Here is a 144,179-nt window from a genome sequence, read left to right on the forward strand (position 1 = left end):
ATGTCCCCTTCCTGGGGACCAGGAGCTCTGGGAAGCGGACGACAGCTCAGCCCTGCACTTGGAGGAGAAGCGTGCTGGCACAGGAGTTGCTGCGGACGCCTGGGCAAGGCGAGGAGGGCCCTGGGGCCCACTCCCTGGGAGATGCCGGGGAAGGCCCCAGGTGACCCAGCCTTGGCTGTGATCCTGCCTGCCCAGTGTTGAGTGCTGGAGACCCAGGAGGGGAGGAGAGAAGCACGGGCCTGCCGAGTGGCCTCGTGGATGCCGACAGGACAATGGGGTGGCCTCCAACCACGTGGTGTGACAAGGTCCCTGGACACAGGACACAGACTGTCCCGTCCCACACCTGCTGAGCACAGACCTCAGTGATGCCCAGAGAGTGAGAGACAGAGTGTGTCCTGCGTTCTTGGCTGGAGGGATAGCAAGGAATACCGGAGCAGGAACGGTACCCGGGGGGCGGCCTTGTCGTGTCTGTACAAACCCGAGCCTTTTGGGCTCCAGGAGCCAGGTCCTGAACAGTGAGGACCGTGGAGGAAGGAGGGCGCCGGGCAGCCTGTCCGTGGCCACCAGCCTCCCGGGGACCAGCTCCTTGTCCCATGTGCCAAAAACCTGGTCGTTCCTTCCACGCGGCAAACGCTCAACACCACCTTGGACAACCGCAGAGGCGAGCGTGACCTTGACGCCTGCCGAGCTGAGTCGGTAGTGACCCGGGGACTGACCTGTAAGCTCCCCGAACTCTGAGCTCACCCAAAGGTGCTGTCACTGCACAGGGAGGAGGCTTCCAGGAGCTCGGAGACTCTTCTCCACAGCTTATCCACCTGTGTCTCGACTAGTTTGCTGGGGCTGCGGTAACCAGGTACCGCAGGCAGGGCTTACGCAGCAGACGTTTCACCTCTAGGTCCCGGAGGCTGGGAGTCCAAGATCCAGGGGTCGGCAGGTCGGTTTCTCCCGAGGCCTCTCTCACTGGAGTGTGGATGCGGTTTTCTCCCTCTATGGGTCGCTAGGTCCTGATCTTATGAGGACACAGTCATACTGGGTCAGGGCCCACCCTCCTGACCTCATTTCACCTTAATCACCTCTTTAAAGGCCTTCTCCCCAAATGCAGTCACATTCTGGGGTCCTGGGCCTTAGGGCTCCAAAGTATGAATTCAGGGGAGACCCAGTTGGCCCATAATGATACACACAAATATTTTAGACAATAATTGCTCGTACACATGAATCTTTGTCCATTCATCCCACAGATACCTGGTTCTACTGTGGGTTAGATTTGGGGGTGTCAGCACATAGACGGGAGCTGAGGCCATGGGATTTGATAAAGTCACTGTTCCAAACACCTGGGGGGCATGGGCCCCTTAGAGCAGGGTCTGTCTGTGAGTCCTGCAGTCCTGAGGCCACACCCGGCAGAGAGGGGAGGGCAGGGGCCTGCCAGGTAACAGCGACAAGGAAGAAAACGGGTTGAGAAGAAAGGGGAAAGAGCAGGATCTTTGTATGAGGAGCTCAGGAGCACCAGAGGAAGAGGAGCCACTAGTGGGGGGGGGGCTCCCGTACATGCATGTGTGCCCTTGCATGTCAGTGTTTTCACCAACAGCAAAAAAATGTACCAGTGTCATCAGTGACCAAGGTAAATGTCAGTCTTCGTAATTTCAAGGGTTAATGCAAAAACAGACCAAGAAGTGAAAACAAAGACCGAATTGTGGTGTGAACTGTCCTAGTGTGAGCAGTCATGGTGGAATCCATCACAGTGTGAGCTGCCCTGGAGTAAAATATCCTAGTGTGACTCTCCTAGGGTGTTCTAGCAGAGTATTAACTGCTGTATGTGGTCCATCCTACTGTGGTCTGTCCTGGAGTGGTCTATCCTGGTGTGATCCCTCCTGGTGTGGTCTGTCCTGGTGTGATCTGTCCTGGTGTGGTCTGTCCTGGTGCAAACTATCTGGTGTGGTCTGTCTTGGTGTGATCTGTCCTGGTATGATCTGTACTGATGTGGTCTTTCCTGGTGTGGTCCATCCTACTGTGGTCTGTCCTGGTGTGCTCTGTCTTGGTGTGAACCATCTGGCGTGGTTTACCATAGGGTGAGCTATCGTGGTGTGAACTATTATAGCGCTATCTATTCTACTGTGATTTATCCTGATGTGATCCATCATCGTGAGAATAATCACAGGTGATGTGTCTTAGTGTAACTTACTGTTGTGTGAACTACTACTTCTATTCGAAAGTCTACAGAACCCTAAAACTCGACATGTTTGGAACTGCAGATTACGTTCTCTCGTCCCCTCTTCCACTGTGTCTCTAATCTCCTTTTCTATCCACTGTCTTTATCCCAGTTAATGACACCAACACTTTCTACCCAGTCTCCAAAGCCAAGACCACACAGTCATCCTGTGTTTTCCTTTCCCCATCACACGCCTTCTCCCAGCAACCTCGAGTCTCCGTGGCTCAATGTGTTCTGTCATACTGTTTTGAGATACAGCCTCCCAGGCCCAAAGTCATTATCACTGCCTCCTGTCCTTACTTCTTTGGGGACAAGCACAGCGGTCCTACAGCTCTTTCCCTCTTTCCAGCTGCAGCTGGAATGTCCTTCATGTCCCAAAGCCACGCGCACACCCAGCTGCCCAGGTCTCATCCATCACGTGTACAACTTCCCTGAACACCCAACTGGCACCTGCGTTATAACCACGCACTTAGGAGCTCCTGGACACACTTCAAGTCTCAAGCACGTGCCATTTTGGTCCAGAGCCGTCCTCTTCACCACCCCCCACCTCTATTTTCAGGCTAAGCTGCATTTTCCCTCCTCTGCAAGCTTTCTAAGCCCCCTTTGGCCCAGAGGAGGCAGGTGTTGAATGAATGGAACAATAGATAAATGGCTAATTGAGCGCTTCCTTTTGTTTTGCAATATACCTTCTGGGTGAGGAAATGCCAGTCCCCAGGGAGCATTTTGAGGGCTCTGGTAACATTCTCTGAACAAAACAGATTAGAAGCCGCTTCTCATAGTCATAACACTACCCAATAACATCATTTCATCATAAACATGCTTCCTATTTGATGTTCAAACAGAAAACAATTTCCCCAAATACAAAGACGTGCATCAGTTGATATACAGTTTTCAACGGAATTTAATTATGAGATGCTATGGAAAAAATACCAGAGACCATCCTGATGCTAAAATACGATGCAAAGCTTACAGGTCAAAAACAGAAGGCTAAAATAAAATATAAATTATGAAAAACTGACTATTGTTACACACCTGCTCTTTGTACGGTCTGTACTTACTATTGTAAATAAAAGATTGTAGGATATAAGAAGTTACTTAAAAACAATTTTTAAGATATGATTTTATCTATTGTGACGTTGGTAAAATGTATTATTGACTGTGTCTGTTCTTTATCTGAAGTTCTGTTACTTGAGTTTCCTTTTTTCTTAGGATTTGTCTGGAAGTCGTTACGAATTTTATCAAGTGCTGTGACATAATCTTCACTTGCTATCTACTTTCTTTTAATATGACTTTGATTTTCTGGATCTGGTCTGAAAGTGTTGCATCTTTCTCCTGGCTCATAAAACAGGTCCCTATATAAACAATTATCTAGGAAAAGGAAAGAAAAAAATAGTATTTCATAACATTAGGAAAAGTTTATCAAATAAAATGGGCAAACATTTCACTTTTCTTAATCTTCTTTGCTCACAGTTTCCGGCCACTCTGCTAACAGATGTTTATTAAATATTACTGTGCATCAAGCACCAGAATGCAGGAGTGAACGAGCAGATATACCAGGCGAAACATACCCTTCCTGGACGCAAATCTTAGTACCTAGAACTGAGTCCAAGCATCACAGTGTTTTTCTTATTCTTAATTTAAAGAATCCTTATTAAAGTTTGGATTTGAATTTGCTCTGCACATCACTGTAACGGTTGATCCCACTCTCACTTCCCCGTTTCTGTATTATGTTTTGAGGCTGTCATACCCCCCAGAACACCCATGATTTACAAGACGAAGTTGCCAGCTGGTCACCCCATGTTCTCAGCCCCCCTCGCTGGTGGTCTAGATGTGGAGAGCAAGCGAAGGCTTCACTCGGGTCCCTAAAACCCCCCTGTGACCCTCTAATGGCTTTCCCATGGGCTGGCCTCAGCCACAACGATCGGGGAATGGGTCCCTCCTCCACCCAGAAGATCATCAGACTTGAGATGAGGTAACATGGGCTGGTCTGTCCCGTGGTTGCCCAGCTGGATGGATAAAAAGGCACAGCCAGCAAGATCATCCAACATGAAGTTGAAAATGACTAAAAGTGAGATGAACTCACTATGGATGTACAGTCACTGGTAGTACTTTTGACTTACAGATGTGAACAAGTATAATTTCATGCTGAAAGGAAAAACTACCCTGCTGAGTTCAGAGGGAACTTGGCTTGAAAAAGACTCACTGGCAAGGCAATTGCCTGGGTTAAATTTTTCATCCAAAGTAAATTCAGAGAGCTATGATATGAAATTTTTTTTTGAGCAGGAAACAAAATGTTTGCAAACAAAGAGATTTCAGACCAAAAGTGGTGAGAAACTTGGTTCTCGGACTTTACGGCTCAGTTTATAAAGCACGAATGAGAGGTACATGGATTTTAATCCCAATTGGCTGCCAGAAACGTACATTCTTTTTAGGGTGGTAGCACTGGATAAGCTTATTTGCTTATAGTTGATTGGCTACGAGTCTGTAAGTTTACACCGACATGAAGAAAGCTGCAGTTTTGTTTGAAGTCAGAGTCAGCATTTCGAGGAAGTCAGAGTCAGCATTTCGAGGAAGTCAGGACAGGTTTAAGCTTTGGTTACATGACTATGGGTGTCTGGTCCAGGGTGTAGCCAAGCTGTGGCCTCCGTGTGAGTTTCTCTTTAGTGGTTTCCATTTCGCCCAACTATAAACTTCTTAGTCTTTCCCTCTCTCTCTCTCTCTCTCTGTCTCTCTGTCTCTGTCCCTGTTTCTCCATCTCTCTGTCTCTGTCTTTCCCACCTCTCTCCACTCTACCTCATGAGCCTGTGGACTCTGGTTCCTCTTGTCTCACGGCTTCTGCTTGCATCTTCCTGCATCACGTGGATGCTTTTCCTCTCGTGTGTTTCATGATCTCGCCCAACAGGCCAACAGGCTGGCTCTGATGAGGTTGGAGATCACTGACCACTACAGGGACCTCTGCTGGACGGTCTCTGTCATTGGCTCGAATAGGAACTGTGGTCTTGACTCAGGATCTGAGCTCTACTTTAATCATTGATGATTACGGTGACAAGTCCCCTGGTGAGAAACATGGGTCATAAGTAACCATATAGTACGGATGAACTTCGGGGTTTTTTTAAGCCATGACTCCTTGGCTTCTTGATAGTGTGTTTTTTTTTTCTTTTTAGTTTTAGTTGTTTGTTTTGTTGCTTGGTTGTTTTTCACTTTTGTTTGGTTTGATTTCGTTTGTGTTTGGGTTTCTTTTTTTAGTTATCCAAACACAAGATGCAAAAGTAATCATCTTTTGGTGTGCCCTAATTGAAGGTAAATTTCATTCGGAAAAAAAATGTCATTTAGAGAGAAGACAAGGACGCCATCTCCAGCTCTGGGTGGTGGCCTTAGATACTGAGCAGAGACCAAGGTTTCAGGCACTCAGATGCTTACATGCTTCATTTCCCCGTCTAAAGGGCTCCTGGATCCGTTGTCTGAACGCTCTCTGAATCAGCTGACAGCGCAAAGAGGGTAGTGATTGTTGTAGAGATCTATCCTATGAGGAGAGCACGTCTTCGTCCTCCGTGTCCCAGGGATTTTCAGGAAAATCTACTCACCGTGGGAGGGGTGGGGGGACAGCCTCGTCTCTGCAGCACTGGGCAGTGGGCGGCCGGAGCCCTGGACCATCGGGGTGAACTCTCACAGCAGCCGGACGGACGGAGACGCTGTCAAGTCCTCTCCTCCTACATCAGGACACGACGGTAGGGCTTGGCCAGGGGGGCCTCAGCCCAACAGTGGACACCCCTGACCACGGAATACGTGACACATGAAACCAATCTGGGTGGGTAACGCTTTAACGTTAGGTCGGTAGATGCAGAGCCGGGGTGCAGAACCAAGCAGCGGAGCTCGGGGGAATGTGCCAGGACCCCTCCCCCGCCTGCCCCCCCACCCACACCCTTCCCTAGCCCGCGGGGGGAGGCGGACAGAGGGACGAGACGGGCCACGTCCCCCAGGGTGGGCGGCGCACGCCCCTCCCTGCTTCTGGAGGGAGCTGCTGACCAGACCCCCGTCCGTCCCCCGCGGAGGACGCTGCCAGCTCCTCAGGACAAACCTCCGCCCCGACTCTCGGACTCTGGTCTTATTTATCTCCTCGAATCCCAGATCCCAGCAGGAAACCATGGCCCTTTCCCAGCCGCTGCCTCAGGGGCAGCGACCCCGGGGGCGTGGGTCCGCAGGGTGGTCCCGTTCCCCTCCCGTATCCGGTGCAGCTGTCCTCAGGGAGCCCCTGCAGGACGCCCTCCACCCCCTTCAGCGCTGAGACCGGTCCACGTCTGGGGGATGGACGAGCAGCCCCTCGGCTCTGGGCCGTGGGACACGCGCCGCTGCCCCTGGGGGCCCGACTCCCCTTCCGGCCTGTGGCTCTCCTGAGGCAGGTACCCTCCCCCCTCCTCATCGAGGGCCTCCGACCAAGACCTTGTCGCCCTTTCCCCAGCCTTGTCCTCAGGTGGCCAGCAGGTCAGGGAGACTGCAGACCCGCCGTGCTCTCTCGAGAAGGTGCAGCCGGATGGCACGGGGCCCTGAGGGTTCCAGCCGCCGCCCGGCTGTGAAGATGTCTCCAGGCCCCAGACCAGCACTGCGCTTCCTGACGACTGGCCTCTCCCGGGGACAACGAGCCTGCATTCGAGTTTCCCTCATCTAAGCAAGTCAAGCGATCAGGGTGTCATCCCACCCGGGCAGGGTTTGCACGAGTCTGACCCCTCGGCCCTGCCCCCCAACTCCTCCACACGCTCAAGGCCAGTGGGGCTGGAAATGCACCCTGGACTCAGGGACAAATGCTCATGACCCTGGGCCCCTGCCGGGGAGAGCTGGGTCCGGGGCCTCAGTGCCAGGGGAGCCTAGGCCGGCGTCCCCCCAGCTGCCCTGCTGGCCGACGGCAGCCCTGCCGCGGAGGGAACAGGGGAAGCGGGGGCAGGTCCCTCTCCTGCTCCAGAGTCGGCAGGTGCTCCCGTTAGGCGGCAGGGAGGAGCCCGGCGAGGCTGACGCTCGTTTCATGAGACAGGACAGGCCGTGGGGCGCAGGGCAGGGCTTGCCGAGGTCGGGGGGCCCACTCGCAGGCCTCCTGCCCTCGGGCAGCGCCGTCCCAGCCTCCAGCGGCCCCAGAGCTCTGACTGCCACCCACACGTGTCCTGCGGTCCTAGTGCCCCGCGTTCTCCCGCAGAGGCTTGGCTGAGCCTCAAGCTTCCCGTTTTATGGGACCTGCTGAGACTGCGTCTCTGGGGAGGCCTGTTTGACGGTGTCAGTCAAACGGGCGAAGAAGGGACAAGTTCATGAATTAACTCACTCCTGAGCCCAGGTCTCATCGCCAACCGTAAGGTCAGAGTGGATTTTTGTGGCTGAGTTATAAATCCCTCGCAAGTGGGGTCTCCCATAGACAGGCTGTCACGGGCTTCAAGGCCGCGGCGGCCGGGGCTGCGGGCACCGTCGTGACCGCGCGTCGGCTCGGAGCCTCGCGGGTGAACCCCGGGTCCGGCCTCCAGCGGAGCTTCTGGACGGCTCCAGTTCTCATCGCCAGCCTCGGCCGGGCTCCCGCACCCCGTGAGTCCGCAGCCCCTGGCCCTGTCTCTCCGAGGCGCCGACGTCGAGGGGTGGGACACCAGGCTGGTGGAGCACAGACTTTAATTCTACGACCTCCCCTTCCTCGGGCGGACACAGTGGGGCTCCGGTTTCACCGTGCAGCACGGGGCGGGGGGCCTGCGTCTCCCAGCCTCGCCCCGGCAGGTCCCTGCGGCCTCAGCCCGTGTGGCCGAGAGGACAGGGGAAGGACTGGCCGCGGCCGCACGGGGGGCAGGGCCAGAGCTGCCCACGACGGGCCTGTGTGCTCAGCCCATGGGCCGCGGGGCTGCACGCAGAGGCCTGGACACCCCCGGCGCCCGTGGCAGGGCTGCCGCTCCTCCAGGGAAGCCTGTGCGGTCAGCTTTCTCAAAGCGCTGTTTCTGCCTCGCTGAAAGGCAGCGAGAGGCTGCCTGAAGAAAAGGCCAGAAGGTTTCTGGAGGAACACCTCTCACGCCCTGCCACACAGCCCCGACCCTGCCCGGTCCCACGAAGGCGGGAGGAGACCCCTTCCCGCGGCTCACACCTGGGCCCAGAGGACGGAGCCCGGCCCGACCTTCACGCCCTGCACACCCACCACCGGACCCCCGAAGGCCCCGCTGAGGCCCCGCAGAGCCCGGTCCTCAGACCCCCGTGTCGCTGGCCTCAGGTAAACAAAGGGATGCGCGTTAAAGCTGAACAAAGTACGTTCAGACCCACGGGACGGGAGGTGCGCGGACACCAGGCGGCAAGTAGGGAGGTGGCCGCCCTGCGTCTGGCTGGGACACCGTCGGGCTGGACAGACGGCGGCTGTCAGTCCAGGTGCCGGGGGTGTCGGCCGGGCCGAGAGTGCCGACCTCGGTCAGCTCGTCCTTCAGCCGCGGGGACTCACCCTGAGTCTCCGCGAGACACCAGCTCCCGTCGGGGTGGGGGGGCGGTCCTGAAGGAAGAGCTGCCCGACCGTATTTATATCTATCTTTGGGAGCACGTGCGTCGTCCTCGTAGAGTGCGCTTCCCTCCAGAGACCCGTGGAATCTAGAATCACACGGCCCTGACCGCTGTCTGCAGCTGATACATGTGCGTCACCTCCTGGGCTCCAGGCGTGATGCAAGGAACCCACACGCTCAGCCTCGTGGAACCCTCACGAAGGCTCTAAAGCACACCTGCCCTGCAGGTGAGGAATCAAAATGCAGAGAGTTTCAGAAATCCATTCAAGGCCACAGAACCCGCAGGGCAGAGCTTAAGGGCCGCTGTGCAAGCATTAGAGTGAGCTCCCCTGAGTTCATCCAGAGCCCTGTCGAGGCCAGTACATGGCCCAGTGAACCAGAGCAGGGACCACGGGGGGTCCTGGCACAAGAGCTCAGAGCACTGGGCCAGGCTCCACTGAGAGGCCCAGAGGGCCGGGGCACGTCCCCCAGAGGACACGGGGCTCAGAAAGGAGCGGAGACTGATGTGGGGTGAGCTCAGCTCAGCAGCAGCCCCAAAGTGTCAGGTCCCAATCCTGGAATCTGTACATGGTGACTTCTACGGAAAAAGGGCCTTGCGGGTTTGATTAGATCAAGGGCTTTCAGAAGGGGGACTATGTGGGCTTCTCTGGTGGGCTCTATGCCGGGTCCTTGCACGGGAGCGCACGAAAGAGGAAAAGGCCACCTGCCCACAGAGGCTGAGGTCGGAGTGGTGCTGTCAAGGGTCACCAGCAGCCACCAGAAGCCAAAACCACAATGAAACCCCTTTTCCCCAAGAATCTCCTGGAGCAGCAAGGCCCCGCCAACACCTGGACCTCAGTCCAGGGAGACGTCGAGCCGTGAACGGTAAGACAGTACGTTTGGCTGTTTCAAGCCATCACGTTTGTGACACTTTTGTTACAGTGGCCACAGGGCACAAATACCATACAAGGGTTCAGCCCAGCCAGAAGGTTTTCAGGGAAATTGCATCCAGAGAGATGGCAGATGGGTCTCAGCACCTCGGCTGAGCAGACAGCAGTGAGGACGTGTTCTGTGGGGAGGGTGGGGGCTCCGCGGGCGGCGCAGAAGGTCCGGGGGAGCTCCTGGCTCTGGCAGGGATTTCATGAGACGGGAAGTCCCATCACTGGGACCTGAGTCTTGACCTCCGTTCCCCACTGGAGAGGTCGCCAGGGATCAGAAGGCCCCCCCACCGCCTCCCACGGCATCCTGAGTTCCGCCCCAGCCTCCTTTCGACCAGGTTCCTGCCACCCAAACCCACTAATTCCACCTTGGAAGAGAGCAGAGACTCTCACTCCATCCGTGTGGGTGCGGCGTCCTAGCATCAGTTTTAAAGGCTCCCAAGGTAACCCGAGGGTCACCACGGTGCAGAGCCCCCCACCACTGGGCGTCCTGTCCTCTCAGCCATGTCCCAGCACCCCCTCGTGTGAGAGTCTCGGGGACACAACTCCCCATCTGCTTCTCACTTGTTCCGCCCCACCAGGACCGGGTGTCCATCCTACGAAGCAGCAGCATGAGACGTCTTTCCGAGAAGCTTCCTGGAGCAGCCCAGCTGGCATGGTCCCCACACCGCTGGGTTCCCAGAGATGCCCCAGCGCCGACCCTAAGCTGACCGTTTGCCTTCAGATCACCTGGTAGTAATTCTGTTCCGTGAAACTGGCGTTTCCTCGTGACTGTGAGACTAGCAGGGGGCACAGCGCCCCTAGGACGGGAGCTGCGTGGACACCATGAACTGCCCCCCGAGGTGGGCCCCTCACCGTCGGGCACCCAGTGTCCTCCTCTGCAGACCTGAGGTGAACGACACGATATTCGGGTTCCTCGTAAGCACCCCCCAACCCCGGCTGTGTAATGAAACTTTGATGCCACTGCCCTCGAAGGAGAGTGTATTGACCGTGGCCAAGCTGGACACGCTCATTGTCTTTCTGTCATCACGCGGGAGAATCTTTATCTCTCATTAAAAAAGGCCAGTAGCGCCTGTGTCACAGTGATTATCAGCAACCTCTTCCGACAGGTGGGTGATCCGGCATCTGGATGGACCCAGAGATGAAGTGCAAGTGGGGACGGGGAGACCAGGGAAGTGCTTAAAGTTGAAGCCGACTTACAGGTCTGCAGCAGCACTAGCCTGCCTGCCGGCGGATTCCCTGGCAGGAGAGGGGCCACTCATGGGGCCAGTGGCCAGAAAGATGGGTGCAGAGGCTGCAAGGCATGGGGCACAGAGGGCAGCGGTCTCCCCCTCACCTGCCTGTGAGGCTGAGGTCCTGCCCACAGACTGGAGAAACAGTCTCTGCGGTCACTAGACACCCTCCCTTCAGAGGCCCAGACGGTGAAGAAAACACTGTCCAGTGTGGACCCCCCAGTTGGGGGGCAGTCTCCGTTCTCCCCTCGCCCACCACCCATACCCCTCACCCGACCTGCATCAGGGTGACCGTGACTGAGACCACTTCTCGTCCTGCATGTGCCCTCAGCGCCAGGGTGTGGGTTTATTGTGTTTTCAAGTTGGGGTCTTTGTCATATGCTCTTTTCCTTTTTATTTCCTTTATTTCCCCAAATGAAATGTAATCCAAACTGGACAAATTCCCAGAACCTGCAGGATGGAGTTCTTTTCTCTCCTCTGATTCCCGGTTTCTAGAATAACAGCACTTACGCTCCATGCGTCCCAGAGAAAGCGGTCCATGCGCAGCAGTGGCGCAGTGACACCGCTCTGGAGAGGCCCCGGGGCCCCTGCGGTGGGTGTTCCCCCAGGTCTGGGTAGGGTGCCCAGCAGGAGGAAGGAGTTGGGAGGGTGGTCAGGGGGCAGAGCCTGGGGGGATCTGCTCCGTCCACCCCAAGCACCCTGACCTCTGCAGCTCAGCCTCTGGGGCCTGAGTCTGGTCACACCCCCACTTCTCCTTTTTCCCCATCAGCTTCCCTGTGACCGCAGCTCATAATATTCCACACGCTGAGCGTCAGGCCAGCACAAACAAAGAGCCCTTTCTCCTCGGCAGAAATTGTGAAAAGTCTCCGGCCTCAGAATTTACAGCAGCTTTCCCTTGAAATGCTTGACATTTCCCCACAATTTCTTAGATATACTTGGTGGGCAACGTGCGTCATCTCTGTTTGAATTTATCGCACAGAATAAGCCGTTTTCTCCACTTTAATGTCATCCCCTCGGTAACCGGGAGGTCGGGGGCAACAACGCAAAAACAGCAGATTTGTCAATGGAATGTGCAAAGCTGGTATAAATTTATCTTGTCCTAATCCCGCGCCCCTTTCATCCCGTGATTTTTCATATGCATATGAGAATTTCCCGCGAATTGCTTTCTCACACATTTCACTGTCCGGGTGGCTCTGAGACAGGCCGGTCCCTCAGCCCATTGGGGCAGCCTGGCTTCTCTCCTTCCTGCTTTTTAAACGGCAACTAGTAAACCTTGCTTCTAGAACTGCCTTCCCTTGAAACCCCACGCAAGCTGGGGTCAGCTGGGCGCTGTGGCCCTCATCTCGTGAGATGAGCTGGAACACCTGGGCAGCAGCGCGACCCAAAGCCCATCGTCCTGGATGAGGAGGCCAGCGGGGTCTCCTCTCAGCTGGGACCCTGGTTCCAGGCAGGAGCACATCTTTCACCAGCCCCATCACACTCATCTCTCCAGTGACACCGCAGAGCAGAAGCCACCACACCAAAGACAGAAAGCCCCAAAAGGGCGAGGGTGTGCCAGACCCGCATGGGGATTGGAGGGGAGGGGACCTGCATCGCAAGGATCCAGGTGAAGCAGGTGGAATATGAGATGCTCCTCAGATCCTTTGGGGTTTTCAGCAACTGCTTTCCTCCAGGAAGCATCTTGTTTCCTGCCCGCCCCTCCCCCATGCCCTTCAGCACCTTTTCTGCACCACCTCACCTTTAGCCACCTCCCTCCTGGAGGGAGATTTAACCTCTTCCCTCACGGCTGCAGAAATCCCCCATCCTCTGCCTCTGCTTTGCAGGGTATGTCAGTGCACACCCCAGCCCCTTTGTCCAAGCACACACCCGGCCCCTTTGAGAAGGAAACCGTCACCTTCTGAGGCAGAGAACAAGCACCTCCTCCCGTTCAGAGTCAGGCATGGGTGGCATCACCCACTCCTGATCATCGCGGTTGAGTGACCTTTGGGTTCTCAACAAGTTGGCCATTTTCCCTTCATATTCACACCACCTAACAGTTGGAAGCCATCTCTTTTCAGCAGAAAATGAGCAAATCAATCTATTAGGAAAAGAAAACAAGGATAGGTTGGCTGGTACAGAGCTGGGCTGTGAGGATGAGGGGAGAGTCTGGAAGAGTCGCTGGGACCTGGTTAGGCCAGAGCGCGAGGACACGGGGCCATGAGGAGGGTCCCGCGACAGGGCCCCATCGCTCCCCGGCCACCTCCCTCACAGCACGCTGCCCAAGGTGTTTGTCCAGCTGCCTCTGTGACCTGAGGCCTCTGACACACGCTGACACATGGGTGCTGCAAGACAGACTTCCTTTGGAGTGGATATAACTGCTTAAATGTGGACGCTTCCTTCTTCTCAAGGAAGTTTTCCAATACTGACATTTCTTTTTTAATTTTCATTTATTTGTTATTTTTATCGAAGTATAGTTGACTTACAATGGATTAGTTTCAGGTGTACAACACAGTGATTCAGTTATATATATACACATACATATACGTGTATATATATATATGTATATATATATATACATTCTTTATCAGATTCTTTTCCCTTCTAGGTTATTACAAAATATTAAGTAGAGTTCCCTGTGCTATACAGTAAGTCCTTGTTGGTGATCTATTTTATATATAGTAGTGTGTATCTGTTAATCCCAACCTCCTAATTTATCCCTTCCCCTTTGCCCCCTTGGTAACTATTAAGTTTGTTTTCTATGTCTGTGAGTCTCTTTCTGTTTGGGAAATAAATTCATTTGTATTTGCAGCAACATGGATGGACCTGAAGATGATCATACTAAGTGAAGTAAGTCAGACAGAGAAAGACAAATATCATGTGACATCGCTTATATGTGGAATCAAAATTTCTTATAAAATTCTCTCCAGAGAAGCTCATGATTCTCAAACATATTAAGGCATTGTACAGTCAAGCCGGGCCCCAGAGCCTTGTACCAAATCTACATGCCAGTGTCACGGGCGTCTAAGGGATGAACAAATTACAGTGGCTGCATCAGTGGAGGGAAATGGCCCACTCTTCAGAGTCAGGCTGAGACATTTCTCCTCTAATTTTATGCCATTTAGTAGAAGGGATACACCGTCTCCAGAGACTGTTGACCCAATTCTGTTTTCTGGGACTCAGTATGAGGTGGAGGAATGGCCACGTGAAAACCTCCAGGTTCAAATCCTAAAGGAGCTGGTGCCACTGTGGCAGCATTTTGACACGTTGAAAACGACATTTGAAAACAATTTTTGTCTCGAGGTCCATTCTCTTGACAACATCGACACTGTTTACCTTTAGAGACGGTAGCGCATAAACCTGGGAAAGTCCCGCTTTTGTTGGGTACTCGGTTCAGACGAAGCTCGTGCGCTACAAGCCTAGGTCTGGACCTAAGATAAATATCCCCCAGGCCAGGAGGACAGAGTAACCTCCTGGTTGTCAGTATTTACATAAAGCCACCAAAGGAAATGGGCTATGAGGTCACCGGTTTTCTTGACTATCCAGTCCCCACACTGAAAGATAAAATTATCAGGATATTGTCTTTGGTTTTAGGCCATCTCTCTGCAGTTAGAATTTCCTCCTGTTGGTTACTCTTGGGTGGACAGTCCCACAGTCAGTGGTTCATCGTCTACTCAAGCAAGGTCTTAAACTCATCTCTGTTGCCACCAATTGATTTTCCAGTAAAGTCCTAGACTGCAGTGTTCCAAGCACATGGTAGAGATGGACAGGCTTTTATAGAGCGAAGAAATGTTCACCTTCACCACAAAAGGAAATAACACCACACACACACACACACACACACACACACACACACGAACATAGACTCACCACTTCACAGCAGTGACCAAAACTTTTCCAAAATTAGAACTCAAAAAAAAGTACCTCTATCCCATGGGATAGTAGTTTTTGTTTGTAGACCAATACTTTAATTTTTCTGAGTCAGGATTTTACTGTGATTTAAATCAATTCAGCAAAACAGTTTTCACCTCTACAATATACACCAGGGTATCCGCTAGACAACTGAGCTGCAGTGATATAAATGACAGATATGGGTTCCAGCTTCAGAGAACTTCTGTGGAGGAGACGGTCAGAGCACATAACAGGGCACATAATCTTCCAAGGACCGCGTAAGCTGCACAGAGCAGGGACCTGCCGTCTGGGCGCAGCCCCCGGCCCCCATGAGTATGGAATCCACAGCCCAACGATGGGGTTCTGCAGCAAGATGGACACAGCCCTGACAGCCAGCAGCCTCCACGCTCACCCTGCAATGGGCACCCCGGCAACAGGGCGTCATCCTCAGAGAATTGATGCCAGACAAGTACCTATCTCAGAGGGTCATTTTGAGATTTACAGGATTTTAAGCTTTCAAATACTTAGCATAAGCCCAAGCTCATGTGAACCTTTCATGACTGTCATTGTGATTAGAACCTTAGCACCTACCACAGTGTCTGGGACACATGAACGTTTCAGTTTACATTTGTAGAATTAAGCATATTCATTAATGTCATTACCATGGTGGTTCTCCCTGAGATCTTCCCCCCGAGAGTCCACAGTGAGTTACTGGAAACTGATGACTCTGAGTTGTCACTCTGTGTCCTCAACAGTGATCTGAGGGCACAGAGTTAACTGCTGTTGTAGAACGTGGAATGCCACCACCAAAACAGTGAGTCACTGCTCTGGAAGAGGGGGGAAAGAAATCTGAAAATTACAACGTGAGGAGGAGATCCAACGGGAATAAGCAAAACAGACGTAGCACCGTGTTCTATCCAGAGCTCTCAGTTATGCTTTGCAAGGACAGGCAGCAAAATAATACCTAACGTTTTCATTTAATAATAAAACACTTACTGAGTACTTACAAACAAGCCAGATACTGTAATCCATAGTCTTTGCTCGAAAAACTGAAGCTCGGGTGTTAGGGCACAGCTCTGTCGGCAAATAATTAAGAAACAGTGAAGTAAAGTAAATTTAACACTAAGTATTGTGTGGGGTTTTTTGTCATGACTGGACCGGACACAAAACGTCCAGGCAAAGCCTGGCATGAGGTCAGCACTGAGCCGACAGTGGCTGGGGTTGGAACGAGTAGCCTTTGATAGGAGGTCGAAGGTAGGATGTTGGAAAGGGAAGGGTTTAAGCACCTCCTGTCTCCGGCTGGGCAGTCAGGTGGACAGTGGGCAGGAGAACTGAGGGGAGGAAGGAGAGGGTCTGCAGATGCCGTGGGGCTTCTGGGGAACTGCTGGTGGGCAATAGGTCCAGGGTCAGGGCAGAAGGAGTTTAACCGGAAAGTCGATGGGACGGGCCTTGCACTGGGGTGAGAGCCAAGTCCGGGTGAGCAAATGTGACAAGTCAAGTTGAGAATTGGAAGCAAAAGGAGAGAAGTGGAGGACTGTGAGACAGCAGAGAACAGCCATCCGATGGCAGATGGTACGTGGACTTGAGGCCTTGTGAGGAGCTCACCAAGGGTGAGGGTCCTACCCTCTCCTTTCCTTCCCTATGGCCCAGCGTGGTCCCTGACTCCCGTCAGCTGTCTAAGGTATTTATATTAATTACCTCTAATTAATTAATATTAATTAATATAATTTATTTATATTAATGTACAAACAGCGAAGGAGACTACAAGTCTAAGATGCTGAGAAAGTAGAAACGTGTTGATTATGAGAAGAAAGGAAAGATGGAATTGAAGTAAGTTAAGGAAGAGTTTATAAGAGTTTGGTGCTGACTGAAGCGCGTCTATAAGACGGGGAAGGGCTGGTGGTACAGATGGTACAGAACCAAGACCACGGAGCATCATGCATCATTTGCAGGTGAGAGGATCGTACCTCTGGAAAATACAAAAAAATCACCTGAAAGTGTTATGAATTATAAAATAATTCAGGAAGGTAGCTAGGTAAAAAGTAAAACACCAGATCATGACCACTCCATATGTAATCAATGACCAGATGAGCAATAGGATGGAAAAAATAAAGTCAACAAGATATGTACAGGATACGTATGAAGACAACTTTGGAATAACTGAGTGTTCCAAAAGAAAAGCTTTCTGTATTAAAAGTCACACTTTACTTTTAGATATAAGTCCATATCATGAAGATATCAATTCTGCTTGAATTATTTTAAAATATCATGAGATCCTGATAAAACACCCATAAGGGAAAAACCATAAAAATAATACTAATAATATTGCTGTGGGAAAAAGAGTGATTAGAGGGACTATTCATAGCTGATGCTAAAACATACCATGATGTCAATGTCACAGCAGTTGAACCGAGTGGACAGATAAATCAATGGGATAGAATAAGGAATCCAGAGATAGATCCAAATACCTATATCAGGGATTTAGTATATAATAAAGGTGTCATTTCATATCACAGAGAAAAGGAAGGTCCAATAAGTGCTCCAGGGACAAGAGGCAATCTGAAAAAAACAAAGTTTAATTCCTACCTTTCTACTGACATCAGAATAAGTTCCATATCGAATAAAGTATTAACCACAAAATAAAAACAAAATAGAATACTAGAAGAAAATGCTGGAAAATGTCCCTAATCACTGAGTAAGGAAGTGCTCCTCTCTGAAAAACCAAAAATTCAGAGGCTGTAAAAGAACAGAATGATGAATTTAGCTGTGTAAAAATAGAAGTTTTCTGATGGCAAAGCTCCACCAAAAAGGCAAAAAGAGAAATAAACAGGCAGCCTATTTACAACATATATCACAGAGAAAACCCTGCTTCCCTTCACTTAAAGAGCTTCTACAAATCAATACGAGAAACATCGATGACATGAGAGCAATATGGGCAGAATGTGTGAACAAACAGGACATGTGAAAGAGGTAGAAATAGCCCCCAAACACATGGACGATGCTCTACCTTACTCATTATGAGAAATGCAAACGAAAACAACGGGATACAATTTTTCATCTATCAGATTGACAAACACATGACATTTGCTCACACTCAAATATCAGACTTGAGGATAAGGGTCTGTCATCAGTCACTCAAATAATGAGGTTATCGATAGAAGCTCTACAGGTAACCTAGTAAAGCTATCAAACTTTGGAATGTGTTTCAATATTTAAAACCTACAAGCTCTTGGACCCAACAATCCTACCTGCAGTAGAGCTTCCTACAGTCACCTACTTGTGTATGACTCCAGGGAAAGTGTAGGATGATCTCCAAGGTAGTTTTGCTATCCAGCAGCACAAGACGGGGAAACAGTCTAAATAATGCATCGCAGGGAGATGTATCACGAATGAATGCAACCATTCAAGGCTGGTAGAGGCGCAGAAAATCTCCCAAAGGACACACAAGAGGGCTAACAGGTTTTGACTTTGGGAAGGTGAAAGGGTACTGGGGGCCATGATAGAAGACTTATTTTCAGTCCATCTTTAAATTTGTACCATGGCCATGGGTTACCTATTCACAGAAAAACATTTTAAGGACAAGTACGAGAGATCAGCCTGGGGAGGAGACCAGAGACCCCAGGGCTAGAGGCACGTTTCAGGCATATTCAGTGGGCGGGCCCCCTGGGAGACTCTTTCCTGGGACATAAAAGAGCTGTGAGGACAGGGAGGTGGCTGGGGACAGAGGGGTGAATGGCCAGGCTTGGACTGGCTGTGTTGGGGTGAGGGAAAGGGAAAGCGGTAAATGCTGGAGAATTTCCTGTGGGTTCAAAGCTGTAGAAATGTCTAAATCCATCAGAGGCACATGCCTTTGCTCAGATAAAGCTACATCGGAGTCATTTTTGACTCCAGAATAAGCGAATGCTGGATGACGCCCAGTGCTGCCCCGTCAGTGTTCCCGGGCCGAGGCTCCCACCAGCTTCAGGTTTGGGGCAGCAACTCTCCCGGGAGCTGAGTCATCCCAAGAAAGAGCCTCCCGGAGGGACCACCCTGAATATGCCTGAAACGCAGCTAACAAACAGGGAAAAATACTTCCCGGGGAGCTATGACATGGTTGAGAAGGATCAGAGAGCTGGGCACACAGAAGGTTCTTAGTAAGTGTTCATTCCTGTCTGGAATACTTGCCCTTTACCAGAAGAAAATGAGGGAGCTTCTGTAGGCAAAGAAACGGGGCAGGCGGAGGCTCCGGAGGGGGGTTTCAGGCTGAGCACACTGCACCTGCAGGAGGACCGTGGGAGGAAACCAGAAAGCAAGAGGTGACAATCTCCAGAAAGTTCTAGAATGCTGGGAGAATGCTGCTACAATTGCTTCTCCATGTCAAGGATGGATAAAGTTGTGAGGAGGATGCGAAAATGGACTGAGCCCATTCTAATGTTCCTTAAGAAATTTTAAGTTTAAATAACCAATTAGTGGGCTTTGTTGAATTTAGTTGTCATCTCTGAAATCTCATGTGTTGACGATAACAGGTTTCAATTAAAATATCAAAGTCAGTGAAAAAAAAAAAAACTAAGAATGACCAATTTTAGCCTGGCATTTCAATCCATACAGATAAGAAAACACATAAAACAGTCCTTCCAGTGTCTGAAAGCCTAAGAAATATTCTATAGTGAACATCTTATGGGGTGTCATAGAGGCACCTTAAAAATGGGGGCTGAAAATTTTAATGAACTGGGCTTCTTTGTTCCCAAAGCATTCATTTAATGTATTTCTCTTTGGTAAAAAGAGAAATATCTTACCCATCATAATCTGTCATCTACAATCTAATTTCACCCTCAATTTATCTGTCTCTGCACCTGAGTAAAATTCTCCTATGGTTATTAATAGATTTCTTAATTGCAACCAGCTTGTAACACAGTGGAAGCTGAATGAGAGAATTCAAGCTGAGTGGATGCCTGTTGGTTCCAGCATAAGCTGGTTTTATAGATATCCATACAGCATAGATGCAGAGGATTAGACATAAACATGAAGAGAGATGACATAGACAGATACAGATGTGGATGCAGGTGCAGATATAGGTGTAGTTGTGCATAGTGATGTCGGTAGAGCTGAAGACACAGGCACACCTCATTTTACTGCAATTTGCTTTTGCACTTTGCAGATACTGCATCTGTTACAAACTGAAGGTCTGTGGCAACCTTGTGTCCAGCAAGTCCACCGGTGCCATTTTCCCAACAGCATCTGGTCACTCCATGTCTCTGTGTCCCATTTTGGTAATTCTCACAATGTTCAAACTTGCTCACCATTATTATAATTGTTCTGGGGATCTGTGATCAGTGACTTTGATGTTAACTATTGCACGAAGATTAAAACTCACTGAAGGCTCAGATGATGGTTAGCATTTTTTAGTAACAAAGTATTTCTAATTAAGGCATGTACATTGTTTCTTCAGACATAAAGCTATTACACACTTAATAGACCATAGTATAGTGTAAACATAACTTTTATATGCCCTGGAAAACCAAAAAAATTGTGTGATTCACTTTATTTCAATGTTCACTTTATTGCGGTAGTCTGGAAGTAGACGAGAAATATCTCCCAGGTGAGCCTGAAGACGGATATGGGTATGAGTTTAGATTTGGGTTAGGGTATGGGAATAGATGATGGAGACAGAGGTGGAGATGAAGATGGGAATGAAGATGAGGATGGATGTGGGGGTGTGGGTGGGGAGGGGGATGGAGATGGAGGTTTGGGTCTGGGTTAGGGTCTGGGTACACATGATAGAGATGGAGATGAAGATGGGGATGCGGATGGAGGTAGGGGTGGGGATGGGGGTCGGGGTGGGTGTGGGTTTGGGGATGGAGATGGAGATGGGGAGGGAGGTTTGGGTTTGGGTATAGATGTACGTATAGATGTAGGTAGAGATGCTATGAATAAACACAGATACAGACATAGATACAGATTTTCGGTGAATTCTGGCCACTGCAACCCTCAAATAGGTGCTTGTTTTAGCTGTATTGGCCTATTCGGTGACTTGCCCATTCAGTAACAACACTTAGCAGGGTTTCCTGGCAATATTTTCCATTCACAAGTTCCAAAAATCATGTAAGAGTGGATTCACACTTGCTGAATGTAAAGACTGAACCTCTCTGCAGCTTTAGTCATTGCTTGTTGTATTAGTTTAGAGGCAATCACGGCATGCATGTGCATATCCTATTTGTTTTTTTTAAATAAAAAGTTGACCTGCACAGTCTCTTGTGTTGTTGTCAACTGAAGTTTATTATTTAGAGTGGAAATAAAGTCAGGCTCCTGTCTGAAAAAAATATATATGTATGGATATGGGTATGGGTATAAGTATAGATGTAGCTATATGTATAGATGATTCAGATATAGATACAGAAGTAGTCATATAGATAATATGCATAGATGATATGGATATAGGTATAGATGACACATACACACATGATCGATGTACATACAGGTGTAGCTGATATGGATGGTATAGATATATGTAGACATAAGCTCAGGTGATAGAGGTAGAGATGTAGATAAACATGGGGATATGGACACAGGGATGCAGGTAGCTATGCAACTCTGAACAGTATCTGTAAGTTTTACAAAGCCCACCCAGAAGAACTGCTAACCCTTAGATTTGTCACTGTTGTGACACCTGAACACACAGCTATTTTTCCTTTCCCTCTACTCTGGGCTGCCTCTGACCAGCTGTCTCTGCAACATTAAAGCCCAGCAAGTCATTCTCACACAGCCCTCAAGTCCAATAAAGAAGACCACTCCTCTGGGGAAAGGGAGCCCCAGGCATCCCAGGATGGTCTCCTAGAGCCACAGCAGGTGGCAACACCAGGAGGCCAATGCAGCCAGCCACTGCCCTGTTGTTTTCATCTGGAAGAAAAGCTAGAAAAATAGGAATCCCTTTTTTGTTCACAAATTTTCAGAGTCCCAGAGAGGAACGAGAGAAGGTGAGGGAGCACGAACACCTTCGCTTCACGGAGGGGGTGGCGTGACCTGAGTGGATCCCATCCAGGGATTAGCTGAGAGTGGAGTCCATCAGCCTGCCCGCCAGGTGCCCACCTCCCTTGAAATCACCAGGCTGCGGCCCCTCCTCATCACCCCTTGTGCGCATTCATACACTCAGCTCAGAATGTCTGCAATTGGGCAGCAGCTACAGTGTAGACGTTCAGGGTGATGTGTGCAAATCCCCCTGCACTGCACTTCCTTCCTTTCCTCTGCCACCACCAGCCCCTCCAGACACACACACACACACACACACCACCAAACACACACCAGATGCACATGCAAACACACATAAATACACACACAAATACACACACAAAACACACGAATGCACACACATTTAGCAGCTTCTCTAAAATATGCGAAATATCTGTGTGGTTACCATCTCTGAACTTAGAGACCAGTAAGTTAAAAAAATGCATATGGATGAGGTCTATACATTTCAATTTTGCCACTAAAGGAACTTTTCAAATACCATAGTTTCACAGTTTTTATCTTCTTAATTTTTTCCAGCTTTACTGAGATATAATTGACAAATAAAAAAGTATACATATTTATGTGTACAACATGATGTTTTGTGTATATATTCTGAAATGATTACCACAATGAAGCTGATTAACACATTCGTCACCTCACATAGTTACCATTTGTGTGTGTGTGTGTCGTGAGAACATTTAAGATCTACTCTCTTAGCAAATTTCAAGTACGCTATACATTATTATTAACTACAATCACCATGCTGTACATTATATTTCCAGAACTGAATCATAACTAAAAGTTTGTACCCTTTGACCAAGGTCTAATATTAGTTTAAAATTAAACAGAATCATGACATCTACTTTGGCCTTGCCCCTCACTTTCTCTTCCCTGCTAAAATAAAAGGATATTTGGATAATTAATTATTGCTCTGAAGCATAGAAGACCCTTTCTATCAATTACTATTAGTGTGTTTAAGTATGTGTATGTATATACAAAGATTAAGTAGATGATAGAGATCATAGATAGATAGATAGATAATAGATAGATGATAGATAATAGATCGATAGAAAGACTGCTTCATAGCTGCGGCAGTAAATCTTCCTACACATTAATTTGCCTTGCAGTCTATAAAATGCCAAAGTTCTGGAAACTACTCAGGCAAAGAGAAATTCAAATGATAAACCAGTTTATTTTGAGCTGCACCTACCTTTTCCAGGCATATTCCAGTAAAATGTTAATTTGACAATGGTGTGAAACACAGAAGAGAAACTGGCAAACAGCATGAATAATGGCTAACAAGCTGCAAATTAAACACCAAGCCGATAAGCATAATGTAGGAGAAGCAGAATATATCAAAATTTGCTGTGCCTCTAGGGATGGGCTAAATTTGCTGTGCCGTATAAAACAGTGCTATTAACACGTCACTGCAAGATTTCCTTTTGGAGGAGATGACTTTGGTAAATGTGGATGTGTCTTCAGCCCAACTGTGCAAGTGCAGAGAAGCCCAGGAGCGCAGAATGCAATTTAGCAAGTATCCGCCACGCCTCCGCCTGCACGGTGACGGTGACTCGAGTCGAGACCAGGCTGAGGGGTCCTAACTCCACGCCCGGGCAGCCTGGGAAGCAGGCTGTGATTGCTCAGAAGGAGAAAATGAGGTCTATTCCTCTTAATTAAGTATAGATTAAACTAGAATCAGCAAGTCACCTTCTGGAAAATATGCTCATCTTGACACATAAGAGAGCAACAAAGAGAGATGGTTTCAGCCTTTCTTGTTTTTCCTTTTCTTTAAACTTCAAACTTGGTTTCAAAGCAAAAAAAAAAAAAAAAAAAATCAACCAAAGTTTGGCTGCATCCCAAAACAAATGAAAAGCTATTTTCTTGGGGGAAAATGGGTAGCCTTTTACAGGACTGAATTCTTCGAAGAGATTTGTGTTACTGAACAGACAGAAATTGCAAAAGTTTAGAAATATATCAATAAATAAAGCCTGTATTCTCTGGAAATGGATGGGAAAACTGAAACAGATTTCCAAGAAGAAATAAGATGAATAATAAGAAGTATAATATGAATAGGATTATATGCCTATTTCAAATTTATTTCTAGGAGTAGCAGAGTTAAAAATTTAGGTTTAATTCTCAATTAAACCTTAACCTAACTCTCCATATATCAAGACATACCTAATACCCACTTCTCAGGATTGTTCTCGGGGTTAAATGAAATAACACGTATAAATCACCAAGATTAGAACCTCTTACATAGCTGGTGACAATAAATGAAACTTCTGAAACTCTCAAATATAAACTAATGTGGTTTGAATTTAAGAAAGAACTGTGAGAAAGGCTTCAGGAGAGCTGGATATTTCCTAAAAATGGTAAATCGTGAATGATATCATTTACTGGAGACTAAGTTTCTTCTCTTAGTATATATTCTGCTCTGTTAAAGCTTTCAGGCATCAGAGAAGGGCTGCCATGACTATTTGAGGACCACGGAGAAACTGTCCCAGGTGAGTGAGCAGCTTGTGGTGCATCCACCTTTGCTCCACACAAAAATCCCAAGATAAGTATAACAGAGCACATCATCAATGATAAGCCCGTTGGCAAACAGCATGTAACACCCGCTTCTCACCACATAGGAGTCCAGGAGGAAGGTCCTATATGCATTTCTACATCCCCGTCCTGCTCAAAGCTAAGGCATGATGGATCCAACAGGCCATCAATCTCATTTCCTTGAGTTTATGTTCCTAAAACCTTCCAAACAGAAGTAAGCTACAGAGAGACCCTCTCGACAGAGCTTTGAGAATTCTTGAAATATTCCATAATCTGTGTCATCAGAACCTGATGTCTATTTTCCAGCTAAACTAGAGGAGCCCTTACCCTGAAAATATTTCTGTGCTTACCAGCCCTCTTGGAGTCATTAACAATCTGTTAACATAGGAACCAATCCCAGTGCATCTTGAGGAGGTGAAATTCTGGGTCTAGATTACGCTGTGGAGCGTGTTCACTTCGTAAAGGATGTTAACGTTTTTTCTGGTTTCTTCTCAGCACAGACCCGGTCCTACCGTAGCCTTGGGTAGCAGACCAGCTTCCATTCTTCCTTTGCTCCACCCTTAATCTCTGGCAAATGTAAATCACTTCCTACTTTTTCCACAGCTATCTCTTTTTTCTTTTCTTTTCATATCACATATTCAAAAGATAGCAGCATAGTATATGTACTTAAGGTTCTTTAAACTATGACTTTGAACGTTTGAGCAGATATATCTGGGTGTGCGTGCCCCTCTGTCAATCTGGGGCACGCCCTATAACACGGCAGTTTGATTATGTCCTGGACTCACCTGGCCTCCCCATGGTGGTCAGCACCTCCCCAGGTGACCAGCCTGAGTCACGAGATTGACCCAGGGACCCTGGGCATGCACCAGAGCTGGTGCTGGGCAGTGGGAGAAAGGATGTCACATCTAGCTCAGCTGGGAATCCAAAGTGTCAGTCATGCAGTGTCCGCCTCAGGGGTCCTTCCACATCACTGCGAGATTCACTGTGTTTGTCAAAATGCTATTTATTAAGTTGCTTGTTTTATTAACCCAGACAGAATAGAAAACAGGGCTCTTTATCTCCAGCTGTTGGAGACGGAGCCTGAATTGGTGTGGATACTTCTCCTAACACGTTGCAAAGGAACCTGTCTAGTGGGTCTGCCAGCATGAAGGTCACGACTTCTCCTTGTGCCCCTCTGGCAACAGAGCATGCCCCACCGTACCTGAAAGATACCTGAGAGATGGTAACCACTCCTGGCTCACCCCCGCTAGCCCAAGGTGGGTGACAACTTGGTACAAGGTTTCAGGGAGCAGGTGATAATGTCTGATGCAGGCTAATTCCAAAGAAAAGCATAGGATTGTTCAGTCTAAGAAGCTTGCTATTTTTACAACACCGTTGACCTTCCAGTGTGACGGAAGGAATCCTAAAGTAGGCAGGGGTAAGCATGAGGAGATGGCTACCAATGCAGAGCACAACGTGTCACCATAGTCTACAAATTTGTAATGACTTTATTCCTAACTACAAATAATGAGGAATGGATGACTGACAAACTATTGGAGGGAAAAGTGCCTATAGGAAAGGTCTCAAGAAATGAACGATTGACTGGAATATACATTGAATGCATTTATTTTCAATAGAAAAGGTGGTATAGACTCCAATCCCATTAGGCTGACCTGAGTCATGCTTCGCTGTGTAACCTGATGTACAGAAACTGCAATGGGGGCTGCGAAGCCACCCCTTCCGAAAAGATATTCCTGCAGGTGGTAACCCAGCAACACTGGGATTCCACCCTCATTGGACCAAGTGACTGCTCAGTCCCACAGAGTCATTTGTCAAAAATGACTCTCTCTCTTATCAAAATGGAAAATTCACTGCTTCTCCCTATTTCCTTCTGCTTGTCTTTTTTTTTTCTTCTTTGAAAAGCACAGATAAATCCCAGTAGCACAATTAAAGCGCTAGCTAAATATTACTTTGTTGGGCTTAACGATAGATTACAATGTGTGCATAATGACCCACTTCTAGTAATATCATCTGATTTAGTGAGGGAATCAGAGCCTGCCATATGTTCACCAACAAGGTCTCAGAGATGCTTCTTCTCCTTTGTGATGGAGCCAACTGCTGCAAGGGTGACGCCGTTTGGTCCTGAAGCCTCATTTGAGCACCAAGCGCATCAGAGCTTTAATCGTAACACGCATTTCATTGGACAACTTCCCGAAGAGTGCAGGACGTGAATTAACAACCTGTCATTGGCCTGTTGAAAGTCCCTTTACTGTCATGAACTGATTCATGCATTCTCTGTATATTTATTTACTAAACTGTATGCTGATTTGAGAAAAAAAAAAAACAGAAAAAAGATTCCAAAGTTGAACACAGAATTTTAAAGAATCAGAGCTCCAAAAACTGATTATAGTCCCTCCTTCATGTTAATGGAATGAGATGTGGTTGATAAAAAAATCTTTTTCAGTTTTTAAATCAAAATTTAAATGTTGACTCTGGAAAGCTCAATTTCAGAGTAAATATAAATGAAAATTCTGTTACCAAGACACAATATCTATCTTAGCTTTGTTAGAATTTAATGAGACAAACTACTGATCCATTTAAGTCCGTATTCATGAAGAAATAAGAACAATTATTGATTTAATCAAATATTCTCAATATTATGTCATCATTATGCAAATTATTTCACATGCTTAGCCAAAATTGAAACAACACACTTAGTTTCCACAAAAATGGAAAAAGTGCATATAGTGTATTATCATTTGTCTAAGAAAACAGGTATATGTTAATAAATACTTTTATTCATAAAACAAAAATGGAAGGATGGACCACAAAATAGAAATAGTAGGGGGGATATACAGCAGACTCTTGAACACAATGGGTTTGAACTGTGTGGGTCCACTTCTATGTGGTTTTTTCCCAGTGAATGTCAATGTGTACATGGTCTGCACTTGGTTGAATCTGCACATGCAGAGCTGTAGACAGGGAGGGCCAACCCCAAGTGTATATGCAGATTTTTGACTGTGAGGGTCAGCACCCCTAATCCTGGCTTGGTTGAGGAACTGTACTTTGAATGATCAATATTACTTTCGAACTGAGTGAATATTTTATATGATAATAAAACAAAATTTGATTTAAAATGTAAATCCCAAACTATTAAAAAATTTGAAAATCTGAGGCTAGAATTACAGAGCTGAGCTGTGGGCCACCACTGACTTCACAGTGAAAGGAGACCACCCAATGGACTGAAAAGTGGTTTTTAGTAAACTCTTTTTTTTTTTAATTAGCCCAAGCATTTTTTAATTGAAGTAGAGTTGATTTTCAATATTATATTAATTTCAGGTGTACAGCATAGTGATTCATAGATTATGTTTACAGATTACACTCCATTTAAAAAGCAGCAAGGATATATTGTATAGCACAGGGAATTATGGCCCAAGCATTTTTTTTTACCTTTTTTTAATTTTATACTGGAGTATCGTTGATTAACAATGTTGTGATAGCTTCAGGTATACAGCAAAGTGATTCAGTTATACATACACATGTATCTATTCTTTTTCAAATTCTTTTTGCATACTATTGAGCAGAGTGCCCTGTGCTATACAGTAGGTCCTTGTTGGTTATCCATTTCAAATACAGCAGTGTGTACATGTCAGTCCCAAACTCCCTACTTATGCCTCCCCCAACCTTTCCCCGCGTAACCATAAGTTCTTTCTCTAAGTCTGTGAGTCTGTTTCTCTTTTGTAAGTATGTTCGTTTGTATAATTTCTTTTTAGATTCCACTTATAGGTGTCTTGGCCTCAGGTTGTAGTCACACCTGCAGAGGGAAAAGGAAGTATTTGCGTGGATCTCCACGTCATCAGCTTCTGCTGATTTCAGGGTTGATTTCTATCGACTCGGAAGAAATAGCCAAAGCATGAAGATTATTTTCGCTACTTAAAAAGCTTTTTAGTGAGTGGACAGGGAGCATTTACTTAAGCTATTTTTTGGTTCTTCTAACTTGTAGCCTCTTAGCATAGGTGTCTCTCCTGGGTTTCACCCTTAAGCAAAGTGATGCAGCAAATCGACGCTTGGGTTCTGGCTGGTGCCCATCCTGACTTCACCTAGTTTCCTTGGGCACTTGTCCAGTCACCGTTAAAGCTCGTGAACATCCTAGAAGAAGCTGGGTTGCGCTTGCTTTATATCGTGTGTGGGTGAGATGAGTATACATCGTCAAGTGTGTTCCTGGTTCTTGCAGTAACTATTCCGTAGGGACATATTTAGTCTAAAAAAACAAAAAACAAATAAATAAATAAATACTTTTCCTGCAGTCATTTCTTGCAGTAATTCTTTTGAAGGATGAGATCAAACATCTCCCCACAAAATACTTACTACAAGAAACAGAGCCCTTTTTAAAATGATTTTCTCAGTAAGATTGGTGTTTGCTCATCTAGAAATAGGGAAGTTGGGCTTCCCTGGTGGCACAGTGGTTGAGAGTCCGCCTGCCGATGCAGGGGACGCGGGCTCGTGCCCCGGTCCGGGAAGATCCCACATGCCACGGAGCGGCTGGGTCCGTGAGCCATGGCCGCTGAGCCTGCGCGTCCGGAGCCTGTGCTCCGCAATGGGAGAGGCCACAACAGTGAGAGGCCCGCGTACCGCAAAAAAAAAAAAAAGAAATAGGGAAGTCGAGAAGAAAGAACCATTTGAAATTTGGAGAGACTCTTTGGGAAGGAAAACCCACGTGGAAACAATAGAGTCGGTTATCCACTGGCAAAGCACTGCAGGATGTCAGATCAATATAGTATGAGATGAGAACAAGGATTTCTCCCAGGAACAAGAGCAAAAGACAGAGAAAATTATAGCTGAAAAGCTGGCTAGACTTAGGAATTTAACGTACATTTAAATAATGGATTTTAAAGGCAAAATCAGTTGAAAATAACTAACAGAATAATTTAAAAGCATATAATTTTCTGTATAGGCTGAAATGTGTCCCCTCCCAAAGTTCATAGGTTGAAAGTCTAACCCCCAGTACCTCAGAATGCAACTGTATTTGGAGATGGGGCATTTAAAGAGGTGATTGATACTGTACAGCCCAGGGAACTCTACTCAATATTCTGTAATAACCTATATGGGAAAAGAATCTGAAAAGGAATGAATTTGTGTATACGTATAACCGAACCACTTTGCTCTACACCTGAAACTAACACACCATTGCAGATCAACTATACTCCAATAATATTTTTTTTAAAATAACATAGAGGTGATTAAGTAAAAACGAGGCTGTTAGGGTAACCCAAATCCAATCTGACTGGTGTCCTTATAGAACAGGAAATTTGGACCCACAAAAATGCCAGAAGTACCAGCACACAAAACCATGTGAGGACACAGCAGGGGGGCATACTTGCAGGCCAAGGAGAGAGGCCTCCGGAGAAACCAGCCCCGCTGACACCTCGATCCTGGACTTCTGGCCTCCAGGACCGGGAGAGAATAAATGTCTGCTGTTTAAGCCCCCAGTCCATGGTGTTCTGTTATGGCAGCCCAGGAAGACTAATAAACTTTCCTTAGTGAAAAAAAATCGTCTTCAATCTGCAAATCAAAAGAGATCACTGAGTTCAAAAAAATGTGATAATACATAGGCCAACACCTAGACCTATCCTAATAAAATTTCAGAAATAGCAATACGAATCTTTAGGCAGGAAAAACATTACCTACAAACTAAGCTTGTAGTTTGCTCACACAGTACCAATGCTAGAATGAAAGAAAAACTATCTGTAGGACTTTGAGATAAAGATATTGTAACTCAAGTTACATCCAAATTGATAGTCCTTCATGTGGAAGGAAGGAAGGAAAAACAGAGAAAGAGAGAGAGAGAGAGAAAGGCATCACGCACAAGCAAATACTCATAAGCTACCCTTCCTATATTTCAAAAGTAGATAAAGCTAAATAAATTAAAGCCTCAAGAATGGCAAAGTCACAGTATAACAGAGATAACTGTAAGCAGAGAAACCACTAAAAGAGAGATCAATCCAAACAATTGTCATATAACATGAAATGTAATTAAAACAAAGATCATTTAAGGAAAAAAGATGCAGTAGGGCTTCCCTGGTGGCGCAGTGGTTGAGAGTCCGCCTGCCGATGCAGGGGACACAGGTTCGTGCCCCGGTCCGGGAAGATCCCACGTGACGTGGAGCGGCTGGGCCTGTGAGCCATGGCCGCTGAGCCTGCGCGTCCGGAGCCTGTGCTCCACAACGGGAGAGGCCACAACAGTGAGAGGCCCGTGTACTGCAAAAAAAAAAAAAAAAAAAAAAAAAAAAAAAGATGCAGTAATTTAAAATGAGTAATTGAATAATGTTCTGGCTCTAAAATCCTAAATTATGTCAACACAGGCTGATAAGTAAGAAGAACGAGAACTAGACGTGTTAGGAAGCTATAAATGAGGAAGTCGGAGTGTTAACTCCTTTTGTTTAATTTCATAGGAGGCGCAAATTAAGTTCAAATATTTTTAAACATAAAAATTAACACTTGTAGAATAAAAACAGAATATACTTTTCCATTTGCTACACAGAGCTCAGAAGTGCCAACACCGAATGGGTCTGCCTGACTCCAAGTCTGTGACCTTGGCCCACAGTTGCCAAATTTAGCAAATAAAACACAGGAAGCCCAGTTACATTGAATCTCAGACAGTGAACCATTTTTTAGTATGACTGTGTCCCGTGCAGTGTCTGGCATGCCGCATTTTTTCTGGCAGCCTGGGCCTGGCCAGCACTTTGTCTCTGGGGAAGATGAGCCCTAGGAAACACGTGTACTTCTAAAGGCAGCGTGTCCCCTATAATTTGTGAAAAGAGCCAGTCCAGTGGCTTCTCACCCTGAAATTCTTGAGACTCAGATGATGTGTCCTCTGAGATGGGATCAGCTGTCCCAGGTCCCCTTCCCTGGCACCACTAAGGGAGCCTGTGGTCGGCTTTCAAAGCAAGGAAAAGAAAGTTTGAAAAAGCGTAAAAATGATGTCAAAACACAAACGCTAGAGGTTTTTCTCTAGAAGTGCAGATACTGGCTGCTTCACTTCCAAATGAAAACCCCATGTGGCAGGACTTGGAAACGTTTTTGTTTCCTTATTTTGACACTGAGCTCTGAAATAATACTGTTAACTCTTAATTTATTTTTTTTTGGGGGGGAATTGGTTTTTAACACTAGACAGCTGGAAAATCTAAAAGGTTAGCCTTCAGATACTAATGCCAAGTTTCCTTCAAAACTTTTCACAGGTCAATGAAGCAATTATCATAGGACCCAAGACTCTGTGACTTACTGAGATGGAGAACCACACAGAAGTTATAGGACAAGATGGGGCTTTTTTTTTTTTTGTATTACTCAAGGAGTTTATACCTAGAAACACCAGAAAGATCATTAATCCCAAAAGCCCAGCTTGCAGGCAGGGTCCCAAGATCAGCCTGGGCTGCCCAGCACGTCCCTGGTGGTCACGACAGGAGCCAGGACCAGATGACCCAAGTTCACAGGCGGGGGGGTGGGGGGTGGGGGCAGGGAAGGTGCTTCTCTAAATTGAGTCTGGCTCTACAAAAACAAGTCTGTTCATGTGGAAGCCTTTTCCAAGTTCGATAAACTGCACTGTGAGCTTGTGATTGTTCATCTGAGTGACTGCTAATCTAAAAAGAATTGTTTCGAGAAGATAAAATGCAAGTAAAACAAGGTCAGGTGATGTGAAAGGTGACGATCTATTATTAGTGATCCGAGCACCGTCTAGCAACAGACAGTGTCCCCCTCGATTTTCTGCAAAGCCAAGCAAAGAATGGCTCTGCTGGAGAGTTTTGCTACATTAAATATGAGGAGGGGGGAGATGGCAGGGGTGGGAGACCCATCACAGCAGAGGAAGTGGCAGCTGAGTTCAACGTAGAGGAAGTCCTTGAAGGCTTGACAACAAACGACCCCTTTTCAACGTTCTTCTTCCTTGTCCTCTCTTTGGCAGTGAAGCTCCTGATTTGTATAATATGGATTAGAGGACGTCCAGGGTTTATGTTGGAAAACAAGCTGCATGTTTTCAAGAAGTACCGTTTCCTCTGGGTTCAGGACACTGAGCAACAGACGACTAAGAACTTACCCGTTCAGCTCCTGGGGTCCCTCAGCTCCCTCCAAAGCTGAGCCGCAGGAACCTTGACCAGAGCTGTTGTGTGCCAGGGGCCAGGGAAGCTGGACGGGGGCTGGGCAGGAGAGGCCCTACACACTCCCCGGGGCAACTGGACGGTTGTCAGGGCCGGGACGAGGCCCCGAGTGCGGCTGCTTCTCACCTGAGCTGTCTCTGCGGGGGCCGTCCTTTGCACACTTAGGTTCGCGTGGTCGTTCTCTGGATATGAACAAATGGCCGTATGTACTCCTCACAATATAATATTCATTATGCCACCACGCCGTGCCGAGTTAGAACTAAGTGACGTAAATCTGTGCAACACATGTGTTTTTACAAATGTGTTCCTGGTGCCGCCTCCATACCTTCATCGGATCGTGGGTTCTTGCTGGGAAAGTCTAAACAGTGCGGCTGGGTGACTTGTTCCCTCTGGCTCTTCCCCGTTGTGCTATAACCAGCAGGCTTGGTCAATGACACAGGCGTTTCCGGACGGGCGCCCGGGCCAGGTCGGGCTGTGAAGGGCACAGTGGTGGACCCTGAGGCAGGAGCAGGGGCATGAGACAAGGGTGGCCTCGGACTTCTGAGGAAACCGGAAAAAATCGTGAACGAAATCATCCTCATTGCTTATTTACAGATGAACCGGGTAAAAAGCGAAGCTGTGGAAAAGTTATTAAAAATGATTTTGTGTCACCAGAGGTATATACTGTTACCATTTTGAGCATTTTGTTGTATAGTCTTCAGATTTTTTTTCTACTTGCATGTAATGTGTAGGAGATAGATGATAGATAGAGAGATGATTGATAGATACATGGACAGATGCTCAGATACATAGATACGCAACCTACACACATACAGAGTGGATATTCTACACCTGACTTGCTCGTTCAGCAATATATGATGCGGGTATTCCTGTGTCAATAAACACACCCTGGCCTCAGTTTTAATAGCTGCACAGTGTTTGTGCCATGGGACACCATAACTTCTTCACACAAATTCCCTACCGGGGGTTATTTAGGATTCTTCTTAAATTCTTACCTGTTGTAAACAATGCTGCATGCTTACAATAGGGCTTTTCTGATTTTGTATTTAGAAATACTTATGTATCTGCCTAATTATTTTCTAAGGATACATTTCTGGAAGCAGCATCTAGGTGGACGTGGCTCCACAGGCCTGTTACCAACGTGTCCCAGGAAGTGTGTGTGGCTCCCAGAGGGCAAGGGGCAGTGGGAGGATGGGGCCTGTGTCACAGCACAGCAAACACGGTGCTCCGGGGACCCTCAATTCCTGCTTGTCCCAGAGACTGACACTTATGCGGGCCCCAGAAGAGGTCTGCACAAAAGTAGGGGCAAGAATTTCCACGCGGAGGTGACAAACGTGGAGAGAGACACAGTGAACTGAGTGTCTGCAGATGCTCATCCTCTGAGCTGGGATGATGCCTGGTACACGTCAGGTTACCTAAACTCGTGGTAAATCACGGCGAGTAACAGTGCCAGGAAGGCCCCGGGGAATGTTCTAGAAGCACAGCAGGAGTCAATGGACATGTTGGGTAAGTCGGGGCCAACAGACAAGCTAAAGCACTGGCAGATCTTCATTTCATCGCGCTTCTTTCCCAAGGCCTGTTCTTTGGGTTTTGGTAAGTCCTGAAGAAACAGAAATGATGGATTACAATACCAGGGAGGAGTTTGAATATGGTTTATTAGAAAAGACATAAGTGGTTTATATAAACAGGGCTTCTCAAAGTCTATTTAACTCTCAGTTTCTCTGTGACTTCATCATCCCCTGATGAAATAATCGTCACTGAGCAAAGCCTGAAGCTGTATTGTTAGTGGTCAGGCCCCCGACCCCGGGTGCACACAGTTTATACCCTCAGCATCGACCAGCCCTGGTCTGACTCTGAGGGTCACGGGCTGTGCTTTCTAGACCACATATTTCCAGACATCTTTCAAAAACTATAGACAGTTCGTTTCTTTCTCTTCAGAAAGATTTTACATTTTCTTCTCTCTGCCTCTTGGGGTAGTACCTTAAAGAAATAGCAATCAGAAAGTTGTTAATTGCTTTTTTATTTTATAGTGGCTGCTCCGATTTTATTTTCCTCTGGCAGTAAAGTATTATTAAAAGTTGTCTGATTTGATTTTTTTTTTTTTTTTTTTTTTTGTGGTACGCGGGCCTCTCACTGTTGTGGCCTCTCCCGTTGGGGGAGAGGAGGGAGACCAGTTACTAAGTGACTAACAGGGAGACCAGTTACTAATTTGATTCCTTGGTCCATGGATTCTCATCCTAAAGCGCTTTCCCATCTCCATTAAAACACATACCCTGTTTCTCCTCTTTGCTTCCTGACAAAAAGTTATTACAGAATATATGCATAGACATATTTTTTCCAACCTTTTCCTCCCTAAACTCTTGGAATTTTATTTCCAATTTGAACTTTGAAACTGTAGTTTCTATTGAAATCTAGGACACCATTCTGATGCTCATTCTACTTGGTATGACTGGTGTATTCAGCCAGTCCCCAACCCCTGAGGTCCTGTTGTCCTTTGGACCACACTGCAGAGCACAGACCATCCAAGGCTTCACCAGGAGTGTGGAATTCAGAGGCTTTGGAGTCAGACACACATGGGCTTGTTACTAAACCTCTCGGAAAGTTGGTTTCTTTACTTGTCAGCCCTAAGAGGATTACATGAGACCACACACACACACACACACACACACACACTCATACACACACACACTCACACTCACACACCCCAAAGCTCCCAGCACAGACCAGTCATTCGGCACACTGTGGATTCCTTCTCTCCACACTTATCAGGATGAATCACAAAGTAACTGTGTTGATCCTGAGATGCTGCGGCCACCCCTGACCAAGTTTTCACTGATCGTTAGAGAAATAAGAACCATAAGAACAAAAATGTTTAAATGTTGTTTGTTTTTCAAAAACTTGGTGATAATAGATCACATTTTCTGTTTTCAATGTGTATTCAATGTTTTCATTGAAAAGACTTGACATCTTGTTGAATCTACATCAATCTTTTTTTAAATTTTTTATTTTACTTTGTCATTAAATCCAAAAATTTGAGAGGACAGGTGAGAATGACTAAATTATCTGATCCACTGTTCTCAAAGTTTCCTTCAGCACCTTTGGAAGCTGGTTTTATTCTTTTAGGAAATTTGAATTATGCCAGAAAGATTGGAGTTCATTTCATTTAAAATTAGAAAGTATTCACAGGTATTTATCATCAGTACTTCCTCTCAATGGTATACTAAAACTGTAAATATACACTTAGAAATTGCATAGGTATTTGTAGAGATTTACTCAAAATTCTACTTTCCAGCGAAAGTACAGAATGAGCCAGAAGTCAGTCAACAGCATTTATTGCCACTGTGAGTCCTCCACTCTGTAACAAAAAGCGACGTGAGAAAACGATTGGAGAAGGATGGAGAACTGAATTAGTGTTTGATGGGTCCTGACACCAGTGCTGCTGTAAGTTCCTTACAGGACTCTTTGCATGTTTACAACTCCAGTCATAGTTTTTAAAGATTTCTCTGTTAGGAACTATTTTAATATACTTTCTTCTACAATGTTCCCAGGAATTAAAAAGAACAGATAAGCACGTGGCTGTCACCAACAAGTCTATATTTCATGAAACAATCAGATCACGGTTCAAATTCCTGAGGACTGAAGTGAGGTCTATAGGACGAATCAGGCTTTTTCCTTCCATGTGTCAAATTTAGCCTTAGGATCTAGTCTGATAGGAAACCTGTAAGTCATTTTTGGACCCATGGAGTTGCTGTTTTGTCTCCACCATCTACCTTTTGCCAAAGGAATTATTTACTGGATGTAAATAGTGCCTAAAGGTGTCATTTGACTACTGTACTGTCAAGCTGAATTATTCATTTCCATTTGTAAGAAACACCAAAAATGCAGTGAACAGATGTTGTTTGCAGGGGACAAAAGAAAGCAGGGAAAATAGTAGGAAAGGTAAGAAGATACTTAACATACTGAGGAAGTTGCTATATATATATTTTTTGCTATTTGTGGGAAATGAAATTCATTTGATTAATCAAACATTATGGTGAAGTATCACACATAATGTAGATGGATGACAATGTTTCAAAGAAATGTAACATCATAGATGTTAAGTTACATAACTGGTGTAGCCCCATAGATATAAAGCTATGTATCACCAGAGGTGTGATGCCAGCAAAGGAAATCATTGGCTATAATTTGATCATCTGTTGTTCACTGGTATATGCACATAGAGAATGTCACTGAGGCAAAAGTTTCATTGAGGTGTACTTTGGAAAGTGCCAGCTAGGAGAATTCCAGCTGGCACAACTCCAGCTGGTAACAGAAATATAGCTTTAGAATAGATCCAGCCTAAATAGAACTGGCATCCAAATTAAACTATATTTGGTGCCAAGACGTTTAAAAAAGTCTACTTGGCTATAGGCTGTCAAGTGAATACAAAGCTGTCACCATTGCAGGGTCTGATAACAAATAATGTTTCATGGTAGGATGCAAGATTAGCTCACGTGATCATATCAATTAAAGCAGAAAAAGCATCTGACAAAATCCAACACACATTCACGATAAAAACTCTTAGAGAACAAGGACAAGAGGGGAATTTCCTCAACTTAGTAAGGAACAGGAACAAAAAACCCACAGTTAAGACAATTCGTAATGATTTCCCCCTAAGACTGGGAAGAAGGTAAGGATGTCCTCTCTCACCACAGCTGTTCAACTTCACAATGGAAGTCCTGGTCAGTGCAACAAGACAAGACAAAGAACTGAAAGGCGTGTATTGGGAAGGAAGAAACAAAGTTGTCTTTGCAGATGGCATGCATGTCTATGTAGAACATCCCAAAGATGCAAAACAAAGCCAAACTCTTAGAACAAATAAACAAGAATAGCAAGGTAGAAAGCTGCCAGATTAATACGGTAATATGGTAAAGTCGAGTCTGTCACATAAACAAACAAAAAGCACCTGAAAGTCAGAACACTAAAACACCGTTTATAACAGCACCAAAAAAGCACTCAGGTGCAAATCAAGGTCCACATTGGCAGGGATAGGTCGTGTAAATAGGATCTGATGAGAAGGGAACTTTGCTTTGCTGGTCTTCCTCCCAAAACCCACGACCCCAGTCTAATCATGAGGGAAAACATCAAACTCAATTTGAGGGATATACTACAAAATGCTTGACCACTGTTCTCAAAACTGTCAAGGTCACCAAAAATAAGGACATTCTGGGAAAACGTCACCGCCTCAAGGAGCCTAAGGAAACATGATAACTAAATATATTGTGATGTCCTGGATGGGATCCTGGAACTGAAAAGGGACACTAGGTAAAAACTGAGGAAATGTGACTAAAGCATGGACTTTAGTTAATAACCATGTACAGATATTGCCTCATTTGTTGTTACACAAACATATAACACTACCAATAGGGGAAACTCATGTGGCGTATATGGGAACTCTATGAACTACCTTCACATACACTTTTTCCCATAAATCTAAAATTATTCTAAAACTAAAGTTTACTCAGAAATATTATTGAGACTTCTGTGTGGAAAGCACTGAAATGGGCAGTCAGAAAAATATGTAAAGAGAGGTTCATGGATGAGAGGAAGATTTGAGATTTTTCTGCTCTGTTAGTTGCTTTTTTATTAAAAGGTAAAATGTAAAAGCGATTTTCATGATAAAACTTCATACTTTCTTTTCCTCATTTAAGTAAATACCACTTTGTATATATTTTAGCTAAAGGGCAATAATTATGCTTGGAAACTGAAAATTTCTTACTAGCCTAATATTTAGGTTTTAGAAATTATTAAGGTGACATAAAAGACACAAATTTAACTCACAGTAAACTTCAGTTTAGACTAATGCACAAACTCAGGAACAACCTCAGGCAAACATATTCAAATTTCCTTTAATTTCTGTTCAAAAGTAATAAATATTAAAATGCACACTTGAATATTAGAACTTTTCCTGCAAAATTTCTGGCCTTGGTTACTGAGGAGAGGAGCAGTGTCTGTGCTTTCCAGATCTGGTCTTTTCTTATTGAGAAACTCTCTCCGACAAAAGAAAGTGGAAGGTCTATTCTTTTCTTTGTTCTATTAACAGTGTTTTAAGTGTACAATGTAGTGAAAGAGAAAATACAAGTTGAGAGCAGGTTGTGGTTATTCTCCAGAAATGTCATCCCTGTGAATTCTTTTGAATAAATAAAATGTATCTTATATAAGCTACTCCACCTTATCTATGAGATGTAATTAAAATGTATAATTGTCTTGGTATAAACTGTTCCTTTCTAAGTTATTAGTATTTAAATGGGGCCCTGTTTTGCACTGTTCCCATCATACTGAAAAAGAATATGAGTTCAGGTGAGTTCCTGCTGTTAAGAATGCAACTGGACATAATAGGGACTAATTACTTCCATTTTCTCTCTTTAAAAAAAAGGCAAAGGGACAGTTTCAGAGAAGAAATCAAAGGGTTTTTATTGTGTCATATTGAGCGTGGAGCGTTGCATCCTTCTATGGACTGAAACGGTGCCCCTGGGCCCTGAGTCAGTCGGGTTTCCAGGCCCCGGACAGCTGCTGCATGTGTGGAAAGGAAGGCTCCAGAAGGCTCGCCAGGCAGCGGACACCTGAGTCACCAAACAAGTGGGGATCAGATCCTCCCCCGTTCATTGTGACAGCACAGACATCACGTCCTCTGAGTTCTGTTCTAGAACAGCAGGAGGACACTGGGAGAAACCTTCCAGCTGCTTCTGCCAGGTGCTTTCTGTTTCATGCCTGTGATGATTCCAGAAGGACGTATTTTCACGTCACCGAACAGGAGATGTGCAGCCCTTCAGAGGGTGGGGACTGGGTCCCTTTGCTTCCAGGAGAGAAGGGCCCCGATTCCCACGGCAGCAGACGCTCACAAGCATCTTCCCACGCAGAGATGAGAATTTAGCAAAATTATCCCTGACGGCATTATGCCCCCGTCCTCAGTGTGGCCAGTGCTGTCTCTAAGCTGACGTCCAGCTCTGTGACCCGGAGGGACCGACTGCCCCAGCTGATGGGCTGAGCAGACCCGTGTCTCTCCCTCCCTTTTCCTCTTTCTCATCTCGCTTTCCTGGACACAGCGGGTGAAACCCTAAATGGAACAGACTCAAAAGATCTCACAGAAGCCGTGAGGTGTCTGGACGCCTGACAGTAGCGGCTTGTTCCCAATCGTGATGTGGGCGCCCAGCTCACGGTCCCCCCCGGTGTGTGACTCGCCCAGCCCGGCAGGGGCAACCTGCCCCAAGAGCAGCAGTGGCCCTGTTCAGACAGCTGTGATGGGGCCAGTCCCTGCAAGGGGCCAGGTACCTAAACTGCCCACTGCAACTATGGTCCAAAGAAAACATCCTCTGGTTTCGGAAGAAGCGTCACCTGTCACACTGCTGATCAAGTAGATGGCCGGCAGGTGCCTGCTCTGCAAAGCTGGTGACGTAAGTGGCCAAGGAGAGAATTCTTCACCACTTCATGGGCCTCACCCATCAGAAAGGACATATCGAGCAGGAAAGCACCTTCAATCAGGGTGAGGATCAAGTCTGGATGGCGCAGGTCAGTAGAGAGGCTTTGATCCTCTTGTGGCTGCTCTGTTTCGGCTTATTCTCCAGACTGTTGGTGCTTTGTTGTTGATTCACGCACCACAGCATGTGCTGCCCGAAATCCTGGAGAGAAGGACTCATCGCTCAAGCAATCTCCATCACTCACGTACCATTTGGATTGGCTTCTCCACACCACTGCTGGGACCACTGTGCGAGCAAAGAGGTCACTTACACAGTGTGTGTATGAGTCAGGGCTCTGGAGAGAAAGAACCAAGATGGACGGAGAGATGGATAGAGATGATAGATAGATAGATAGAGGGATGATAGAGAAATGGATATAAAGAGCTTTGTTTCAAGGAACTGGCTCACGTGACTATGAGGCTGGCAAGCCCAACGTCCACAGAGCAGGCTGACAGCCTGGGACCACGGCTGGACCTGATGGTGACGTCTTGGGGCAGAAGCCCCTCCTCTCTGGCCAAGCTCAGCCCGTGCTCCAAAGGCCTTCCCCTGACTGCTAGAAGCCTGTCCGCACATCACGGGTCACCCCCGGACCTGCCGTCACCCGACAGTGGGGGTAACCTCATCTACAGACAGCCGCTACGTCCACGGACGTACCCAGATTAGTGTTGGGTTGAGTGACCGGGGCCTACCGCTGGCCCAGTGGACACACAAACCCAACCATCACAGTGTCACGGAGAGAGACTGCCACGTGTCCTCAGCATGGACGTGTGCACTGGAAAGCTTTTCACTAACGGAGAAGCGGTTTGGGGACCATAATGCACTCCCCCTTGTAGACAAAGGCACCGGGGCTGCCTGTGAGCCCAGCCTCTGGGGACAGACAGGCTGCGTCAGCCAGCCGTGAATTCAGGAGGCTGTGCTGGCGGTGACCACAGGGACCCCCACCACACGAGGTAAGTCCGGGACTCCTGCCGCGGGGCTGGCGTGGAGGAGACTCCCGTCCACGGCGTTTCACTTCTGTCCATCCAGAGAGACGCACAGGACTTGGAAGGAAACCAGAGGAAAGTAATCATTTTCACCGGGAAAAAGAAATCAATCTTGAATGTCAGCTCCTATGAGAATCTGTTTAAGGTATTTTCACCTAGATGGGCTCATCTCACACTCCGTCTATACGGAGAAAATGAATGGACTGCATTTGAGTCGATGCTTTCACTGCAACCCTCTTCCCCTGGACGTGGAGCCCCCGCAATCCATTTGGCCCCAAATCAGCATCGATTAGGAGGCCCTGGAGTGGCAGGACCGGCCTGCCGTGGATGGGCTCCGGGCCTCACGGACACTCACAGCTCCTATCCTACAGGGCGGCCCTTCCCCACGTCCCGGGGCCAGGAGTCGAGAAAACAAGCCACCGTCAGCCTCTGGCAGCTCCTGTCCTTCTATTTCCATCTCTCCCCTCCGTGTTCCCTGCAACCCAGCTCCCGTGCACAGAGCATCCCGGGGCCGCCGTCCCTCCAAACTGTGGGCTGGCATCCCCTGCCGTCACCACAGCCCGGCTCCAGGCTCATCACAGTGAAGCCCAGTTCCTTTCTACCATCTGGACAGGCCTCCGTCCAGGTGGGCGCTTTAGGTTTTCTTTCAGGTCAGCCTGTGAGGATTCATGATTCACACGGCAACACTGAGCTACTCCTACCGGGTCCACGCAGGTTAAAGGGCCAGACGGGCTCTCCATTCTCCAGAGAACGTCCACCTACTTTGACCCTCAGGGTGAGGTCGTGCTGTACTAGGGTCTGAATGATCTTTTGTAACAACAAATGGATTTCTAAGTCTTGTAACAACATGCAGAAATTCTCTGAAAATTACAGAATCAGCTCTATTTTGAGATAGGCACAAGTCCGGGTCGCTAATGTTCGCAAGGAAAAATTAGAGGGCGCCTTTCGACCACCGTGTACTCTCAAGACCCCAAACAATTCTGTTGGAAAATATGCCCAAATTTTTTAATAAGTCCCTTGGCACTATTTTTTTGTGTGTGTGTGCGTTACGCGGGCCTCTCACTGTTGTGGCCTCTCCCGTTGCGGAGCACAGGCTCTGGATGCGCAGGCTCAGCGGCCATGGCTCACGGGCCCAGCCGCTCCGCGGCATGTGGGATCCTCCCGGACCAGGGCACGAACCCGCGTACCCTGCATCGGCAGGCAGACTCTCAACCACTGCACCACCAGGGAAGTGCACTATTTTTTTAATATTGGTTTATCAGCTAAATGAAAACTCTACAGAGATGCTTGTGCCACAGTATAATTTTGAAAAATAAATCTGAATAATGATTTTTAAACTCTAACATGTACATAAGCAGTGAACCACTGTGGTGATCCTGGCCTGTAATTTTTTCTTAAAGAAATCCAGGGCTCCTTCTATCATTCTAATGAATTTTACAATTTCTTTACACCTATTATATATTTTCTCTGTGTTGGTAGCATCACAGTCTTATCAATTTATTTTAATTCTTACTGATACTGCCTATTCATTTTTTTCTCATTCAAATAAATGGGCATCTTCTTCCCTGTTTTTCAATAAGTTTCCTGTAGTCTTGCATTTATCCCAATTATATCCTTTGAAAATTCTGTCTTTTGGACCCACAAGAGAATTTCCACGTTTTGGGGTTTTTATTTAATCATAGAAATAATTTTTTAAAGCTGAGCTGTATTTATCTGGAAAACTATTTACTTATCTGGTAAAGAACATCCCTGTCCTAAAATATTACAACCTGTGTGGGGAGATTTTCAGAGTGGCTGATATTGTGGACCGAGTGATAACCCGTCTGCACTCACCACGTTCCTTCAACTTATCCAAAGCTTTGGCTGTCCCCCTTTTTTCTGAAGACTCCCCGCTGGGGTCTTTGGGGGCTCAGAGGGGACACTGGGCCTCAGCCCTGCGTCTGCTGCTTCTCAGCTCAGAATCCTTCCTGTGGCCACTCTACCTGCCACTAGGGCCAGAGGACAGGAATGGCCCACGTCGCAAACTCACAGGCGGTGGGGCAGGGCCCCAGGAGCCTCCCGGAGGGATGCCAGCACCCGAACCTTGCCATCCGGGGTGTCTCTCGGGGCCCACCAGGCCCAAGCCCTCCACCCCGGGAGCACAGAAGGATACAGGCTGAAAAAGAAAGCAAAGTAGAAGTCCTACTTCCTGGAAATCTGCGAAAAGACGGGGGACACACCTTGGCAGATCCGAAGCCTCACGAACTCGCGGGAGGGGTGCGGCTCCCCGGGCCGCGTGTCTGCTGGGCGGGGCGCATCGCGTCCTGATGGCAGAGGCGAGACCCCCGGGGGCCCACACCCTCCTGCTTCACAAGCAGCGACGGTGCCCAGGGGATGCGGCCGAGGCAGCTGCTCTGTGTGGCCGTGGGATGTGGGGCCGTGGGATGTGGGGCCGGAGGAGCCTCCAGCTGGAGCAGAAGGAGGGGAGGCCGCAGAGCAGGGCTTCCGACCCGCTGGACCCGTGACGCAGAGTCACGCAGAGACCACGTGTCCACCTGGCGAGGCCGCGCGCTCTGCGTCTGGAGCGGGCGTGCGCGCTGCGGAAGAAGCTGATTGTAAGACAGGGGATGAACGAGGGCCAGAAAGGCGTCGCAGAGCATCCCCAGGGGTTCAGACTTGGGCCGGAGTATCCCCGGGGCAGCCCCCGGGGCCACAGAAAGGCCCGCTCCCCGCCCCGCCCCGGCAGCGACTGCAGAATCTCCTCCTTCCCGGCCCACGTGCTCCAGGCTCCGCGGGGCCGACCTAACCGGGGCCAGGGGCCGAGGGCGGGCAGGGCCACCTGAGGGCGAGGTCGGGCCCCGCGAGGAGGCGGCTGTGTCAGAAGCGGCAAGAGGTGGAAAAAGGCGGGACCGACTGCGACAATCATCCAGAACCTTCCAGCGTGACCGTGACGCCACTTACTCTCCTCCCTGGAGAAACGGACTTTTGCAGTCAGTCCCTTAGAATTTTATTGCAATTACGACTTCATTTTCTAATCTATTATCGGGACCGTGGCGTATTTTTTATGTGAGCCAACATTGAAAAGCCTCAGACTGACAGGAGAAAACGAAACCCCTTAGCAACAGGATTGCAATTAGGAAATGTACATTTATTGACAGGCATATTGAATATGCATTTTCTATTTATTTGGATACCTTATTTTTCATTTCCCTTTTATTTTCCATCTCCCTCAACTAAAAGCAGAAGCCCTGCTCCCCTCACTGACAAGTTTAGTGTGTAACTTTTCAACACGTGAATGTGTATCTGAAGGGCATAGGGCATATTCCCAGTCATCTTTCTTCCTTTTTCTTTGTTTTTCAATTTTTTTTTCCTATGATGGATATAGAGTAATGGTACTGAAAATAACTTACGTTAAGGATAATTAGTAAGTGGAAATTTCAACGTGAAACAGAAAGGATAAGCAGAATCTAGACAACGGAAGAACACATGAACTCTGGACTCTGGCTGAGATTTTCACTTGGTTTTTTTTTTCACTATGATAAAGATCATTCAAATATTTTCTTAAACTTTAAAAAACCAAGTGAGGCAACTGTTTTGACGTGATAACTCAGCAGCTCCCACTTCCTGTGTATTTTTCTGGGAAAACGTTGCTTTATTTCTCCATGGCACCTCACCAGATATGCTGGATGCTGGGCGGTGGGTGCCCTGGGCCCCTGTCTCCTCACATCCGCAAACCCCCCATCCCCCCGCCCCTGCTGCAGGCCCCTCCCTCCCTGACTTCCCCCTGTGTCCGGAGCCCCTGGGCTCACACTCTAACCCCGCACACACCCTGCTGCCAGGGAAAATGGACTTGTTTTCACTTCATTTTTGGATTCTCATGTTAATTACAGAAATACAGATAATTTTTGTACATTGATCTTGTATCTGGCAACCTTGCTGAACCGTTTACTAGCCTTTATAGTTTTTGTGGATTCCTTAGGTTTTTCCATGTGCAAGAGGATGTCATCTGCAAATGGACATAGGTTACGTCTTTTTTCCCCAGTCCAGATGCCTTTTAGCTCCCTTTCGAGCTACCTGCCCTGGCCAGAACCCCAGCATGACGGAGACAGATGCCCTTGCATTGTACCCGATCTTCGTGGGAAAGCTTTCAGTCTCCCACCCACTGAGGTGTTTCCAGATGCCCTTTATCGGGTCGAGGGCTCCTCTTCCAGTTAATGAGGATTTTATCAAGAATGAGCTCTGGATTTGTTAGGTGGTCCCGGAGCTGTGATTAGTCTACAGGTAATGCTTCCCTGCATCTGAGGAAGACCCTTCTCAGAAGCCTAACTGAGGCCCCGATCTGTGACCTCTGCCAGCCCCGTGGGAGGTGTGACGTCACTCCTCGAACCCTCTCAGGTGGCTCTGTCTCCAGCCCCAGGGATCTCCAAGTGCACACGCTGATGCTGACGACCACTGAGCTGACTACTCGTGGTCCTCCAGCCCTCAGAGAGCACCCTCGAGGGAGACCTCAGCTCCACCTGCAGCTCCAGCTCCTGTCTGGCTAGATGCCCAGCGCTGCCTCTTCCATCCAGGGTGACCACAGGGCCGTGCCTGGGTGTCCCCTCCCTGGGCAGTGGCTCCGAGACTTCTTCCAGGCAACAGACTGGGGTATCCCAGCGCCCACCTCTTTCATCTCCCACCTTTAAAAAATCACTGTCTTTGTTGCATGACATCCAATGTCTTCACTGACATTTTTTTCCACATATTTTGTCCATTTTTTTAGTTGTTTCAGCAAGAGGGAAAACCGGGTCCCTAGTATTCCATCTTGAATTTATTTATTTTTCAGGTAGAAAAGATGTGTTCCTGTTTAATTGTTGGTAGGGGGCTGGAGGAAAATCCAGCAGAAAGGAAAAAATAAAGATAAAGGCAGAGAGAGGGGATGAGCTCCCTGCGGAGATGGAGGGACTGGGTCGGGCTCAGACAGGAGCTCCTCTCCCAGAGGATGCAGGGGAGGATGCAGGGGACGATGGAGGGGAAGATGGAGGGGAGGATGCAGGGGAAGATGGAGGGGAGGGTGGAGGGGGGAATGCAGGGGGGGATGGAGGAGAGGGTAGAGGGGAGGGTGGAGGGGAGGGTGGAGGGGGGGTGAAGGGGGGATGCGGGGGGCATGCAGGGAAGGATGGAGGGGAGCACTGGGGCAGACGGAGCTTCTCAATGCCGCGGGTTTGTGCCTCTGGAAGTTGGGTCCTTTCTGTCCTCTGTGTGAAATAACAGGTCGTGTCTGCGCAGGTGACAATCGACAAGGCAGGCTCAGGTGTGAGGAGTGGGGTGAACAGTGAAGGGTGGGAGGGAAGTGACTGGAGAAACATGGGAAGATTCCGGGTCACTTCCAGGGCCCCACTGAACTGGGCAGCCGTGAACCCATCCTCAGTGTAGTTTACACGACGCTCCCGGAAGCTCCTGCGTAGGTGTGGAGCAGGTAGCCTGTTGAGTTGATCCGGGGTTGAGTCTTGTCAAGAGCTGCGCTGTGGCAGGAGTGGTCTGAGTGGTGCAATCATGGTGCAGTTTGAAGGGGACTGAAGGCAACAGCGACAAAAATTTAAGGAGAAAGTAAAGGAATCTGGGAAATAGAGGCCCAGGAAAGTTGAAGAACAAGTGAGTGGGAGAAGTGGTATTAATACTTGCTGTTATTTATTGAAGACTTACCGTATTCAAGTCTATTCTCTGTGCTGTAAGTACCTTAGAAGCATGGTCTGGCGTGTCCCTCACAACTGATTAGATAACAACTATTACTGTCCCTAGTTTACAGTCGAAGAAATGAGTCAGAGAATATTAACAAGATAGCCGAAGGTCAAATCATTAGTCAGTAGAAGGGTCAAGATGCGAACCCAGCTCTCTCATCCTCCAGTGTGTCACGACCCGGACTCTCAAGCCAGACACCTGGTCGTCAAGTTCTAACTCTGAACCTCCTGCCCCAGATCCCATTTCCCATCTACTCTCAGGCAGCTTGCTGTCTCTAGCACCCAGTACACTGCCTGGAAAAATAGAACTCGATGTGTACTTTAAAAAAAAAAAAAGTTGGATTTCAATGCGCTATTGTATACTGCTCGGCACCAAGATTTAAGGCTGCATTGTGTGGGCTAGGAAGCAAGGCGGCAGAATATTCCTAATAGATGCACCACTGGACTTTCTGAGTCAACTTCCATAAATGGAAAAAGAAATCATTAGGAGCATATTCTCTCAAAAGGAAGGTTTTGCAGTTCTCGGAAATGCTGATCTATACATTATTACGATATTCCCCAGAGCAGGACATGAGGGTTCCCCCTCTGTCCCAGCCTTCAGGCTCCATCTGGATCCCACCAGATTAAGAGCAAAAAGCTGTCCTTTCGTGGCCTTGCAGGGTGACCATATAAAGCGTTACCTCAGTCATGACATTTCTGAGAGTGAATGGGGTTCTATTAGTAATTTCACCAGAACAGCAGGTATAAGGCTGGGCTCTGGGCGAGCAGGACATGAGATCACCCTATTCACAGGTTTCCCGGCCATACTTCCAGGACTAGGAGGACTTACAAGGGTCCCAGGCTATGGGACACTGGTGTCAGATAGGGGGTTGATGGGCTTCCACACGTCGACAGGGGCTGAACTGGCACTGGGTTACTAGGAGCTGGAGGCTCTCAACCTAACCATATCTGTGGTCCCATGCCCACCTGCTCTCTTCTCTAAAAAACAGCATTATTTCTTTGATGTGCAGGAGAGGAAGCATTCTCCATGGATATATGTCCAATTTGCTCATCTTACACTTGGACCGTGGTCCTTGATCTGGAGAACCAAGTGTCCAGGCCTTTTTCTGGTTCTACAGGGGCTGGTCTATGTCTTCCTGTCTGGGTGGGAGGAAGTAGACTCTCAGGGAGGGGGGACATTCTCTAGGCAGTAAAATAATTCAGTTCAATACTTCAAAACAGCACCATAGATCTAAAAATACACCTTTATACAATTATATAATGATGACAAACTTCATTATATTTGGATGATTCTTTTAGAACTAGACCAACCCCATCCTCAGGATGAAAATAAATGTACGAATCACATGACAGACAAATGAATAACATATTTAGGCGTCATCTGTAGGCACATAGGAGCACACAAGTCACCAAACACTCTGGTCCCCAACACCACTTTAATATCCAAGTGAACTTGGCCGGTGCCCCGTCTGATGTGCTCCACCTCCTGGGAGGCTGGGCCCACGAGCAAACCCCTCTTCACGCCCCATTCGTCCCCATCTCCATCCCAATACTCCTTCTCAATCCATCCCTCATCGAGGCATCTCTGCCGCCCCACCTGTGTCCACACCCCGCTGTCTCTCCACACCCACATGTCTCTGATTAATCTTCTACCTTCCAAGCTTGCCCCTCTTCAACCCAACTTCCCAAGAGACTCTGGCATAATTTTGACGTACATATGAATCTGGGCTTGTCACTCTGAAGCTTTAAACCTTTCAAGGGTTCCCTGACCAATTAAACCCCTCACTGTGACCACAAAGCCTTCGTGACCCTTTTCCCCAAACACCGCAGGCCACTCTCCCGCCACGCCCGGGACCAGCCACCTCCTTGCCCTTCGGGTCTTCCTACTTGAGGCACCTACACCACTTCCTAGACCCGTGGTCCCCCTGCTGGTCCTTCCCATATCCTCCAAGTCTCCGAGAACATCCATCTGAAGTATTATTCTTCTTTATAAATGCTGGTTTGTAGAGCTCGTATCACAACTCATGGTTCCATATTCATGTGCCTGGTGTGTGGTACCTGCATCCCCACCAGACAGCAAACTCTGCTAGGGCAAGGACATCCTGCAGGGTCCCCGAACCTGCTTAGGCTGAGACCCCTGTAGACTTACATGCAGCTGTAATAACAGCACAGAGAGATTCTGAATATACTTTACACAACTTCCCCTGTGGTGACTCCTTACAAAACCACAGGCCAAATTCCCAAACAACATGCAGACATGGTCCAGACACAGAGCATCCATTCCCCTCAGGGCTCCTTGGCCCATCTCCATCCCTCCCCAGCCCACCCCCTGACCTTACCCAGCCACCACTGGTCAGTCTCCGTCTTGGTACCCCTGTCATCCCAAGGACTGTGTGTAGATGGAATCACTTCCATGCATGTAACCTTTGGGAGATGCCTCTTCCACACATCAGGTTCCCTGGGATCCGCCCAGACTGCCACTGTGTTTGTCCCTCTTTACCACCATGTAGTGTTTCGTGGTGAGGATGCCCTGAGGTCTGCCTAACTGTTCACCTGCAGGAGATAACCTAACCTCTCTGTCAGACTAGCAGGGCTGTTCATTACAGGCCCTGGGTGTGCTGGGTGACTTTTGATTGAACCCTGACAAATTTACAGTATTTGCAAATACTGGACCCTTACTGAGCCTGTGTTTCCAGCTGCCTCCCAGCCAGACTCAGCCTTCACATGGAGGGACCACATCAAGCCACGTGCAGGTCAAGCCCGGCCCCCAGCCCCCCTGATACGGGTTGAGGTCCTCGTGACGCTGGCAGAGGGGGGCGTCCCCTCCCCTTGTGGCCTCCACTGACATCACTGGCTGGACACCATCCACGTGACCACAGGGAACTCTCTGTTGGGCTGTGGAGGTGCACCCTGTCACTGGTCCCAAGTAGTTACTTTCTACAACGTAAAAGCAGTGAGTGTAGTTCATCTTCTCTCATCTTCCTTTTCAGTTTGCTTCCCTCTTTTAAAAATAAGAACGTGAGAATATAAAGTTGAAATGGTACAACTTTCACAGAATGAAGGGAAATTTTTATTTGTCCTCTAATCTGGAAAGCACTTTACTTTTCCTGGAATGTAATTGCACTGTTCTATTCCTGCATTCACTCTCATAAGCTAAAAATTATTTCTTTACCTCATCCTCTACCCTCTGGAGGTTAATATATCTCTACAAATTAATCAAAATGTCTTTGTTAAGTACCTCTCTGCGTGCAGCTCTCTTCACTGTGATATTAATAAAGGTGGAGAGAAATGTCCCCAGACCTGCACAGACTCGCAGTGGAAGGCAACTGGCAGGGGTCTGCAGTCGACAACTCGCTTCTCAGATAAGCCCGACGTAGCTTTGGGCCTCAGTCCCAATGTCGCATCTTGAACTGTGAGATTCGGTTCAATGCCCACTGCACCTGTTAGGGGGCTTCCAGGTGTCTGGAAGTTCCGTGGGCATTTAGGGCCCAACTCAGACATCCCAGTGCCTCTCAGACACACAGGACCAGCACCTCACAGTGTAGGTGCCCGTGGCCACCAGACCTTCATCAGAAAACAGGGAGGAGGAGTCGTTAATTATCAAATTAAAGAATCTCAGAGCTGACGGAATCCCAGACTCTTCACAACCAACCTGCCCTCAGATCAGTGATGGTGAAAATGGGAAAAACCTCTCTGATGGGACTGATCCTGCCACGTCTAGATCGACCAGCTGAGTGGTGGTCCCAGCCCTACCTGGCCCACGAAAATGGCTCCTACTTTCACAACATTAATGTTAGTTGTGACTGATACCCGTCTTCTTTGGCAGAAGTGATGGAGCAGGGTCAGCAGGAATTAAGGCTCCATAAACATGCTTCAGTAACAGAGCAACATATACAGGATAATCTGCAGCATCACAGCACGTGAATCGTTAGGCCCTGCTCAAATCCATTGTGTGACAGATCACATGTGCCCTGAATTTTAGGGTGTTATTATCTCTGTTGTGAGAATTCAAACCATACAGAGCAAAATACTTCTCCCTGTTTTCAAATTGGCTTCAGACACTCAGAATGGTTTGTTCTGTAAAACCCGCACTCCAAAGGGATGTGAACCTAAACCCTGCGAGGGGACATTCTATCTCGACTCTTCCTAGATGTGTTTGCCCAACACGATGCAATCGCACATCTTGTCTAGTGAAACGGTCGCTGGACCCTCTTCTAAGCCTCCCTCCTTTCTGGATATGAGTCACTTCAGGTGGATTGTGCTTCCTATCATTGAGGGCGCATTTAAATTCCCATCATTCGTTTGTTTTCCAGTTTGGGGGGAAAGGGACGGGAAACAGAAATAGAAGAGCTGCATGTGAATGCCATCCGATGACCTCTGAGAATGTTCCCCTTAGGTGCCAATGACCCAGACGTTCTTTGTCGTTAGAGAGACGGACAGACGGACACACGGAGACACAGAGATGCAGCCAGCGAGGAAGAAGCTCTGGGACCCCGCTCCCCTCCCCCTCCCGCCCCTGCTCTTCTGCAGCCGCAGCGGTCGGATGGCACAGCTCCTCCTTCCCAGCCGCGTGTGCGTGCACCAAGAAGCTGTGAAGGTTTTGGCTGCCCTTTCACGGCTTCTGTTGTTTTCTTGGGGGCTCAGTGGGGTGGATAGGCTGTGCTGGGGCAAGACATGCCAACAAATTGCATCACTTCTGCCTCGGTGACCGAGGACAATGACATGCCATATGCCAGCGGCCGGAAATGAATGGGGCTCATTTACACTGGCACCGGCCCGCCAGCATCGGTCTTCAGAGGCCGCCCTGGCAAACGGGGAGGTGGCAGAGATGGGGGACCCTCCAGACCGCCAGCACCACAGCGGCCAGGGCTCTGGGCAGGTGAGGGGACACGGAGGAGGGCACCCCTCCCAGCTGTGCTGTCAGCCTGGCAAGGTCAGAAAAGGAACCTGGAAACATCACCATCCTCCGCTCCCCCTGCACCAAAGGGAGAGAGAAAGGAAAAATTGTGCAGTGCGTTCCAGCTGCAAGGAGAAAACAAAAACCCAGTAGGTGTCACGCTGGTGCATTCAGAGCAGTTTGTGCACAGAGCGGCTGCCACAAAGGCCTGGCCCCGTGGCGACCCCGGCCCATCCACCCACCCGCAGCCCCACGTCTCATATTTGACCTCCGACCTCTCTGGCAGCACCGAGACAGATGAGAAGGTGGATGCAAAGATGGCGGAGCCACGTCCTGCTGACCTGGGATGGAGCGAGTCAGGGTCCCCACGTGGCACACTGGCTGCTGGTCCCTGCGATTGTGTGAGGGCCCGTGGGCACAGGGAGCAATGACACGCCCCTCTTCTTCAGAATCGCTGTGATTAGCATCCTAGTCAGAGTGGGGCGAGCTTGGGGCAACTTCTTGGCAGAAAGGCTCACTTTTTAAATAATAACGATAACGACTGTCATCTGAAGGGCCTTCTATCTGATTTTAGAGCACCCCAGGGAGAGTAATTAACTCAGTGATGCAACACATTGGACACGGCACCATGAGAGCCTCCGAGGCGAGGTGGCCAGGCGTCTGGTACAAGGTGACCTGTCCCAGGTCCTAGGGACATGCATGGCTAGCTGTCCAGGGCAGCTTGACTCCAATGTACTGAGCCCATGGCAACCTGCGTGTCATCGACTGAGACCCAAAATATGATACACGTGGCGCTGAAACAAAGATGGAGGTGAGCTCGTGGTCCCCAGAGGTCTGGACAGCTCCTTGGCTGTCCACCTCCACCCTCAGTCTCTCCAGCCAATCAGCTGACGCCTCTTGGTCCAGGACCCCGACTTGGAAAGACACAGAAACTTAAAAGAAGGATGGTCGCTGTCCGGGACCCAGGCTCCACTTCTCCTTTCCAATTGGTTTTATGATGATAAGTAATGATTTCCCTGGTTTTGCCCTCATAATAAATGCATTTTGAGCGAAATCACGTAATTTTCCTTCTAAGCCAGCATCTGTACTCACTTAGAGGTGGGAGGAAACACATCCAAGGCCCCAAAGAGAGGTTGCGCCCCAGCAAGCTCGCGTCTGGATTTAACACAGTGAGTTGCCTTCCCATCTCTCTCTCGAGCAGCTAGAATTGTCTCACCCTCAGCTCTTGCTGGTCCAGAGGCCACGGGGCCTCCCCTCTGCTCCTCGGGTAGCATCGTCGCTGTTTCTGCTGCTTCCCCGCCGTGGCGTTGGCTCAGGGAAGAGCTGTTCCGCTCTTAGTCCTCATCCAAATCTCAGAAGAAGCCTGCTTCCTCAAGGAGCAGGGACCAGGGGAGACTGGACGCATGATGCGATCCCTGAATGGACGCCCAGAGGTCCGGGCATGTGTGCACTGCGTGAGTAACCCTCGCAGCCCCTCATTAAGCCCTGAACCGCATGGCCTGACTCATGGCCCTGAGCAGTCGTGCACACCTGTGTGCATGTGCACACAGGGCTGCACATGTACTCATGCATGTGTGTTCAGGAGGACTCGTTTATTTGCAGCAGAATGAGTTTCTGGATATAAATGGATTTTCTGGAGAGCTTAAACTTATTCCTTTAAGGGTTTATTTTCCCAAAGGTGTTTTGTGGAAGAATATCTAAAATGAGGTGTGTGCTTTCCTGCCTTCCGAAATAGATGCTCCCGAACGTAATTTAATAGTGCTGTTACAAAGTGGTAACGTCGGTAAGCCTAGCCTTTGCAATTTACAGTTTTTGTCCGCCAGCTTTCATTTCTCTTTTCTTTTTTGGTTGGGGGGGTGGGGGTAGTGTGGTGGAACGGGGGTTAGGGAGCTGTCGGTAATAACTAGTTCTCTAACACTAACTCTCGCTGCTGTGCTAGTTCACTGCTTCCCCGTCTCCTCTAGGCTGGTAAACATGGTAACTAACCTGTTAAAAGACCACGAGAATTAACCTGCCTCTCCCAATGCTAGTCCTCCCTGGCTGTTGCCAGAAGGGTTTTTGTTTCATCTTCTTTCTGCATGATTTGCTGTGTCCTGGAGTTTTGCAAATGGAGGTGATGCACTGGTGTGAACGCCCCTCTCCTCTCCTGCTTGGTCCCACTGTCCTCACCTGCTCTGCAGCCTCCCTGGTCCTGCTTCCAGCCCTAGGACACCGACTATATACCAATATATCTCATGAATATGGACATAAAAATCCTCATCATAATATTAGCAAATGGATTCAAATAATGCTTTAAAGAATTATACACCATGATCAAATAGATATTATTGCAGATATTCCTGGCTTGTTTGAAATTTAAAAATCCACCAAAGTAATCCACCATACCACCAATCTAAAGGAAAAATAATAATAATAAGCTTATATCAGTTGATGCAGAAGAAGAATTTAATAAAATCTAACATTTACGCTAGATACACTTACCCTTCTAGGGAATAGAGGGGAACTTTCCCAAGCTGATAAAGAGCACCTAGAAAAACACCTACTGCTAACATCACACTGACAGTGACAGACTAAATTCTTCCCCTCAGACTGGGAACAAGACACAGATGTCCTGTGTCACCACTCTTAGTCAACATTGTATGATAAGTCCTGGCCAATGCAATAACACAAGAAAAAGGAAAAAGACATATGAATGGGAAAGAAAGAATTAAACCTGTCTTCATTTGCAGGGACATGATTGTTTACACACAGAAAATGTCTCAAAGACACTGCAAGAAAATTCTGAGAACTAGCATGTGAGTTCAGCAAGCTCACAGGACATAGAAACAAGATGAGCACTCAAAAGTCAATTGTATGTTTGTAAACCAAATGAGCACACAGACACTGCAATTCAAATACAATTGCTCCAAAGAAAATGAAATACTTAGGCTTAAATCTAACACAACACATACAGTATCGATATCCTAATATTTACAAAATGTTGATGAAGTAAACCAGAGACCTACATAAAAAGACAGATGCTTTGTGTCCATGGGCTGAAAAAGTTAACACAGCAAAGATGTCAACTGCCCTAAGATTGATCTATATATTTAATGTCATCCCTTTAAAAATCCCTGCGAGGTATTCTTAGACATAGATAAGACATAGACAAGTATAGTCTAAACTTTACATGGAAAGGGATAGAACCTAGAATAGACCAAACAATTTTTTAAAAAAGAAGAAAAGAGTGGGAAGAGCACATTACCTATGTTCAGCCTTGCTTTACGCTGAAGCAGAGGCAGAGACACATTGATTAGTGGAACAGAACAGAGAACCCAGATACTCCTGCATAAATAGGCCAAGTGATTTTTGACAAAGGTGCAAAATGGCTTGAAGCAATTGAATAGTATGGACAAAAGCAAGTGAACCCCAATCTAAATCTCACACGTTATACAAAAATTAACTCAAAGTTTATTGCAGACTTACATGTAAGATATAAAACTATAAAACTTTTAGGAAAAAAATAGAAGAAAACATTCTGGATCTATGGCTCGGCAAAGAGTTCTTTGACCCAACATCAGACACCATCTATCAAAGAGAAATTGAAGAATTGTGCATCAAAAATTGTAAACTTTTGCTCTTTGAAAGATCTTGTGAACAGGATGAAGACCAGCAGCAGACTGAGAGGAAGTATCTACAAACACTTGTCCAACAAATGTCTGTACCTAGAATATTTTAAAATTCTCAAAGTGCAATAGTAAAAAACCAAACAACCCAATTCGAAAATGGGCAAAAGACATGAATAGCCATTTCACTGAAGAGGATATTCAGAGAACAAAGAAGCATGCGAAAAGATGTGCAATGTTGCTACCCATTAGGGAAACACAAAGTAAAGCCACAGTGCGATGTCACTACAGACATGTTAAGAAACAATAAAATAAAATCAATGACAGCATCAGATGCTGGTGGGATGTGGAACAAACAGGGTCACTACACAGTGCTGGTGGGAATGTGAAATAGTGCAGCTGCTCTTGAAAGCACTCTGGGAGTTCCTTAAAAGTCTGAAGCTGGACGTCCTCTGTGCCCAGGAATTGCACTAACAGGCATTTACCACAGAGAAATGAAAACTTATATTCACACAAAAGTCTGTACATGGGGCTTTCCTGGTGGTGCAGTGGTTAAGAATCTGCCTGTCGATGCAGGGGACATGGGTTTGATCCCTGGTCCGGGAAGATCCCACATGCCGCAGAGCAACTAAGCCCGTGCACCGCAACTACTTAGCCTGCGCCCTACAGCCCACGAGCCACAACTACTGAAGCCCAAGTGCCTACAGCCCGTGCTCTGCAACAAGATAAGCCACCGCAGTGAGAAGCCTGCATGCCACAACAAAGATCCAATGCAGCCAAAAATAAATGAAATAAATGTAAAAAAAAATCTGTACACGAATATTCATCGCAGCTTCATTTGTAATAAGCAACAACTGGAAACTACCTAGATGTCCTTCAAAGGGTGGATAGTTAAACAAATGGGGGTCCATCCATACCACGAAACACTACTGACTGTTGATACACACGGCAACCTGGATGGCTCTCAAGGGAATCATGCTACATGGAAAAAGCCAATCTCAAAATAAGCATACTGTATAAGTCCATGTATTCATCATTTTGAAATGACAAGATCATAAAGATGTGTAAAAGATCAGTGGTCAGCAGTGTGGAGTGAGCTGTGCTGTGAAAGGTGACAAGCAAGGACCCTTGTGCTGGAAACTTTCTGTCTGTCCATTGCAGCAGTGGTCACACACGTCCGCACATGTGACAAAATTGCATGGAACTCAATAAACACATGGTGTGTGTAAAAGTGGTGGAATCTAACTAAGGTTGGTGGATTGCACCCATGACCATTTCCTGCTTGTTAAACTGCTCTGTAATCATGCAAGATGTTACCATGGGGGTAACTGGAGTGCAGGGTACACAGGGCCTCTCTGTAGTATTTCTTACAACTGCACAATTATCTCAAAATAACAAGTTTGCAAAGTAGTGCATTTTTTGTAAGTTGTGAATTAAAACCATCTTTAAGCTATAATTGATTAAATAACTATGCGTTATAGGCTTTTATTATAAAATTCCATTTGCTGGATGAGTCAGAAAGATTTTAACATAATGAAACCTAACAACTGTGTATTTCTATAAAACACAAAACAGAGTTTTGACTGGGTGAATTATTTGCTGGGATTGAAGAAAGAAATGTCACCATTAAAGATGAAAAGGTTGAAATATATAATTAAGTCTTTTTGTACAATGGAGCCAGATTTTACATAGATATTTACCTTTTAATATATGCGTATAAAGAATTACTACCTTCTCCTTAAGGTTTGATATAATTTTGATATGCATACAATTTCTATTTTTGGTTGAAAATAAAAGCTAGATAAGTTAATAGTTTTACCATTTCCACAGACAGTCCTTCCTTGCTTGCAGGTTAAAGGCTGGACACCCGTTGCCCTCTGGGGACAACACCTCCAGGCACGGTAGGACTAGAGAGGGCTGAAAGAAAGGAAAAAACTCTAAAAAAGTCAAAGGTGGATTTTGAAATTCTGAAATATAATTATAAAGTGATTATAAAAACTAAAAATTATAAAAATATCATTATAAGTGAGGTCCAATTTCAATAATAACATTATACCATAAAGTCTGGATTTTATTTCATGTTAGAAAAATCAAGAACTAGAACATAACCAGCAACATTCAACCCAGCTTCATTGCCACTTACTATTCACTTCTCAGAATGTGGTGAATCACAGGGCGTTAACAGGGTACCAACCTTGAGGGAGTGATTTCTGTTTCTCCATGAAATATCTGTGGTGACGTGACCTTGGTCTAATCATGTTACCCAGCCTGAAAGTTTCCAACAGCTTCAGTAGCTTTGACAGCTTCAGCTATCATCATCAACATTTATCCCAGACAGAGATAATTCCAGGGACTCCAAGCTCAGTATTTGGTGACACAGACAATACACCTCATTCAGATTTTTCAAAACGCATCTGCTGGTGCAGGTACAACTTCTGAGTAACAGCAAAGTCCCTCCCGTAACCTGAGGCTAAGACTTTATCAGTACAGTGCTATTCGGGACAAGACAGTCAGTGTAGGACGCAGCATATTCTAAGAAATTATCTTGAAATGGGTGAATGACTTTGGGATTCCCAGATTCCCTGACCGGGGTAAGGTGTCTGGAGAGCAGGCTGCATGTGCCTGTCAAAAGCAATTGATAGGCTTGCGATCTAATTGGTTTGCGATCAGTGCCCTGCTAAAGAAATGATATGCTAACCACAGGCTCTCCCAAAACAAGATTTAGCTCCTTTTTGCTGTGTGTCCCTGACAGCCACCTGAGCCGTGCTGACTTTTATCAATAAATATGCGTATGCAAGCCCCTCAGAGATTACTCTTCTCCGTGTATAGCTTCTCATGGCGGAAACGGTCCAGTAATGCTCCCCCACTCAAAGTGCGGGATCCTCTGTGCTGTTGAGGGGTCCCCCACTTCCCTCCCCTTTAGACGCATGTGCACAGGGTTGCACCCACCATCAGACTGAGTTTGGTGGTAAGGCAGAGCATGTGGACCTGTGCATCTCACGGATTGATATTAACAGGCAGATAAAAACTTGAAGTCAGAGACACCTGTTCCACACAACACATTGCAGAGGAAGTGGCAGCTTAACTTGGACAACCAGGAGCAGATAAACGTCAGAGGCATATAAAGCAAGTAATTGGCTTCTTTTCCATGGCATAAATCAACCCAATCCGCAAAGACCAGGTTCTGCAAGATACCACATTCACACCTTTCCATCCAACCAGCAGCAAGGTCAGTAGTTAATAAACCATGACAACCAAACAGAAAATTCAAGGGAGTTTGTGTTCTGTTCCACTCAAAACAGTAAGTAGTATCTGTTCAGAATGAATAGACTTTCCTTAAATGCTCCTGCCACTCAGTGAGGACTTTTTTCCTAATAAATGACTGATTTGCATCATGAAATCAGCTTTTAAGCAATGTTCCAGGGGACAGTGACTGGGGAACAGTCTGTCTTGGACTGTTGGTGCGTATATGAGTCACCCGACCAGGGCCAGCGAGCTGGCCCAGCACAAAGTTGGGTGGTCTGTCTCCTTTGTGGGTGGCCTCGGAGAACATAACTTGTAAGTAGGTATTTAATGCAATACAAATTCAACAAACCAATACTTTTTGCAATTCGGTCAAATTGTGCATCTGAAATTAATGCTTCCACTCTCTTTTTTTTTCTCCAGTCAGCACATGAAAAGTCAAGACCTACAACTTAATACATGCTTAAAAAACCTGTAACATTATTAAAATCAATTACTAGAAGAATCTATACACCATTTGAAAAACTATTATTAACTAACAATTCTATTTTCACTTCAAAATGGTTTAATATGTAGTAAAACAATCATAGAAGTCATGACAATAATATGGGAAATAGAAATGTAATGAACTAAATGTTAGTTGTTGGGGAACATGTATTATTTGTTAATTACCTACCCCCATACCTCCTTCCAGCTGCCCTTGATCTGTGGCCACCGTAAGGCCATGCTTGACCACAATGCTGTACATGAATGTGGACAGAGCACGGGGTGTAGAAGAAGCCCAAGTCCCCTCTGGCCGTGCCCTGGGAGATTGTGTGACGGAGAAGGTTGTAACTGTGGCGGAAAGGACGTCTGCTATACTCTTGGGATTTTCATTCCCAAGGTCTCCATAACCATAACTAGCCTAGGTTACTAACTAGTGATGTTTATCTACCATAGATGAGATTTCCATCATTTTCATGAGAACTTCTCCCCAAACTGAGCTACAGCAGCTACCAGCAAGCGTGCATTTTTTAGAACAAAGGCTGCTTTTGGGGGTTGGGAGGATATCACGTGTACATGCCATAGGCTTCCTTGATAAGCAGCCCAGCAAGGGCATGCACCTGTTCAGGTGGTGCACTGCCAGGAAAATCCCCCAGCAAGTAACCGGCAGAGGCCCCACAGATGGGAGCCTGGCTCCGGGAACATCCATTCTGCTGTCACTGCCCAGCTCGGGCGGGTCACTCATCTATCTCCCTGAGGCCAGTTCCCTCACCTGCGGGGAGGGACTCACACCCTTCCTTCCAGACATTCAGGGGACATTTAATGAGTTCCTGCATGAAGAGCACCCAGCAGACACCTGGTCTCTGTAATGTTAGCCGGGATTAGCCTTAAAATAATTCCCAACTCGATTTTTAATTACAGCCTCTAGGAAATGGGAAGGGAATTGGTAGTGAGAGCTGAGTGGTGGATCGTCAACTGTTCCTTTCAACCCATAGATGTTGTGACCCCAAGCAGATCAGAGAAGGACCAGCCCCCACCCGGAAGTTATCACCAACACCCCATCATCAAAGATTCATTTACTCTGCTCATTTCACAGTTTTAATTCCTGGTGAAATGTCGATGTTTCTTCAATGGGTATTGTGCAAAGTATAGGATTTGGGGTCAGAAACTGCTCTATGTGGGTCCAGCTTCTTACCAGTCCTAACTGGGAGAGCACCAGCCAGTTGCTTAATCTCTACAAGCTACTTTCTTCCATTCCAAAACTTATAAAATGATGTACCTGAGTGTGAGTATCCTGGAATAACATACGCAAGGTACCAAGATTTAAGTGATAATTAGGTGCTCTATAAATGCACAGTTCTTCACCCTCTGCTACAGCGCCCAGAAGGAGGGGAGAGCTGGGAATGAATGAGCCACGCCCATCACACCACGGAAAGCCTGTCTGCTTCGAGAAAAGTTGCAGAATGTTGGTCCCAAAGATGTCCACATCTGAATCTGTGGAACCTGTGAATAGGTTAGGTTGCAGAGCAAGGGGATTAAGGCTGCAGATGGAATTAAGCATCTCACCAGATGACCTTAAAATAGGGAGACGGCCTGGATTACCTGGGTGGCCCAACGTAATGGCAAAGGTCCCCCCTAATGTGGGAGGAGAGGAGGGAGAGTCATGGTCAGAGAGATGCCGGGTAACAAAGAGCCCCCCACCCACTGCTGGCTTCGCAGATGGAGGAGGGGCCATGGAGCAAGGAACGTGGGTGCCCACCAGGGCTGGAAAGGGGAAGAAGATGGGTTCTCCTCCAGAGAAACCAGCCTGCAGACACCTTGACCACAGGCTAGTAAATCTCACTGGACGATAATAAATCTGTGCTGTTTTAAAGCCACAAAATGTGTGATATTTGTTACAGTAGGCACAGGAGACAGTCAACAAGTCAGGAGCCTGTGGAACGTCCCTTCCAGGCAGCGCTTTTGCTTTGGGGCAGCAGAGGAAACCTAAGCAGAGGAAAGAAGCCAGGACCAAAGCAAAACCGAGAGAGACAACCGCTGAACCAAGGAGAAGAAGGAAGGCAATGCATGGAGAGGGATGCGGAGAAGCTGAGGGGAGGGGCACAGGGCGGAGCCTGGGCGGGGCCCCGTGACACCGGCTCCATGGCAACAACACCGCCCGGCTCCCTTCTTACTCTCCAGACCCACCAAGCTGCGTCTGGAAACTTGACGCTGGACGTGAATCACTACCTCCGAAGTCGGAAACTTTACCTTGGAGGAAATTGTTGTCCACTGCCGTAGAAATGTGTATTTGCGTTATATCTTAGGCAGAAATTACACATTTCTAAAGCACAACATTGCATGAAATTCTGCCGTGTTCATCGAAAGTTAAGCACTAGAAATGTAGGCATGCCCCCCTTTCCCTTGTGACGTTTTATGTGGTGATTCTACTTGTTTCAGAGCAGTTTTCAACTTCCCACCACCACCTGCCCCTGCCCCCAGAACAGGCCTATGTGCGTTTATATGGTCTCTAAATTCTTTTCTTTTCTGCCTTTATGAACTGAGCAGGGGAAGAGGATGGGGGCTGTTAGAACAGGATACAGGCAGAGATACGGGCTCCTCTGTGGACCCCAGATCCGTGAGGGGCCAGAGAAGCAGACCTGTTCTCTCCCAGCCACCCGGGCCCTCCTCGTGGGGGCTCAGAGCTGGTGGGCTCAGCGTGGGCTTCAGGTGGGCAGTGGCCGCCCAGCCTCGCAAGGCTGTCTTACCAGCTCCTGGCCAGACGGTCAGTCCTCAGAGCTTCAGGAGCACAAAGGCCTTGGAGCGCTGCACGGCATCTTCAAGCCTGAAAATGGCCAGGCTGGGCATCCAAAGGAGGAACCCTAATGGTGTGGAGCACGAGGATGACTCCATAGACCTCGGACCCTGCCTTCTGACTAAGTATCAACGACGGCCTCATGATTTCCGTGGACACCGATGCTTCTAGTAATGATCCAGCTGTGTCTATGAGGCCTGGTCAGTTCAGTCAACCAATTTGGTTGACTTTCTAGTTGCTCACTGAATTATTTTTCAGAATGACGCATGCAAAGCCACAACCCACACGATCAGAAAGAACAAAGACAGTTTGAATAGACGGTTCAGAAAGAGAAAGTGGGGAGTACGGTCTGTTATTTTGCTTCCTAGACTATCACTGTCTCTGTTTGCTGAGGCAGGCACCACCTCAGTAAAGTAAAATTAAGTGCTTTAAAAAAATAAAGGTTTCTATTTGACCATTTGAAAGCAGTATATCAAAGATCAAAGCAAGAAGCTGCACATTCTGAAGCATCTTTATTACCAGCGGTAAAGGGGCGAGGATGTTGTCAGCCCTGCCTGGGGAGGATGGTGCATCTCTGTACAGTGTTTCCTGTATGCCTTGAATTTTCTGTGTGTCACATTCAAAAACACGGCAGGAAGTGGGTGATCTTCTGTTACTGAAGGTGACAACCGCCGAGTGAAATTATGCCGGTCTCCACAGCAGAGTGACCTTGTAAACACCGAGACCTCCACCCCGTCCTCCCCGGTGAGCCCAGGACCCAGGTCCCTTCCCAGGAAGACCAGTCCCCTGGTGAGTGTTCAGGAAGAGACTTAACTCTGACCCCAGTTCTGCATGGGAAGTTTGCACGTTTCCAGTCACAGACTTCAGGACCCCAGCAGCTCCTATAAACCAGCAGCATGGTCGAGGCATGTTATAACAAGCCTGTGATGTACACGGCTGGTTTTAGAGCCTTTGGAAGCAATTACGCTGGCTGGTGGTGGGTCAGAATCGGCAGCCCGGGTGAGGTTAGGCTCCTCTGCAGCTTGAGGGTGGCTGGTTTGTAGTGAAAGCGCCCAGTGGAGAGGGGTGCCCCACGTGGCTGCCCCCCCACCACTAGCCAACCCGGCTGGCTGTCCCGGGCTCTTCACAAGGAACAGAAGACGGCAGCCTGCACTGTGCTGTCCACTTGCAAAGTTATAAAGAGAAGGGCTTCCTGGCTGTCGGGACCTGGGAGCATCAACTTCATCCCCGGGTGTGGACTCTGTCTTCACCTGGCAGAGAGTAACCAACACGCGATGCCCTGGGTACATCCTCAGCTTCCCTTTCATCAGAACCAACTGCCATGCATCTGCTGGGAGAACTCCATCCTTTCCAACAGGTTGATTTGTACAGATAGGAAATATTGTTAAAGAAGCTCTGAGAGACCAAACTTCCCTTTCCCTCAATTGAAGCTGGGTTTGCCCTCCTACGGAGTCTGGTCCAAATAATATTTACAGAACCTTTGGTCCCGGGCATCCAGCTAGTGTTCAGTGTGGGTTGAATGAATAATTACACACCCTCCGCACCTTTGTCAAATCAGACTTTTACTTATTTTGGTTGCTGGGATATTACCCAGTGTCAGGAATATCATCTCTCCCTCTTTTTATTTCTACAAGACTTTCAATGAACTTCTAAATCCCCATTATTTGCTGCAAGGGGATCTCTATTTTGAAATTTAAATAGCGTATTGACTGAGATTCCAAATTGAGCTTAATCATGAAACAATGGAAAAGCATATTATCTTCAACCTAAGAAATCAACGTGGGCGCTCAGTCCTGTTTGGTATTGTTCCATAATATACACCATCTTAGTGTAAAACTTCCAAACGTCATTCATCCACAAAACATCCGTTTTGTGTCACTGACTCGGGACGGTGCCAGGACAGGGGTGGCTCTGCCTGGCGTTGGTTGGCCAGGCACCTGCCTCTGACCTGGCTCATTGGCCAGAACCAGCCTCGGTGGAGAGAAATCCTGCACCAGCTCTGGTCACTCAGAATCTCAGGTACAGAGGAATATAGGAGCAGTGATCAGGTGATAATGTGACTGGAAAATATGGATTTGCTTTCTGTCCACAAACCCCCGTCCCTCTAACACGCAGTGTCCTCGTCAGGGTGGAGTTCCTTGATATTGACAGACAAGGGCTATAACTCTCAATTCATAAAGAAAAGAAAGGAGCAAAAATAATTAACTGGGCTCCCATGTGAAATCAATAGTGTGGTGGCTCAGATGTCAGCTTTGTTCCCTCAGAAACGCTCCTCCCATCAGGTCACCCATCACACACGGGAAACAGGCAAGAATGACAATGTGTGGGTCCTGAATCCTCTTCTTACTTACGGTGTGAACTTGGGGAAATCATCCCACCTTCCAGAGTCTTTTTCCTACTGTATAAATGGGGATAATGACTCCCAGGTTGAAGTACTCCATGAAAACCCGCTTTGTGAGTTCCAGGGAGGGCCCACAGAAGCCAGGGGGCCCTATGCATAGTTGCTGCTCAATAAACATTTAACTGAATTGCTGCTCAAGAGCCTGGCTTTATTCTCCTTCAATATGTAACTCTCATTTCATATCTAAGTTACATGATTTCCCTCCGTGGTTCTACGTTCTAGTATTTAATTCCAAAGGGCCAAATGGTCTAGGGTGGGTGGGTGCTTTTCATTTAAAAACAGTTGCTGGGACTTCCCTGGCGGTGCAGTGGTTAAGAATCCGTCTGCCAGTGCAGGGGACACAGGTTCGAGCCCTAACCCACATGCCGCAGAGCAACTAAGGCCGTGCGCCACAACTACTGAGCCTGCGCCCTAGAGCCCACGAGCCACAACTGCTGAGCTCGTGCGCCACAACTACTGAAGCCCGCGCGCCTAGAGCCCGTGCTTCACAGCAAGAGAAGCCACCACAGTGAGAAGCCCGTGCACAGCAAAGAAGACCCAAGGCAGCCAAAAATAAATTAGTTAATTTTAAAAATAAATAAATAAATAAAACAGTTGCTCATTTATTTCTCCTCTGAAAGGATCCTTTGTATTTTGTGGAAGTGGTCCAACAAATAGAAGTCCATAAATGAGGACGAGCATAACTCCGTCCAGATAGAAAACTTCAGCCCCACTGCCCCCAACAGGAAAGAGTCCTCGGCGCCAGGAGGGCTGCCTCTGCCTGCATGGGGGCTGCACGGTAGGGGGGCGCACAGAATGGGGTGTGCTGTAGGGGAGCGCCCACGTTGGGCCCCAGGGGTGGCCGCTTATCTCCCACGACTCTTTCTATTAAAGTCAGAGAGTTTTTTCCAGGACAGTAGGCCCATGATCCGAGTGTGGGCTCAGGTCCCAGCAAGGGTGGGGATTGGGTGAGCCAAGGATTCTGGACTGAGAGGCCAGCCAAGGACACTGGGAATCTGGGGGTCTCAGCTGCTCAGCTGCAGGCAGAGAGTGCGTAGGAACAGGGGTGTACCCCTGAGGGAGGCCGGGAGGCAGAGGGAGGGGGTACCAGGCTGCTGAGAGAGATGGCCTCCTGCTATCTGCCCTCTTAAGTCAGGGTGCCAGCCAGTCGCTGGCGACAGAGACCAAGATTCAGCCCTGGGAGGGGTGTTAATGAGGGTGCGCGGGCGTGGAGTCTGGGTGCAGGTTGGGCTGCAGAAACCAGTGCGTCCAGGAGAACAGACTGGGCAGTGTGGAGACCACGTGGATGCCCGAGGCTTCCGGAGCTAATCTCAGTCCAAGGCCAACTCATGGGGGGCGGGGTGGCTGCCCAGGCCTTTGCAGGCCACACCCACCACAGCTCGGAACCCACAGCTGAAATCACCCTCAGACACTTGGTAAATATTCAGATCCTCATCCTAGCCTGGACCTATGATGACCTTTTCCCTGGAGTTTACCTAAGAATTGACATTTGGAACAAGACGCCGATGATCTCAGGCCCTCGGAGATGAAGACAAAGCCAGCGCGCCGTCTCCGTCTGGTTAGAGGAGGAGTCCCTGACGTCCCCTTCACAGCCACACCCCCTTCCGAAGGGATTAGTGACATCGTAGCTGTGTGTCACTAAAGAGGAATTCAAAGATGGCTCTTTAGGAATGAGGAGCAGTCTTCCCAGCTGCCTGGTCTTTTCCTTCCCACAGTGGGGCCCCCAACTCTCCTCTGCACCCTGGTAGGCTCAGCCCTATCCTGGTTTCTGGGTCATGCTCGGTCTTAAGGAGAATTAATGTACTTGGTCAAGTGCAGCTCTACGGCCCCTCAGGCTGGTCCAGTCTTCCACCCAACTCTGATTGCTGGATGTTGTGTCGTGCATGCGACACTGGAATTCTATTTCTCAAGGACTGTCCATGTTGATAAACTCGTTGTTTCTTGGTGCTTGAGAGTTCCAGCTCGCTGGGAGGCCTGGTCGATGCTTCTCTGAAATCCCTCCCCGAAAGTAGCAAGTTCCCTCCTCTGTCTACACCTGTGTTCCTACCTGTAAAATGGAGATTGTACTCATGCCTGAGTGATGGTCTTGTGAGTAGAGAAGAATCAATAGGCAGAAGGGATGGGCGCTGTGCCCAGCAGACGGTTGCTGGTCCAGGTTATCCAGGGCAGAGAAGTCCTCATGTCTCGGTGGACCCAGAGCAGGACCCAAACGGCTCAAATCCTAGGGTGACTCTGAAGACTGGGAAACCTATGGGCACTTTTTCCTGCTGTCCTTTCTAAAGCTGCTTCTAAGCACAAGCCAGTACGTGCAGTTTTACTGTAGCCTTAGCAATCTTCCAAATCAGACCCCAAAATAGCTATTTTGACTAAATTCAGAGTTTTCAAATAAATGCTTAAAATGTAGGGTGCTTTATAAAGCTGTGCTTACAGTCACATAATTCTTGGTGAAAAATAATCCAAAACCTTTCCTAAGCCTATAATCTAAAAACTCACAATGAAATAAACTTCTACCCAAATGCCATACATCAAACAATAGAAGACTGGGAACATAGAAAATTCATGCTCCGAATATTCATGCAAGGCTCAGAGTTGTTTTGACAAATTGCGCACACATTCAGAAAGTTTTTGGCAACAGTTCAAATCAGCTACAACATAGCTTTATATTAGTAAACCCAGTGTGTTCTAGTTACCTGCCCCTACATGAGATGCATGTTTGCATTGGAGACACTTGTGGTCTGGTTCAAAATTTCACCTACACTCTTTTGTGCCCTTCATAATTTTGTAAAAGCACATTGCTTTAACCATAAAAGAACCAATGAGTGTCTACATCCAAAAAACAAAGGTTTCAAGAGCAAGTTGAGACTAATTTTTTCCCATTAAAAAGAGGGCAGTTCTGGGCTTCCCTGGTGGTGCAGTGGTTGAGAGTCCGCCTGCCGATGCAGGGGACATGGGTTTGTGCCCCGGTCTGCGAAGATCCCACATGCTGCAGAGCAGCTGGGCCTGTGAGCCATGGCCGCTGAGCCTGCACATCCGGAGCCTGTGCTCCACAACAGGAGAGGCCACAACAGTGAGAGGCCCTCGTACCGCCAAAAAAAAAAAAAAAAAAAAAAAAAAAAAGGGCAGTTCTGAAATGCTTCAAGACCTATCTAAAAATCCACAAATTCCCCTTGGATTACTGTTCTTACACTAGGCAAAAGTACAATTTTAAAAAACATAGTGAGTTCAGTCACTGACAGGGTTTTTGAGGTGTTTGTCAATTCTTCTGCCAGCGTTTACAGCTGTAGTGAACAGTTTGATGCAGCTCTAATTTCTAATTATGACTTCCTGGGAATGGAGGAGGTTGTCAGTTTTACTCATCTCGTGGTGAGAAACAAAATGATTCTACTTTCTGCTGCCAGCCAAGTCGTCCTATTCTTCAGCAAAGCTAAGAATAATCATCAAAATAACAAAAATCAACAGGAGTGATTAATGTTTTAGAACCGGCTGCTACTGACTTTTTCAAAGAGATGCAGTCATGGAACTCACATTCAGAGAAGGTTTTCAGAAAAGTCTTCCGAACTTCCCATGGCAGGACTTTCCCTCAAGCTCTGAAATACACGCGGCCCAGAGAGGAAGCCAGTTACCCTCATATACACGCCCTAATCCAAGGGCACACAGACGCTAAAAGGCTTCTCGCCCCTTCTCCTCCCCCGGATGGCTGAAATAAGGAAACCTGAACAAATTAGACCCTCGTTGAGTTATCTTTCTTTTAAGGCTGGAGATTCTTCTAGTGTGGTGAGCAGGTGACATGTGGGGCCGAAAGGCTGCAGCAGATTTGTAAAGAGCAGGACCAGGAAATGCTATTGGGACCAGCAAGGGCTTCTCATTCCTTTAAAGCACAAGAAAGAAAGGCTGCAATGCAGAAAGAACACCCCTGAGGTAGACCAGCTGTCCGCCTCTGGAGCCGGCAGTTCTGGCTTCTTTCCTCCTCTGTGCTGCCCTTAGCACTTGACTGATGAGCTGGGTTGGGTGCAAAGACCACCTGAGAGGTCTGGGACTATAGCAGCCTGGTCAGCTAACAATTGATCCCCGAGACCAGGGATCAAATATCAGAGTGATATGCATTTCAATAACTCTGGGTTGATGCTTTAAAGAGGAAAGACATGTTCGCAGGAGGGTGACCAAAGCAGATTAAATATTTATGCTGAGAGCACCTGTGAGGGACTCTCAGTGACCTCGGTCACCAGCCTCTCGGGCAATTTCCCTTAGCCTAGCCTCTCACTTTTTTATCTCAGAAGGTTAAATACATATATTCTTCTCAAGAAGAGCGGTCGGAAGTCTTTTGTAGTAGCTGTGGAAGGATTTTCAGCCAGCATCTCTGAGAGCAGTGGGTATTGCTCACCACTGTCTGGTCCCACTGGACTCCCATGGACTCTCCCCAGCCGGACGCAGGACACAGAGCTCCCTGTGCCAGTGAATGAAGCAAACAATGACATTCCTGTGCTCCAATCAGACACACAAGCCAACACACTCCATTTCTTCTTTAAAGTGAAAAAAATCCAACATTTATGAGTGTTCTCAAATTAGCAATGTCCTATAAGAAAGATTTGGAAAGAATCTATAAGAATCTCATGAGAGAGAGATGTAAAGATTTATTATGGTGCACATACCCCTGTTCTTTAGAATGAAGATGCTTCGCGGTGATGTCTCTCCTGTAACATTCCCTGAGTATGAATACGCAGAGAGTCGCCGTCCCTATAAATACCTTTACCTTATTTTCACTGTCGTAAGCATTTATGAAGACACCATAGTAAATTTGCAATGAGATCTAAAACACACGCTTCTTATTCATTAGTAATTTGTGTGTGCCTTCTTCATGCCCAAGAAACCATTTGAAAATGGATTCCTTGCTTAGCTTTCAGGAATTTGTTAATTTGGGCCTTTTAACACAAGAGGATCAGGTTACACTGAAGCATGACCTTACTTAGCAGGAAGCATCATAAAAGTTATACAAAAGAGCCCCATTCACAAGGATGCTGGTGGTGTCGCCAACCCGGATAATCAGAGTTTACTGAAAAGTAAGTGAATACAGAGCCAGTTCTTCCAGCCATTCATTCTAAAATTAGAGTCTTTCAACTGCTTTCTACAAGAGGCCACACAGTGTGGTCAGATAATAAAAATAACAACCCAACATGGAAATAAACAAATAAAAGACGCATTAGGGAGGGAAGATTAGTAGGATAATCTAAATAGTTACGTGGCTGCAGTGGCATGTTATGAGAAATAATTTAAGTCATCATTTTCACCCGGGCTATGTTCCACCACAGTAAAAATTCTACATATGGTTAAAGCACAGGGATGCAGGTCTGTTATTCCTGCTATAAAGTTTACTTTCTTGTAAGAATGTAGCAGTTCGCATTGGGGCTAGACCACATGTGTGTAGACATCTGAAGTTAAGAAAAGCATTTGCCTTTCAGGTAATAAGATTCCAAAGTCCCAAACCATATGAAGATTAGGAAATGAAACTACTAATATTTTTGTCATTTATAATGGAAGTGATAAATAACCACTGCAGACTTTGATACGACATATAATCATTCTCACCAAATCTGCTATAGCATAAACCCAGGAGCACAGGAAGTGAAATGAGAAAGTGGACCCACTCAGGTTGAACTTGCTGCTTCGAATCGGAGCCAGATCAGCTCCAAACGCTGTAAGGATGGTCCAGACCATCTCTCCCTTGTGGGTGGGGTCCCACGAAAGCAGACAGGAGTGCGAACTTCAAGCTTATAGAAGTAAGTCGCAGGGAGCTGGACCTGCCACTCATCACAGAAGAATTACGGTGCAGCTGTGGGTTCATGCAGGAGACTGAAGCGCAGGCACAGCTGGACCACGGCTCATGTCTTCAGGAGCTCCTCCTTCCACAAGCCTGGCCTCAGCCTTCTCTACGCCGTCTTCCTCCCAGACAGCATCTGCCCATTCCCTGGAAGCTTACATGTTTATCAGCTTAATGACTTAAGCAGAAAGAGTGTCTGTTTCCCAGGGGTTTTAACAAAGCCCGGGGCTAACTTGCTCCTTTAGGTTAAGTCGTGCTGTGTGGCCTCTTGCTTCCTCTGAATGCATCGCTGTTAACCTGCACCGTCTATGCCGGGTTCTGTGCTCCCTCCTGGAACTGGGGTGGTGGGGTCAGCCACACAAAAGCCACAAGGACTGGTGACATCAGGGAGGATGGCAGATAAGGGCCCTTGAATCACATTACAAAAGTGCTCCATCTCTTAGTCATCATTTTCTTATCCACAAGTGAAAACACTAATCACAGCTTATGATATTCATGTGTATTAAATCAGACAACACAATGCACAGGCTTCTAGTAAATTCTCAATAAATGTTAGTTCCTCCATGACTTCTGAAATAATAAAAGAGTGTTCAGTTAAGAAATGCAATGTAAACTATTATATACAGGATGGATAAACAACAAAGTCCTCCTGTATAGCACAGGGAACTATATTCAATATCCTGTGATCAAACATAATGGGAAAGAATATGAAAAAGAATGTATACCTATGTGTAACTGAGTCACTTTGCCATACAGCAGAAACTAACACAACATTGTAAATCAACTATACTTGAATTTTTGAAAATTTTTATAAAGAAATGCAAACTAGAAGGCAGGTGTGGCTGCTGATGGGACACCTCTTCTAAAACACCATGTCTGCGTTTTGATATCAAATGAAAGTGTATAGATAGATGTGATCGGGAAAAATGTGACTAAAAAATGACAAATGTTTATTGAGGTACCGTACTGAGTACTTTATCTTATCTCTTTTCCTTTCACAACCCTAGGAGGTAGATTCTATTAATAGCCCCAATTTTCAGATAAGGGAATTAATGCTCCAAAGAGCAAGTTTCATTTGTACGATGAGTTGGTAAGTGAACCCAGAACTCCTGCATGGAACATTCCCTCAACTAAAAGATTAGAAAACAAACATTGAACTAGATGTGTGCCTTAAACCAGCATCTCACCGCGTATCCTGAATGCACTGCACCAGGCACGGGGTGGAGACGCCCGAGCCACCACTCCTGCGGCAGGGGACCATCAGCCACCCGCGGACCCGCTCAGACAGAGCCCGGAGCAAGGCGCCTTCTCCAGGCTCCGTCCGCAGAGGTGCGGGGGGTGGGGGTGGGGGCATCTAAACAGCACATGTTGCGTCCTTGAGAATCCGGAAGGACACAAACTGAGGTCACCACTGTTCATTTGGAAGGGCGCTGGGAGGCATGTGCGCTGAGTCCTGACCCCTAATAAACACTCGGAAATCGTGGTCTGTGCCGAGTGACGACAGCCAAGGGATGACTTTCCGTGAATCTACATGTCATGGGCTTCCTTTAGCAATTGACTGCTAAGGGTCGCTATTCAAGTCCCCTCCCCTACCTAGAAGCCTCTCCACCTGTAAGGGATGGGAGTTTAAGGTTTTACCTCCAATGGAATTCCCATAATACTTTTAAAAATCCAGTCATCAGCTTCTTGCTGACCAGTGATGGCAGCCCGCATGGCGTGTGTTTCCGGTGGCTGAGCATCACGGCCACAGCCTGGATGAGTCCTACGGATCATCTCATCTGAAACGCGCTCCTGAGGAGCACAGGCCGTCCCATGCACGGCTCCGCTGTGGAACTGAGCTGGATTCCCGGGATGGGAGCATGGCACCTGTCCATTCTCCCAAGGGTGCTGACCAGGGAGAGTGTCCTCTGGTTATGTGCACGTGGCAGGTGTTTCCACAGAGCTGATGAGGGGAACAAAGGAGAAAAGAGTGGCGCTGAAGAATACTATTGTATATATTCACTATCCCTCTTTCTTTAGACAAAGACAAAAAGACTTTGTGTCATTTCTGATGGGGACACGCTCTCTCGTTAACCAAGCCGGAGGAGTTAGTGGTGATAAGCACCAGTACTGGTTGCCAGCTGTCAGTTAAGTGACTTAATCTCTCCAAACCTGTTTCCTCCTCTGGAAAATGGGCATTGAATGTCTGGCACTCACAGTGATTCTAGGAGCTAAAATTCAAAGCAATAAATATTTTTTTATCTTCCAATGGAGCTCATTTCATCATAATAAATTGCATAATCAGATCTCTTGTTCAGACTGTGTCTCAGTTTTCAAATTTAGAAACATGGAGATAATGTCTTCCTACCCTGGTTTCATTGCAGAAGTTGACACTTTCCACAAGGAAAATTTTTTTTAAACAGAAGCACCGTATAAATGCACAGAGTAACAATAACTCATCACTGTAGCACTATGTATTTTTTCCATGAAATGTTTTAAGTTTTTATATGTATCGTTAGCTTTTTTCAAGGATAAATATAAAGACATCATGGCAAGTGCCATATTTAAGGAACTCCACAAAACAAAATTAGGAGGGGTTCCATGAGAGGAGAGAGCAAGAGAAGAAAAAAAAAAGAGGGAGAAAGAACTTCTGGTGTCTGTCAGGATTGAAGCTACAGAATTTGACAAAGCCACTGAGAAGTGAGTCAGAATCTTGGCATTTCTGCAAGATGCTTTTGTGAACAGGAGTGTTTAAATAGTTTATGATGTAATCACAATGAACGCAGAGAATCTTCTGGTCTCAAAAGAAGAAAGGCAATTAAAAACGCAAATACTGAGAAAGTGTTCCATACGTGCAGAGCCCGTGATTTAGTGACGCTCTTTTTACATTAAATGAGCCAGGAGATCACAGACTTGAAAACACTTAAATATGATTTTTAAATTAATTATGCTTCACTCATAATCGTACTTAAATTGCATTTAAGTTGCTTATTCATTCATTGGACTTGTCAGATAGAAAATGTATTTTTACCCCGGTTTGTGCTGAGCCTGGCTGTGAAAGCCCTCAGTGTGATTTCTGGGTTCCGAGACGAGTTTGCAAAGATACGCAGGAGACTTAAGCGTGCAGGGCAGCCTCTGTCATTGGTGTTCTGGGGTGGGTTTTGATTTTTTAAACAATCTTGCTAAAAGTAATCGTACCATCATTCTCTCATATTTGTATTTTGCTAAATAAAAATATTGTAAACCTTAAGGTATTAAAAAATGTTAGGGTAAAACAACTTTAAATAGAATTAGAAAATAGAGTTCAATCTCAACTGCAAGTCATAACCACTAGACAATCTACAGAAAATATTCCCAAAGTTTAAGTACAAGTTCAGACTTGAGAATTTTTTTCTGTATAAGTTTAAGGGAAAAACTATGAAAACTACTGAAAAGGAAAGAAAATGTCATGTTGATTTGATGGAACGCCTTAAATATGGACCCATATGGGGGAGTCGTTTGTGAAGAGATGGGAAAAGTCCTTTACCTGCTGCCCTCAGCCAGGAGAAGATAAGTATGGCCCAGATAAACTTGCTCATTGAGAAGGGTCCCTATGCCGATAGAAGCTGATGGTGGGTCACATTCCTTCCCACGTTCTTGCAGGTGGGAGGGTGGTGGCTGAGGTTTCCATGAACCTTGTGCCTTAAGGACAACCAGCCTGAGACGATGTCTTTCCAAGGCTTCGATCTACCGTTGCTCCTGAGATGATAGAGAAGATACCGTCACTCTGAGGACATTAGAGAGCCCACCCCTTTTCTGAAGGTTTTCTTGTGGCCAAGGCCCTCCTGTTCCACTTCTGGAGTCCAGACCCCACTGGTGGGTCACACCTGCAGGGGTGGTAAAGTCAGAAAAGTCTCAGCTTCCCAGACACGTGAAATGTCCCCAAATCCATACCAGCGCAGGTATGCGTCCACTGGAGGTGTGCTGGCACCTGTAAACCATTTGTTATCTGCACAGCTACACACACAAACACACACACACATGCACACACACACCTACCTTCCCTAGAAGCCTCCCCTCTTATTAATGCAGATCATAGCATCTTCGTCACTGGGTTTCTTCTTCCAGGAGACGAAGCCCGCTTAGAGAGTAAGGACCATGTTCTCTTTATTTAAATTCACAAGGCCTAGAACACAGCCTTGCTGACAGTTGGAATGTTGCAAATATTTACTAAACAAACCAATGAACTGGAAACCAGAGTCCTGTCCTTCTGCTTCATTCCAACCCCTGGGTCCATCGCCAGAGCAGCACAGAAAAGGGAAGCAATGATGTTCATCTTTAAAGCTGCTGACAACAAAATCAGGTGAGGAGAAGCAACCTCTCCAGCTCCATCACCAGCGACAAAGAGCAGGATATGGGGCGGGGAGGGGCCAAAACACGATTCTCCCAAAACTCGGGGACCAGGGGCATGGCCCAGCGTTCATCTGTAATGTACGCATCTTCTGGGATAAGAGGATCATTTCTAACTCTAAACGTTGTGAGGAGGGTAAGAAGAGCATCAGCAAGTTGGACTGACCCTCTCAAGCTATGGTAGGACCACGTCTTCAGGGCAGAGGAAACACTGGAAAAGAAGACCTATCCAGGAAAGAGGGGAGACCAGAGATGTTTTCTGCTCCCAGATCAGCCTGTGTTCTCCCCAGCATTTCCCCTTGGCCGCTTCTCCCCCCAACCTTCATCTGAAGTTAATTCCCCATGAGGAAGGATGCTTTCCCGTGTCCTGGACCAGGGCACATGGGGGCTGTGTAAGGGTTTAATCACACTGATCATAGCAGAATAGCTGTGTCTGTGTTGGGGATGAAGTTACTATGCTTAAGTGTTTGAACAGCTTATATGAACCGCTCACCAAGAAATACAGGTCTCGGTACACTTTAAAAGGTTAAAATAACTTTCTTTTCCTTTGCCTTTTTTTTTCAACCAGATTTGGGGTTCTAAGGTCTCATGATGTAACCTGAATATTTACAGAGCAGAAGCTGAGAACATGAGGAGGTGTTTTCTTTCAAACCCAGACTCCAGCCAACAGGAGGGAGCAGAGTGGAGAATGTCACGACGGTACAAACACTAAGAACGTGGCTTGGTGCCCTTCTCTCTCTGGGTGTGTTGCTGGAGCCCTAGAGCGATGACCGGAACAAAGTCTTGAAACCTGCATCCTCCGAATCTCAGCCCCATGTGACTTTGTGACGCAGTGGGGTCTCTTCTTCCTACCCCTCTTGCTGACAGGTCAACACTAGCGACCTAACCTCCAAGACCATCGTCCAAGACCATCGTGAAAATCCAAGGAAATGCTGCGTGAATGCGGTTCTGTGTGGGGCACATGGAGATCGCCCCTCTCTTCTCGTTTCTCTGCGGCTTCCTGACAGAATGGCAGTATGGTCGCCCCCGTTCTACCTCTGACCACCCAAATTCTCTTGTTGACACTGAGTGGGATGTGTAGAGTTCATGGCACCAGCCCCCAAATCCCAAACTGGCATCCCTATATCCCCACCCTATCTGGGGGATACGTCTTAACTCTGCTATTAAACAGCCTGAAATAGTACATGGAACACAGGCCATCAAATTTGCCTTCAATAGATTACCTAAGTTTTAAGATGCAAAAATGCAGCAAAAAGTCAGGATTTTTCTTTAAATATGATTTTAAAATCCTTTTCTCGGCATGTTTTTATTTGTTGTTCATTTGTGTTTATCAGTGACATGAAAGTGAGTATTTGGGAGGGGATCCCCGTTTCTGTATTGATAAACTACACAACCGCTAGAGCTTTTTCTGATTGTGGTGGTGACCTCACCTGCACTGGGTAAGAAGTGTGTATAGGAGTGTGAGTGAGGGTCTCGGCTGATCACAGAATCTGATAGTCCTTCCCCAGAGCTGCCTCACTGCAACTTAGAAGTGAGCCTTTGGAAGTGGGACCTGATGGAAATTACCAAAAATGGCACAGTGGCGTTTATTAATACATTTCATAAGTAAATCCTTATGCACACTAGGCTGAAAGCAACTTTGCTGCGCGGAAATCCACGTGCATGTGACTGTCACTAGGACTCCTGTGGGACTTACAGAAACAATATTTGTATCCTGCATACAGCTCCGACACGCTTTATTTATGGATTTACAGGGAAGAAATGAAGACCCTTGGCAAATTACTCAGACCTAAACATGGAAGGACCATGATTTGGATATGGCCACACACAAACAGAAGGAACCCCCAAATGAAGCCACGGCAGTGATCATACAAGCACTTAAATTTACTGGAATCATGGGTCAGATGCTGTCAGCAGCATTAGTGGGCGTGGTCAGACATCACAAAGGGCCCCAGGATATTGTCATCCCACTAATAGACCCCATGGAGGAAGGAAGATGGAGCAACTGGGAAATAGGAGCTTGTCCTAGACAAGCAGGAATGAAGGTGAGATCAGACCCCAGGATCCCCACCCTGTCTCTGCAGTGTCCCCTCCCTCCTTCACGCTTATGTCCCAGACACACAGCAGCACTTCGCAAAGTGCAGAGATTTTGATGCAGGTGGGTCTCACTGGACTACTCAGTGGTTCCGGCTCACGTGGTTTCGTGTCCGTGAGCTTTCCTAATGGGTTCTGTCTGGATCTACATCCATATGGGAAACTGACATGCCAGAGCTTCCAGAGTGAAGCTTTGTTCAGCTTTATTGAGTTGCCTTTGGATTCTTTACTTTTTGATTCATGGGCTCAAACAAACTGAAGCGGAGAGTAACGGAGGCCCTCTGAATAGTTCTTCTGTGACTGAGAGAGTGAGAAAATGAAAAGAGAGTTTGAATCAAAATCTCCTCCTCTGAAACTCCAAGAAACCACTCATTGAGTACATTATCCTCAGCTTGGGATGCTCACCCAGCAAACCTCACCTCCTGAAGGGAGAACTTCGCTGGAGCTGTGTCAGTGTTCTGTCCAGAGTCTCACCTCTGTGGACACGGGAACACCGATGCTGGCACTTGCTAGGTATACCGCCTACACCCAGCATTTCATCAGACCCCTGCCAGCTGAACCTCAGGCCAAAGCGGTGTCATAGATCCAAACACGTCTAATTCCAGACACCGTATGTCCCAGACTCACAGGAAGACTCCAAACTTGGAGTTCCCAGAGCCTGCAGAAACTGCCTCTCCATCCTGGGCCCACCCTTGTGACCACCAGTGAGCAGAACACAGATATGTTACCTCCAGCTTGGGCCTGCTGTTAGTGAGCCCACGTGAAACCAGCTGATAAATCTCACGTCTGTTATTTAGGCGACTGGAAATATTAGAGAAAACTCAGACCATCAGCACAGTTCATCAAGATGATGGCAGAGCCTGTGAAAGACCAGGGGTAGGTGTTGATCTCCTGGTCCATGCTGAGACAGTCTATCTCCAAAGTGCTTTGAGGCAATAATATTGATGAAGGTGGTGATAATGATGAAGATGATGGAGATGATGATGATGATGATGGTGCTGATGGTCATGACAGTCGTGATGACGGTGATGCTGATGGTGATGATGGTCATGATGATGCTGACGTTGATGGTGATGACGAAGATGAAGGTGAAGGTCTCCCACAAGTCTGCTCAGAGCCTCCATCCCAGAGAGGGGTCAGTTTGCGAGTGAGAAGCACAGGGACTGAAGGAAGAAAACAGCTGTGTCCAGGTCTCCAAAGGTCCGGAAGAAAGAAGGGAAACCCTGCCTTCAACCCCGAGCTCTCGGGGACCCTGTTAAAGAGCAGACAGGTCGTACTGGTTCCCAACGTGGACCCTGCCACTCACAATCACGAGCGGCTGGACGTCACAGCTGCTGATCATCCCATTAGCTCCAACCCCAACTCACCCAGAGGCTGAGCAGGACAAACGCAGCTCTGTGCCTAACAGGCTACAGAGAACCGAGCAGTTGGGCTCAGCAAAGGCCGGCTGATGACTCCGCTCACCCACGAGGCCATGTCACGGTGGGATCCTCCAGACGCCACATTCCCTCTTCCTGGTCACCCTGAGCTGTGGGTTCAGGTGACTGGAGCTGCCACGAGCATCTGTGAAGCAGGCCCTGGCTGTGCCCTCACTCGGGGGCCCCGGGCACTGGGCCCCTCGGCTCCTTCCGTTTCCCTGCTGGGACGGAGGACGGCTGCCCGGAGCTCCTCGGGCCCCTGATCCGCTTCCCCGCGTTGGTGAGCGTGAACCCGCAGGAGGGATGCTTGAGCCACAGGTCTGCCCAAGCTGCCCAGGCTCTGGGTCCCCTGTGCTCACCCTGGCCCTCAGAGCCAGCGCTCGGCTGCAGCACAGCTCTGCTGGGGCCGTTGCTTACAGAGGCCCCATCAGATGCAGAGAGCTGGCAAGGCTGCCGTTCTTGGAGGACAGAGAAAATCCCACTGCAAATCCCTGCTACGGCGAATTCACGCCGGTACACTCCAACTAAAGCTCTGTCCACCAAGTCAATCAGCCTCCTCCAAACACGAGGCCTGCCCCACCGGACACTTAAATCTTCCAGGCTCGTCGCTGAGGCCTGGGGTGAGAACAACGTGCGTGCACAGTCATGCACAGACACGCCACCACACATGCACAAAAATGCACCACGAGTGAGCACATCCATGTGTGCACACACACACGCACAGCCGTTCAGGCACACAGGCAGGGAATGATCCTGGACGTCCTCTAGTACCACCACTGTTTACACGTCCCTCTTGAACAATCACAGTAAATACTCATGTTTCCTTTGGCTGGTGAACTGGGCAGAGAGCAAAGTGACAAACGTCCCCCCCCCCCCGCCGGGCGGCCTCACACTGCGCGCTCTCTCCTTGACACACTCCCTTTGACACCTGCAAGGAGTCCTTACTGTCTTACACAATGTAACCCTCGAGGCCAAATTTTAGGATGCAAGCCTCAGGTTCCGGAGGAGCCTTAGATCGCGGAACCGGGGATAGCTGTCCCTCTGGTCCGCGTGGTGTCGGGGAGTTTCTACAGCCTCCCGGGTCTTCCCAATGGAGAGAAACGCTCTCTGGGGACCCTGCTGTCTTTCTGAAGCTGGCTAATAAGTTTCTTTATGTAAACAAAGCCTATTTCTTAATGAAAATAAGTTTCTTTGGCACAGGATTCTGTTACCATTTCCTCTTTTCAAGCTTCCTCTGCTCCCCGCGCCCCCTTGTACCCTGGTCGGTCCTCACTCTCTGGTGAAAGGCATCTTCGTCCACCGCTGGTCGTTTCTTTCCTGCTTCTGCTACTCTAAGACCCTTGAAAAGTCTATTCTTAAATTTGCTTTTTCCAGTTTCACTTAACACGCTCTTACATGTATGGACGTGAACAGACCACGTTCTCATGACATTGGTGCCACTGAATATTATTGTTTTCATTCTTTTCTTATTTCTCTTTCCTTTGCTTTTACTGACCTTCATCTGTCACTACACTTAGCATGTTCTGACTGACACACAAAACGCAACGTTTACGCACACACACACTCACAGGTACATGACATTACAGGCTTCTTTGTGTGGATTTGTCTCACATAATCATGACATCTGCCATCACTGTTGACCTTCATAAAAATTTTATGTCAATATTGGACTCTATCCAATATAGGAAGCACCCACGTTACCAATCAACCCACAAGTATTTGAGGACAGTCCACTCTACCCCTTGAATTCTACAAGGCATTGTAAGTTTCCTGGACTCAAAGAATTCTCTAGCATAGTGGAGAATCCCAACCTAACGTCTGTAACAAACAAGTGACAGCAAACTGCATGATCTCTACTACAGAAATTCTAAGGGGGGATATATACACAGGGTCGGGAGGACAGCCTTCACGGAAGAAATACCTTTGGAGTTAGACCAGGAAGGAGGAGAGGATGAGATTAATTTGGAGAGAAGGACCCGGCATCATGAGACTGAAGCAGGGCCGGGGGGCGGGGGAACGACCAGAGAAAAAGAGGAGATGGTGCTGGTTTGCACTGGGGGAAGAAAGGCTGAAAGGACAGCAGCCAGACTCCAGTGATGGGGATGTATTAGGATGGGGGTCACTTAGTGTGAAGCTTCATCTTACCCAGCTGTTTTCCCCGAGCCTTCGTGTAAAGCAAATTTCAGTTCATACAGAGCCAACTGCACCTACAGGGATCGCAGAATACTTCGTTGCAACGACCCCTCCTGCCAAAACACACCAAAGCTGGTCTCCAGGGATGTCAGTGTTGACCATGATGAGATCAGACTCTGATTGTCCCACAGAGGGACCGAGTCCCGAAACCTACCGGTTTCTCTGACCGCACGTTGCCCTGTGGTCCGTCCCGCCGACATCTGCACACAGGAAGCTCATGCCCATGCTAATTGTGATTGATTTCTGAGCTCTGTGTCCATCACCCCAGCCCCAGCGAGCCCCGATGACCTTGCGAAGACCACTGCTCTGAGGACAGCCATCTCCACGGCTCCAGAGGGCCGAACAGGGAAGAAGCAATTCCTAATCATCATCACAGAAGTGTAAAGATTGCAATGAAACCAATGAAAAGTGTAAAACCAACTCCTAATTAAGTCACTTCCTAGAAGACTAGGCTTTACTCGCTGCAACCGTTCCCTAATGAGTGTTTCCGCGCTGAGAGCAACCAGGTGTGCCCATTTTCCAGGACATAGGGGAGATCAGGCGGTGCGGGAGGTTTGTGCTCCCCAACCTATCAAGAGCGCTGAAAGCACTTAGAGCGCTCATCAGTAAGTCACATGACCCGGACCTAGAGTGTTCCCATCCCACAGGAAAACCAAACGTTGTGTTGCAAGTGGGCTGCTTGGCAGACTGCATTGAGGTTTTTCTCTGATGTTAAGCATGATGGTTCTATCTGGGGCTCTTTTAATTAAAAACAAGCTCTGCAGAGCAACATTCTAGCTCTGCCTGAACCTGATTACACAACAAGATGCACAAATATTTGTATTTGTTTTAGCATGATGCTAATTTATGTTTTATGTTATACTGATTGCCTGAATCTGACCAGTTAAACAAAATATACCATTACATCCTAAAGGACATTCAATTATGAGGTTGGCTACTATTCTTTTCGGTGTCGTCATTTATAAGGGATATAATTTAAGGCATATAATTCATTCCACGATCTTTTATTTATAGCACACAGCGTGTCATGCTGGATGTTAAGATATACACAAAAGGAAATTTAAAATACATTTTGAGCACAACCAATTTGCTGTAGATATATCCAATTCCCCATAACATTCTCCTAGTGGCCATAGCTGTAACAAATAGGATCTTTTGTTTACGATGTTGCTGATATTCACCAGGAGGAAATATAAAAAGCCAGATACTGGTAACCAATACCAATATTTCCAAAGTGTAGATGGATATGTAAGTATTCGTTACTGTCTACATATTTTAAAAGAAAGTTGAATTTAGATAAGCCCAAATGGAAAATTCCAAACATACTGTTTTCATGGTTTTTGACTTAAAAAGGCCACGCGTATTGTACTTTGTGTCTTCTGCACAGGGAAGACACAAAGCACATCCCTGTGTGTTTCCTCTGGTCCACTAGGACCTCAGGCCAGTTAGTTACTCAACGAGGCTGGCTCTTCACGGACCACCTTTGACACAGGTTACAAATCAGTTTTCTCCTGAAGCAGTCCCCGGACTATTAGACCACCAGGGCCTTTGGCACACACAGTAACTTGGAGTCAGGTTTCCAAAATCTGAAGGAGATTCTTTCACAAAGGAGCATGATTTAGCTTTGAGACCCTGTTTCCACCACTTCCAAAAGCCAAACAATCAAACTGGATTGAGGTCTGACAAAACCACATGACTGCCCCTGCCAGTTTTCCCAAGAAGCGCCTAGAAGTGAGGAAGGAAAGCAGGTGCCGTCCCCACAGGAGTGACGCCCACGATGCTCGGGCGCTGGGACCCAGGAAGGCCATCCGCGCCGCCAGGACAGGGTCTGAACCCGCCTTGGGCGCCCACGTCAGACTCAGGGCTTCATCTAACTTACTGCCTCCGCTGAATAAAATCGGGAGATGCACCAATTAAAAGAACATTTAACAGTGTAATGAGGTTTTCCAAGATAGGCAGAAAGATAAGCAAAGGCGAGAAACACCCAGATAAACTAAAAACTACATTAAAAACTGCACTCGGATGGGTTTGCTGCTGCTGCTGGGTGAATGGCTGGCATTCAATACCTAACAATTTAATTCATTTACAGCGACAGTAACAGTGACGGTAAATCCTACCACATGGGTTGGGTGGGGACTAGTCGTTTTTTCCTACACTGTTTGTTTGGTCTTAATAGGCAGGTCCTCTCTCGCATTAATAAGGAGATTGTACTCCAGTCCGAATCTCAAGGGAGAGCTAGGGGCTGTGTTCAGTGACAGTGACAGTCTCCACCATGTCCCCGTGCGTCCTCACAGCCTGTCCCCATCTGTCCACACACACGTGGAGACACACACATGTGCACACACATGTAGACACACACGGACACGCATCGTGTGGACACACACAGGCACGCACATGTGGGCACACACACACCCGTCATGACTGCCTAGGTTGGACGGTGGTTCAAAGCTGAAACAGACCCCGTAAAGCTACCCAGAAATGTGAAGTGTTCACTGACCTGCTTTAAAATCGCTTCTTCTCACAGTTCAGGGGTCCCAACCCCACCAGCAAGTCCCCGTCAGAACTTTGTTCCATGAAGCATCTGGGGGTGTCTCCATATCACTTAATCCCCTCTTTCCCGAGGACAAACAGTCAGGGAGCTTTGAAGGACGTCCTAATCTGTGTGTTTATCTGAGCTGCGTCTTAGACGAGTCTCAAGACACCCGACTTGCAGGTGCAGCTTTTAGAAAACATAACAGACAGAAGCGTCCCCATGGGCATAAGAGTTAGTGAAATATCATGGAGATGAGAGATCACGGCTTTAGTAATTCAGTGACCCCTCTCCTCTCAGGCACAACTTCTACCAACTTTGCTACCAGGAAGAGCAGCATGTCCTCCTAACTGGAAAATCAATGTGGTGCTCGGGTTGTGAAAGATGATCCCGTAGTTCCAGATGCTTACATGTGGTCATTATGTTTAGATCTTACCTCCTAGGGAGCGAAAAACTTAAACTTATCTTGGAATAACTGAGCATAACAAAAAAAAAAAGGAAATTAAAATGCATTTGACAGAATAAGCTTGAAGGATCTTCTATGCACATGTTTGCTCATTAAATTTTTAATTGTTAGGGGCTTAGGAGTGATTTTTCCTTTGTAATGAGCTACTTAAGGGAGAGTCAGAGTCTCCGGGTCGGGAAGGAGGCTGAAGGGTGACTCCAGAAAGAGCCAAGTTCCTGGCATTTAATCTAGAGCTAATCTAATTTGCATTAGAGACTTCCTTTGTTCAGCCTGGGAGGGGGTAGTTTGTTTAAGCAGCACTTTTATACTCTTCACTTCATAGTGGAAGATTTACAGGTATTAATCCAAACTGCTGGCAGTTTGATGCAAAAGAAGGGGTGAATTCCTGGGAAGGAGGAATTCACCTTCCCTCTGAACACTGACAGGTCCCCCAGCTAGAGGGGCTGTTTCTGAGATCAGGAAAAGCTAACCCAGCCCTAACTCCTTCTGGATAAAGTTATTAAAGCAGATCAAACTCATAAACAGTAGCTTAATACCTCTGAGGGAACTGACCAGGAGGTGGGTGAGGCTCAGATCAGGGCTTTGCCCCAAGAGGCACCCTTTCTCCACTGTCCAGAGGAGGGACAGAGAAACGGTTTGTTCTCCCGAAACCCGTTCAGAAACAGATGCTTAAGTTAATTTGTCTTGTTCACATTTTGTCCCGTCTGTAGCCTTACTTCATAACCTAGTTGGGAGAACAGCTTTTCTCAAAGTCCAAATTCAAGGGTAGGTACACCAAACTACTCAGCTCGGGGTTGCAGAATCATTTTCTATTTGTTATTCGTGGCACCAAATTTACCCTTTATATGGGGAGATATTTGCTTTTCAAGTGAAATTCTCTGTCCATCGCAGTGTGAGCTTCCTAAGTGCAGGGCCCCATTTTACATTTCTGAGCACTAAAACAGGAGAGCAGTCTGCAGCACATTAACTCCAATCAGCGTTTTTATAGGCATGTAGGTCCAATATTCATTCAGTCTCTCAGAAACAACTGTGATATGACCAGCAAAGGAATTACTACTGATCTTTTCTTTTGCAATAATATGTATTATTTCATTAAACCTTAGATTTAGAAATACCTTTAAGAAGGCATTCAACTCATTTCTCTACTTCTAAGTTGATATTTGAAAACACAAAATAATAGCTTCCGTATTTAGTAAGTCCTCTGTGCAGGCGTGGGTTAAGTGCCTCAGACTTTATTTCTAATCCCTAGACTAGCCCTACGGGTGGCTATTATAACCCCCATGTTACAGATCAGAAAACTGAGGCTGCGGAGAAAGTGAGAACACATAACCACACAGCTGGTGGATGCAGACATGGATTTGAACTCAGTCAGTCAATCCATGCTGATGTCTACACTTTTAAAGCAAAATAACTTAACCTATGACTTCACTGTTGGGCGCACATGGAAACAAACATAGATGGTTCCCATTGCAGGAGTGTGTCACTTAAAATATATATAAGATGCATATTTATGTATATGTCATGCACGGATGCATGCACACATATATTATATAAAATCATAGCTCTGGAAAACAGGCAAGCATACCGCTTTAGAAGAGAATTCAGGATTTCTGTATGTGAGCAGTTTGCACTGAATTTAGTCAGATATGATGAAGATGCACAGAAGGCTGAATGACTTTCGGAGAAGATGCATCACATCTGAATGGTGCATAGTGAGCTTCCAATAAGAATGAATCATGTCACCTAAGCAGCCGTGAGCCTTGCACCAGACTTTCTATAGAGAAAAAGTCTCAAATAATACAGTAACTTTCTTGAAGATAACATATCCTATAAGTAAGAAGCTGCAGTATTTTCTGGTTGACATTCTCCCATTCCAATAACTGGAAACAGGTCTGAGGACCTCGGCAGAGGACACCCCCTCAAACACTCATGATCATCCGAGCCCCATGCCGTGCAGGGCACGTCCCACCCAGGAAAGGCGCCCCTTCCCTTGGTTTTCCAGATTCATCTGAACGTAACCGAGTGTGTGGAGCCTTATTTTATACACTGTTCACATATATGAACTGGACAGTCTATCCAGGCTCTGTATCTGCTGTGTAAAATGTGTTTTCCATAAAAACTCATTTCAGCCCTTATCAGGGCCCGTCCGCTGCCTCGGCCACCAGACATGAGAATGCCTGCCTGTACCTGGTGAGGCCTGAGCAGGGTCGTGACCGGCTCTGTGGCCACAGGACTCGGGCACGCAGCCCCTCCCCCTCGGTCCACTGTCCCCTGCCCGTGGCCGCTGCTCAGCAGGGCCGGGCGCACGCTTGTGCTCCTGGCTCCAAGTCTGGTCCCCTGCGCCGTGGCCTCCCCCTCCTCCTCCTCTGTCCTAAACCACCCTCTCCCCACCTCCCCACCCTTTCGAGACATACCAGTCAGAGCCCTTTGGGGACACAAGCCTCAAGCCCTGTGGGCTTCTCCCTGACCTCCAGAGGCAGCTGGGGTTTGATTTCCTTTTTCTGACTCTCAGACCAAATGAATAGCAAAGCCCTCCTGTAACTTTCATAGCAGATCTTTCCTCTCCAAAACACTCCTGTCTTCCTCCTGTTCTGTAGATGAGGAAACCGAAGCGGAATGATTTGCTCAAAGCCTTCCAGCCCCTGAGGCGGTAGACCCCAGGCATGTCCAGCTCCAAAGCTCACCCCCAGAGCTCCTGTGGCCACAGCTTCACGTAAGGGCCTGAAGATGCGTAACCCTCCCTCCCTCCCTCCCCAAAGCCTGTGCTTCTGGCACATAAAGGGTGAAGACATTTATCACAGACAGAGGCGGTGCACGGGCAGCCCCTGCACAAGGGTCACCACTACTTTCCCTCATCCTCGAGTCCCCCAGACAAGAACAAGGAGGGAGGGGACCGCTGGTCTCGTGAACGGGAACGGGCAGAGGCGCCCTGGAAACCAGCACGAGGACGCAGCCGCCGGGTCCCACGCCAAGTGTCAAGGCTCATGTCCACAGCATCATCTCTCATCGGAACTTTTATAGAAGTCTGAGAAACTCCCTTGAAGCGTGTATGTAATGTGTGCTTTTATGGGACTGTCTCAGTGAAATTGTATCTCAGTCACAAATCTCCGCATTTGTAAATGTCGGACAGCATCAGTCCCCTGATACTCGGGAATGCCGGCATCCAAGCTCCATCCCATCTCCTTGAGGAGGACCGGCATCCGGAGCTTCCTGCTCCAAGCAAAAGCACGGACTTCCCAGGAGTGGGCAGAGCTGCAACCATGGGGGCTGACCACTGCTGACCCCCTGCACCCCCTTTCCAGAATCTTCCATCTGCACATGTGAGCTTATGCGTCCCTATCCAGCTGGGTTTTGAAACAGCCGTGCTGCACCCATTCCACCATGCAGGCCACACGGCGGGAACCCCGCCGGGAAGCGGAGCCCGCCCACCGCTGGCCGGAGAACGTCCCCACTTCCAGTGACCCGCTTGTCTCACGAGACCCAGGACACAGAACTCGGGGAAAGGGAGCGTTCCCGAGAGGGGTTTTAGGGTGTCAAGGTGACCCTGCGGCCCCTCTAGGCCCTGCTCACTGCAGAGGCACCCAGACTCTGGGCAGACGGCTTGTCCATCCCTGGAGGAATTTTCCAGAAGTCCTGCACAGCCTCCCACACTTGCTGCAGAATATTTCAAGTGGATGAAAGAGACCAACAGACATCTTTTCTGGATTCATAAATAGGCTCTCACCTCATATTATGGGCCTGAATTTAATTTGTTCAATATACCCAACACTAACGATGCCCATTTAAGACATCCTGTTAAAAGCTGGTAACATTAATTTAATGGAAAAATGCCAATATCACTCCAAGAACTCTATTAGATTTTCTCCCTGCTAAATTAATGTTACTAACTTTTAATGGATGCTGTAATTAGATGTTATTATTAACGGGAATATTACCCAAATTAAAATCAGACCATGCGAGAGACACGACGTACTTTTCCAAGGGCGTCAAGTGCATTGTCTGGATGTCACACGTGTGCCTGTGGGTCCCACGGCCCAGACGCTGTTCCCCGAACCCACAACAGGACCAGGCCCAGGGCTGGGCACACAGGGCCTGAGTGGGGTCAGAGCCACTACCATAGTTCCCACTTCGGAGAGGAAGCGATGGCCTGCGCTCCCTGAGGGGGACGGGGGAGCCCTCCCCCAACTTCACACTCAATTTAAAGGGTCACTGTCCATCCAGCCTGATTGGGTCGGGCAGTTTGAAATTGATTGTTTGGGTTGTAAAGCTCGCCTGCTTTCCCAGCCAATTTAAAAGAGGCAGCTAAGCTGCTGGCTTATTACGAGCTGGACGGCAGAGCCAGGAGTGCCGTGAATTCAGAGTTGCGGGATCTGACCCCGCCAGGCCCTATTACTCTTCAGAGGTGTCTCCTCGGGACCACCACCCAGCCCAGGATACAGAGGAAAACCTCCCTCGACACCCCCTACTGGTAGAGGCCACCAAGGAGCAGCTAAAGCTAGGACGCGGGGCGGGCAGAGGGGTGATGCAAAACCCACGTTGGCCAAAGCTTCTCTCCTATCAGCTCATCGTGAGGACCCGGGATCCCACTGCAGAGCCAACCTGCGCCTGACAAAGCAGCCCTTCCCGCTCAAGGGCTTTGTTCCAGAGACCAAGTAAGCACAGTTATCTGGGATACTGGCTCTCTGTCTGGCAGGTAATGTGAGGTCCCAGCAGAAAGCAAGGTCTAGATGAGGCTTGAGGTCCCTGGATGGAGACCACAGACAAATTAAGGCCACAGATTTTCCGAAAGCATCCAGCCAGCATTTTAACTCAGCGTCCAAGTGCTTCATTTTTATTTCAGCTTCTTCCATTCTTTCAGCCTATGTCTAGTAGGAATTTTAATCATCAGGAAATAGAGAGCAAAGTAGGAGCATCAGAAGGATTTTAAAATCTGCAGATCAGGTGATGAGCCCAGAAATGCCCAGCTTTTCTCTCCTGGGAGACCTTTCCTCACCCCAGCTCTCCACCCAAAACTCCACCCTGAGAAATCATCTTTACATTTACATCACACTGTACCTGACGTTTGTGTATCTCCATTTCCCAGGTTACTTATTTTTTGGCAATGATGTGAGCATACGCCCATCCATCGGCTAGGACAGAAACTGTCTATATCTTATTGAATTTTCCCATGCCTGGCATAATCCCTGGCATAGAGTGGGCATCTGATCACTTGAATAAATGAACTTATACAAAATGAGTAAGAAAAGTTTGTTTTTACTGTAATGACAAAGGAAAGCAAAGGAAGTTTCTCATATCTTCGTAAATTTGAAGAGGGTCGTTAGGAAATGGATGGCCAAACTGTGATATTTTAGGAAGAGAGAGTGCATCTTCTAAATCAGAATTCACCCAGTTATCCAAGAACTTGGGTACCCCGCCCAGAAAGAGCAATGACAGCGTGAAGAGGACTCCATACCCAACGGGCCTGATCCTGGCTGTTTTCAAGAGTAGGGAAAGGTAGGGATCGTGAGAGATTCCTGCCGAGGTGGTGTGGTCATCTGGGGTCTTCTTTGCACTCACACACACCAGAGCACTGCACTTCCCTCCACATGGATGTTCTAGCTCGGGGGGCTTCTGTTGAGGCCATTATGGGTTTGGGTGGGATCGACTTCATTCCATTCCCAGAGCTGGCCCTTAGCTGGGTCATCCCAGCCCCTTTGCCTCAGTGAGGGGTTAGGGATGGACAGTGACTCGGAAGGCCAGCCTGGTGGAAGAAGCAAACATACAATGGGGGGGTTGAGAAAAGAGTGGTCAAGAGAGGCTGTTGGAGCCATAAGAAACCACGTGTTAGACTGAGTACCACTGCACTCAACACGTGCCACAAGGCAAGGACTTCCCTGTATGTTTTGAACCAGTTAGAGCTGGGTTTTTCTATGACTTGCCATCAAAAACATTCTAATCATTCAGTCATATAACATGAATAATGGGAAAATCATAAAATTCCCTATACGTTCTTTGGGGAAAAAGTCAAATCAACATTAAAATCATGATCTCAAAGTGACTGATTTCCTTAATGAATTAAAAACTTCCATAAGTCTTTGAATGTTATTTTTTAAATTGCATTTTCATTCCTAATTCCATTTTGTGCAACAAGGAAAAATTTGCTTCTAAATCAGAAGGAGACTCTGGCTGATGTGAAATTTTTAATTAACCATGAGCAACTGAAATTCATAACCCAGGTGGTAAATAGTAAGCCAATAGTAAATTTTAATATAAATATTATCTTGTTATAGTAAAGCTTCTCAGACTTAGTTTCCTGGTCTATAATGTGGGATGGTTAATAATAATAACTAACCCATAGGGTTTGATGGGAACAAATGAAGCTAAAGTACGTGTCCAATAAATGCTGGCTATTACTATTGTCATTATCATTATTAATGTCCCTCAATTATTTTGTATGTACATTTATGAACAAAGAATTAGTTAATGAAAACAAAAACAGAACCAGAACCTCAATGGGAAGTTAGTATACTTCTCAACTACCTGCTTCCCGAGCTAGTATTAATTTATCCATGGGTAGTTTTCTCTGTTTTACTGACTGCATTTGACTAGTGTGTTAAATGACGTGGGAGACAAGGAGGCTACAACGGCAATGTCATAATATACTTACTGAAAAAGGACCCGTCCAGAATAGCGTTAGCAATGCAAGGATGGTTCAACATTCAAAAACTAATCAATGAATTATCGGGTTGACCAAAAATTTCATTCGGGTTTTTCCATAAGATGTTATGGAAAAACGCAAATGAATTTTTTGGCCAACCCAATATACCATATTTGTAGAATAAAAGTCAAAAAACACATGATCATCTTAATAAGCACAAAAAAGCATTTGACAAAATCTAACATCTTTCCATGAATTAAAAAAAATGCAACAAACTAGAAATTGAAGGGAATTTTCTCAGTTTAATAAAGGCATCTGCAACAAACCCACAGATAACACCATCCTTAACAGTGAAGAGTTTGTTACAAGACAAGGATGCCCACACTCACCACTTCTAATCATTATTGTACTGGTGGTTCTGGCCAGGGAAATTAGGCAGGAAAAAGAAATAAAAGCCATCCAGATTGGAAAGAAGAAAAACTGTTAGAGTTAATAAGCAAGTTCAATTTCCAAGAAGGAATGGCAAAGTTTAGGTCTAGAAGTGGGGAGTGACAGCTAATGGAACAGGGCTTCTTCGTGGGGTGATGAAAATATTCTGCCATTAAACAGTGGCAATGGCTGCAAAACTCTGTAAATTCACTCAGGTGTGTACCTTAAATGTGTGAATTTTATGTGTGTGAATTATATCTCAATCAAGAAAAATGTGCTAATAATATTCAGCATCTATTGAAGCTTGTCCATTTCCAGGCAGCAAACAACCAAGACAAAAAGCAAGGAAGACAGAGGAGGATTCACTCTGGGAGCCAACGTGTAACTTCTTCCCACAGACAAAATCTGATCCAAAACAAACCCTAGAAGCTCATCCTGGGCTAATAAGACAAAAAAATAATCCACACATTTTAACAAGTATTATTTGATTTTTCTTAATCAATCTCTGTCAAAGTAAACTTCATAGAGGAGCATTCTCTTTTCCACCTTCTGCAACCCATGATTTTACAGAATAATAGTTATTTCTCACTCTTCAAACATTCTGATCAGTCTGTGCAAGACTCTCCACTTGGGAAAAATACATTTCATCCTTAACAATCATTTCTCGTTATTATTTTAATCACAGAAACTAAATAAGCCCTCAGAAAGGGCAAACCAAATAGTGCACTTGAACCCGCCCCAGGCAACAACAGTGCATTTTTATATTCCCTTTCAAGTGCAAACTCCCAACAGTAAAAGATGCCTTCTTTTAAGTATTCAAGTTTGAAATGTTAAGTAAGAGAGTTTATCAAACTTACTTACCTTCCATGTTTACTGTTGTGGAATTCTGAGTTTTTCCAAAATCAAGGTTTAGTCTGCAAAAAAAAAAAAAAAAAAAACAAAGGTGATTTTAAAAATAATATAAACGTGAGTGTGGTCTACGGGTCGTTTTCCTAATTGTTTTGCTGTATTATCTAATTCCATACAAATGCATTGGTTCCCTCTTTCACTCAGTCATATTTTTCTGAGTGCACATATTGACTGCATGATCCGTAGCACTGCATTAAATAACTCTTGACTGAATGCAGGAATGTACCCAAGCTCAGAATATGGGGACCCCTGAGGGGCATTTTAGGGGAGTAAATAGGGGCCCCAATTTGGGCCCTCCATTCTGGTGCCCGTCACACAGGCTCTGGGGTGGCCAGGACAGAGGCTGGTCCTTCGGTCCACGTGTTGCTTAGAGCCCCTGGTGTGGGCGAGGCTTTCTGGTGGATGCTGACATGTGATACACACGTGTGCTGCACACAAGCTGACCCAGTTGTGTGCAGCGACACAGGCGTCCGTTGGTGGGGGGCACAGGCGTCAGTTCCCTGACCACGGAGCTCCCAGAGCCCCCCAGTCCTGCTCAATCCCATCCCATCTTGTGATGGGCTGCTGGACTGTCCAGACCTTCCCTGCTGGTGGTGGGCAGTGCGGTGCACCACCCCTCAGCCCCCAGGGCTCCCCAGCACCCAGGGCGGGCACTCAGGCGGCAGATAATCCTGTGCTGCAGGTCCCCACTCGAGCCCTGCCACCCCAACACAGAGTCTAGCCCCAGCAGCAGGGACCTTCCCCGCCTGCCTTCCACACGTCCCAGAGCTGATACGTGGCGCAGGTCTGGACTTTCTGCTGGGTGGGCACACTCGGCCCCAACTCCTCCTGTTTACCTCTCACTGAGCACGCCAACAGGACGCCTCACCCCCAGGCCACCCATCTCTTTGCTCCTGGGCCGTCATGTTCCATCATCTCCCTGCAGGCAGACCCCTTGGCTGCCCCGACCTTCTTGAAGGTCATGGAAACCTGGACCCCTGGCTGGTAGCTCAGCACTGTCTGCTCTTCAGGCAGCCAGCACCCCCAAGCTCTTCATTGCCCAGCTCTGGCGCCTGCCCCAGCTGCAAGGACAGCATCCAGTGACCACTCCGTTTGTGGGGGCTCCACCCCCAGCTGTGCATGCTTGTGACTCAGGGAACGGGGGTCTCTGGGCCCACCTCTAGAACACGGTCCAGGGCGTCTTCTGAGACCCACTTCTGAGCACGCCCACTTCCCGAGCATTACCCCTCCTCCTCCCATCTGCAGGAGCCCAGGGCTCTCCCTTCCTCAGCCTGGTGCCCCCGGCTCCAGGCTTCTCTGAGCAGGTCAGCTCCAGCCCAGGTTCCGTGCTACATGTCACACTTGAGAGTGTTAAGAAACGCCTCGGGTCCCCCAACCCTCACTCATCCAGCCTGATATTCTGGCCCCGAGGCCAAGATTCCTACCTTTGTCGTATAGCCCATGTCTTCCCTGGTCACGTGGTGACCTTCGTGCAAGTCCGCGTCCTCGCTGTCTGAGGTATTTCTACCGCCCCTGTCCCAGGCTCAGGGCCCCCTGAGTCCCTGGTCCAGGTGTCCTCCTGCCCTCACAGAGGATACCGCCAGCCCCGCGGCGCACCCCCTCCACCCCCGACGCACATTCCAGCGGCCACCTTGTCCGTCTGCCCGAAGCGAACCATCTCAGTGGGTCCCTGTGGACGGGACAGCAGGGCCCAGGCAGGTGCTCCTCCCCTCCCAGCCTTGAGCCCTGCTCGACCTTGGACCCGGTGAGGCTCCAGGGCCAGGACAGGAGCCCCGAGTCCTCTGGTATTTCGCTCACGCCGTCGGTGAAAGAGAGCATCTTCCTTCAAACCCTCACCCTCCCCACAGAACAGCAAGCAGCCCAAGCTCGCCTGTCCTTGCTTTTCTGTAACGGTGAGCAAGGTGCCAACCCTGCCCTCAGGGGCGTCACCTGCGGTTCACCGTGTCACCCCAAGCACGCGCTGTGGGTTCTTGGCGGGTGACTGGCGGGCATGTCCGCGCTCAGTCGTTGTATGTTTGTAAGTGAGTCTCCATCCTCACCACCTCCGATAGCACCAATCAAAGGTCCGGAACCTCATACAAGTCCTGATGAAGGAAAGGAAGGAAGAGGGGGCTCTCGCCCGGAGGTCTCAGCTCCCAGGGGACCCATCCGAGGAGGTGTCAGGCAGCAGGGTCCAGAGGACAGGACAGAGGCACTCGGTTTCCACCTCGGGGTTACTTTCCCAAGCAGCTTGGGGTGGGAACGTGTAGCCCTCCATCACAGCCTCTGAAGCCCAAGGCCAGCAGCCACGGGGTTTAAGAGAAAGACCTAAACGAAAGCCTGCTTCTCAGCCTGGGAAACAGTCTCTAGGGACAGCGATGCGGACCAAAGCCGACCTTTAACCAGGAAGGAAGGAGCAGCTCAAGTTCGACACAGCCCCTTCTATTTTTCTTTAATTTTTACTTTATACTGGAGTATATTTGAATAAAAATGTTGTGTTAGTTTCAGGTGCACAGCACAGTGATTCAGTTATACATATACATGTATCTATTCTTTTTTCAAATTCTTTTCCCATTTAGGTTATTACAGAACATTGGGCAGCGTTCCCTGTGCTTTACAGCAGGTCCTTGTTGGTTATCTATTTTATATATAGTAGTGTGTACATGTCACTGCAGGACGTTTGTGAAATATTAAAATCCAGCCTCAGAGAGAGAAACACGTGGCCCCTCATTAGGGGCCCAAGCGATGACAATGCGGTAACTCAGGGGCGTTTCCTGTCCACCCCCGCGTCGCGGTGCCCATGACAATTAACACCTCACCCCACCGACGGGGCTTGTTTAGTCCAGGATGTGGCCATCACCTCTGAAGGAAGCCCTGGCCGGCAATCAGCACCACGTCGCAGGCTGTCGGGCCGCCCACTGACCCCCAGCACCTTGGCCTGTGCTCTGATGGCTACCAGGAGCCTCCCATCCTCAACGACATCCCATCCTCAGCAACATTTACAAGGGTACGACCCTTACCTAATGGGTCCTGGGAAAGAACCCAGCATGTGGACCGTGGGCCGGGAGGGACAGGCCTGGAGGCGGGGTCTGCAGCTGCCATGGTTGTCGTCTTTTTCTCAAACACTGGACTTCTGTGGTCACCTTTCAGGTGCTAAAGAAAGATTTACGTGGAGTTTGGAGTAAACCTCGAAAATCCACTTAAACACGTTGAAGGACTTGGTTAATCAGGCCTCTGAGAGCTCTGTGACCCCCGTTTGCAGCTAAAGCGAGGTTCGCAGCCCTGGGGCCGGTCCGCCTGGAGAAGGACCTGCAGGAAGCAGTGGCCGCTCGGGCTGGCCCCAGGAAGGAGGCGACCCTCGACTGGCTCCACAGCCAGCGCCCTGGTCCTGGGCAAACAGGGCCCCCAAGACGTGCTTCTGAGGAGCTGCAGGTAAACAGAGCTCAGGAAGCAGCCCATCCCCAGCTGCAGTTACACCAGACACAGGGCCCCGGAGGGAGGGACACTGGATTTGTCAGCCAAACAGTGAAAACTCAGAGGATCCAAGTCTATCCCACAGGAGAGAAAGATGAGCGCAGAGTGTATCATAGTGAGCAATGTGCCGGCAGTGAGACACGACCTCAAGGGTCAAGGCTCTCATCAAATCTAAGGCACCTGATGGATGCCCGGTGCTGGGACCACGATTTGAAAAGATTGGAGGAAAGTGAGCCCCACCCCACAATCTGCTGCTTTAGAGAAAATGAATTCCAGAAGCTGCACTGGATATTTGGGGGATTCACCCACCTGACTCTTTTTGTTTTGATTTGCTCTGTTTTTTTGCAGTCTTTGCTAGAATTTCTTTCAGTTTCTTTGCTGGCTTCAATCTGGGATTCGTCTGCATCACTGCCTCTGTGGGGCCGTCCCTGGAAACAGGGGACACGCGTGGACACAGATGGCAGGACAACCTGTGGGCGTAGGAGGTGTGACCTTCAGCCATTCCGGTCACTACAGGCCACACCCACGGTGGCAACGGAGCAGGGTGTGCCCAGGGCAGCCCCTACCTGGCCCAGGGGGAGAGGCAGTGTGGCCAAGTGAGGGAGGGCTGCCAAGGATGCTTTCATGAGGCCCTGGAGCGTGACCTTCGAGCTCAGGGTCCTCACGCTCATCGTGGTGACCTCTGTTTCCCTTGTGCCACAATGAAACAGCTAAATTACCACCCCCGACTGCAGGAGGATTAGGCCAACCAGCTGAGGAGATGGGCTTCACACAGAGGATGCCCACCGCCCCGGATGGGGTGAGAAGGAAAGCAGAGCTCCCAGACTAAGCCCCTGGGAGCCATTCTGCACAGAGGGCCCCCCCGCAGAGGTCACCCGGGCTGACCTCACAGGAAAGAACTTTTGAGCGTGACTGTGTGTATTGGAAAAACATGCACTTGACAATATTGGTTCTTCTGATTAAACAAGTATCTGGGCCCCCAGAGGGATGAGCATCAAGGCACGCGAGAAGCAGGCCTCCACTCTGCGAAGCTGGATGGAAACAAACATGTGGGGAGAGCCTCGGAGGGGCCCGAGACCCTGCACCACGTGTGCCGAGCATATGTCTGGAAACCTATTAAACGAGAGAGCAGGCAGCTTGTCAGAAAGTTTCAGATCAGCCACTCACTCTTCCCGAATAGTTTTTAATTGGTCAATTAGTTCTGTAAGTGTTTGGGGAAGGCATTTCCTCAAAGGGGCCGAGTGTACGGGTCTGTCTGAAATTATCTAAATTCTGAATGCCAATCCTGTCAACTGGAGTCGGTCTGTGTCTGCACACTCCGACTGATTTCACCGTTTGGACTAACTGGCTTGTCACCAACCAGGTGTCTGACCAAAAGGGCCATCGATTCCGAGGAGGGGGTGGGTGGGGCCCGCCTGATCACTAAACGACTAGTTAGTGATTGGTCCACGGGTTCAGAAAAGGGAACCACATCAAGTACGGTGAACCGCAATACGGATCTAAGCTAATATTTTTATTTGACTCTGTCCAGGGATATATTTTAAGCAGTTGTTTCTGTGATGAGGCCATGGCCACCCAGACTGAGGACGGCCATTGAGACACCAGTGGTACAGATGCTTCTGGAAATTCTTCACCCAACAACGTCTACATCTTTATGCTAATGATTCGTGAGCAGATATTCTATCTGAACCACTGCAAACTGCTTCCCCTCATCTTTAATTGGATTTTATTAACTCGCATCTATTGCTAAACTGAGACAATAGCGTGGAAGGAGTGGAAGGGATCAGTGTGGATGGCAACCCCATTGTGGGGAGTAATTTGAACAGGTGGGCAAACTGAAATATTTAGTGGGTTGCTTTGTTTTAGCTCGCATTGAAAAGTTTATAATGATCCAATACTTGTTCAAAAATACACCCATAAATGGAGTTTATCTGTAGATTTTACACAGCCAGGCCCAATTAAATAAGTAAACGCTACAGTCAGACACAAGGCATTGAAGTGGCCGTATGTCTGTGGGCGAGGGGAGCAGAACTCCTGTTTCGGAAATAAGTGGGTGGGCAGCCCCAGCGGAGAGTCTGCTCTGACTGCTGATGTGTCCCTGGAGGTGACTGCGTCGGTGCAGGTGGAATGGAAGGGCCAGGTTGCATGTGACTAACACTCCCAGTGTTACAGGAAGAAGAGCAGGTCAGTGTTAAAATCCTCCCCATGGGCTCCCCAAGGCCCGTCTGGAAGGTACACGAGCTATGTCCCAGGGATGGGGACTCCCTCGGTTGGCATTCGAGGCCGTGCTCTGCGCGCTGCCAGCTGAGAGAATCCCCGCCTGGTTCCCGCCCTGGGCGGCCACGTGACAAGGGGCCTCGGGAGAAGAGAGGACCGTCTGACGGAAGATGCTCAGGGAAGCATCACAGATAAAGGGTCCAGGCAGGGCTTAAGGAAAGTGTCCCAGCTCTCGGAACAGACCGTGGGGAGGGCATCCATCATGACAGGGACCCTCCTGAGTTTCACGGTTGCTTCTGGTGAAAAGTGATGGTGATGATCACTCTCACCTGTGTCTACACCTGCAGACAGACCGATGGCAAAACTAGTATGGCGCTTCGTGTTTAACAGTGAGATTGGATCCAGCTGGGGACACATCCTCGAGTACATGTGTCCTATTCCAGAACCATTGTGAACAACTACGTGCTATAAACACATTGGTTCGTGTGACTATCCACAAATTCTCCCCAAAGCTGCCACTCACTCAAAGCTTATTTCTCCACTTTCTATTACAAAACAAAAAACAAACCAAAAAAGAAAAAGAAAAAAGAAAAGAAAAACCAAAAAGAAACAAAAAGCAATGGCTTTTCCTAAAAAGCTTACTTTTCGTTAGAGGAGTTGCTCCAGTTTCACCCATAAAACTTTTTGAAACTTTCATCATCACCGTTTCCCACTACCTGTCTACTGATCCTTCCCTTCTGCAGCGAACTCAGCCTCAGCGTGGGACTTGTGTGTTTACTCATTCATCTAACTCAGTTTGGTCTACACGTTTGCAGCTCCACCACATAAACTTTCAGAGTGTTGTGCGTTACAGTCTGGTTAAATCCGAAGCGCCGAACACAGACCTTATGAAAGAGATGACAAGGGAGGTGGTGACAAAGTGCCACCACCCTTCTCTCCTCTGCAGGGTTCCCTAGGCCCTGAATCCCAGAGTGGCAAAGAGGTCACCTAAGCTGGCGAGAAATCCAACACAAGTGTAAACTACGTTGTCAGGGTGTTCAGAACATCTCTGCATACACAGCAGATGCCCACAGTCCACACCAGACGTTATTTTATTTTTATTTTTCCCTGAGATTATAAGGGTGCTTTGAGTTAGGAGCACACTGATTTCCTCTTTTCAATGCTAAAAAGAAGAATGCTTTGCATCTTGATCAATTACACATTAACTTAAGATACTGTTCAATAACAATTATTTTCCACTGTTAAAACTATATAATTGCTTTGAATCTCCCCCAAAGATACAGTTTAATGAAAACCAAATGACAAGCAGGGAAAGAAATGAAAGGAAATGATAATTTAGTAATTCAAAGTTTTAAAAGCTCTTAAAAGAGAAGAAACTTGATCAGGGAAAATCACATGTATACACACAAACAATATTGTGTCACTGAAATATATATATTTTAGAACTTGTGTTATATATATATATATATCCTTATACATATGCAATAAAATAATACAACATATTATTATAGGTTATATAACATAGGTTATGAAATCAAAGACGCTACTATCCTAATTTTTCTTAGAGGACAAATAATATATGTATTTTTTAATTTCCAAATTGCTCACCTCCTACATAAACAAATAATGTAAAATCACTGTGAACATTTTCAATGACACAATAATGCTTAATGTTTAACATTCATTGTCAGTGGTGCTAATTTTTATAATGAATTTTCCCCTCTGAAGATAAATCCACTTATCTTTAAGAAAAATAAAGACATCACATTCTCAAGTGACTGTTTGGAACAGAAGGGAAAACCACACGGAAGCTTCAGGTCAATCCCCCACATCTGGATGCACAACCACATGCAGTAAATTTTCATTCTCACTATAAATCAACTTAATAGTTTGCACTGTAACTGCAATACATGATTTTCCCACTTTTTAAAAGAAGCAGTTTAAAATGCAATATTTCTATGTATCCCGAGCAGTCTGAGTGACTTAAATTCAAAGTTACAGAAACTGCTATTCTCATGCTGTAATTTGAAAAAATGATTTTGACAAAAATAGCAGTTGAAATGAGTCAATGTAGCAGTGACAAAGAATGTTTTCGACTATAAATGTAGTGTTTAAACAGTTATTTTAACAGTAGACTTGTCAAGTTGACATAGCTGGGCATCATAAAAACTGTTTAAAACTGTAAATTTAACTTTTAAAATTAGCAGTTACATGGCTGGCTGCTAAACATGGTTAAACTAAAGCAATAATGAATCCAAACAACAGCAAAAAGTGTTCTTTTTTTCTAATGTCATTTTTTGGTCGTTTATTGTTACTTTTCTGAGGTTCGATCTAGGATAATATTTTGAAAGGAGAAGGAAATCTTCTGGGAAATTTGCTAGCAAACGGATGCTCAGTTAGCACAGAGGAAGGAGAACAGATGGGGGATCAGCTCCCGGAGGGGGCGTCCTCCAGCCATGGCGCCTGGGACACGCGTGCCCTGGTCCATCGGGCCACTGAATCTTCAATGCCCCACGGGCAGCTTCCCATCTGAGAGATGAGCTGGGCACCTTCTACCTTCCACCTTCCGCGTAAGGACTGTCCATGAGCAACAAAGGCTCATATTCGTGTCAACGGCTCAACTTTGCAGCTGGGAAAACACACTTTGTGAGAAACAATATTCCAAGGAAATAGCAGAGTGTGACATTGGAATTTGTACTGCTGGGGGTGGACACCCTGGAGGGTCTCCGGGAGCCTGGGATGAGGTGGGGAGAACTTAGTCACCCGGAGGTTCCCTCACCAGAACCTCTCCATGTGCCTTGACTAGAGCTGGGACAGCGTCAGTCAGGACGCTGACAGTGTCGAGCCCTGGCGTGCTGGTAACTGGTTAGACACCAGCGCTCCACCTAGCACGCCAGAACTAGTTAGGGCCTGGTCCTCCAGAGTCACACGTGCACAGATAACCTTATGTGTACGGTTTGCTGGTTCCCATGGTGTGACTATTCCCACGGTGGCCGATTTGGGTACAAATATGATGTCACGTAGGACGGAGTTGGGAATTGCCTCCAGTCTCCCATGGATCATGGCTTAAGCAGCAAGAAAAACATCACCAGTCCCGAGCTTCCCTCGCTGATGGTCCTTGAAGGGGTCCGACAGCCAACAAGAAACTGCGTCCTTCATGCTGCAGTTGCCAGCAGTTTGCGCGTCCCAGGCCGGCTGCCAGCGTGGGTCCTCTCCACCCGGGAACCCAGGAGCCCCTGCTTGCTCACCTAGACCTGCCCTCATCCGAGGATCCCGTGAGGCCATCGCCGTGGACACCACGTCCTCTGGAAGCCCCCACCTCCCACTCTCACATGGGGATGCGCACCCTGGCACGTGTCCCACTGTTAGCCCTTCTGCTACAGACTTCAACTGTCCTCACGCCTCCTTCCGAGCTGGGCTCGGTGAAACTGTCCAGGAGCTTGGGGAACAGTAAGGCCGGCCCCATTACACAAACGATTTTAATTGGAGAATAATGGGAGATGCGTGCTGGTGAGCACTGGGGCCGGCTGTGGATGTCCTCAGACCCCACTTTGTTGTAGCAGGAGGGAGCCACGGAAGGTTCTTGAGCTGGAGCCTGACATGATTCAAAGGTGTTTCAGGGAAGCCGTGACCACAGTGTACGGTCTAGAGTAGAAAACAAGCAGATGGAAAGAAACTGAACCTTGGAGATGCCTAGACGAGGGGTGATGCGGACCAGGGTGGTGTCCTGAAGGTAAGAGGAAGGCGCCCGCGCTGGACGGTTTGGAATCGACAAGGCAGCGGTGAGGCTGGATTTTAACGCGGTCGTGGACCCAAGATGGCACAGAGCTTCCGGTTTGTTGACTGAAGCTCTCGGACGGGAAGAAGAGCCACAGCTGTCGATGGGAAGCTGAGGGTGGATGAGTCCAAGGGCAGCCCAGGAAGCCTTCTGGAGACACCAGACACTCTTAACAAGGAAGCAGTGAGAGGCGGCTCGAGGTCAGCAGGGTGTGAAGGGATCCTTCCATCGAGGACCATGGTCCCTCAGGGGGATGGAGCGCCTCGTGGGAAGATGCCCGGTGGAAGAGGTGCAGGGGACCAGCGCCAGACATGAAGAGCCTCCAGGAGCTTGGGGACAGACATCGGGGGCATGCCGCGGCCACAGCAGCACGACCCAAGGCAGGCGGAGCAGGCAGCCTGAAGGCAGGGAGACCGGCTATCCAGACTGGCAGTAATGCGAGTGGGCAGTGCCAGAGGTCGGGGCTCAGGCGAGAGTGAGCAGGAGACAAAGCAGGGGACAGAGGTGAAGCTGTGCCACGAAACGGAGGCGGCCCGGGGGCCAGGCTACCCCGCGGAGGACCCGGCTGCCCCGCGGAGGGCCCTGCCCAGGCTCCCACCCACGCCCCTGGGATCCTGGGGAGGGGGGCGCAGTCCATATAGTTGTCTATAGTGCTAAAAAAACAGGCTCTCAGACTGATCCTGGGGTTTCCTGAAACAATAAATAAAAATTGAAATCCTGTCTCCCTGGCAGAGGAAGACACTGATGGACACTGAGATACTAATGCGGATGCCACGTCTGCAGTTACAGGACTGATCACGCCCATTAGACGTCTGATGAAGCTCGGGATGCGTCATGTCTGCTTTAACATTAGGAGCTGTTCCTGGCTGCCACCTGTCACAGGACAGCCTCTTACGACAGCACATCGTCCCCGTGGGTTCGGCCACAGGGCCTGCCTCTGAGCAGAAGTCAACACTGGTCTAATAAGAGCTTGAAAAATCACATCTTTCTGGTAATAATGATGCCACCACCTTGCTTCATATATACCTCTTTGCTGTCAAAGACCTTACAGCATTTTCATGGGTATTTTTCCCCGCATATCCAAAAGTTTGTACCAAGGAGTCTGGCAAAGGGCGTTTTTGCTATTTATTCGTAATCACAGCACGTCCATTTCCATAGTAACTAAAAGGAAAATGAAGAAGTTAGGCTCAGAAAGACCAGGAGGCTTCACGAAGGCCACAGGCATTTGGAGGAACCTAAGCCAGTTCACAGCACTGACCACCAGCTCACAGCCATCAGCACTGCGGTCATCACAAAATACACGGGACTTCTACATTCTGCACCTTCCAGTAAAACAGAAATGCTAAAAAGTACAGGTGTTTGCCGGTTTAATTGGGAGCCCATCAGATTAAGAATCAGGAGGCCTGGAGGCCTGGTCCAAGCCTGTGCTTCCTGGGTCTGAGGGCCATCGGGGCCGCCCGTGAGATGGAGATCCAGGTCCCCACGCCCACGGACTGTGAGGGTCAAATCTGACAAGGAATATTAAAGCCGGGCAGCACTTTAAACAAATGTGTGTTATTAATCATCATCATATAGGAAACGATCGCATATGTTGGACTAAAATCAATGCAGGGAAAATGACCCTCCCTGGAAACGTCATTTATCCTAATTCTTCCCTAAACATCAATGTGGCTACATATACATGCACAAGCGAGTTGACCGTTTTGAGCCCAATGAGTAATTCCTAACCAACTATTAAGTAGTGAACATGTGGCCACAGCTTGGAGATTCTTTCTAATAAGATGGATGGAAATGGAATCAGTTCCCTGTGAACGTTTTCTATTATTTTTGCTGTAAAGCTAAAGCATTAAATATGTTGTTTTATGTGCTGTGGAAATGCCAGTAAGTCAGACCTGCATGTAATGAAAGTATTTCTGGTTTTAGCACTGGGCCATGAATAGAATGGAATAGAGTAGAACAGAATAGAATAGAATTATTTAGTTTAAAGGAACTTAGATGTTGATTTAGTATCCAGCTCCTTCTTTCTATGCTTTAGGCAACTGAGGTCCACATAGCCTAACAGATTTTTCATAAATCATCCCATTATTTTATTCAAATTTATTGACCAAAACGTGTAATTTCTCTGTTGATGTGACCGAGTTTCTAGCAGCTCAAATTTGACATTTCCAGCCATGATCAAACAGACTTACCTTTTTAGTGGTCAGTTATGCGAGCCCTGGCCCCTCCTCATCCCAGGGGCAGGGCAGTGAAGTGGGAGAAGTAGGTGTCCACCCAGGACATCAGGGGAGGCGTCGGGGGTCTAGAACCCCTCTTCCGGGGAAAGTGTGTATATGTATGTTTCTCCAGGGGCTGGAAGAGCTGTCCTCTCATCCCACCCTTCTTAACTCTCTCCCCAAAATCGACTTAAAAGGTCAATAATAACATAAATGTCATTATTAAAATGCCCTAATTAAATGAGTGCATCCTTAAGTAAACCCTGGAACCTCAGAAGCACTGTTTTATTCTCCGATCAGGTTAGGGAGGAAATTTCCACAGTTCAGTTTTTTGCCCTCACAAGTTCAGGCCACGTCCCAGAATGTTTGTCGTGTTCCTTTCCCGCCCCTGAAGGGCGAGACATTGGCCTTATCAGATTGTAAGACAGCAGATGGACGTTTTGTACATTTTACTGTTATATAAAAAGGAGCATTAGCCCTTTCATAAAAGGCTGACGGGAATGCTTGTAAATAAATGTTGGTAAAATAAAAAGTATTTTCCTTCATGTTTCTGCATCATCGTATTCTGTGATTCAGGCTCTGTCATCCCTTCAAACGCCCAGTCAGTGAACATTTGTGGGCACGGCCTGCACATCAGAGAGCTGGCCGGGAACGTGCGTCCCTCTCTGCAAAGGTCCCCATGGCAGCTGACAGGGACACGGGCGGCTCACAGGGAACCTGAGATGCAAACCAACCTTGGAGCGTCCAGTCAACACACAGCACTTACGGACGGGGGTCTGCACACTTCCCAGAGCCTCGAAAACCTGCCAACAAACCACACAGGGATCCAGGCAGCCCCGAACCCGGGGTCTCTGTCTGCAGCTCTGGCTCTGGTGCCCCAGGCGCAGGAGGGCAAGGTTTGCTGAGTGAAGCAGAAACGTCTCAGCTGCTGAAGGACTCCTCCATGCGCAGCTATGACCCAACCTGCAGAGCCCAGGGCTGCTGTGACTCACTGTCCCAAACCCAGTGGACAGGGCTGGCGTGGGGCTTTGATAAAGTCGACACCCGTGTCTGACCAAGCCAACCACGCGTGCCTTCCACACTGTTACTGTTTAAATCCTAGGACTTATTTCGTGTCGCAGCGTCCTGAAGTGGCCCTTAATTTGAGATAAGAAGCTGCTTTGTCCACAGGGAGCGGAGCCCTCGGGGCCCTGTCCGGGGTGGACTGCGCCCACGTCTTCCTCCCTCGGGCCCGGAGCTGACCCACTGCAGCAGCGCGTGCGTGGACCCCAGCACCCCGTGGAGGCCACATCCGCCCATATCCACGGGGTCCCCGGACATCCATAAAGGAGGGAATGGCAGTTCCTCATGTTTTTCCTGAACCAGAAGTGATGACTCTGTCCCTCCCGACGGCTTAGCGACGTTCCAGGGAAGGTGAGGGCTTCCCTCCAAGCGGCAGCCTGTCCTTCCCAGTGATGGAGGCAACACCCCTGGCAGTTGGGGGTGGGGGGGAAACGGGAGGGGAGCTCTGCCGGCCCCGCTCCGCCCCATCCACACCCGCAAAGGCCGAGTGGCGGCAGAAAGACATGCCCACCGCCCCCAGGCCCCGTGGTCCCCGGTGCCAGAGAAGCACTAAATCCTACGGGAATGGGAATCCTGCGGCACCGACAGTCGGGGCCTCGGCATGGGGTGGAGTCGCCTCGCTCACTGGAAGCCACAGAGCTGGCAGGCTTTGACACCTAAGGGAAACCCAGCTTAGGGTTAAGTACTTGGGACATTTTTAAGGAAAACTGTCTATAAAAGAACAAAGATATTTTGAGGTCATAGCTTATTTCTTGACATCACGATGCATCCCTGGCTTTTTCCTCTGCATTCAGGGTTTCCTCCCTTTCACAGCTCAGACATCTCTACTTGAGGACCCCTAGGAAAGAGCCCGCTGGGCCGTGCTGCACGGACTGGGGGCTGAGCGCGGCCTCCGGAACCCTCACTAAGGAGCATCCCCACCGGCTCAGCGCCTGCGCACCTGCCCTTGGAGCAGCCCGTCTGCAGCACGGGTTACCCCAGCTCGGCGTCATGTCAGCAAAGCCCGAAACTCATAGCTCCCAGCGTAACCGACTCTGCCCTCTGACCTCGTGGCGTCAGAGGTTAGGCCTGAAGGGACACGGACGCTGCAGATTTTTGTGTGAGGAAGGAGGAAGCCTAGAAAGTCAAGGTTATAATTACATCACTATCTTTCAGGTTATCGTACAGTTCCTTGGTCCCAAAGCAGACAATAAAGACTTGTGTGGCTTTTGTTTTTCCTTAATCTCTGAATCAACACAGTTTCCCTCCCGCTTGCAGAGCCCTGTTTCAGTTGTGGAATTTATGATTTCCTTCAAAACAACGACTTCTACTGTTGGGTAAGCAAATCTCCTTCTGAGGGATAAAGGTTCCGCTTAGGGCGACAGCTCACGCCCCACCTTGCCTGGCGGTTTGCTCCGTTTCTGGTGGTGCTGAAGCTCCGGCTCCTGGCAGGGAGCTCGTCCTGCAAGGGCCGGTCCGGGAGCACCAGGGGCCAGGGGGTCCCTGCTGGTCCCTCTCGCCGGCCAGCTGCCCTACTGCCTGGACGGGCAAACTGAACAAGTAAGAGGGAACCTTGGAACTCCTGGACAGTGCAGAGAGCAGGCGATGGGGTTAGACGGATGACTGGAATTTCCCACCCATCACCAGGCAGCACACTGGCCGCGGCAGGCATTGATGAAGCGTTTGGTCGTCCGTCTCACATCACGGCCTTGCTACCAACGCCCGCAGAGGGGCTGACACAGCCGCCATATCAACAGAAACTGGCTTGGCTCCAAAACATAGAGAGAGACCTCGAGTCCACAATTTGCCCTCTTGCAAGGTGTTCAGTAGTCACTCCGGACGGCCGCTTTGCCCGCAAATGTTCCACTTCAAGTGTCGGTGCGCTTCGCCCCTACTATGGGCCGGAGCTGAACCTACACGTCTTCACCGGGGGAAGGTCACCTTTTCCTTCAGGTTCAGCTGGTTTTTCCTAACTGCCCTCAAATAAGACCTGCTACCTCAAGAGCTTTAAGAAAAGTCCCGTTGGGGTTCTTTTAAATGTGTTTTAAGTGTCTACCGAGTGTCAGAAACACGCTGTCTGTTCAAACATCACCTTCGGAGGACAGTTAGAGAGAGCGCGGTCAGGGCCCCGGAATCGGGAACACGCTACCTGCCAAGGAAGAGGCAGCGCGTTCCCCGCATGTGGCCTCACAGACCACAGCCAAGAGGGAACCTGAAGGGAGAGAGATCCGGGGTCAAGATGAAAGGAACGCTCCTGTTCACCTGTGACTTCTCCTGTCCCAGCACCACGTGGGCACCAGACAAAGAGCTGCTGAAACAACAGAGCGAAAGTGACCAAACTCATCTGCTCTGGAGGAGGCTGGACCCCGAGGTGCTCGCGGGGGTCCCTCAACCGAGCGGGGGCTACAGTAAGGCCTCTGGGAGTCCCTTCCAAGTGTGAGACGCAAGATCTCGGCGTCCCCAGACACACACCCACTTTGTCCTGTGGGGGGATGGAAACTCCCGGTGTCTGTGTCTCCGTCAGGAAAGTGAAGCACTTAACCAGAAGGAGAATTTTCCGAATGTGAGATGACGCCCAGCTACATTCTCTGCCCATCCTCTGCGGGGCGGGTCCCCCAGCTGAGTAACAGACCAGCTCTGAGCCCTCCGCCCCCGAGCACACGTGGCCAGCCCACACTGAAATCTGAAAGCGGATCTCACAGCAAACACCCGCCCAGCCAGGCCCGAGCTTGCAAGGGTATTTTGATTTCGCATTTCCTTTCTGAATCCATTAATATTTTATGAGACCACACAGAGGGCTCTTGCACTGCACGTTCCTCCTCTCTTTTTAATCATGTGACGTGCTGTAAGGCATGAGATATTGACAAAGAGGAGGGGGACCAAAGGTGGTTTGGCTCTGGGAGGGGGAGAGGGCCATGACCCTGGCCCTGAGCTGGAGGGCCCTCCATCCAGTCACCGGGCTGGTCTTGACCAATGAGCCGCTTCTCCTCTGGTTCAAGTCTTGGAGTTGTGGACAAGCTCCTAGCTAGGGATACAGGCCACTTTCCAGGACACACGGGTCCAAGCAGCAGCCCCCCCGCCCAAGCCGCCAGGAATGCTTTCCCTGACCCCTGCGTTCTCTCCGCCCTCATTCCCACCAGTCACCCCCTCCTCCCTCCCCCGCTTCCGGCAGGCTTCCCAGGTTGGCTATGCAGACGCCCCTACAATTGTCACAGTCCACACTCCCTGCTTCAGTCGCCACTTTGCTGTTTCCGGAGGAAAATGGGAGGGGTTACCTGCATGGCTCCAGAGAGTTCGACCCCCCCGGGAGCTAGTCTACAGCAACATCCCTGCCGCTGTCCCAGGTACCACCTCACCTGTACGTCGGGGTGCACGGCTGCTGGGTAGTAAGGCAAGCCCTGCAGTGTAGACAGCTGACAAGGGTAATAGGGTGAGCTCTGCAGTGTAGACGGTTGACAAGAGTAATAGGGTGAGCTCTGCAGTGTAGAGAGTTGGCATGGCTAATAAGGCGAGATGTGTAGTGTAGACAGCTGAGAACATTCAGACTCTAGTTAAAAGACAGACTAAATCTCACTTAAGCATTTTTATTCTAAAATGAAAAAGTGCAGTAGTCTTGCAGCGTTCATGGGTAAAAATTGATCGTTTCTGCTAGTCATGAGCGATCCAAGCTTCTGGGTCGTGTAATTGTGGGTCACCCTGCGCATCAAATCTGGGGTGAGGTTGGCCTGTGAGAGGAAGGCAGGCCGGGTCCACAGCAACTCAGCCTAAGAGGACTTTTCTTCTCTGCTCTTTGTCGTGGGGATGTTTTCCCAGTGAATTTATAAGCTACAGTGACAGTCACAGAGGAGAGAATTCCAAAATGCTAAGGATTCAAAAGCAAGATGATAGGAAGAATCATGCACACGTTTTAATGGCAGAGCTCCTAGGGCACAGGGAGTGTGCGGGTCAACTCCGACCTCCTCAAGGCCTGCAACAAGCTGATGTTCTGGATGTTCTCATGTCATTTTCAGTGGAAGTGAGTTATGCTGAATTAGGCACACCTCTCCTGGTCTTCGGAGAAGAGGAAGCCCTCTGATCTTCCAGGAGACGTGAGGGCCTCCTTTCACAGGGTCCTTTGTGATGGTCTCAATAAACTCACTTTGAAGAACCACACCAGCTTCTGCTCTGCGTAGGATGCCTCCCCCAATCGTTACAAGCATTTGCAAATCCATTTGGCTGATGTGTCTGTCCTGGCAGAAAATGCTCCCAATATCCATCTCCTCTTTCTTTTGCCAGATTTCATTTGGAGTGGCAACATGCCCAGCCTCATATTTTATTTCCAGCCTCTCTTGCACCCAGGTAGGAATTTTCAATACGTAATTTGTGGTCATTGGGTAGAATTTCCAGAAAAGGAAATGACTCACGCCTCTTTTACTTTTCTATACATCGTTCTTCTTCTGAGCTAGGATATAAAAATAATGCCTAGAAATCAGCAGCCGTCTTGTGAGCATGAGGCAACTTTGAGAATGGAAGCATGCATGTGTTAGAACAGCAGAACGGAAAGATAAATGGAGCATGGGATGTCCTGGACCTACCACGACAGCCGCGAGCTGCTTATCCCCAGAAAAACAAACCCCTGATTTCTCTAAGCCATGGTTATTTAGGGTCTCTACTGCTCCGCTACAGCCAAACACAATTGCTAAATGACACACTGTATTTTTTAGTCTCAAGAAAGAAATGGATATAAACTTTTATATTCTGTCATAATCATCATAAAGCTGTAGCAAAACGAAAGCTGCAAAATCTCATTATCTCGGGGCTATTTCATGCTAATGTAATAATGGATACCAGCGGATTAATTTATCACTTCTACTAATTAGTAGTTATGTTTTTAAATAGGGTCTTCAGGAGTAATGGCTTTACCTACAGCAGTGAAATTTGATAACTTGGCAACTAATGAGAGAGTTTTGGGTCTGTAAATGATTAGGCCTGGTCGAACCATGGCGTGCAGGAGCCACCTTTGTTTTCTGTATGTTGTTCCAGCCTCCAAAGGGACAACCTTGCCCCAGAATGATATACCCTGATTGAGCCAGACACCCAGATGTGACCTGAAGCAGGGCGACTGGCAGAAGTGTGGACAAGGCGGGTATCACTGGACTTTGAGGAACTATATCGTGTCTCAAATTACCACTCTCTGTCCGAGAATTTTGACCACAAATAGAGTTTTGTTTTCTCTTTCTATTGTGATTAACAAGCACCACACAAGCTTAAACATCAGTTAGTCTATCTGTAGATAATGTGTCCATTTCCATCAGGAAGATGGTACAGATGTGGAGGGGCTGGATTATACCAGGGTGACTAGTTGAGGAAGATGAATCCTAGAACAGAAGAGTAATTTTCTGCCATCCATGAAAGATGCATCGGGCAGAGACTCACGGGGACTTGCCAAACCTACTTTTAGAGTTTGGACCAATCCTAAGGGTCACACAGATCTGACATTCACATCAACCACAGCAAGTGTTCCCAGTTCAGAATCCCTAAGCACCCTTCAAATATCTGGCACCCATGTGTTAAACAAAATATGTCTTGTAGCTGAATTTGTTTATAAATTATGAATGCGACATTAACAAAGTTTTCTGTTGACCGCACAGCACTCATTAACCAATCACAAAGGTTTCAAAGGAGGTTTATGACCTTAGGAGCCATTTAAAAGTTGAAAGGGAAAAAAAAAAAAAAAAGTTGAAAGGGAAAACAGCACTGATCTAAATGCTCAGCTTTCTTGCCCTTTGCAGAAACAGGTACTCTATCTGTTCTTAATCTGAAGCTTAGCCCAACGGACTCACCGCTTAAATGTGATGCTGGTATAAACAATGTAGCATCACAATCAGCTGAGCAAGGAAGCCCCCCGGAGGGGCTGCCTTTGAGGAGCTGGTCTTCCCACGTGAAGAAATGCAGGTTATGGACATGGAGTAACCACCAGGCTACCACACAGCAACCTCTGCATCCACTGGTCACCTCAGAAAGAAACAGCAGCTACACTTCCTGTATCAAGAATCTAGCTCCCAGCGCACTTGACACCTTCTTTCCATTAAACGACAAGATAACCAATTTCATAAATCACTGGTTAAAAGAAAAGCTACCTTTCAGAGGTGTATGAGCTGGCAGAAATCATACTGGGTGTTCTAATGGAATTTAGAAATACCAGGGAAGTTAGAATAAGAGAAAGTAGACATTCCATTAGTGAGTTTCTAGTTTTCTACTTGTCTGAAAGTAAGGATGATAACGACGGTAAAAAAAGCATTTTTGACCTTTTAGGACTGACAAAACAAGTGTGATGTTTGACAGTAATAGCTATTACATAATTCACTTTCCACTTAAGTTTGTAATAGTGCGAACTCGATGGCGTGTGTATACACACGAAAGAAATGGAGGAAAGCAAACCTGCTTCTCAAATATTTTACAGTGTTTTGATCGTTTAAGAAGACTTCAAGAATTATTTTCCTAGAAATTCTGACAAAATGATTCTATCAAATTAACTACTTGCTCCAAATTACATATTGTGTCATTAATCCCGAATATAGGTTATATTTTACAGGCAATCACCTTAGCCATCCTGTCATGTCGGAATCTTCTATTTCCAAAATTCTCGGGTAATACATCTTGCAGAGAATCAATATTATCTCTGCTCCTAAATTTCTATTATCTTCATCCAATAAGTGTGAATGAATTAGATGCATAGTTCTGCATGAATCTCACAAAATGAAAAATAATATCACCTTTTGTGTCCTAATTCAAGCTTCAAGTGTAAGAATTCATTGTTCCTCAAAGCAGGGCAGGCAAGGAAGAGCCAGGGGCAGGTGCCAGGACACGTGATGTCCCAGCTCGGATGGGACAGGTGCTGGGAAGTGGTGGGAGAGCCAAGGCTGACGATTAAGGAGAGGTGGGCGGCGGGGACGCATCAGCCGGGGAGCAGTGGGCTCTGGGAGGGCTCTAGCCCGAGCAGCGTCAGGGCTTAATTAAACGCTCACTGGAGCAGCTTCCGGGCGGTGGTCTCCTTAAGGGAAATCCAGGTTCGCCATGTCTGGGGACCAGGACACTGGGCTGTCGAGGCAAGGCTGAAGACGACACGGGAAGATGCTCGTGTGCCCGTGCTGAGCCCCTGAGGTCAGATTGCCTCTATCAGGACCGGCTGCGGTGCACGTGTTACCCTGGGCACCAGGTGGGAGTCCCTGGGAGAGGGGCGTCCACAGCCAGCAGCTGTCCTCCACATCATTATCATCTCTGTCACACATGATGCCGTGGAGGTGGCTGCAGCCCTGTGGGCCCCCGTCTGTACCTGTCAAAGGGATGATCGAATGGAGAGAGACAGGTGCTGCCCATCCAGGCACCCAGGGGCGGAGTCCAGAGGACAGGACACGGGCATCCGGAGCTAGGAGCGCCGGCACCCTGACCCAGGCCTCGCAGGCTCGGCACGAAGCCTGCTGGACAGGGGATTCGGGCTAAAATAAGTATTGAGTCTTCGTAGACTTTGGCCGCAGTCACGCAGGCTGGGGGTCTGGGAGAAGAAGCAAAGATACAGGGCAAGTCCAACTCCAGAGTCTGTACATGTGCTGGAAATATGCCTGGCTTCAGACACTTTATATCTTCCTTGAAAGCGGCCCTCTTTTCTGACTTGTCTCCATGCACATCATCAGAAAAACAAGGGGAGTTTTTCCCATAACAACTCGCCAATTAGATGTGAAATCATAAATACACAAAATACTTTCTCATCCAATCTAGAGACCCACACTCTGGTTTGAAAATAAGGATTCCCAGAATGGTCGTGGGTCTGGGTGGGTCCAGGCAGAGTCAGGTTTCTTTTCCTCAAACAGAGCCAAATCCCAGTGCCCGGAGGCCCTGGGGATGCTGAGTGCCCTTCCAGCCCCTGCCACCACTCTGGCCCCTCCTGAGGTCGGACCAAGGGCACGAGTTCTCCCCCACACCCCGCTCCCTCCTGAAGCCCCAATGCTCAGCCCCGCTTCCTGAACCTCCACTGAGAAAGCTGAATTCCTCGATCTATGTGCCGTCTTTCCCCACATGCAAACTGAAAATTTGATCATAAATAGGAATGTTCTTTTGAAAGCTGTATGTTACATAACCCAGGAAAATCTCAGTCCAGAAGGAACCACTGTAAGTGCAGGTCAACGTCAACCTCAGTGAAAATAACTCATTTCAGCACCCGCAGCTGTGGAGTCATCAGGGAGTTGTCTGGCTACATGGTTTTTTCACATCTGTCAGTTAATTTAAAGAAATGAACGTACACTCTTTCATTAAAGCAAATCATGGAGATTTGCACCCCTCCGTTGAGCACCTGGAGTCTATACATGATAATAATATGTAACGTGGTGTCTGGAATATCATATTTTCAACTCTAATCAATAGCCTTTACATACGATATAATCTGGGTTACGTAAGAGTGTAGATGATTTTTCAAATCAACAGTCCGACATTTAGGGGCATTCTGGATGAATGAATTTAAATCCATATCCAAATTAAGATAATTAGCTTCTTTTATGTTGGGAATGATGTTACTGTACAGGTAATATTCTTCTATATCATGAGTTTTGGACCAATAGCCAGCAATGGAAGTTGCCCAATAAAATGTGACCTTGCAGCATTTTGTAAGGCAAGGCAATTTTGAAGGATCACCCTAAACATCTTTGCTGAAATATATTTTGAGTCGCAGATTTGAATTTGCTGAAGAGAATGACTTAGCTCATTAATTTTTGCCATGTTTTTTCTGCCCAGCACTTTCTCCTCCCAAATGGCTCTAGAGTTTAAAAGACTGAGGAGATCCAGCTAAGAAGATAAGGAACATTACAAGTATTAACCAGTTTCAGTAGCTACTGAGCGTCCTGCACCCAAAACATGGCTGGAAGCCGGTGCTTCCCATCCTCGCAAAGCCTCAAGCTCCTTTCTGTTTGACATGTTGTTCTAATCAACCACTCCAACACCTGGAGGCTCAACAGGCTGGAACCCAGGTCACAGACCCCAATTGCAAGGACCACCTCTGTCGTTCTAAGTTTTATATATGGGTTAGCAAGGGTCCCCATCCCTCCCCGTGGCCCCTGCATGGGCGGCAGCTCAGGCTGCTCTGTCATTCTCCATCACCTTGGCAGACTCTCTGGTGTGGCCTTGACCCTGACTCATCCCGGGATCACCCGCGCTCCCCCCCAGAACACGGGGGACTGAAGAGGACGGCTCACCTCCCCGAGAACTTCCTGGCATCATCTGGAGGAACAGATGCACAGGACAGATTGCTTTCTTCTTTTAAATTTTTTTATTGGGGAAGGACACTTTTTATTTGCTTGATTGTTTCAAGAATGCTGAAATAAAAGAGCAGAGAATTCAACACCGGACGCCCAGCACTATGCCTCCACCTGTCCAGCCTGAATCAGGTTGGGGTCCCCAGGTGGAGGCAGAAGAGCTGGAGTCCAGGAGCCGTCACTCTGGAAAGGCTGAGAGCCCCGGCACATGGAACATTTCTATGCCAACGGTGCTGAGCAACTAACAACATCTCACGACGCCCCAGAGCTTGTTTCTCCCTTTAACCCCATCAGAGATAAGAAACACTTGAGGAAGGGGGTCGGCTAACTTGCCAAAGCCAGACACGTGTGTCAGCAGAGCCAAGAGTTCAGTCCAAGCTGTTCAACTTCAAATCAGGAGTCCTTAGTCACCACGGAGCCACCTAAGTTGAGTCTAAGGCACATGGATCTTCAGTCGTCTGATCCAAGGTCGGGTGTATATTTATTGTTCTGTTGGGGGCCCAGTGATAGTGTGAGGTACACTGTTAAGGAAGGAGTCTTCTCTATTTAGGGGCTCAGCCACCACCCCATTAGTTCCCTACAGACTGGTGGCTGGGGAGTTACTGGCCAACAGTACCTCTGGCGGGGGTGAGGAAAACAGTGGAAGGAAATATGTCTACACGAAGAAGAAGGAGGAGGAGAATGTGGCTTCCTGGGACCACAGCCCTGGAGACCACAGCCTTGGAGACCACAACCATGAAGGCCACAGTCCTGGAGACCACAACCATGAAGGCCACAGTCCTGGAGACCACAGCCCTGGAGAATACAGCCTTAGAGAACACAGCCCTGGAGAACACAGCCCTGGAGACCATAGCCCTGGAGACCACAGCCCTGGAGAACACAGCCATGGAGACAACAGCCATGGAGAGCACAGCCATGGTGACCACAGTCCTGGAGACCACAGCCATGAAGACCACAATCCTGGAGACCACAGCCCTGGAGAACACAGCCCTAGAGAACACAGCCCTGGAGAACACAGCCCTGGAGACCACAGCCCTGGAGAACACAGCCCTGGAGACCACAGCCCCTGAGGACCATAGTCCTGAGGACCACATCTATGGGAACCCCAAGTGTGGAGACGTCCCTTGGAAGCCCCAGTAGTAACTGGTAGAGAGACCTGGGGGTGGGGACTGAAGTCCTGGAGTCACCAGGGATGTCTCAGGTGCCCCCCAAGCATTGTGTTCTTGTGACCACATTTATTCATGGACAGCAGGTAAGAGACACATTTCACACCTGTCCTGTGTCACCTGGGCAATGAGGACTCTTCCAGAGGTTCCACCTAATAGATTAAAGCCACATTGTAAGGGGCCGTCCTCTTAGGTTTCATTTGTACATCAGGTACATCAACACAGATCCCTTAGTAGACTTTACGTGAGACTCATCCCCGTCTTCAGCAGCGATGCCTCTGCCTCAGGTACTGGCTTTTGTTTCTTTTGTTTACTCCTGAGGTTTGGCCTGAAATTGCAGAAGGTGTGTGCTGAGAGGTAAAAAGCAAAATGTGGGAAATTTGCATGAGTTTCTTCCAGAAAATCACAGCTGGCACAAGAGAATCTGTCCACTGCAGTCTCAGTCCACTGCAAAGGGCTCAGAGAAGCATCTAGAAAGAGGTCCTCCGGTTCTCGGAGGGCCCACAAGCTCCCGGAGTTCGCTGCTGAAGCACGTATGAGACTGTCTCACTGGGGGTTTTGAGATGAGTTGTGGTCCTTTTCCTGAACTCTTGGGGTCTCGGTGTTCTGTTGGTGTCCCGTGAGGCCCACACCTCCAGAGCTGTTTGCTGGCCCCAGGGAAGAGGGGCGTCCTCCGCTGGACCAAGTGAAGTGGCCACGGCGCGGAGGAGGAGGCTAGCTGTCCTCCCGGGCTGACCAGACGCCTCTCGTCCAGCAGAGGCTGCCCATTGTCTCTGGATAAACACTGCAGCGGTGCAGCTCCAGCCACTCCTGGGCCTGGGCCCGTGGAGAAAGATCGCAGGGACGCCCTTACTCCACATGTGCATGGCCCCTGTGGTCACCACCCCGGGGAAAAGGAGGAAGGAAGGATTCTGCGCTCCAGCTGGTATAAACTCTCTGGGCTTTCATCTTCCTCCCCCTTCTCAACCTGACCCGTGCCTCCTTTTCATAAATTAGGGGAGTTTTGAGGCTGTGCCTCGTCTTCAGTGTTAATCACGGTCCTATAGGCAACGGGGACCTGGGGCACCCTGTCTTCCCGCTTACCCTTCAAAATGCACATGTCTTTGCAGACGGGGCCATGGGACAATGGGATGTGTGGCTGTGTGCTTGTGTATTGGCAGAAGTGGGAGCTCGCGGCTGCCCTGGGGGTGGACACACCCCAACAGCGGACGCACAGGAGAGAGCCCTGGGGCCGGACATTCCTCTTCGGTCAGTTGAAGGCAGCCCGGTTGGAATCCTCCTGATGCGACCTTCCAGAGTGAGGCTGTTTTTTTTATTAATTTACGTGGCTTTTTCACACTTCAGCTTGCTCTGAGCAACCAACCAACAGTGAATTAAATATCTATGGAGTCAGAGACATACTTCTATAGAGAGAAGTTCTCAAATTCTAATTCATAATCCATCTGGGGATAACGACATAGCAAGTCGTCTTAGCTGCTTCTGCTAAAAATGCGTCTCTTCTTGAAGGTGCTCCTTGGACTCTCCACCATGAGGCTCTGGAAGCATCTCAGACCCCGGAGACGCACAGCCCGCCGGGAGTGCGTGGAGCCTGTTGTGGTCCGCAGGGCTCCCAAGTGAACGGAGCCTCTGTTCCCCCGAGATGCCCGGACTGAAGAACTCCTGGGACCCGCAGTGTCATCGGTGCTGGAGGGTGACCGGTTCTCTGAGCAGTCGCGCCCGAGTTCTGGGGGGCCCACATGCACATGGGGAGCAGACCTCATAATGCCAGCTGCCACTCATCCCATAGATGCCCACTGAGCTCCTCGGGGACAGGGACACAGACCTGAGCAGGACAGAACCGTCCCTGTCCTGTCGGAGCCCACGTGCTGGGAGCTGGTGGTGGGAGATACACACACACAGCGAGTAAGTCTGTCGTTTGTTAGATGATGTTAAGGCAGGAAAGGGGAGTATGAGTGTCAGGGTTGGGATGGAGGCGGTTTGAAATTTTAGAGGGTGACCACCTTGCCCCAGTTTCCCCAGAAATTTCCCAACTTGGGCACTGGAAGTCCAGCATCCCGGGAGCCCCAGTCCCGGGCAAAGTGGGCAACCAGGGAAGGTGGCATTTGAGGGAGGCCGTGGAGGAGGCTCATGAAATCTGCTACCTCCAAAGTCTTCACCAAAATCAACTTGCGGGCTTCTCCTTCCAATCCCCGTTCTTCAGAGGAAGACACTTTGGAGGCTCCACCCCCATTAACACCATTGCAAGAAGCCTGCGCATAAGGCCCATCCACCTTCCCAGCCGGACAATGCACTGCTTGCTCTGGACCCTGCTCCCTGCACACTGGATGCTGTGAGGTGCATACTTCATCCTGTGCAACATATTAACAAAGATACAAAACTAAGAACTATGACTTTCTAGTCTCTATAAAAACTGGGAGAGAATATTTGCAAATTATATATTATATCTGATACAGGACTCGTATCCAGAATAAAGAAACTCTCAAATCAATATGAAGAAAAGAAGCAACCCAGTTTTTCAAGTGGGGAAAACATTCCACAGACACATCACTAGAGACGATGCACAGACAGCAAGTGCTCAACATCGCTGGTTATCGGGGAAATACATGCAAACTGACACCACAATGGGTCACAGTGACACACCCCAGAAAGGTTCACATTGAAAGACCCCATTGCTGAGGTCAGGGAGGAAAAGGAACTTTTATTCATTGCTGATGGGAATATCAAAGAGTACAACTTCTTTGGAAAAGAGCTTGGCAGTATCTTCAAAAGGTAAAGGTGCAGCTACCATATGCCCTATCCTCTGCAGCGTAGGTATTCAACCAAGAGAAGTGGAAGCGTGTACAGACGAAGACTTGTACACAAGTGTTCCTTTCAGTCTTATCAGTAACAGCCAGCAAGTCCATCAGAAGGTGAAAAGATAAAGAAACTGGTACATCCGTACGGTGGAAAGCCGCTCTCAACGAAAGGCGTAAGTCTGGGTGCAGGTTACAGCACGACCAACCTAAATAACTCTGCCAAATAAAGGGATCCAGGGCAAAAATGAGAAGTGCATACTTTCTGATTCCATTGATAGAAAATTCAAGGAAATTAAAACTAGATTAGCAGCTGCCTGGGGACAGGAGTCGGGAACGTGGGGGGAGGTTTGGGGGAAAGGGGTGGCAAAGAGACACAAGGAAACTCTGAGATGAATGAACACCTTCCCTGTCTTCACTGTGGTGATGACTTCACAGACAGATGATTAGATCAAATGGACTCAGTTGTACATGTAAAATATGTGTAGTTGATTAATGTCAGTTATACCCCAGTAAAGCAGTTTTGCAAAGTTGCTTATCTGGTAGGAAAAAGGGCTTCACGGGTCAAAGAGGAGATACCAGGAGACCAAGGACTCTGCCCAACTCAGAGCCGTTCCATCAATAAGGGTGGAGTCTGTGCTCTGCACGCGGGTCCCCCCTTCCGACGGCCCCCGGCCTGGCCACGCTGCGGCGGACTCCGGCCTCTTACGGCGACCGTTAACCCTGACTGGCTTCTAGTTATTTTCTACACCAGCGCTTGATCTGTGCTTCGTGACGACAGCACCAGCCCCCTGATAACAGGTGGGAGAGCCGCGGCGTTTCCCCTGGTTTCCTTCTGCTGCTGCAAGAACAAGGGTCGAATGGCCGGTGTACGTGGAACACCCTCCTCACCCACAGCTTCTATTCATAGCGCTGGCCTTTCTGAGTGGCTGAATACGTGGGAAATGCCAGCTTCCTTGGCAGAGGATGGCAGCTGGGGGAGAGAAAGCAGGAGGAGGAAAGAGAAGAGGGAAGGAGCCAGGCAACCTGCACGAAGGTGTGGCCTCGGGAGGGCAAGGGGCACCTGCCACACGCCCCGGGCACACCCAGGACCCCACTCTGCTCAGTGAGAAACATGCTCCCAGCATCATGGGAAGCAGACAACCAGCAGGTAGGAAAAGTGAGGGGCCTTTATGGAGGCACAGCCCCAGGGACCAGCTCCGCAGTAAGAGCATTTCCATCTAGGCCAGGGCCGGGCCGGGCAGACACACCACAGGGAAGGGACTCGCAATGTCACACGTCGCTTAAGGGAGGCTGGACAGCAGGCTGAACGGTGAGGCTCAGCAGCTCGCCGTTCCTCAGCCTCAGAGCAAGCGTGTCCTCGTCCCACGCGGGCCGAGAGCATCGCCCGGCTCTGCAGAAACGGTACCAAAACAGTCCCTGCCCATCTGCTCGGTCACTGAGAGAGCAGGGAGTGAGGGCCACGCTGTACTCATCACCCATAGACGGCAAGTGCTGAAGCCTGAGCTCTCAGCGTGTGAGGGGAGGGGGCTCCGGGCAGGGGGCAGCGCCCGGCGTTGCCAGCATGGGGCCTGGTGGGCTCCTCTGGACGTCATGGGGAGGTCACTCTGTCCCCGTGGGTCCGTTGGCCTGGCTTCTCCAGCTCCCCCAGGCTGGAGGTTGGCCTGTGGACAGCGCATCATGTGCCCTGAGCCAGTTAGACTTTCTGAAGGACATCGCCAGGACACCTGCACCCAGACTGCCCAGGGTGGGCCTCCCCCTCCCTCAGTGACCCTGGCAGACAGCTGCGGGCTCCCCTGCCCAAGAGCCTGCCCACTGCCACCATCTGGCACAGTCCTCACGTGTGCCACCCTCCCCGGGAATGGGACTGGTCCCCGGTCACCTGACGCCCACAGGACTGGTCTGAACAGCAGTGGTCAGTGGTTGGAGAATGGGCTTCCCTTCCCAAGGGGGCATGAGTGCCGGGTCCTCCTGGGGCCAGGTGGTGGCACTGCTGCCTTTAGGCATCTATGGCCACGTCCTCAGGCCTCCTCTCAGGGCCGCTCCAGAAGCCAGTCCTCGGAGCCCACCAGGCCATACATACCGTGGGGATGGAGCGCCCTGAACCCACAGGACCTCTAGAGGTGAGACTGTCTCCTGACTCCACAGGGCTCCCCGTTTTTATTTTATTTATTTATTTATTTTTATTTTATTTTATTTTATTTTTATTTTTTATTTCTTGCAGTACGCAGGCCTCTCACTGCTGTGGCCTCTCCTGTTGCAGAGCACAGGCTCCGGATGCACAGGCTCAGCAGCCATGGCTCACGGGCCTAGCCGCTCCGCGGCATGTGGGATCCTTCCGGACTGGGGCACGAACCCGTGTCCCCTGCATCGGCAGGCAGACTCTCAACCACTGCGCCACCAGGGAAGCCCGAGGGCTCCCCGTTTTTAAAATCAAACAGAGTGACTGGCAGTAGCCCAGGGTCACCTCTCTCAGCCTTAGCCCTCCCTACTCGGCACAGGACAAAAGTAACCTCTGCATCCCATCCATGTCCTGGGGAAATTTTGTGGCAATTTAAAATGGTGCCTATGCAATTTATTTTTCCCCTTCTCTTATGAGGAAAGTTTCCAAAATATGTAACAGTGCCAGAGCTAATTGGAGGTCGGCAGAAAGTTTCTTTGGATTCTGGTTCTGATTGTCTTTATTTAAAATGCACTCCGTTCACTTGCCTGTTTCACATCAGGAGCACATCTTCTTATTTCTCTCTGTAAACGCCCGTCCTGCTCCCAGAGAGGAGTCCCTTGGACCCAAGTCTTTCCCGTAGGTTTCCTTCTGCCCAGAGCAGCTCCATCACCCTCCTTCACAACCCCCAGCAGACACGTCTTCTTCTGGAGCCAAATGCGTTTTCACCACGACCAAGAAGGACCCATGAGGGTCCTTTTTAAAATGTCCTGTGCTTCTATCTGTCGGCCTCACATATCTAAGCAATAATCATTTCCATTTGATTCTCTAATGTTATTTCTTATCAATTAAGTACACAGTGAGGTCATGTTGATCTATTATCTGTAAACTTAGAGGCTGGGACCACTGACAATGAAGACACAGAGAAGTACACTTTAGACGAGATTTTATCTCAGGAGATGCAGAGGACAGTGAGGGAAGTCAGCACGGGGACTTCCACCAACGCTGAGCTGAGATCTCACAGCATCCACGTCATGGGTCTGTGTGGATAGTGTCCAGGATACTGGTCCATTCAGAGCACACGCTGAATTCACCAGAGAAAACGGGAATGGCAGAGCCCTGCGAAAAACGCCCCACAATCACAGCAAATGGTACAAGCAACCCCGAACGCCCCATAACGCATGTCAGGGAACATAGAACCCAGAGAAAGAGGAATGAGGTCACAGCACCCTGTCCTCCAGCTCGAGACGGAAGATGCAGGCAGAGGCCTTCAGGGCTGCCCCTCCACCTAAGCCCAGCCCAGCAGGGCAACAAGCAGAAGCAGCATCGTCCTTGCACAAAGAAATGTCCAAGTCCTGGACCATGGAGGTTAAACTAGGGGGCGGTGCAGCCCATCCCGTTCCAGCGGGAGCTGATAAAGGCCCAGGATCCCACAGAACTGGCCCTGAGCTCCCACCCCTGACTCGCCAAGCCCACCCTGAGGCTGGTAAGGTAGGTCCCCGGGGCCAAGGTCTCCGGGACTACACACACCCTTGTCCCACCTAGGAGACCATGAGGACCAGGTCCCAGGTGGGCAGGCCCCGAGTGCCAGGTGCGTTGGCCCCCTGTCTGTCCTCTCCCGCCCCCGCCCAATTCAAGTCCCATCTGAGAAGCTCGCGAGGGGAGACAGAGGCTGAGGCAGGAGTCAGGGGTCCTGGGTTCCGGGCCAGCCTCTCGCGGTCCTGTGATGTGGCCTTGGAAAAATCATAGCGCTTCTGGGCCTTGCTTCTGCATCTGCAGAGCCAGAGAAATTATGTGCACACGCACGCACACTCGTGCACACACGGTGTTTAAAGCCAAGAGATGGATAAGTGGTGCTCGGGTTGGTGAGGACAGGCCGGAGGAGTGGGCGGGGTCTGCTGGGGTGGGCGGGGCCTGGAGAGGGGACGAGAGGCAAAACCAGGAACAAAGTGTTTCAGGAAGGAGAGCAATCACCACCCCCAGAGCTGCTGAAACACCAAGAGCACGAGGACAGACCTGGTGATGGCCCGGCAAGATGGGAACCTTGGGTTACAAACAACCAGAGCAAAAGGAATGTCACCTACCGTCGGGCGGGGGGCACGGCAGCTCCTTACCCGGCATCCGCAGTGAAGACCACACAGACAAGCCCCCGCACAGTGTCACTGGGCCACAGAGGCCTCCCAGCGGGAGAGAGAGAAAGGCCCTTCCGGGTAGGACGCACTTGACCCCTCGGACTTGCAGGGAGATGGGCTGGAGATGCCTTTCACCCGAAAAGTCAGAGAATTGATGAAGCTCCAGTGGAGAGCCACTCGGGGCTGGGGAGGACTGAACCCCAGCCCTCCACGAAAGCACCCCACTCCCACCCACCCCTCCACAAAGACCCCCTCCCCAGTCACCCTCCATGAAAGACCCCTCCCACCCTAGACTTCTCTGAGCAACCCAGTGACTCATTTGCTCTCACGATCTTTGCTGAGACTTTATCCCTACATTATTCTGCAAAATCCACTGCAAGACTCAGATCACGGGAAAAACTCTACCTGAAAATAGCTTTCCCGAGGCAGGACTTCCTATCAGGAGGGTCTGGGGCACATCCAGAGCCCCAGACACTAAAGCGCTTCTGCAGTTACGAGCCCCCTGATGCAGGACAGTGGAAGACTTTTTGTTCAAGTTTTCAAGGCTCACTTTGCACATGTTTCCCCTTGTTCACTGAAGCCATATATCTGGTGTCATTTTAATAGATTCTGTGTGCATTTTCAATATCTGTTCAATTCACAGTTTGATTAAAGGTATAATGAATAATTTTTCTGTCGCATTCAAAAAGAAACACATTCATGAACTCGCACACAATCTGACTTCCCATAAATTCTCTTCTTAGACACGTGTTTGGTCAGATTCACAAAAGCTTAGTGTCAGATTATTATTTCTGGCACTCACTCATCAGTACCTCCCCAGAAATCCACCTCAGGATGTGAGTCTCGGATCCAGCACCAGAAATACTTGATCCTGTGACATTCCCTGGCTAATGGAGATTTTCCTGTTCTTTCAGCAGCACGTTCGGTCAGATCTGGGTACCAACTGTGTGATGACACGGCTGCGCGTGTTTCCACTGAGCTGGGAGTGTGTCCTCACCAAACAGGAGGAAGGATTTCTCAGTTAAAACTATGAAGCTGGCACCATCTTTTCCGCCTTCCAGTCTGTGCTCCGTGGATGTTTTTCCCAGTGTGCCCTCCCCCGCCCCAATTCCAAACTGGTGCCTGTCCCCACAGGGTCTATGCTGACCCTACCTGGAACGGCATCAGATTAAAGGGCCGCACAGGACACAGCCTGGCATCCAGCACTTTTCCTCTCTGGGTTGTGTGCTTTCCTACCAGGCAGCACTCGCCTTGCTCTGCAGGAACGGCTATGACAACTCCCACATTAATCTCCTGGTTTTAAAGAATACAGGCTTTTCAGATTCTGTATCTTTTCCACTTTACGTTTGAATTTAAATGCATTGATTTATGATCATCTGAATGCAAAGCAGAAAGCGTATTATATAAAAGAGGAGCCTTCACCTCGTCTCCCGGTGACCTCATCCCACCCACACGACCGTCCCACCTCCATATAAAATGATGAAGACACAGAGCGGAGCAAATCACTAACTTGTCCTGTGTTTTCCCTTAAAATGCAGACTTTTCTTCACGTGTAAGTTCCAGGAAACTCTAAGCGAAGTGTAAAATGAAGGTGAGAGCCCTTTGCCTTCAAAACGCAGCCATCCTTCCCACCCAAGCCGCAGGCTCTGGAGCCCAGGCAGAATTTAAAGCAGCAATGACAGTGCCATTTCCTGGAGGGGTCAGGAGCCCCCCAAGAGGCAGGGAGCTCCAAGATCCTCCCTGAAGGTGAAATGCAAACTCCGAAGGTTTTGTCAGAAGCCGCTGGAGACCCCATCCTTCCTTCCCGCCCTTAATCCTTGGAAACAGGGAGCTTCGTTCTGCTGCTAATTCACAAAATCCACTGCAGCCTGGACACACGCTTGTTCTGCCTATGACTGTGGTCTGTATATCAGCGCGGGACTTGGACATTAATTAGGGCTTTATTTGCTGCTGGGCCCCTTTTTCTACAAATATCTCCTCTGGGGCATGACAGCCATTTCCTGTCCTTTGATCTCGCCCCACAAGTAATTGAACCATTAGCCTCGTACCTGCAAGAAGCTGAATAGGGACCCGTTCTGGGCAGGGCAGTATGGCTTCACACCAACACACATCCTGCTGGTCGGAGGGAGCTCACGCCAGGAATCAAGGGTTGGACCCAGGTGAACATCCTTGAAAATAAAAGGAATAAAATATTAGAAAGTATAAAAAATTAATTTTGCGTGCTGCATGTTAGGGAAGCTTCAGGGTTTTCAGTTTTCAATTTGGAAGACCTGAGTACTTGTAGTTAAGTAATAATGGTAAATTAAAACAATAAGTAACACTAATGAAGTGTTTACTGGGTACTAGACACCATTCTGCACACCGATCCAAGACTCTCTGGCTGGGCTGTCCCCTGAGGGGACAGGAGTAGGGCTCCCAAAGCCACGCTGCCCTCAGAGGGAAGCGGGACACACAAGCAACACACGGAAAACCTGCAGACCACGTGAACCGAATCTGCACCCAACAGGACAGAGTCAAGTGTACAGCGTGTGGGCAGCCACACCCAACACCTGGGACAGGCTCCATCCACATGGGCAAAATGCGGAAGGGCCCCTGTTCCACTGTGGACCTTAGGGCCCCAATACCGACTCTGGGAAACGGAAAAAGAAGGAAAAGAAAAAAGGGGTTTCTAACCTTTAAGTTTAAAATTTAGTTTCTCAAGCTGTCAATACTCTAGGTGTTTCCAAGAACATTGGCACAGGTTTCAGCCTCAATTCACACAAGTAAAGTCCGTTTCAGATCAGATCAGATGTTCATTTCTGGTCAGTTAATTTATTAAACCGACTTTAAGAAGTGGAATAAAATTGGTGCCTCTAATTCTGAAGGTGTCCCACTCAGATACAAGAAGAACGACTGAAATAGAGCAAGATGCACACCGTTTCTGTCTCTCATGTGTTCTCACCCTGCTGCAAAAAGTTGGAGGAATTTCAAGAGAAGATTGCTGATAATCGCTTTGCTCCAATGTTTGGGGTTGCAGAGGCCGTCGCCTCCCAAGAGAGAGCAGGTTCTCACTCAATTATATTAGCAATTATTATTTCAGTGTGGAAACTTCCACAGGAAAACATACAGAATTTATTCCGTGTTTGAGGAGGTGAACCGTCTCTATCTCCTCGGGTATGAGAATCTGTTTCTTTTCATCTTAGGAAGTAAAATCAGCCACATGTAGAGTCATGACGTTCAAGAACTTTCTTTCTGATACAATTCTGCCTGAGAAGCTGAATTTGTATATTTTTATACAAACGTAAAATCTCTTTTTAGTGCAAAAGGAGACGTAATCTGAACTATTTTTCTTTCTCTATGTCCCATTTTCCAGTGGCTGCTTTAAGTTGTAATGAACCAGACAGGCAGGCAGTTCTTCGAAACCAAAGAAAGGGGAGAGCAGAGGATGCAACCAGGGGGGTGGTGGTGGACACGATGTCCCCCAGCTGCAGTGCCCCCTGGCAGAGCCCACAGGTGCTCGGCGACAGGGGGGCTCAGGACCCCGTCCCTGACGCAGCCCCTGCTGTCTGCCCACCAGCCCTCAGTCTGCAAGACAGGGGTGAGGAGGACCCTTGCACAGAGGGCCGCCTGCCGCCTCCCCTCCCCCATCCTTCCCTCCTTGGGGGGGTCCCTGGCAGGTGGAGGAACAGGCCGGCAGAGGGCTGAGAGAAGAGCTCCTTTCCCCCCCGATCCAGACACAGAGACCACGGTCAGAAGCTAGGAGACGGCAGCCGAGGGGAGGCAGCGGCCCAGGGAGGATGGGGAAGCCCTGGTCCGAGCTGTCCTGCCGGCTGCCCTCCAGCTGCGGTCAGAGCTCCCGCCCGCCCCGTCCAGGGTCAGAAGCCAGGAAGGCCAAGGGGCAGGCTGCCCACTACGGGGTTGGTGCTGCCACTCCCCGGAGGCAACCAGCATGGCCAGAGAGGCCACGGGACGCCACTCAAGATAGCCCATGGCCCTTCTGCTCAGGTATCTTCAGACCAAAGTCTGCAGCCCGTGGACAGGCCTACTGTGTGTCTCGTCCCCCTCAGCCCAGGCAGTGGCCTCACCTGGGCCGAGGCTGACCCGGGTGAGGCTCCCCGTCCCCTCTCCACAGGTGTGCAAGGAGCTCAGACGAGCCCAGGACCCTCGTCTCAGCGTCTGAGGTCGCCTCCCTGCGAGACGGGCTGACCTTCCCTGTCTCCTGTTGGTCTCCCAGGGCAACCTGACTAACTGTCACAAACCTGGCAGCTCAGAGCAGCAGAATCTATCCTCTCTCAGCTATGGAGACGGGACGTCTGGGATCAAGGTGCTGGCAGGGCCGCACTCCCTCCAGAGGCTCCAGGGGAGGAACCTTCCTGCCTCTTCCAGATACTGGGGCCCTGGGCGCCCCATGGCTGTGGCCACATCCCTCCGGCCACACGGACTCCTCCCTGTGTGTCTTCTCGTAAGGACACCAGCCAGTTGAGTCAGGGCCACGCTGCACACAGGACGACTGTGTCTCGGGATCCTTAACTTACTAAATCTGCAAAGACCTTAAATAGGGTCACATCCGGAAGTTCCGGGGGGACACAACTGGGGAGGGGTCGACCCGCTGCAGGACACAAGGCAGGTTCTGTCCCCAGAGGGGAAGGAGCTGCACCGCGGGCCGTGTTCTCTCCACCCTCCAACGCCTGCAGCTACGGATTGCAGCTCCCGCAGCAGGAACCGTGGTAAAACCCTCTGGATGTATCATTTCATTCAATCCTCATGAAAACCCCAAAAGGAGACGCATTAGTCTTGTTTCAAGAGCAAAAACCTGAGCTTTGGAGAAGTTAAGAATAGCAAGTAGCAGGCAGGGCTCCGACCAGGTCTTAAGCTTCCACTGCCCACAGCCCGCCTTGAATAGAAAGGAAGGTCCCCACCGGGGCCCCGTCCTGGCCCCTTGCGGGTCTCTGCGGGGATGCGGGTCACGGGGTGGAGCGGGACCGGCCCTGACGGGGGCCGAGGAGGACACGGGGACCCCAGCCTGAAACTGTCCTGCCAGCAGCGAGTCTGGGCCTCCCGCTGCCTGACGTGGCCGGTGAGGCTTGCAGTCCGAGGGAGGCACACGTGAATTAGCTGTAGCAGATGTTTTTTCTCTGGGAACTACCAGACCTTTCTGGCCGTTCATTTATCCTTCAAGGGGATAAAACTCTAGCCTTCTATTATGTGTTGTCATTGGAGCATTGCACAACTTTATCAAACTTTTTATTCTGGAAACTGAATTAATTTTCTGCAAGGGGTTTTTTGTGCAGATCTTTAATCACATTTACTGGAGAACATGTGTACTGTACAGCTGGGGAGCCGATTACGGCTTCCAGAAAGGCCACTTTCAAAAGGAGATTGCCCTCGCTGCCGAGGCCTCCATCTGAAGGTCCCTGGGTTTTGTGAAGAGGAAAAAATTAATTACTATTTTAATAACGAAGCCAAGCCGGCTGAAAATCCTCTTAGAGAGCGGCGGATGATGTAAGGGCCGGCGGGGGGGATATTGAAAGCTCTGATCACACGTCCACCCTCCTCTCTTCTCTTCACCCTCTGTAAGATGATACGGGCTGCTAGGTCACACATTAGGGAATTAGACATATAATAATAACACTGTTTTTTCTTGGGAAGGGGAAAGCTGTGATGCTGAGGCGCAGGCTGCTGGGAACTCCCATCAGCCTGGCCCCGGGGCTGCGCTCCCTCCCCGCCCCCAGCCTCAGGCTCCAGCGGCCCCCGACGACAGAGTCTCCCGGCGGTCATGGGGGCCTCAGGGTGAGGCGGGTGGTCGGGGGGCTGTCCGGGGGCTCACGTGAGCATCTCCAGCTCTCCCCAAGCCTCTCCCCTCCGGCTTCCAGAGGAAAAGGTTGAGCTGGGGTCTTTCATCCGCTGGCATTTCTCCTGGAAAGTGAAAGTTTTGCACCAGAATGCTAACGTGATCAGGCAACGGCCAAGTGAGCAGAAGGTGTCCCAGTGATGAGGGACCCAGAGCGCTGCGGGCACCGCGGCCAGCCACATGCAGGTGGAAGGGTCACCTGAGCCAGGGTCCCGGGAAATACACGGCAAACTGCGTGCAGGGCGCGTGGAAGGCACGGTCCAGCCAAGTGCTCCCTGATTTCAGATACATCCTGTTTAAGAGAGAAGGACACCACCAAAAATTAGTAGAGAGAGAGAGAGAGAGAGAGGGAGGGACTGTGTGTGCGTGTGTGGCGTGGGGACCTGTAAAAGAGACGCAGGCTTAATCAAAGAATCAGGAAAGAATTCTCAGATCTGCAGTAGATGGCATATTGATGACGATTCTGCAAAAATCACATGAAAGTATATTAAATAAATAAAAGTGTTAGTCCTCACCAGATATATTTTATAAGAAGTCCCAAAAGAAGGCATCACCCAGTAAGAGAGAATTATTAATAATTGAGAAGACATGTGAAGGAGTTAAGAAATTGCAGAGGCTGCTGTGATAAACAAACCAGTTATGTTTAAAGCGAACGTGCCCGAGAAGCTTCAGAGCCAGGTGCAGGCAGGGCCAGCGCGCGTCTGTGGGACCGCGGTCCACCCAAGGATGCCCCTGCACCCTCTCTGCCCCCGCGCTGCCGGCTGGCCCTGGGCAAGACCGTTCTGACCGGACATGCACGCGGCGGAGGGACAGCAGCTGCGGGGGAGGTGGCATCGCGGAGGGCAACGCTGCGGTGCATCCAGAGCTAAGGAGAACAAGGAAGGAAAGTCGAGGTGCGTCCCCTGCAGCCTGGGGATGCGGAAGGTGGTCGGGTCCCGGCTGAGGGGCAGAGTCAAGAGAAACGTTTCAAGCTGCGGGAACAGCCTCGACCACGACCTCCTCTATGCGTTAAACCATAACCTTCCCGAGTGTCTGGGCGTCTCTGAGCTTTACCCCGGAAGCGTAGAGACAGTTCTATCTCCCTTATGACTCTAACGGGTGTAAGGACTGTTCTCCCTCCTGGGAGGTATCAGCTGACCCGAACTATTTATGCAAATTTTTAAACCCCCCCCACCCCGAGAGAATTCAACTGAATTGGGATCAGTGCCCCAATGACAATGTACACACGAAATGGCATTTGAAGAAATACGACTGTTTCCATGGCCATTATAGCATGACTATCCTGTGGTCCATGCCTCTTTTTGTTTTTAAAAAAATAGAATATATGTATAGCTGATTCACTTTGTTATAAAGCAGAAACTAACACACCATTGTAAAGCAATTAGACTCCAATAAAGACGTTTTAAAAATTAATTAATTAATTTTTAAAAATAGAATAAAGGGATGGTCGTGTTTTTAGTTGAAAGAATTCCATGCATGACCCGGCTCCTGCTGTGGATGGAAGTGGGACGCTCTCAGTCCGGGTCTCTGCTTTCTCTTCACCCACCAGCATCACCTGGTGAGAACAGGTGAGACAGCCACGCCCCGCTCCCCCGTGAGCTTCCTCTCCACTTTCTTTCTCACGGTGTTTCCTTCCAAGTCAGGTGATCTGTCTCAGCCACAGGCCAGGCTGCCAGGGTGCATTAGGAGAAAAGTGGACAGGACGCAGAGAGACGGAGAGACAACAAAACGAGAAGTTCCTACCTGTGGGGCAGTAACACCATCCAAATGTCAGAGCACTGCCTGCTGAATTCCCACCAGTGGGCCCCAAACGTGGCTCCATCCACGCAGCCACACTAAGTGAAGCAGGTGCCCCAGGAGCACACGGCACAAGCCCTCCTGCTCCCGGGCCCTCCCAGCGCTGAACACCCTGCCTCAGTCATGGGGTGGTGGCATCACGCTGCCGAGCTGTGCAACGTTGGGCGCCCACCCGGACGGGCCTCAGAGACGGCGGGACCCAGCCCCACAACCACCGGGAGCCCCTAGTGCGGGGCGCTGGAGCAAGGTTGTGAAAGAGGAAGTGACAACCACCGTCCCTGCCTGGATCCTCCACCTGTTCAAGCTGAGTGCCCAGCAGCCACGGTGTTTAGACCCCCAGGTAAGTGAGGGGCGTCCGGAACCCAGCCCTGCAGAGCAGTTCTGGGGGCACGTGTCTGCAGGGCATCTGCACTCATGGCCCCTGCGATTCCCTGAGCCTCCCTGGGAGGAAGGGTAGGAGCCCGACTGTACAAAGAATCCATGACATCCAAGCAGGTCGTTTCAGCACAGCTCAGCCAGTGAAGCACGAAAGCGGGTTAAAACCCAGCAGCCTGATGCGGAGCCTGCCTTCTGTCCAGGGGTCAGCACACAGCGGCCCACACGCCAAATCCTGCTTTTGTGCCTCCCATGAACTAGAATGATTTTTAAGTGGTTGAAAAAATGAAAAGAATCATCACATGTCAGGACACGCAGCATCGTATGAAATTCACGGTTCGGGCACATAATAAAAGGTGTTTTGGGGACAGCCCGAGTCTGATGGCTGCGTCGGCACTGAGCAGAGCTGAGCTGATGCAACAGATGCCACGTGACCAGAAAAGCCTAAGCCGTTGGTACCAGTCCCTTCACAGCCCGTTCACTGACCCCTTTTGTAACCCACACAGGGCCACGCGGCACAGTCAAGCTTGGAGTGGACTTCAACCTTCAGCCCAAAGCCTACAGTCTGAAAACCCAAACGCCGACAAACCCGCCCGACTTAAACCCACAGGAGGACGTGCAGGTGACTCTTGAGATGGGGCTACAAGCCCTTCCCCTTCCTGCAAACTCAGATTTCTCCAAAGCCAGCAGGAGCCCACGACTCCATCGAACGGAAAGAGGATGTATCAGGCAAACAAATGGCGAAGTTTTATTAGCTGTTTATAACCTGTACTTTTTTCTAAATTGCTAGAGTTAGCATAAAAGAGACGTGTCATACTGATGTGAAGTCTCCCAGTTAGGATTATGAATTCTGTGACAGCATGATTGCCTTGATATCAATATGTTTTTTCATGAATTGCAAAGAAAAGCAGGTGTATAAAAATAAAACTCACATAAAATATAAATTATCATCGTGTGAGTTAATTCTATACCCTCAGGACACAATCGCTCATGCACTTTATATTTGCAAAACTGTTTGCGAGTTACTTTTTCCGATTTATTTATTTATTTCTATTTATTTTACATGTTTTCCCTTTGCTGAGAGAACTCTGTGAGATAGATATCTTATTTCCATAACTGTCCCAGGAAGACAACAGTCATAAAACGTTTCTATATTAACCTTGATATCCCAGATAGAGTGACACAGAGTGTCCTGCAAAATGCATACAACGCTGGAGTCGTCAGATCTTCTCCTTAGAGGGGGTAGGAGAGGGGATAAAGAAAACAAACGTTTCTCCTTATCGGAGCTGGTGCTGTAGCAATGGAATAAATGCATGATGTCGGGGGAGAAGCCTCGCTTAGCTGCTAATGACACTGACTGATCTAGGAGGTAGTGTAACCCAATGGCTAGGGCACTGTTTGTATCTGTTGTACAAATGTCTTAACGTTTTGCATTTTGTGGGGGGAAAGCGATACAAACTTATTTCTTTTTTTTCTTCCAGGTTGAGATAAAATTGACACACAGCACTGTATAAGTTTAAGGTGTACTGCATAAGGATTTGACTTACACGCATCATGAAATAATTACCACAATAAGTTTAGTGAACATACATCATCTCATACAGATACAACATTAAAGAAACAGAAAAAACACACTTTCTTCCTTGTGATGAGAACTCTGAGGGTTTACTCTCTAACAACTTTCATACGTAACATGCACGTTTTCATTCCATTTGTCATGTTGTACCTTGAACCCCTGGTACTTATTCATCATGTGACTGGAAGTTTGTACTTTTTGATCACCTTCATCTGCTTCCCCTCCCCCTACTCCCACCTCTAGGAACCACAGATCTGATCTCTATTTCCATGACTTTGTCTGATTGTGTCTGAAGAGTAATTGACCTACAACCCTACGTCAGTTCCTGGTTCACAACATGGTGATTCCACAATTCCATACGTTTCAAAATGATCACCATGACAAGTCTAGTTACCCTCTGTCACCACACTAAGGTATTAGGTATTCATAATTCAAACAATATTCCCCTCACTGTACATTTCATACTCGCGACTCATTTATCTTGTACCTGGAAGTTTGTACCCCTTAATCTCTCTCACCTATTTCTCTCATGCCCCCCACCACCCTCCCCTCTGTTCTCTGTACCTATGGCTCTCTTTCTCTTTTGTTATGCTTGTTCATTTGTTTTGTTTTTTAGATTCCACATATAAGTGAAATCATAGGGTATTTGTCTTTTTCCATCTGACTTATTTCACTTAGCATAAGTGGTCCATCCATGTTATCGCAAATGCCAAGATTTCACTCTTTTTTATGGCTGAGTAATATTCCATTGTTTATATATTCCACATCTTCTTTATCCATTCATCTGTTGATGTACACTTAGATTGCTTCCAAATCTTAGCTATTGTAAATAATGCTGCAATGAACACAGGAGTGCATATATCTTTTCAAATTAGTCTTTTTGTTTCCTTTGGGTAAATACCCAGAAGTGGAATTGCTGGATCATACGGTAGTTCTATTTTTAATTTTTTGAGGAAACTCCACATTGTTTTCCATAGTGGCTGCACCAGCTTACTTTCCCACCAATAGTGCAAATGTTCCCTTTTCTCCACATCCTCTCCAACTCTTATTATTTGTTGTCTTTTTGATAATAGCCATTCTGACAGGTGTAAGGATTGTGGATTTACTCTCTAACAACTCTCATTGTGGATTTGATTTTCATTTCCCTGATGATTAATGATGTTGAGCATCTTTTCATGGCCCTGTCAGCCATCTGTATGTCTTCTTTAGAAAATGCCTATTCAGGTCCTCTGCCTATTTTTTTTAATGGATTTTTCTTTTGATGTTGAGAGTTGTATGAGTTTTTGTGTATTTTGGATTTAACCCCTTATCAGGTACATCACTTCCAAATACTGTCTCCCATTCAGGAGGTGGCCTTTTTGCTTTGTTGATAGTTTCCTTCGTTGTGCAAAAGCTTTTTAGTTTGATGTAGTCCCATTTCTTTATTTTTGCTTTTGTTTCCTTTGCCTGAGGAGATAGCTCCAAAACAATACTGCTAAGACTGATGTCAAAGAACACACTGCCTATGTTCTCTTCTAGACGTTTTGTGGTCTCAGGCCTTACATTTACGTTTTTAATCCATCTTGAGTTTAATTTGTGTACATTATAAGAAAGTAGTCCAGTTTGATCCTTTTACATCTGGTGATTCAGTTTTCCCAGCACCATTTATTGAAGAGGCTGTCTTCTCCCAGTATAGTCTTGCCTCCTTTGTCATACATTAATTGCCAGTATAAGTGTGGGTTTATTTTGGGACTCTATTCTGTTCCATTGCTCTATATGTCTGTTCCTGTTCCAGTACCATACTGTTTTAATTACTGTAGATTTGCAGTATAGTCTGAAATCAGGGAGCATGATAATTCTGGCTTTGTTCTCCTTTCCCAAGATGGTTTTGGCTATTCAGGTTCTGTTGTATTTCTGTACAGATTTTAGAATTATTTGTTCTAGTTTGTGAAAAAAGCCATTGGTATTTTGATGGGGATGGGGACTGCAATGAATGTGTAGGTGTCGGTTGTAACTTCTTTTTCATTTCTGATTCTATTTATTCGGGCCCTCTCTCTTTTTTTCTTGATGAGTCTAGCTAAATGCCTACCAATTTTGTTTCTCTTTTCAAAGAACTAACTCTTAGTTTCTTTGATTTTTTCTATTCTTTTAAGTCCTGTTTCATTTATTTCTGCTCTGATCTTTATCATTTCTTTCCTTCTTCTAACTTTGGATTTTGTTTGTTCTTCTTTTCCTCATTCCTTCAGCTGTAAGTTTAGGTTATTTGAGATTTTTCTTGTTTTCCTGAGGTAGGCTTGTATCACTATAAATTTCCCTCTTAGACCTGTGTTGCTGCATCCCACAGATTTTGGATCATTGTGTTTTTGTTTTCATTCACCTCCAGGTACTTTTTAATTTCTTCTCGGATTTCTTCAGTGATTCATTGGTTGTTTGGTAGCATATTATTTAGCCTCCATGTGTTTATGGTTTTTTGCACTTTTTTTTCTTGTAGTTGATTTCTAGGCTCATAGTGTTGTGGTTGGAAAAGGTGCTTCATATGATTTCAATCTTAAATTTACTGTGACTTGTTTTGTGGCCTAGCATGTGATCTATCCTGTAGAATGTTCCATATACACTGAAAAGAATGTGGATTCTGCTGCTTTCAGATGGAATGTTCTATATTTGTCTATTAAGTCCATCTGATTTAATATGTCATTTAAGACTTGTGTTTCCTTATCAATTTTCTGTCTGGATGACCTGTCCATTGATGTAAGTGGGGTGTTACAGTCCTCTACTATTACTGTGTTATGCTCAATTTCTCCTTTTATGTCTGTTAATATTTGCTTTATGTATTTAGATGCTTCTATGCCGGGTGCATATATAATTGTTACATCTTCTTCTTGGATTGATCCCTTTATAATTATGTAATGTGCTTCTTTGTTTCCTGTCACAGCCTTTGTTTTAAAGTCTACTTTGTCTGATATAAGTATTGTTACCCCAGCTTTCTTTTTATTTCCATTTGCATGGAATAACTTTTTCCATTCCCTCACTTTCAATATTTGTGTGTCTTTACGTCTGAAGTGAGTCTCTTGCAGGCAGCATAAATATGGGTCTTGTTTTGTATCCATTCAGCCACTCTCTGTCTTTTGAATGGAGCATTTACTCTGTTTACGTTTAAAGTAGTTGTTGTTAGGTATGTACTTCCTAACATTTTGCTAATTTTTTTCTGTTTTTTAAAAAGTTCTTTTTGTTCCTTTCTTCTTCTTTTGTTGCCTTCCCTTGTGATTTGATGACTATCTTTAGTATTATGTTTGGATTCCTTTCTCTTTGTTGTGTGTGTATTTATCATAGATTTTTGATTTGTGGTTACCATGAGGTTTATATATAGCCTTATATATATAAAGATATACATAGCTAGACAGACAGATATGGTTCTTTCAAGCTGATGATCCCTTTCTCCTGTGCTGTCCACCCTGTCTTGTAGCCCATGAGACACTTGCGAAGAGGTGGCAGCTTTTAATCTTTCGGACAAAGGGAGTCACTGGACTAAAGTCCTGCTGGGTGAATGGACGTGAGTCTGGAAGCAACGGTGCAGAGCAGGCCCAGCCTGCACACCCGTGCCCTCCCCCACGGCTGATTCCCACAGGTGTTACATTCTCCCTCCTGCAAAGCATTCACACCATGCCGGACGGCTTTCACAGCCAAGGCTGAGGCAAGAACTCATGTGACTCTCACCAGAAAGTCTGCCTCCTTTGCATCAGCTTGGGGCCATGGGAGTGCATTTGCTCAAGGAGAGGAGGGCAAGGTTGTTTTTGTTGTGCCGTGGCTTGATTCTAACAGTCTTGTGTGATCAGCTGCCTAATGAAAAGGATCTGGGGGGCTTTGAAGAAGCCCCATGTTGAAGACAGTGGCCCCCCAGGAGGAGGAGCTCAGACCTCGGAACCCACCGTCCCAGGAGACGCTGCACATCAGTCAGTTGTTCCCGAGACGTGGTGCTGCTCTTATAGCCGGTGACACAACTGTCCTGACTCACACAGGACAGATTCTCCCCATCAGCCTCCCACTTACAAGGACCATGTCGTGTGCTTTCCAAAAATCTAATTGACTTCCTGCTTTCATTTCCATTTCCAGATCAAGACAGTGAAAGGGCATTTCCCCCCTTTCTGAGTAACCCAAACCGTTTTGCTCCCAAGGAGGACAGAATCTATATTTGTGAACACAGAAGCAAGTCTATAAGGGAATATGACTGATACTTTAATTAAATAAATTTTCTCTGAATATTTCAGACTGAGCACTCAGGGCAGAAATGCTGATACAGGGAAAACCTCTTCTGAATGTCCAAGCTCATCTCCCTGCCCCTTTGGCCACACCGATCACATCCTCCCTCTATTATGCATGATCAGACTATTATATTCGAGTTCCTTAGTAACGGAAATGTATTTTGTATACCCCATAACACCTAGCACTGTGCTTTGCCCACTGCTGACACTTGATAAATATTTGATTAGCCCATACAATATCAATCCTGCTGGAATATGCTGTTAGCCAGCCTTTTTATGGGGAGTTCATTTCTTAATTATATTGATCACTCATATCCTGTGAACCATAATTGGTTCTTTTCTTCCGACAATATATTTTTAATGAAGTGCTTTGACCTCTTTGTATCTGTAAAGTATGTCTCCTGGATAAAGTGGATCACTTACACAGGGATGTTTGCCGTCCTTCTCCCTTTTAATAGTGTAGAATCAAACTGAAAGTTTCAGGGGATCTTTGCCTGTTTTTCCATCAGGAAACCTGTCCTGACAACCTGGTGCCCTGCTCCCTGGTGACAGTGAGGTGATGTGACGACAGTTATTGGGATCTTCAGATACGGGAACTGAGGCCCAGGGGATCGCACAGCTTCTGGGGGCAGACACCCCCAGTGGCCTGCTCTTAACCACATGTGATGCTCACCTCAAACCCAGATCTGACAGAAAGGCAGCGCTACAGCCTCAGGAAGATACTTTGATCTTTACGTCTTTAACTGTCTTCACAAAAGCGACCACCATCAAAATGGTCCTTTGTGGTTCTTCTTGGGCCTTAACTTTACTGGACTGTAACCTGCTTGAGACTGTCTGGTGTCTGGATTGGCACGGTGGCCTTGTCTCTCCCCTCACCCCACCCACCCATCTCCTGTCCTCATACAGCACATCCTGGCCTCTCCCCCAACCCACAGCAACACACCAGCCACTCAGAATCTTCAACTTTCCTAAAACACTTGGGGAGCACGTGATGTTGGCCCCACCAGCGCTCCTTGTCCTGTGGCTCGAGCTGAACCCATGCTTGTCCACCGCCCACCCCCCCAACTTCCTTCACCATCAGCTGAGGATATTCCTTGTTAATCACATGAAGTAGATGCTCTCCTCCCTAAGAGAGTTGGAAGCTGACTGACTCAGCTGGACAGGGTTGGTATTCCCTCCTGCAGTTGCTGGTCAGGGATGCAGACGGGGCAGGTGTGAGAGCTGGTGCAGTATTTCCACATTTCAGACGGACGGAAACCAGCGAGCAAGAGGATACAGAGCTGGGAGAGGCAGCTGAGGGCCAACAATCCATCGAAGGGCCAACAATCCATCAAAGAGACAACATGACAGACCTACTGACCAACAGTTCAAATCAAAGTATAGAGGATCACATACCCCGCCCTTGCAGCAGGCAAAGAGCCTCTCATCCAGGCATCTGGAGGTCAGACACAGGACGATGCGGCCCAGAGATGTCAACCTACCTGGCGATGGCTTATGGGCAAAGTAGCCCCACGTGAGCCCTGCAGCGTGGGCGCCCACTCACCTCGGCCGGCCAGCCATCATCCTTGCAGGAGGCCAGCCTGTCAGCCACACAGGCCAGCGTGGAGCCCCAGCAAAGAACGGCCTTTGAGGGAGTCCAACTAGCCATGTGTCAGCAAGCCAATTCCATGGGACCCCTCCATTCTGGGAGGGGCAGTGTCCCACTCTGACCTGGATGGACACAGATTCTGGATGTGGGCTTGCTTTGATCACATGCACCATGGCCACTGTCTGAGGGCTTACAGAGGCTTTGACCCTCTGTCCCGGAAGCAGGATGAGACCCATGGACCATGAGAGCATCCTCACAGAAGAGGAGCTGCAGTGGTGGGCGTGGCCTGGGACCCCTGCCGCTTCATCTCCCCACACACGCAACGCACACACATGCATGCACACGTTCACACGTGTGAGCGCACACACACACATACACACATGCACAAATTGTACCAAACTGGTCCATAGTTGAAAGGACGACATGCAGAGGGAAAAGCTTCTTTGTTCCTTTCCCAGATGTCTACACAATCAGACTCACCTCACCTCTGAATACATGGGTCTACTCCGGGATTGCAAGCCTTGGGGTCTCTGCAAACACTGCGGAGGAGATGGTGATGGTCGGGTTCTCGAGGAGCCCGCCAGAGGCTCTGCTCTCAGCACGATGCCACGTCATGGCCAGGAGAGATGGACCAGTAGCTGTGACAGAGCTAGTGCTCTGTGCCTGCCACAAAGATGGGCTTGCAGGACTTGTGGGTCAGGTAGGAGGTGGTTCTCTTTAGAGGAACAACAAAAATAAGACACAACCTCTAAGATAGATGGTGTCACCATCCCGAGACTCAGGGAGGCCAAGAGCTACGTGAAAGCTAGTCAGTTACGTGGCGTGGACTCAAACCCAGGCGTCCTCCGCCTTCAGGCCTGTGACCACTAAGGGAAACAGGCTCACACACAGCCTGGAGTCTGCATGTTGTCATCGTGTCGTCATCGGGGGATCTAAGTCAAATGAAGGCTTCTTCTGAAAGCTACACTAAGGCATGAAACAACGCCATCACCCACTCACTCAGGCACCCGTCCAACAACAACAGTTTCCAAGCTCTGTACAGCTTGCCTGGGATGCAAATGTGTAAAGCACATTCTCTGTGCTCAGGGAAAGTAGAGGCCCACCATCTCTATTTAATGAAAAAGCCAGAAACGTAACGAAAGAAGATCCAGTGTAAAACGCGGTCTGATCCAGGTAGAGCCAGGGTGTCCCCTAGGCGTGGAGGGGCGGTCACAGCAGCAGCTGAGCCTCCTGGGGAACACAGAGCAGGAAGGGATGACGGTCAGAGGCTCTGCGTCCCTGCAGAACTGATAGTGTCCTCGGGGGCCGGGAAGGGACTACAGATAACACGGGTTTGCGCCGCAGAGCAGTCACAGCCCTAATTTGATTCGCTCTTCAAGACAGTTATAGGAACAGCTAGTTTGTCTGTGCAGCTCATTTTCCAAAACAAAACTTGGTGACAGAGATTGGGGTCTGACAGACGGGGCCGTTGCTGGGAAGGACGGGTGTTTGAAAGACGGTCTTTCAGACTCTCCCATGATGGCCAAGTGTGCCTCCTGGGCCTGCAGAGCTCATTTTTAGGAACCAAGATATAAAACACAGCTATAACTCAACAATTACATCTTCTGAGGAGAGTCTGTTCCTTGAGCGCCAGTGGTCTGGGACCATGTGCGCTGAGCCCCCTGCCCTAGGGCTGGACACAGTAGGTGCTTAATAACAGCCTGTGAGATTGAAATGAAATCACTAGGTGAAATGAACAAATGACGTCAAACTTGGAGCCGGCAATGCCTTTGTTTAGAGCAGAGGCATCCAGACGTTACTCAAGACGTCTTATCTGGGGCTCATCAAAGCCAGGGATGCATTTATTTCTTCAATAAACATAATTTACTGTTTACTCTCTGTAAGTCAGGGGGCTTGGCATGGGGCAGGATGGGGAGGAAACTCCAGCACAGCTGGCTCCTTCTCTCCATCAGAGGGAGGTTAACCTTGGTGCCATGCTTCTGTCTTCCCCTGGATAAACTGCAGAAAAATTGTGATGTGGAGGAACACCAAAAACAGAATCTCAGAAATATGCCTTGATTCCCTTTTCTATGAAATTTGAGTTTCCTGAGCAAATGTTCTCTGAAAAAGAATTGGAACTCCTCTTTAGGGGCAATTTTAAGGATCAGGATTCCCTACCAGGTGCCTCACATGCTATTAACAGGGAAATAAAACAAAAATATTTCAGTGGAAATACTGGCTAACTTTTCTGTAACGATTACTCTACAGGAAGAAAAGTACAAATTTTATTAAGAATTTGCTTTACTTCTATAAAAATTTCATCGTTAAAAGTATAATGAAGTAAGAAAGAAAGGAATTGAGTTAACCATTTGAACTACTTTTAGAAGAATAATAGGAGTTGATGATTTGATTTTGAAACATTATTTGTCTGATCAACCCAAATCTACAAAATAATGGTTTACTTCATTCTTCCCTCTGCTCATAGCAACTCCACCCACAGAGGATGTCACTGGGCTTCATTCTTTGCAATAAGTTGTTCTATCATTTTATGATGCTGTTTAATCTTTCATTTAGCTTTTAAAATAATTCACATATATCAAATTCAAAAGGAACAAAGCCACGCAGCAGAGTTTCTCCCAACTGTTTGCCAGCCCCTCTTTTTCCTCCCCAGGGAAAGCCAGTGGTGACCGTTTCTCCCAGAGCTACTCCACAGACACTCCAGAAAATGCGTGTGTCAGTCCTCTTCGTTTTCCTCTTGCCCTTGGCTCCAGACTCCAATTCGCCTTAGAGTAAAAAATTTCCTGTTCTATTGTAGAGAGAGTTACCAAACTATTCTCCATAACTCATGAATGTTTATCATTTATACATTATTTGGCTTTCTCTTCTCCAGGGTGAATAACCCCAATTACTTTATTTCTACTCACTGGCCGTATCCATGGGGAGGACTTTATCTTCTCGGTGTTGTCCTCACCCCAACTATCTGATAGGTCACAAAAATGGGCAAGAAGATTGAAAATATGACAATGGTTGAGCTGATCATAACTACCTTAGAGCCCTAATGCTGGCTGTTATCTTCCATCGGGGGGTGTAACATCTTTGTTGGGGGGGGGTGGTGAGATTGATCTCAAGATGAGTTTCTTTGGAGACTTTACTGCCCACTCTGTGGAGACCAGTCTGACTTGTACTGAGTCTCTCACAATCACTGGCACACAGACACCTGGGAAGTGAGTGTTTGCTAAAGGGACAGAGCTTGAGAAGTGTCCCCCAGTAACCTTACCAAGACGGTCCTGACTGGAGTCACAGGCGGACATTTCCCAGTTCTTCGGGAATGGTGGCGGGCATCCTAATCCATCCACACTCTTCTATCTGCCCCCGCACTGGCGATTGGCAAGGTCCGTCTAGAAAGTGAGCAAGTTCCCAAGTCCCATTCCTTCCACTTACCCAAATTTCTGAAACTCCAGCTTGTGAGACTAAAAAACAAAACAACAGTAACTCATTGCTGAAGAAAGTCACAAGATTTTGATTCAGCCCTTCAGAGACATTTCCATCAGGACAAGTGGATAAACACTGATTTTCAATTTAATTCAGTCCCCAAAGAAAAATTATGGCTTTGGGTTTGGTTTTGAATTCACTGAGTCTTTCTCTAAAATACTCTTCCAGAAGGGTCTGTATTCAGCAATGTTTTTCTGTCTTGACTAGTTCTTGTATCTGTGGGTGACCTTTTCCTTTCCTTGGCACTCTCTCCTTGAACTTGCATAGAATGTTTCCTTAGTGAAGTGAGACTCTTTGAGCTCAATGCCACCTCATCCAGCGAGGGTCCACGGGGCATATCTATAGGCACAGTGGCAAGCTGGAACTCTCCAACACCTCATGAGATTTTTGTTTTTGACAAAAATTAGATTTTTGTTGTTGCTGTTTCTTTTCATTCAGTCACCAGGATGCTGATTTTGATTAAGTAACTTTCATTTGGGGAAAACAAACCTTCCAAACTCTGAGGAGACTGGAGATGGGTGAAGAGAAAAAACGGAGGCAGAAGAAAGTTAAGGAGGCTTAATGGAAAACCGAAAGTCAGGAAGAAAAGCTTTTTAAAACGGAGGAAATTGTTTCTTTTGTATTTCCAGAATCCACATGGCGTGTGCAAAGATGTATCTAGAAAAGAGACAACACAGCCTCCAGAGCACGTTTGCTCTGTGATCAGAACCCGAAAATGAGAGTCAACACAGATATTACACTCCACCGCCCTGAGTGTAGTCTCCATTAGGTAAACAATACGTACACAGACACCCGCCGTGTGTTTCAATCCACAGACTATGGGGCACATTCTTCTTTCTATGTCTGGTTCATCCTCAGCACTTACGCAGCTATTTGAACTGGCCTCGGTGGGCCTGTCCTGAGGGCGCATCCACTCTAGACCACCTTGTGCCTGCAGGACAATCCAGGTGACCTGCTAACGGGCCCCGGCCTGAACTAAGGACACAGAAGCAACAGGGGGTCTGAGTCTCTGTGCTAGAAAATTAATGGTAAAGCAAGAATTCACTTGCAGTCCCAGGGACCTTCCAAGGGCGAGCGCTTCTCCAACTTTAACAGATACAAAAGTCACCTAAACGGCTACTGAAAACTCAGACTTCTGCACCTACTCTGAATGCCTGGTTCTGTAGATCTGGTGAAGGGGCCAGACGATGGCATTTAAACAGATTTTGTGGGTGGTTCACGTGCAGCTTGTACTCAGGGCTCTGAGAAACCAGGGTTAGTCAGCGCCCTACCCCACCGTTCCCATCTCCCCAGGACCCAGCACGGCCCGCCGTGGGAGACACCCCGTGTGCTTTCTTCCAAAGAGCGGATGCTGAGAACACGATGGGCCAAAGACCAAGTAGAGGGTACACGGGCAGAGAGCCCCGTGAGGAAGCGTAGCGGGGCCCAGCTCTGAAGAGGGACCCCCTGCACCCAGGCCTCCCACACGTCCTTCCCCACAGAGGCAGTGAGGGCGGGCCCTGCACATGACCGCTCTTTACAGACAGGGGGAGGGGCTCGGGGAAGCGGGCCTCTTGCCCACGAGGCACAGAAGTGGCTGGAGCTGGAGAGATGAGATGCGGACCCGGGTCTACACTCCACAACACGCGGTGTGTTCTGCCTGCAGACGGCAAGACCCCAAAGGGTGACCGGGCTGCGAGCTACGTGGTCGGCGTTTTGAAGCTGGCGGATGAAATATGCCCAGAGTCAGCGCCCCGGCAGGCCTGCGTAAACAGCATCCTCGCCGTATCCTGAACCGTTCTGGGGGGATGCTGTAAGGTTTTCTTTAGCCCCCTTTCCTAAGAACACATTTGATTCGGGTGGAAGCCAAAAAAAGAGACGATCTATGACTCAAGCTCCTGGCGTAGTGGTGGCAGAAAGGAGCAGCACCTGAGCAGGATAATAGGTGGTCTGCCACCGCTGATGCCTGGTGCCACTCTGGCAGAGAACGCTCGCGTCTCTGGCACTAAATTGCAGCCTCTGAGAAGAACAGCTGAAGCCGCAGTCAAGGCCCTGGATTCATGGAGCTTGAACAACTTCAAATACCGCTGAACAAGTTCTGACCACCTCTTGTAAAGTTTCTCCTCTGTGGGCTGGGTAAACAGCACACTGTCTCTTTAACTGATTTTATTTTTTTTTCCTTTCCTTTCCTTTTTTTTTTTTTTTAGTTTAAAGATTACATTTAATATCTATTTCCCAGCAGTGTACAAACTGACATCATCTACTCATAAAAGCGGAATGCTTTGCTTTTTTAAGCTTCAAGCTGAATAACAAATTGCCACGGATGACAGCATAAAAGAATAACAGAATGGAATCAGAAGAAACTTCATTGCCAACAGAAACCCCCCGCTGAGGAATTTCAATTTCATATAGCTAATTATCCCTGTCAGTTGGAAGAGCTGACAAAAAGCAGCCTTTGTTCTCCTCTGCCTCCTGCTTTCTGCTCTCAATGAACCCCGGCATACAAATATGACTAATTGTCTTTGCAGCGCTCAAGAGCGCTGTATATAAGTGTTCACGAACTGAAAATGATTTGGAGGGTATTCACGCACTGATTTATGATATTTGAACACAACAGACATGCATAATTCAGGTGACCAACGTTAGCACCCTCACACACCCGTATTACAGAGATTAAGCAAGATTCTCTTTTCACATCCCTTTTTCATATCTGCTTTGTGACGGTAACTCACTTTGCACCTATTAAAAGAGGAAGCATTATATGTCTGCTGTGGTTCATTGAAATTAGCATGAACAAGATTATCAGCATTTAAATAACATACGGGCAGTGAAGTGACTTGGGAGTCGGGGGTTTAGTGGGAGCAGAAAAATATTAGGGACTTTTGAAAAGCATGACAAGATCTCTCTGTGAAGGTTAAAGTTTGAGGTTTTTATCTCAGTTTGTTGGTGTGGTTTGGGGGATTTGCTTTGTGTTTTTGCTTTGTTTTGTTTCTTTTTTTTCTTTCGTTTTTTTGCCCCTCGGTCTTGATCAATGTTGTCAAAATGCTCTTCCATGAATGTAGCTAATGCATTCATTGTCTTCTTTCAGTCAATGAAGGTAGAGTTTTCTCTCACTTTTTTTTAACTTCAGCAACTTAAACTTTACGCTCTTTGTGGCAACAGCTGAACAAAATGTAAATGGGATTCAACATATAATAAAGAGGAAATAACATTTAAGAGGACAAAGGCTTTTGTCACTAGTAAATGAACGTTTCTAAAAATTACGTTTTCTCTGTTTTTTAACAAAATCATTTTTGCAATTATAATTTAAAGTTAACTCTAATTCAGAAAATGAAAGTTAGAGTTCTGCCCTAATTATGGCAGCCAAAGAGTCTGTTCAAACAAACCTGTAAAACTACAACATTTATTAACTGTTACCAGATATGTGTAATTGCATGCTTGATCTAAACATATATTTTATTATCATCTGTGCTTTTTTGTTGCAAAAAATTAAAAAATGAAGCATGCTTTGGTCAGAGCTGAGTAGCCTCTTTAAAGTTTAGAGAATGAAAGCTATTCACTAACAAGTAGACATTTTTTGGAGTCTAATCATACTGTCAAGGTTACTAATAAAGGACCAATATGACATTCTAAAGGGCTTAGTATAAATTACTCCCCCAAAAAAGTGCTTTTGAGCAGTGAAAGAGATTTTTTTTGTAAATTGCTTCTCCTGAATTTTTTTAGTGTGGGAACTTTAAAAAGTGTGCTTCCGGGGTAATTTTTATAGGAAAAGCAGCAATTCGAGATACATGCTTTTCACTCAGACAAACATTGTCAGCTGCTGCTTACCTGTTAGAAACAGCTAAACGACCACCAAGCTCACATGCTCTTCTGTTGTCCAAATATGCGTTAACTTGAATCCCGCCCAGATGCAGAAAATACCTCCTGGACCCTACCCCGCAGTTACCCCACCCTCTGAATATCCGTCTGGCTCTGAGGTGTTGGCACATTTTGTGCTTCTGTTCACGTCAGTCGCATGGTCCACAGAAGGGCCTCAGCACTGACTACAGAATTCTCTGTTCAGGGAATGGGGAGTAGTTTTACAAGAATTTTTTAAAAATATGAGCAGCAGGGTCTCATCAAGATCTGACTTTGGACGTGAAGTTGTATGCGCTGGCCCGCTGCCGATACTGCAGAGGGAGAATCTCGTCATGTAGGTTCAGAATCTCTATCTCTGTGCTTCTGTATTTCTGCAAGGAAAAAA

This window comes from Mesoplodon bidens (assembly GCF_964165515.1).
Source record: "Mesoplodon bidens genome assembly, chromosome: 13".
NCBI lineage: Eukaryota > Metazoa > Chordata > Mammalia > Artiodactyla > Ziphiidae > Mesoplodon > Mesoplodon bidens.